We start from the raw sequence: 144179 nt of genomic DNA on the forward strand, positions 1-144179 counted from the left end.
TTTGTCTAGGTCACTATGGACCATATCCCTGCCCTTCAGTATATCCACCTCTCCCCTGGTTTAGTCATCTGCGAACTTGCGGAGGGTGCAAACCATCCCCTCATCCAGAACATTAATAAAGATGTTGAACAAAACCGGCCCCAGAACCGACTCTTGGGGGACATGACTTGATACTGACTGCCAACCAGACATTGAATAGTTGTTAATCACTACCCATTGAGTCTGACGATCTAGCCAGCTTTCTACCCACCTTACAGTCCATTTATCAATCCATACTTCTTTAACTTGCTGGCAAGAATACTTTGGGAGACCATATCAAAAGCTTTGGCTGTTGCACCTCACTGCCATTTTTGATCTCCCATCCTGTGAGGAGAAAATCCTTTCCAGAAGTTTAAAAGTCTTCTTGTTTTAGATGCCTAAAAAGCTGACATTTTCAAAGCCAATTAAGAGAGTTGGGCACCTGGCTCATATAAAAACAGCTGAGATGTAGGCATCCAAACTCCCTGGTCAAATGTGAAAAATCGGAACCAAAGCTTCTGAAATTTCAAAAGATGTCCTGACTTAAAAGCCCAGCTCCCCAATGAAGCACAGCCACAATGGCAGCTACAAAAGGTATGAGGCTGGATTTGAGAGAATACCATTTCATGAGTCCTCCAAAGTCCCAAGTGAGTGCATGGTAAATGGGTTTGTATATATTTAGAGATCTATGGGTATGTCTACACTACAGCGCTAATTTGAACTAACTTAATTCGAATGAGTTAATTCGAAATAAGCTAATTCGAATTAGTGTATCTAGACATAAAAACTAATTCGAATTAGCGTTTTGCTAATTCGAAATAGCATGTCCACATTGCGTGGACCCTGAACTGAAGTTAAGGCTGGCCGGAACCATTGCCAGCAGGGCATCAGGTTAGGACTTTGAGGGTATGTCTACACTACAAAGTTAATTTGAACTAACAGACGTTAGTTCGAATTAACTTTGATAGGCGCTACACTAGCGATCCGCTAGTCTGAACTTAATTCGAACTAGCAGAGCGCTAAATTCGAACTAGGTAAACCTCATTCCACGAGGACTAACGCCTAGTTCGAATTAACTAGTTCGAATTAAGGGCTCTGTAGCCACTTAATTCGAACTAGTGGGAGGCTAGCCCGCCCCAGCTTTCCCTGGTGGCCACTCTGGGCACCACCAGGGAAACTCTTCTGCCCCCCTCCGGGCCCCGGAGCCCTTAAAGGGGCACGGGCTGGCTACGGTGCCCGTGCCAGGTGCAAGCCTGCCAGCACCCAGCCAGCAGACCCTGCACCTGGCATGGCTCGAGCCAGCCACCCGCTGCCACCTAGCCCTCTGCCTCTTCCCGGGACCAGGCTGGCGGCTCCCAGGAGCCTGCCCAGGTCCGCAAGAGGCGGGCGCCCACCTGGTCTAGTGCGGACATCGTGGACCTCATCCACGACCTCCGCAATAGGCACAGGAAAGTGGCCGTCTAGGGCAGGATAGCTGCCAGCCTGGCTACCCAGGAGCAGGTTTGCATGAAAATCAAGGTGGTCCACTGAGACCCCCGACCCTGAGCCGTGAACTTAGAATGGCCGTACTGGGTCAGACCAAAGGTCCATCTAGCCCAGTAGCCTGTCTGTCAACAGCGGCCAACACTAGGTGCCCTGGAGGGGATGGACCGAAGACAATGACCAAGCCATTTATCTCGTGCCATCCATCTCCAGCCTTCCACAAACAGAGGCCAGGGACACCATTTCTACCCCCTGGCTAATAGCACTCCATGGACCCAACCTCCATGACTTTATCTCACTTCTCTTTAAACTCTGTTTTAGTTCTAGCCTTCACAGCCTCCTGCAGCAAGGAGTTCCACAGGTTGACTGCTCTGTGAAGAAGAACTTTCTGTTGTTAGTTTTAAACCTGCTACCCATTAATTTCATTTGGTGTCCTTGAGTCCTTCTATTATGGGAACTAATGAAGAACTTTTCTTTATGCACCCTCTCCACACCACTCATGCTTTTATAGACCTCTATCATATCCCCCCTCAGTCTCCTCTTTTCTAAGCTGAAAAGTCCCAGTCTCTTTAGCCTCTCTTCATATGGGACCTGTTCCAAACCCCTGATCATTTTCGTTGCCCTCCCCTCTCCCACCCTCTCTCTTCCCCTCTCCCACCTCCTGTTCCCAGCCTCCCCGAGTTTTGTTCAATAAAGAGAGATTCTATTTTTGAACACACGTGTCCTTTATTTTGTACATCAGGAAGGGGGGCTAGGGAGGGGTAAGTGGAAGGAGATGAGGGAGGAATGGGGTACGAGCCCCCGATGGGGAGGACTGGGCTGGCTCTGCGGGCTCCTCGGAGTGGAAGCTTTCCTGAAGCCTCTTGATTGACCCCCTCCCTCCGGATGGCAGCCTGTGGCAAGTGTAGCCGGGCTGATGGCCGAGTGCTGTGATGTGCCGAGTGTGGGCACTCAGGGCACTCCAAGCCAGGACTGCTTTGCAAGTGGGGAACCCCTGAGAACTGTCTGTCCGAGATGGGGGTCGGGTCCCTTTAAGCACAGCCCTCGGCTAGCCTGAGACAGCAGCTCCACACTCTAAGTCCTAATCTGATGCCCTGCCGGCACTGCTTCTGGCCATCCTTAACCCCGGTTCAGGGTCCACTCAGTGTGGACATGCTAGTTCGAATTAGCAAAACGCCAATTCAAACTAGTTTTTACGTCTAGATGCGCTAATTCGAATTAGCTTAGTTCGAATTAACTAATTCGAACTAAATTAGTTCGAATTAGTGCTGTAGTGTAGACATACCCAGAGTGTGGAGTTGCTGCCTCAGGCTAGCCGAGGGCTGTGCTTAAAGGGACCCACCCCCCACCTCGGACAGACAGTTCTCAGGGTTCCCCGCTTGCTTGTCTAACTCGATGAGGGACAGCAAAGCAGTCCTGGCTTGGAGTGCCCTGAGTGCCCACACTCAGCACATCACAGCACTCAGCCATCAGCCCAGCTGCACTTGCCGCAGGCTGCCATCCGCGGGGGGGGGGTGTCAATTGGGGGCTGTCAGGATCCAGGAGACCCTGCAGGAGAGCTTCCACCCTGAGGAGCCCACAGAGTCACCCCTGTCCTCGTCATCGGGGGCTTGTGCCCCATTCCTCCCTCACCTCCTTCCCATTATCCCTCCCTAGCCCCACTTCCTGATGTAAAAAATAAAGGACACGTGTGGATGTTGGAGCGGGGAAGAGAAAGGGTGGGAGAGGGGAGGGGGAAATCTGGGAGGAGGGAGCTGGAAGGGGGAAGAAGGAGGAGGGGAAGTATAAAACTATGGTACACCATATCTTCAGTACTGTGTACAGATGTGGTCTCCTCACCTCAAAAAAGATATTTTGGCCTTAGAAAGGGTTCAGAAAAGGGCGACTACAATGATTAGGGGTTTGGAACTGGTCCATATGAAGAGAGGTTAAAGAGACTGGGACTTTTTAGCTTAGAAAAGAGGAGACTGAGGGGGGATATGATAGAGGTCTATAAAATCATGAGTGGTGTGGAGAGGGTAACTAAAGAAAAGTTCTTCATTAGTTCCCATAATATAAGGACTCAAGGACACCAAATGAAATTAATGGGTAGCAGGTTTAAAACTAATAAGCGAAAGTTCTTCACACAGCACATAGTCAACCTGTGGAACTCCTTGCCAGAGGAGGCTGTGAAGGCTAGCACTATAACAGAGTTTAAAGAGAAGCTAGATAAATTCATGGAGATTAGGTCCATAAAAGGCTATTAGCCAGAGGGTAGGACTGGTGTCCTTGGCCTCTTTTTGACAGAGGCTGGAGATGGACGGCACGAGACAAATCTCTTGCTCATTGTCATCTACTGGGCTAGATGGACCTTTGGTCTGACCCAGTACGGCCGTTCTTATGTTCTTATGAAATTCCTGAGCTGTGAAAGTGGCAGATGCCTTTCAGTTGAATTCAGTGGGGTTGAGAATTAAAGATGTGAAAGTGTAACCGTGCACACGGTTAACCGATGAGTCTGGGCTCATTGATTAATCTTCACGGTTCCATGCAGGCTCCTGGCACGCATGGCGAGCTGGCTTAAAAGTCGTCTCTTGGTCCACAACGACTCCCAGTGGATCAGAGGCAGCAGCATGAGAGGGAAGCAGGTGGGAGCTGGTATGCATGGGGAGCTGACTTAAAAGCTGGCTCCCCGCAAGCACCAGCTGCTGGGGAGCCGCCTGCCTTCCCCCGGTGTGTAACCACTGACATTTTCAGCTGTTACTTAATTAAACGCATTCCCTATTGAGAGTCTCAGGCTGCTTTTGACCTCCCCAAAAGCCAGGAATGGTTGGTGAGAGAGGAGGACGACCTAGAAAACCAAAGCTATTCTCTCCTTTTCCATTTTTTTTCTCAGAGATTCCCCCACCTCTCATCTCAACTCGCATTTTCTTCACCACCGGCGAGATTGCTCTGTTATCTTGATGAGATTCTACCGAACAAGTCATTCGTTCATGGGGAGGCTGTTAGCCTTTCCAGGAATTAAGATTATCTGTTTACTGTGTGGATGATGTCTGCTTGCATTTCCTCTGTGATAATCAGACGCTGTTTATGAGCACTCATATGTCTTACCCACACACGGCTTCTCCGACAAGGGAGGCTGAGATTTCTTTACTTGTAGAGGGAGACGGGGAAGTACCCTAAGGGCGCCTATACGCACAAAGACATGAGCCTGGCAAGGGCCTGAACAGATATTTTCAAAGAAATGTGAGATGTGGAACTCTGAATTGAAGCTAGCTCCACCAGCCATTGGAGCTGCTGGGTGACATGACTCATTTTTTGTCTTTCCTCCCATTTCTCTTTTGCCCACACAAAATTCTCCAAGCCATAAAATGCTCAGCTAGGCCACTCTTAGTTCTAGTCTGGGGGAGATCTGTGGGTTGGTGGAAGAGGACAGAACTGAGCTTTTCTTTCGCTTTATTTTTAATCATTACCTGTGTGACTACGACCGTCGGGGAGCCCCCGACCGTGCACCCTCATCCGCAGCCAGATGTGACTCCTCCAGCCAGTAGAACAGAAGGGTTGATTGCTTTTCAGAGGTACAACACAGCATAGGCTCGATGTTGACATAGGAGCCAGGGCAGACAGCCTTAGTCCTCTCGGGGGAGAGGGGTACACAGGCTCCTGAACCCCTCTTCCCCCCGTACTGAACTTAGTCTGCTCTCTTCATCCTTTCCCCAACCAAGACCGACCAGCTCCCAGGCCCTGCCCCCCAGCCAGGTGGCCATCTCCACCTCCCTGCCTTTGTCTTTCCCCCAGGGAAGAGCCTTGTTATCTGCTCAGGCTGGGACTAGGTGTCTGAGCCGATACACACATGTGGAGTGAGTCAGTGGGAATCACACATCATAGTACAGGCAGGTGTGAATACCGGGTTACAAAGCAGACAGCCCCCCACTACGTCACAACCTGCATTCACCATTTATCTTTCCAGCACCCTTTCTATAGAATCATTACCAATCCCTCTAACTTCCAGCTCAAAGGCTTGCACAACTAACTACATAGCAGGGCATGACCAGAGGAAATATAATGACAAGGCTAAGGCAATTGACTGGGACTCATTATCTGGGTTCATTTTCTGGCTTTGCAACAGATTCTGTGTGTGCCCTTGGGCAAATCACTTCCTCTCAAGGGCTGTGTCTAGACTGCACCCCTTTTGCGGAAAAGGGATGCAGATTAGACACATCGCAATTGCAAATGAAGAGGGGATTTAAATCTTCCCCGCTTCATTTGCATAAACATGGCTGCTGCTTTTTTCCGGCTCGGGGCTTTGCCGGCAAAAGCGCCAGTCTAGACGGGGATCTTTCGGAAAATAAAGCCTATTCCTGAGGAATAAGGGATCTTTCGGAAAAGGCTTTATTTTCCGAAAGATCCCCGTCTAGACTGGCACTTTTTGCCGGCAAAGCCCCGAGCTGGAAAAAAGCGGCAGCCATGTTTATGCAAATGAAGTGGGGAAGATTTAAATCCCTGCTTCATTTGCAATTGCGCTGTGTCTAATCTGCATCCCTTTTCCGCAAAAGGGGTGCAGTCTAGACACAGCCACTGTGTTTGACTCTGAGCTACACAGACAAAGCTCTTTTTCATTCAGGCCCTTCGACCTCTCCTTCTATGCCCATCTGCCCACTCCAGCCTTCTTCAGGAAAGGAACCCGGAGCTGAAAATTGACATTTTTAACGAACAATAATAATCTTCTTCCCATCCCAGAGTGACAGCTGGGCAAATGGGAAAATAAACCAAAACAACTTTCTGCACAGGGAATTGTAGAATACTACAACTGGAAGAGAACTCAAGAAGTCATTGAGTCCAGACTCCTGCCCTCATGGCAAGATCAGGCACCATCTAGACCAGGGCTACTCAACTTTGGAAGCCCCGGGGGCCACAATGATACTCACAGCACATGCTGAGGGCTGCAACTTAAATGTGGTTGTATTTACATACAAATATATATATATGCAAATAGTTTATTTCACAGTGACGGGCATGAATACAAAGATCAAGGCAAGTCTACATAACACACAGGGCACATTTCAGTCAGTTCTGCTGATATTAATACAATGCAATATTTACCTGATTTCCACCCATTTGACAGCACTTTTAATGAGCAATGACAGTCCAGGAATTTAACTACTAAAACGCATATCAACAGAAGACCATTATATTGACTACTTTTTTGATTTGGCTCTCAGTCGTGTGTTGAGACCCGCATCAACCCAAACCGCACCACAGGCCGCAAACAAATGGACTACGGGCTGCATGTTGAGTACCCCTGATCTAGATCAGGCCTGACAGATGCCTATCTAACCTGCTCTTAAATATCTCCAGTGATGCCAGCGGACTATCCTTTTTATCCAGGATCCAAGAGGTAGGGCTACCTTCAGGGCCTACTGGGAAGTAAGCTCAGCATGCAATCCCATGTATTTTCTCTGAAAAGCACTTTCATGGGAAGAATCTGGGGAGAGAAGGCTCTGGTGAGAAGACATAGACTATATCTTGTTCAGACTTTGTTGTGTTTAAACATGTGCTCTGTTTCTTTGTTTACTACTTCACTAGGCAATAACACGGGCAAAAATCAATTCTGCTTAGATTGATGGAGCTATAACAAAATAATCTTCCATCCTAACATACAAGTGTGGTCCTGTAATTTTAAAAGCCCTATCATTAGCCCCAACAGTCTCTCATCACTCCCTCAGCTGTACCTTGCAGGGGCTTTTCAGTAATGTCCCCATAAAGAAATCTAATGCCACCACTAGTAAAGTCACTTTCACTGGAGGAGTGTCTCTGAAAGATGAAGCTACTCCCATAAGTAAAATTACTCACGTTTGTGTTTTCCCAACTACACCAATCATAGGCTATGTCTAGACTACAGGGTTTTTTCGAAAAAACTTCACCCGCATCTAGACTTTTTTTGACAGCAGTAAACCTCATTTTACAAGGAAGAATGTCTTTTTTTGAGAAAGAGCTCTTTCAAAAAAAGGCATTCTTGGCTGCAAACAGGGCTTTTTCGAAAGAGAGCATCCAGATTGCCTGAGTGCTCTCTTTTGAAAAAGTGAATCACTTTTTTGAAAAAAGTTGTGGCTGTCTAGACGATCTCTTTCGAAAGAAGCGTGTAGTCTAGATGTCCCTCAGAGTTTGAGCAGCTCATGAAGTAGATACGCTGAAAGCGTATCTTGGGTACTGTGGTAATGCAAATGTTCAATCCAGATTCTGTGTCCAATTTCCTTCTAAACTTCCTAAGGTGCATCTTAATTGGGATGTTCAAAAAGGGTTACAGATTTAAAAACAAATAAGAGGTGTGGGCTACAACTTTTAAAAGTGCCTTAATGACTTACTAACTTAAGGGTATGGACACAATTATGGTATGTGACAAATACACGCTGTGTGTCCAGCTAGAACAGGCATTAATAGCAGTGTAATAAACTGACATTATTCTGAAATAACACAATCAGACTGTCTCTACACTGGCCCCTTCTTCGGAATAGCCATGCTAATTTAGAACTTTGGAATAGGGAAATGCGCGGGGGATTTAAATATCCCCCGCGGGATTTAAATAAACATGGCCGCCGCTTTTTTCCGGCTTTTCCCCAACCCGGAAAAAAAGCGGCGGCCATGTTTATTTAAATCCCACGGGGGATATTTAAATCCCCCATGCATTTCCCTATTACAAAGTTCTAAATTAGCATGGCTATTCCGAAGAAGGGGCCAGTGTAGACGTAGCCTCGGTGTCTACACTACAAGCAGTCATTTAAACATAATGTCAAAACACTGTCGAGCTGGAGGACTTCTTACTCTGTCTCCTGTAACCTTCATTGTAGGAGGAGTAAGGGAAGTCAGAGGAAGGGTGCACTTTCTTGGACTTCCTGCTGTGCAGACAGCGCCAAAAGCTGAAATAAGTTATTTCGACTTAAGCTCTGCAGTTGACGTAGCTCAAGTTGCGTCGCTTATTTCGGCTGTAGCCCTGCTGGGTAGATGTGCCCTAAGTGAAGATGAGCCCTTAGAAAGTCACTCTGAGTGCTATAGCTAAATACAAAGGGGGCACAGATTAAGAAATTTAAGTAGTGCACCAAAAGCCTCAATAGCAGCAATGTGGTGAATCCAGACAATCACGACACTCATGAATGAACTTTCACGGAAAGATTATAAAAGCCAAAAATAGCATACCAGCCAAGGGGGATTGCTTTTCACAAACTGATTACACCATGCCTGTCTCTAGCCTCATCCTCAAAGGAAACTTGCACACTGCCAGGGAGCTTAAATATGTAACTTTGCTATACACTAAAACCATTGTCTTAATAAAAGCAGGCAATTTATGGCTTGAAATCCGCTGTAGCTCACTACCCCCCCCCCCCTTTTTTTTGGTCCTATGGCCATTTCACCTTGAATTGGCTTTTACAATGTGTATTAATTACTTACGCTAAGCAATCTGTTCACCCCCAGCCCGTCTGTAGCTGTGACATGGAGCATCTTTCCCTGACCTGATGAGGAGCTGTGTGGGTTTGTCTACACCACACAGCTTTTAAGGGCATAGAATCATAGAATCATAGAATCATAGGACTGGAAGGGACCTCGAGAGGTCATCGAGTCCAGCCCCCCGCCCTCAAGGCAGGACCAAGCTCCGTCTACACCATCCCTGACAGATGTCTATCTAACCTGTTCTTAAATATCTCCAGAGAGGGAGATTCCACCACCTCCCTTGGCAATTTATTCCAATATTTGACCACCCTGACAGTTAGGAATTTTTTCCTAATGTCCAATCTAAACCTCCCCTGCTGCACTTTAAGCCCATTACTCCTTGTCCTGTCCTCAGAAACCAAGAGGAACAAATTTTCTCCTTCCTCCTTGTGACACCCTTTTAGATATTTGAAAACCGCTATCATGTCCCCCCTTAATCTTCTTTTTTCCAAACTAAACAAGCCCAGTTCATGAAGCCTGGCTTCATAGGTCACGTTCTCTAAACCTTTAATCATTCTTGTCGCTCTTCTCTGTACCCTTTCCAATTTCTCCACATCTTTCTTGAAATGTGGCGCCCAGAACTGGACACAGTACTCCAGCTGAGGCCTAACTAGTGCAGAGTAGAGCGGCAGAATGACTTCACGAGTTTTGCTTACAACACACCTGTTGATACAACCTAGAATCATATTTGCTTTTTTTGCAACAGCATCACACTGTTGACTCATATTCAACTTGTGGTCCACTATGACCCCTAGATCCCTTTCCGCCATGCTCCTTCCTAGACAGTCGCTTCCCATCTTGTATGTATGGAACTGATTGTTCCTTCCTAAGTGGAGCACTTTGCATTTCTCTTTATTAAACCTCATCCTGTTTACCTCTGACCATTTCTCTAACTTGCTAAGGTCATTTTGAATTATGTCCCTATCCTCCAAAGAAGTCACAACCCCACCCAGTTTGGTATCATCTGCAAACTTAATAAGCGTACTCTCTATCCCAATATCTACATCATTGATGAAGATATTGAACAGTACAGGTCCCAAAACAGACCCTTGAGGAACTCCACTTGTTATCCCTTTCCAGCAGGATTTAGAACCGTTAACAACAACTCTCTGACTACGGTTATCCAGCCAATTATGCACCCACCTTATCGTGGCCCTATCTAAGTTATATTTGCCTAGTTTATCAATAAGAATATCATGCGAGACCGTATCAAATGCCTTACTAAAGTCTAGGTATATGACATCCACCGCTTCTCCCTTATCCACAAGGCTCGTTATCTTATCAAAGAAAGCTATCAGATTAGTTTGGCATGACTTGTTCTTCACAAACCCATGCTGGCTATTCCCTATCACTTTATTACCTTCCAAGTGTTTGCATATGATTTCCTTAATTACCTGCTCCATTATCTTCCCTGGGACAGACGTTAAACTGACCGGTCTATAGTTTCCTGGGTTGTTCTTATTCCCCTTTTTATAGATGGGCACAATATTTGCCCTTTTCCAGTCTTCTGGAATCTCCCCTGTCTGCCATGATTTTCAAAGTTCATAGCTAAAGGCTCAGATACCTCCTCTATCAGCTCCTTGAGTATCCTGGGATGCATTTCATCAGGACCTGGGGCAGGGACAACACAGCCATGTCAGCAAAAGTCAGGCAGTATAGCTGCTAAAGCGGCGAGGAGTCCTGTGGCACCTTATAGACTAACTGAAGTGTTGGAGCATAAGCTTTCGTGGGCAAAGACCCACTTTGTCAGATGCATGCTGTTTGTTATACAGTATAGCTGCTGTTTGTTGGCTCTTTCATTGATAAAATACATCCACCCACAACGATCAGCACGCACATTGTTGGCAAGAGAGCATGCCTGCCGACCATGTGCTATTCATACTGACTCTGGTCACAGCAAAACTTTTATCTTTTGGGGTTTTTTTGTGTTAACACTTCTCCCCGATAAATTTTTCATTCAATTGCCAGTGTAGACATAACCTGCAGAGCTGAAAAGCTTATCTCCTTTAACTAACCGAAACTGGGCCAATAAAAGCTGTTACCTATCCTGTGCCAAGGGAGTGGGGAACCTAAGGCTTGGGGGCTGGATGCAGCCCCTGGGTTGCCTGGATGTAACCCCTGTGGCTTAGACTCTCCTCCAGCTCTCCCCATTTGGCTGCCTCCTCGCAGCCCCCAGCCTCCAACTGATTTTTCTGTGGGTCAGTGCCCCCACTGCAAAAAAGTTTCCCCGGCCCTGTGCTAAAGGACGGAGATGGCTTTTCCCATAGGTGCCCCAAAATATGAACGGCATTGAGTATTAAAATTCCGTACACCTAAAATGTCTGGAGCTTTCTGATTTTTTCCCAGCCAGGAAGTGAAAATCTTGGGCTGTCCGGCCCGGCACAGGGAGGAAAGATGGTGGGGGGCTGCCAGCAGCCTGTTAGGGCCCAAAAGCCTCACCATGCGGTTTTTAAAGGGGCCATGGTGGTTGTGGGGTGGGGTGGGGTATTTTTTTTTGTTTGTTTGGGGTTTTTTGCTTAATAACTCTCGGGATCCTTTTGTTTGTTTGTTTGTTTTTTGTTTGGCATTTTTTCTGAAACCATCTGGCAACCCTAGGACTTGGCCACTTCAAATGTAAGCCACTTGTAATCCTTTTAGCACTGATCACTCGTCTGTGGCCTCAGGCATTGCTTCAGCTTCCTCATTGGTGTTTCCCATGCTGCTGACGTGCAAGAGAGGCTAATCAGCTTTGTATTTGGACCCGGAGTTCCTCCTTGGAACGAACAATCGGGCAGCAAATGCTGGGCATGGTAGGGATGATGTGAACAGCAGCCCTGAATTCAATTTCCTAGGGACGTGGAGCAAAGGATTTACAAATGCAGTCAAAGGCAAGGCCTGGTACATTAATCGGGACTAGAACAAGCCTAGACACAGTGCAAGATAGAACTAGTCTGCCATCTGCTGGTTAAAAGATGGAAATAACTAATAGGTGAAGTCTGTATAAATTAGAGTGGGAGAGAGAGTTTGAGTCCCCACCACCAGATGTTGGGATGAGCTAAGATGTGACTAACAAGATCTGTTAAAAATCGTTGGCTATTATTAGGCAACACGCTTAGCCATTTCACCGCAAAGGGGTTTCCAGTTACCAACCTTTCATTTAATAGCCTCCTTGCATGTAATTCTCTGACCTTCCGTGTTATGTGGTGAGTAACTTGCACGTTGTATGATATGGTCACATGGGAGACTTGTAAAAGTGTGTTGTATTGTCTCAGCTATTGCAATGTGTCCTGTTGAACGGGTAGACCCTCTCTAGTCTGGCACTCTCTGGTGCGGCAACATCTGTGGCCCGGCCTAATTTTAGTTAGCTGGATGTTTGCTTATCATGGGTGTTATCTCAGGGTTCTGTGCTGTTATTTAGCCCTAATTTACCCCTAAATGTCTTCAAACATCCCAGTAAGCAGTGGGAACATTGGTAAATAAAGGCAAATTCTCTGGTTTGGTGCCAGGCAGGTCCCCAGGATGCTGGACTAGAGAGGTTCAACCTGTAGGCTGTTTCTGATACCTAGACAATAAAACCTGATAGGAAGGCAGATTTTTGCGAGTTTTATTGCTCACATCTGAGCTCGCCACATAGCAGTGGCTGTGGCTGCACTCCTCAAGTTCATTCATTTGCAGCATGTGCTGGCAGCATAAAACCATGGATAGATTCACTGGTAGTCGGTCTCTTCGGTTGCTCCAAAATCCTGCTCAGGAAGCTGGAGAGGAATGTCTCTGGGGTCTTACAGCTCTCAAGCAGCCAAAGCACAAATGCAAGAAACCAACTGAGGTTATGTCTACACTAGAGTTTTTTTAAAAACGGCCGTTTTTCCGAAAAAAACTTCAATTACATCCACACTGCAATCATGTTCTTTCGAAAGAAAATTGAAAGAACAGAGGGTTTTTTCCAGCATTGGTAATCCTTTTTCTATGAGAAAGAAGCCTTTTTGTGAAAGAGCTCTTTCAGAAAAAGGTGTGTGTGGAAGGGGAAGAGGGAGTTCTTTCAGAAGGAGAGGAAAGAGGAAAAAGACGCTCCGTCCATAATAATCCCAGCTATCATATGAGCTAAAAGCCTGCTGGCTATGAGTTAAGGCTTTAGAGCAGACTCCTTATTCTTTCTCTCTGTAAGAGCCACTAGATGGGACAGTACACCAAACCCAGAAGGTGTTAGCACCTTAACCACTAGAATAGGCTTCATTTTATCTTTAGGGAAGCTGTTAGATGGATGGCAGCACAGCTCTCCCAAAGTGGGATATTTTTGAAGCTGTCCAAGGCTATGTCTACATTACAGGGATCTATTGGAAAAAGGTACGCAAATTGCACTCTGCAATTTGCGTACCTTTTTCCGATAATTTTTCAGAAGACACTTTTCCAAAATTTGGCTAAATTTTGGAAAAGCTTCCTCTTTTGGAAGAGCCCTTCTTCCTTGTGGGAGGAGGAAGACAGGGCTTCCAAAAGAACATGTCTGCTCTTCTGCAAAGAAAAGCGGAAGAGCAGATGCGTTCCCTGGATGCAGCAGAGTTTTTCTGGGATACGTCTGGTATCCCGAAAAAACCCCATAATATAGACATAGCCCAAGGGATTTAGGAGCAGAAATCCCATCAAAAGACAATCTGTTAGGTGCTTTTGAAAACCTCCACAAAAGTGAGCTGTCCAACCACACATGGAACTTATATAAAGTCTAGGATGTTGTCTCTGCCTTGATTATTCCAAAATCTCAGGTTGGAATAAATGAATTTGAACTTAAATATCCAGATGTGATTTTTCATTGATGTTATGAGTTATCGTGCTGCATCATGGAATCCTAGGGTTGGAAGAGACCTCAGGAGGTCATTGAGTCCAACCCCATGCCTGAAGCAGAAAACAATGTCTAAGGGATCACTGGGATGTGAACCAGGGACCTCTTGATCCCACAAGAAGTTTTCTGTTGAACTGTAGACGTTCCTGTTAAATCTCTAGTCTGTCAAAGACGAGGACTGAGGAGGCAGAAGAGAGGGCCTCCAATGCTAGCACTGCAGGGAGCATCACCGCTTGCTGTCAAGGCATTGGCCTTGCTTCTTCCATTGCTCTAGCAGAATCTCCATCTCATCTTAACATGCAGCTTGCCAGCTGAATTGGCAGGCTTTGCCCTTCTGTGTTCAAACACCTAGCTGCAGGCTCTGGGCCAGGGAAGGATCCATAACAGTAGGGGAACGTTGGGATGGAGAGGGGGTTGGTTCAGTTTCAAAAGAATATACTATGGAAACACTGTGAGGGGGAGAATCTTTTGAACAGGGCTTTAACAGGCAAGAACAGGCCATGATAACAGTGTTGGCAAGAGGAGCCAAAATCTCAGGTCAGAACAAATCAACAACTTTATTAAAGACCTGGATGAGGGAATGGATTGCACCCTCAGCAAGTTTGAGGATGACACTAAGCTAGGGGGAGAGGCACATACGTTGGAGGATAGAGATAAGGGCCAGAGTGACTTTGACAAACTGGAGGATTGGGCCAAAAGAAATCTGATGAGGTTCAACAAGAACAAGTGCAGAGTCCTGCACTTGGGATGGAAGAATCCCAAGCACCATTACAGGCTGGGGACCGACTGGCTAAGCAGCAGTTCTGCAGAAAAAGATCTGGGGATTACAGTGAATAAGATAGATATGAGTCAACAGTGTGTCCTTGTAGCTATGAATGGCATTATAGGGTGTATTAGGAGGAGCATTTCAAGCAGATCTAGAGAAGTTATTGTGGTGAAGCCACATCTGGAGTATTGCATCCAGTTCTGGGATTCCCACTATAGAAAGGTTGTGGATTTATTAGAGAGGATCCAACGGAGGGTGACCAAACGATTAGGGTGCTGGAGCACATGACCTATGAGGAGAGGCTGAGGGATTTGGCTTATTTAGTCTGCAGAAGAGAAGAGTGAGGGGGAATTTGACAGAAGCCTTCAACTTCCTGAGGGGAGGTTTAAAAGAGAATGGAGAGAGGCTGTTCTCAGTAGTGATGGATGCGGAACAAACAGCAATGGTCTTAAATTGCAGTGGGGGAGAGCTAGGTTGGATATTAAGAAAAACTATTTCCTAGGTGGGTGGTGAAGCACTGGGATGGGTTCTCTAGGGAGGTGGTAGAATCTCCATCCCTAGAGGTTTTTAAGTCCCAGTTTGACGAAGCCCTGGCTGGGATGATTTAGTTGGGATTGGTCCTGCTTTGGGCTGGGGGTTGGACTCAATGACCTCTGGAGGTCTCTTCCAGCCATAGGATTCTATGATTTTATGATAGGTGCTGTCCCTGGCTACGTCTAGACAGGCATGATTTTCCGCAAATGCTTTTAACGGAAAAGTTTTCTGTTAAAAGCATTTGCGGAAAAGAGCATCTAGATTGGCACGGACTCTTTTCCACAAAAGCACTTTTCACCATCGGGGCTTTTTTGCGCAAAACAGTCCTGAGCTGTTTACACTGGCTCTCTTGCGCAAATACATTTGCGCAAGAGGGCTTTTTCCCAAACGGGAGCATCATAGTATTTGCGGAAGAACACTGACAATCTTACATTAGATCGTTAGTGTTCTTGCGCAAATTCAAAGCGGCTAGTGTAGACAGCTGGCAAGTTTTTCCACAAAAGCAGTTGCTTTTGCGGAAAAACTTGTCAGTCTAGACGCAGCCCCCATGTTTAGGCAAAATGTGGGGGAAGAGGGAGATATTTTATGTCATTAGATAGTCCCACATGTATTTTTAACCTAACCAATATTTTAATTCCTGAATGATATAGAAATATCAGGTATTCAGGGAGACGGGAATAAAATAACACTCTGATGGTAGATTTTCACGCTTGGACTGAGTTTTGTGGGAAGATGTTGCAACAAGGCACAACAATCTTGGCTAGCACCATGAGGGCTCTCCCTGCTAGAACAGATCCACTCACATCTGTGCTCACAAAGCAAGCATGTTCTTTCCATGCCTGAGTCCAGAGATGGCAGAGGCCTACAACTGGGGAGAGCAAGGTAAGGAACGGACTCCAGGGCTTACAACAAAAGATTTTTATTGTCTTTTATCAAAGAATATGGTACAGAGAACTACACAGAGGCTTCATTTTTTTTTTAAAGAGCCCTTTATTTACACACAGGTGCAGAATCACCATTTGGTAGCTAATCCCAACTTTGCATTTTGCCTCTTTTGTTAATGATTCCCACCTAGCTGAAAGCAAGAGTCAGTCAGTTACACTTAGAAATGGCATGGCGGATGTGCTTGTGGGAATGGAAAAAAGGAACACCCTCTAAAAGTCGTCACGAGCATTCCGCTGGAATAAGCCCACCAGAATACTTACACCCAAACACTGACAAAAGGGAGTGTGCTTTCTGAATAAATTTAGCACCCTGATCATTCTCAGATTTCTTTACTCCCCTACTTAAGGACATAGACGCTGGACGTGCACAAACTTGATGCCTGAAGAAAATGTAGAGATTATTTAAAAGTAATTGTGCTTTTATTTAACAAAAAATACAATCAGACACTGTCCTGCTGTGTTGTGGAAAGCATGGATCCCTTACAAAACCATAGTTTAATATCATCATTATTATTATTATTGTGATGTCATTAAATTAATAAAATGAAGATTTTGCTTGTGTTTTAAACTGCACTGCTTCCTTTCCCCATCTTTCTTTGCGTTGCATGATATATATATATAAAGCCTTCCAATGACCAACAGAATTTCAACTAATAATAATAATAATAATGATAATCATGCAAATTTGTGTGTAAAATGTGGCTGGTTCTCAAACGACCAAACTACCAACCTATGGCCCCTCCCCTCACTGGGACTGCCCAAGTGCCCATGAAAGAATCTTGCCACGGAACCTCTCCCAACTTGTAAAAAACAATGCAGAACCCTTGAGATTGTTGTCTTTGGTGTGAAGGGCAGCCAAAGCTGGGCGGCAGAAGATGCTGAGGTTGCATAAGGCTGGTCACTTGGACTGTAGAAGGAGTCCCAGTTAGGGCAAGCATCACTGATGCTTTGGTAAGATTACCAGCTGCCTTATCCCCTTCCCCCCCAGTTATTCCAAAAACCCCTCCCACTGTCCCCCGCCCTGCTTCCCAAACTTTCCTCCATCTCTGGGGTTTATGCTCTCTTTCGTCGCCCTTCTAGATTCCGGAAACTGGAGGGTCTCAACTTCATTTCTGCAAACTGGATGGAGTATTCATGGCCCTTCCAGTGGAACCAGTTAATACCCTGCAAAAACATACAGGCAACATTATTCCACATTGGTATAATATGCATATCTTCGTCTTACAGGGTAGGTCTACACTGCACACTTATTTCAAAATAAGCTATTCCGGAATAGTTATTTCAAAATAGCTTATTTCGAAATAGCACGACTATACTGCAGGGAAGTCTCAAAATTAGTCTGAGGCAGGCTTCCCTAATGTAGACATGCTATCTCGATTTAGAGCCCCAAGAGGCACTGGGGAGGAATGGCCCTGGTGAGGGGCTATTTCGAAATAGCAGCAGTGGAGAGTCTACACACCTTATTTCGGAATAGATATTTCCGAATAGGTGTTATTCCTCATAGAATGAGGTTTACAGATTTTGGAATAAGCTAGCCCTAGAGGTGTTTAAGTCTTGGCTTAACAAAGCGCTAGCTGGGTTGATTTAATTGGGATTGGTCGTGACTTGGGCAGGGGGCTGGACTTAATGACCTCCTGAAGTCTCTTCCAGCTCTATGATTCTATGATTCTAATGGCCGTGTAGGCACTCACATTGTTATTTAGAAATAACGCTAGTTATCTCGAAATAATGGCGCAGTGTAGATTCACCCACATAGTGCTTTTCGGCCAGAGAGCACAAAACACTCTACAGCTGGCGACACAGAGGTACAAGAGAGGTGATCTGACTTGTTCAGGGTCACCTCATCAGGCCAACAACAGAGCCAAGAGCTGAAGTCAGATCTCTGTCCAGATCTCTGTCAACTAGGCAATGCTGACTGTAAATGCATTATCCTAGTCTCATAAAAGAGAGGTTGCAGTAGTTATTATTTTGCATTATAGACTCCAAAGCTAGAAAAGATCATTATGGTCATCCCACCCACACAACCTAGACTGTAGAATTTCATGCAGTGATTCCCGCATCAATGCCAACAATCTGTAGTTGAATTGGGGTGTATTTCTTAGAGAGTTCCAACCTCAACGTAAAGACTGATGAAGAATTTATCAGGTCCCCTATACCAACTCCAGAAGGAACCATCTATGAATAGAACAGCAGTGGGTTCTGCACAACTTTTGCCCCCGAGAACAACTCCTGGTGTAGGATTAATGAGGCTGTAGTAGGACTTTGAGACCCACCAAAGTCAGTATTATGATGTCATTCCTCTAACTAATCCCTGCTGGAGGAGGTCTGACTAAATGCGGGTTGGGCTAGGGTAACACGGAACTCTCTCCAAAACTGTCTCTCCAAAGCTGTCTACTTCATCTCCAAGAGAATGCTCTTTTTTAAAAACATGAGAACCTGAATTTGAAGTGATAGAAGCCTCAGTCCCAAGTGTTCACATGAACTTTCTAGGAACAATGAACAAAACAGAATGAGAACATATCTGGATGTAACTGCAGTTCTCATTTGGTGAACGTGATTTAATGTCTCCCTCCGCCCCCCATAATTCACTTGGTTTTAATGATGGGATGTCTCCTGTCTCTCTGAAGCGCTATCAATTGCCCACAACAAGAAATTGACTAACAGAACGAATGACCCAGTGACTTGATTTGGTATGGCCAGCTCTACATTCCTGTGTCTTGTGGATCCACATTGCTTTCAAACGGCAAACTCACCTGACTGTGGTTGTTGTCTCCATATCTGCCCATCAGATTGACTCGGTGACAATTCTTGTACCAGAAAGCTCCTTTGTAGGACAAAGCACAGTTTGTGATGGCAGAATCATTGTCCTTGTCAAAGGTGGAGAAGGATCGGCCATTGTGATAGGTCATGGAGTCACCTTTATGGGAGAAATAAAGAGAGTTGTGTCAGTTTTGACTCAGCAGGTATTCTGCATGTGCAAATGATTCAAAGGGGAGGGGCAACTCTGAGATTTTGGGCATGAAATACCGTGATTGTTCCTGCTGCAAAAACCTGGTGGTGCACATCACAAGTTTTGCAAAGACCCCTTTGAAAACGCAGTCCTAAATTTCACGTGAAATGCCATGTACCAGCATAAAGGAATTGAGTCTCCTCTTCAGCTGGCGGCACAGCAGTGATGCTGCTACTGTGACCCATGAGCTGAAGCAGCAGTCTCTGTCTCACTATGTTTGCCGGATAGTGGGTGAGTTTAGCTACTGGGTTTGTATAATTTGTAAGCCAGTGTTTCTAAATTGGTGTTCCGTGGAACCCTGGGGTTCCACAAAGCGAAAGTAAGGGTCCCACGAGAACCCGGCACTCTCCTGCCCCCTCTTAAAGAGACAGAGACAACTTGCAGCACGACTCGGACTTTTTTTTTTCTCCCCTCAACAAACTGCCGCAGGCCAAGGAATCCTAGGGGCTCCTTTAAATTCTTTCAAGCTGAAAACGGTTCTGTGGCCAAATAAAATTGGGAAACACTGTTCTAAGCCATTGGCCACACCCCTGCCCCACTATTCAGCGATGCAGAGAGCAAGGAGCTCAGTTGCCAGACCTTTCTGTAGTATTTCTCTTTGTTTAAGGTGACGGCGGGTGGGGATCTAAGGCCTGGAGCTGGATGTGGCACCTGGGATGCCTGGATCTGGCTCCCGAGGCTTAGGGCCTCCCTCAGCATTGGGAACCCATGCTGGCACTCCAGCTCCCCGGCTGCTTCCCCGCAGGCCCTGACCGCTGACTGATTTTTCAGTGGGTCAGCAGCCCTCGGCCCACAAAAGGTTCCCAGCCCTTCTGTTCTGGGGACACCGGATTTTTACCCCTTGGTCCTTCCTTTATCAATACAGAAGCTGAGGAGGACGCATGTTATAACAGGCACCAGTGGCACATTCTTAACTGATGGTTCTGTGGCAAGCTATCAGAAACCCTAGTAAGGGCAGGCAGGGATTGCTAAAACAAGTCTGTTTAATATGCTCCTTCCCGTTCCGTCACTGTGTTCCGAAGCGTGGGTGTCAGAGAGCAGAGCACTGAGAGTGGAATCGCACAGGAATGGAATCACAAGCCTTTCATGTTTTCAAATCTACCCCCCCACACACCAAAAAAAAATAATTACCCACCATGACAACAATCCCCATTGCCTGTGTACAGAAGCTGTTGCTTTGAACCAAGTGGAAGTAAATTGTAGCTCAAGTCTAATGTGGGGAAATGTAGCCCCTTCCTTCCCTCCCCCTCCCGTCCTCTCCCCCCTCCATCCTCCCCTTTTTCCAGCCTGAAAAAATAGCAGTTTAACCCACCTGCTGTGCCACTGTATCCGTCCACTTTTAGCCGATAACGGGTCTTGGAGTCTCCCACGCTAAACCTGTCGTAGATCGCGTAAGCTGTCTCGCCCTTGTCTTGCAGATCCACACGCAGCTCATACTGGCCCTGAGAAGTGATTTTGTGGAGGTTCTCCAGACCTGTGGTAACGAATGGACAAATGTATAAAGAACCACTGTGCGGTCTCTCTCTCTCGATCTTCTGCACTCATGTCGTATTACCCTATTTTACATTTTCCTGCCATGATCCTCTTTAGAGGGAAGCCAATAATATATTTGGCAGCATGGCTGTCATGCTTATAAGTGACTTATTCTCTTTTGTTTCAGAAAGCTCTTGGCAATCGCTTACCTAGCCAGAATTCATCCTTGGGATCCCCAAACCCAGCAGCGTAAGTCCTCCAATTCCTGTAGAAATTCTCCTTTCCATTGTGGCGCCTCAGGAACACCTACAATGCCAACATGCAAGGAGCTTTACATTTACAACAGTTATGACTTTTATACACAGAGGATTTCTGTACACAAAGGGCTCCTACACACTAACCATACCAAAGCAACATGGACACCGACATTGTTCAAGCAAACTGGCACAGATTTTATCAGAACCACTGAATATTTTTTTAAGCCAGGCCCAAATTTTATCTTTGGCTTCTAGTCTGCTCTGTATTTTGCAGCCTTATAGTACCTTCCTTCTGCTTTCTTAGCAATCCCTTAATGCTCAGTCATTCAGCCTTTTGGCCAAGTACTTCTGTATCTCTCAGCCTGGTATCTATGGAGCTTCAGTGGTTCTCAAGCTCCTAACCTTCATTCTTTCACTTGCCTCGGATTTTTGGTCCCAGGTGGCTTCCACTGATTCTCAGCATTATACTTGGCTATTCCTATTGCCTCTGTTTTTAGTGTCCTGCCTACCAGTTCCTCAGTCTGGCCATAGAACTAATGCATTCTTCTCAACCCTCATTTCTCCTGCAAGGTTTTGGAAGTGGCTTCACCTCTGCTTGAGTCTCCCACCCCCACTGCAGTCCGGTTGAGAACTAAAACTTCATTTTCCAAGTCTTTTGGCATGTTAATGCACCTTCGTTAATCATGCAGAAGATGTTGACCGAGGCTCGGCTCTGTCTCATGTTCTTGACCTAGGAGAACAGGGACATAGCGGTTTTGGATCCCTTCCCACAGAATACTCACAATCCATCCACCTCCATCAGAGGTCATGTCACAATACACCTCCACAGGCTGCGACTTGTCTCCGTTCATATAAATGGTGTAAAGCCCAGAGGCACTTTCTCCATTCAGCAGGGCTTGGGAGCAGTCTCTAGGGAAAGGATAGAGAAATCCAGCTGCACAGGAAAGAAACAGAGAACAATGTGTGAGAACTCATTTATGAAAAGGAGCATCAAAACCTTCTTGTAGTTTGGGTAATTCATTTGCTGGATCGGACAGCCACAGCTGGCCAGGTTCAGGAGTGCAAGCCACATGGGGCTGGCAGTGGGGAGTGCAGCCTGGCAGTGCAGCTAGGCCGTAATTTGGGACCGCTCAGGTCCCAGGTGTGCCGGACCAGGGAGGTCCCACCTGGACAATATAGGCATGGGTGCAATACAATTTCTAACCCCCAAATCTCCAAAACTATGCAAATGTGAATGTCTGGGGTATTTTCTTTCCATCTTTGAAATGTCTGAAAATGCGGTTGAGTATAGCACATTCAGTGGAAATAACTGCTCAGCTGTATTTAGGTGTTGTTCTGGAAATTATTAGGTGTATATTAGGTGAATTTCTACTATTATTGTTGTTTAGTCTCCAAGCCAGCTGTGAAAATGTAACTCAAAATCCATGGTGTCTTGTGTGATGCTCTCTGGGCCAGAGGATTTGACTGTGTTGCAGATCCCTCTCATGAGATTTAGGTCTCCCATTCAGGAAAACATTCCTACCTAGGACAATTACTAGTGCACTTATTCATGTGCTTACCTCCTCACTGAAACCAACATGACTCAAGCATGTACTTAAAATTAAGCCTGTGCTTAACTGTTTGCCTGAATAAGGGACTAACTCATCAGCTGATGCTATAGAGATTCATACTTCAGCTCTGGAGGCCTCCTGTTCCTGGTCATGACCAAGAAGGCAGATGTCACTTAAGCACATCTGCAGGCAAGGTGACAAACTCACCAAGTCCTTGGGTAATGTGGGAGGCAGAGGAGGCAGCTCCGGGCTCCCAGAAGGAGCAAGGCCTTGGGCAGAAGGGTGGGGCCAGGGTAGCAGGAGTGGGCCAGCCTTCCTCCCCCGGCACTGTCTGGAGCATACTTCCCAGAGCTCTGCAGCAAGGGCCCCGAGCTCCTGATGGTACAGCTGCAGTGGCACCGGTGGTGGTTAGGAGCTCCAGCCCCTTTCGCATCACCATACCACGGGGAAGTTAGAATCCTAAAATCCTAGGGCTGGAAGGGAACTTGAGAGGTCATCGAGTCCAGTCTCCTGCCCTCACAGCAGGACCAAGCACCGTCTAGAAGATCATCCCTGACAGGTGTCTGTCCAACCTGCTCTTAAATATCTCCAGTGATGGGGATTCCATAACCGCCCCAGGCAATTTATTCCAGTGTTTAACCCTTCTGACAGGAAGTTTTTCCTAATGTCCAACCTAAACCTCCCTTGCTGCAGTTTAAGCCCATTGCTTCCTGTCCTATCCTCAGAGGCAAAGAGAACAACTTTTCTCCCTCCTCCTCACACATTTTTAGATACTTGAAAACTGCTCTCATGTCCCCTCTCAGTCTTCTCCTTTCCAAACAAAACAAGCCCAATTCTTTCAGTCTTCCCTCCTAGCTCGTGTTTTCTAGACCTTTAATCCTTTTTGTTGCTCTTCTCTGGACCTTCTCCAATTCCTCCAGTTGTCCCCTTCTGCCCCTATCCTGTCCGCAGACCTGAATATCTGGGTCTGATTCTGCTCCTGCTCATTAGCATATCTCCGTTAACTTCAATTTTATAAGCACATGGTCAGGTGTCAGCATGGTGGCAGAAGTCAGAGGCAAACAACAGAAGAGGCTGCTGTATTTGGAAGGTTGAGAATTGTGAGAAGAGCAGAGAGTGGCTAGTGGAATTATGTAGCCAAGTAATCCTTGAAATCGTCATTGCATTTTCCCTGCCATCAAAAATGCCAGTAGGAGAACTGGCTGCTAGCAGTGTCAGCTGTGATGAGGCTTCCAGAATACCGGATCCATTAGCATTCAGCTCATTGGTGAGCCTTCACAGGTCGGGCAGAACGAACCCTCTGGGGTAGCAGTGCGAAGACTCAGTGAGCTCAGTGGGGGAGAAGGCAGGGCAGAAGCTAGTGCCAGGATGAAGTGCTGAGAGCCAAATTCATCCTGAGCGCAAGCCTCTCCCACTCACAGGCAGAATCAGGCGTTGTATGAAAAAAATGTGGAGGGACTGAATAGCTGAATTCCTTCCTTCCTGTATCAGGGCAGTGAATGGGACTGCTGCCTTGTACAGAGGTTAAGTGGTGCAGGGATCCTCACGCTAGCCTTCTCCATGGAGGCTAGTCATTTGAGTGGATGCTCAGGATCCCAGGGGTGGGTTGCATGGTCCATGCTGCTGGGGTTTCACTGCTATTGTTTTTCAAGCTAGCTAGCTCAGCGCTAGCTCAAGCAACTTGAACTATAGTCAGGCCTCTGACTGCAATGCAAACACACTCTGCGAGTGAGCTGCACTGCCCGCAGCCTACAGCCAGGAGAAGCAACTGCCCTTTGATGGAGCTGCAACTGCTCACTCCAGAGCTCCACTTGGCCCTAAAAAAGGAAACTTGTAGCTGACGCCAACCCCCCATGCTGAGCAAAAGCCTTACTTGTGGTGAAAACAGTCTGGATTATCCTGCTCTTCAGGCCTCTGTTCAGTGCCTGTAGTTTCACGGTGTACTGGGTGGATGGGCTCAGCTCAGACAAGCTGTAGGAAGTTGCCTCAGGTCCCAGGATGACTTCCTGTGGAAAGAAAAAATCCCAGTAAAACTCTGCAATGAATAAACATATGGACTGGAACCTTTACATATTTTAGATTTTTTTCCCAATGCCTTTTTATGTAAATGATTGATGGTATTTTAACCATTTAAATGATTGATTGTGAAACACTAGATTCCTATGAGATTCTTACCATGCTCACGTACATTAGTAGCATGAGAAAGGTTTCCTAGAAATGAATGTTTAATATTATAATGTTTAAGTAGCATAGCTTAAAAGCAAGCCATGGTAGAGCATGTTAACGTGGCTGATATGTGCACATTATGTACTGCCGTAGGGGGAAAGTTAATCAAAAATTAAGCCGGATTGTCTTTTGTGGTATGTCTGTAGATGCCACTGACCTGAATTTCCAAACATGACAATTTGGGACATCCATCTTGAAATACCTTGAAGAGACCTGATTTTTTGAAAGTACTGAACACACACAAAAAATGGGTCTTTAATAATGGTTCCAGTTGAGCATCCAAATTCAGAAGTTGTTTTTAGACTGCTTGCCTATTGTATTTATGCCATAGACTTTGGATATGAGAAGGCAGCTTCTGCTGTCTTATTCTGCCCTCCCTTCCTCTCTGCGAAGGGAAGATGTGCTATATCTATACTAACATCCTAAGATGACCTCAGCTACACATCTCCAGCTATGTTATTCTTGTAGCTGGAGTCAATGTATCTTAGGTCAGGTTACCATGGGGTCAAACTCTTGCATCGATTTCCCTTACTCTTCTTATCTCGGGTAGAGAACAGGGGTCAGCTGCAGAGCGATCTGCAGTTGATTTGGTGGGTCTTAACTAGACCTGCTAAATTGACTACCGGGGGGTCGATGTCAGAGTGTCCATCAGGGTTGCTGTGTAGACATAGGCTCAATGTTTTTCAGTCTGCAGCTAAGTTTTCATTATGGGCTCTGAGTCAGGAAAGTGCTTGCATGTGTGGTTACACCCCACTGACTGGCATTTTTGAGCAGCTCTGCAAGCATAGCGGCTAACACAGAATTAATAGGTTAGGGCATGTCTACACTACCACCCTAGTTCGAACTAGGGTGGTAATGTAGGCAACCGGAGTTGCAAATGAAGCCCGGGATTTGAATTTCCCGGGCTTCATTTGCATAAAGCCGGGCGCCGCCATTTTTAAATGTCCGCTAGTGCGGACTCCGTGCCACGTGGCTACACGCAGCACGGACTAGGTAGTTCGGACTAGGCTTCCTAGTCCGAACTACCGTTACTCCTCGTGAAACGAACTACCTAGTCCGTGCCGCGTGTAGCCGTGCGGCACGGAGTCCGCACTAGCGGACATTTAAAAATGGCGGCGCCCGGCTTTATGTAAATGAAGCCCGGGAAATTCAAATCCCGGGCTTCATTTGCAACGCCGGTTGCCTACATTACCACCCTAGTTCGAACTAGGGTGGTAGTGTAGACATACCCTTAGAGATCCAAGTCTGGTACCTTAACTCTGCCGTCGACAGACTCGTAGATAAGAAGATAGCCAGTGACCGAAGCACGTGGAGGCCTCCAAGACAGCACTGCTGTTTCTGACTGAACCTCAGAGGCACTTAAATCTTTTGGAGCATCCATGCCTAAAGGAAACAAAATACAGTGAGTGCAGTGCTGGCTTGCTGGCAGTGGACAATACAATGTTGCCACACTACAAGAGGCTGCAATGCTGGGGAAAAGCTGGACACTCCACCTGTAGTGAATTTGGTGAAGATCGTTTCACTCTTCTGTGGTCCCTTTATGGCATAGATCTTCAGTGTATATTCAGTTGCAGGACGAAGGTCATTAAGGTCATATTCCACAGTGTTTCCGGATACCATCTGGGTAATTTCTGGTTCTACACAACGAACACACAAAAGATGGAAGATAACGTTAGCTTACGGGCTACTAGAGCTCAGGGCATTCACCACAAGTGATGCACACTTCTCAGGTGGAGGCTTAACACCACCCCTCTGTTTGAATGATCACATTCTGCATTAAGGGCTGGTCATTCATTGGAAGGTGACACATTTTCCTGATGCTTCAGGCTAAGGTTGAAATAAGCAGAAACAGTGGCTCAGGGCAGTTGCTGCCTTCAATTTGCACCAAAGGTGCAAGTAAATTGTTCATTCTATAGTCAATTCCATACAAAAGTATTAGCCCCCTCTCCTGTACATGCTGAAAATAACAGTGTGTGTTCTTCACCTCCAGGATAAAACTCACATAGCACCACTGCTGCTCAGCACCTGTATTAGGGCTAAGTTTCTTTAAGGAGGATTTTGTAACATATTCCTAACCAGCCTGCACCCCTCACATTTAACCTTTCTCATCTTCTCCCAGTCACTGCATCCAATTCAGAGCACCAGTCTCACTCTCTGCCCTGTGGTCATGGAATCTTAGGATTGGAAGAGCCCTCAGGAGTCATCGCGTCCAGCCCCCGTCCCAAAGCAGGACCAACCCCAACTCAATCAGCCCAGCCAGGGCTTTGTCAAGCTGGAACTTAAAACCCTCTAGGGATAGAGAGATTCCACCCTGGGGCACCTACACCGGTGGTCAAGCTCAGAGACTCCCCATGGACACATCTTACCATCCTCAGCAATGTAGGAGATGATGTAATTGTCCACCGCCGCGATTGCTGGCTGCCAGACTGCCAACGCCTCAGAATCTGTGATATTCACGGCTACCAGGCCCGATGGGCTGTCCAGAGCTGAAGAGATACACAATACCATAATGAGGAGATTATACCTATTAAGGACTTCCCTGCAGCAGGTACCATGCTGCACCAGGCACATGGTACAAATTGTTCACAGGCTGCTGCTGCTGTATGGTCCTCTTTGGAATTGCAGGGGGAAGGGAGGCTATTGGAAAGAGGTCATCATGGGAGAGGAGGAGACACAGCAATATGAATTATATTCAAAGTCTCAGTTCCACAGGCTCTCGGGTAAAACTCCTGACATCCTCAGTCTGGTGGCCCCTCTCAGCCTTTTGTCGGCAGAGACAATGCAAATGAAGCATGAAGAGGTTTTTGCACAAAAACAAGCAATGTAAATGGGACCGTTTTGCACAAAAAAACCCTTTAGCACAACCTCCAGTATACCTCCTTTTTTGAGGCATAAGGGATCTTGCACAAAAGAGGGTTTTTTTGCACAAAACAGCCCCGCCTACACTGCTTGTTTTTGCTCAAAAAACTCTTGAGCAAAAAGCATGGGCAGAGAATATGCAAATGACAGCGTGACAAATGCTAATGAGCGCTTCATTTGCGTTGTCTCTGCCGACAAAAGGCTGCAGTGTAGACGTAGTCTCAGACTGGACATATTTCTTTCCTTCTCTCCAGACAGATTGTTGGGGATGGCAGCCCCTGGCCTTTACCGCCTTCAACAGACCTCCAACCACAGCTCCTTTGAATCACACTCTGTGCTTTTCTTTCTTGCGCGGATTGTATCTTCCCTCAGACACCATGCATGGGGAGAGGGATGTGAAATATGACTTGACCTCCAGAGATGAGTGCATGGTTCCTTTTTCCCAGTGCTCTGTACCTCTATGAGCCCAGGAGAATGATGAACCAACTAGACTGCACATGGTTTCCAAAGGGACATGGGGGAAACCTTGTCGGTGGGTTACTGGAAACTAGGCTAAACAACGGAAAGACGAGAGAGGGGAGGGTTTTCTGATACTGGGCTCAGACTCAGGAGACCAAAGACAAATTTCTTGTTCTGCCTCTCACTCCTTGTCTGACTGGGGCCAAGTCACTTAAGCGGTGCCTCAGTTCCCCATCTGCAAAACGGGGCTAATAACCCTTTCTCTCTTGTCTGAGGTAGGGTCTCTCTCACTTACTACAGGTTGGTACAGTGCTTAGCAGAATGGGGCCCTGATCACAATTAAAGCCTTTAGACTCATCTGTGAAACAAATACAAAGAATCGTAAACCACCAGACAGTACACTGAAGAAAGAAATCGTCTAGTGAGCATAAAGGGGTAGCTAAAATGTGATTGATGGGTCTTTTTATGAGTCTTCTGTATGACACATGTAATATACCGAAACAAGATTACTAGCACCTGATTTCTTTTGGATGTTACCTGTAGTCAGAGTTCCAGAGACAGGCTCACTTTCTTCAAATCCTTTGATGGAGATTATACTGACAGTGTAGGCTACACCTGGGATCAATTTCACCAGCGTGGTTCTAGTCTTGGTGCCATCCACTGTCACAACTTTGGGAGTACCTAGGAGCAAACCAAATGTCAAGGCAATGGTGTAATGTTGTTCCAACTAGAGTTTAGACTCCTGTGCTGTGCTTCAACAAAGACGATCATTTCTAGCAATACAGGAATGGAATGTACCTCGAGAAGTCACCAAGTCCAGCCTTGTGCACTGAGGCAGGAGTGAATAAAGGCTGCAGTGGCTAGACCCTCCCTGCCAAGTGTGTATCCAGCCTGTTCTTTAAATCCAGTGATGGGGATTCCAGAACTTCCCTCAAAAGTGCAAAATGTAACTGTCACATGCAAATGTAGGTATTTGCACATGCAATTAAATACAAAGAAATTAAGGGGGTCTTGGACTTTTGGACCTCTTTGGTTTTGTTTCTGGTGGGAGGCGAAGAAAGACCAGATCTCTATTCAGTCTCTCTCCATGGCCCTTTTAATCACAGCCCAAGACAGAGTGAGTAATAGCCTGAGAGGTCCTATCTACATGAACAGGGACTCAGGAAATTTATTGATTCCAAATTCTGGTCCTACTACAACAAAGCATTTAAGCACACGTGTAAGTTTATACTTTTGAGAAATCCCAATAATTTCAAAGTGATGAGTCATGAGTTTAAAGATACACACGGATTTTGCTAGATCAAGGCCTAAATCTTAGGTGAAAAACCAGCCCCATGGTGGTGGTTTCCCATTTTGTAGTTTCATCCCAATTTCCTTCCGGTTCTCTTCTGTTCTGTCATGTTTCCAGCATGTTTCTTGTAGTCCCTGTTAGCTCATCATTCCCATGAAATGGTCCCATGAACGGTACTACTACTCAACACAAAGACAAAAACCCAAAGCACTAAGCCGGAGAGATCTCAGGGTGTGGAGGGAATGAAACATCCGTAAGGGCGATTCAAAAAGTGTTGACTTAGAAAACACAGTCAAAGCTGCAGGTGACATTTTAAAAATAAACTATTTTTAATCTTCCAGGTGCGCAGCCTGATGCCCACACTCTGAACTGCCTAGGAGCCTAAATGGGAGCTGAGCTCTTTGGAAAATCTGTCTCCAATATTGAGCACTTGGAAATCTGGCCTTTTTTGCAAATCTGATCCATGACATACCGGTACTAGATGTACCATTCATACACTAATTCCACCCACTGGAATCAGTTAAGTGCACACGAACTGAGCCTGCCATCTGCTGGCTAGCCCGAGAATGAACCTCTGTGGCCTGATAGGCAGACTGGACTGCTATGTAGTCCCTTTCACTTGATTTCTACTCTCTCCACTGCACCATTCGTCCTTCTGCTTTCTTACCTCCTGTGATGGGGACATATGAAATTCGGAAGCTCTCCACTCGGGTCCGGGGAGGCGTCCAGCTGACTGTGGCTGAGTTTTCAGTAATGTCAGAGAAAGTGATTGCCTTGGGCGATCCCACAGCTACCAATGGAATCAGAGGGAGAGAAAACAGACGCAGAGAAAGAGTTAAAGCGTGTGCTTATCAATCATGTTTTGCTGGAATAACAATTGACCTCAGTCTTCTATCAGAGGAGATGAAGCTATAAATATCCAGTTCAAACCAGACTAGAGAAAGTGCCACACAGCTATGAATTTTATCACCTGCCCAGAATAATCATTTTTTGGCCTGATTTCGAGGGAGGTTTTTTCCAGCAAAATTACAGCAATGTCCAGCTTCATAAAAAGCTATTAACTGTATTGTTAATTAATGATTAATTGTTATTATTACTTTATTAATAGTATATTGCAGGGACTATTGGCAATTGCAGGGGTTAAACAGTAATGTCTTTAGATCCATTGCTGAGTTTGCACTCTATATTGCACAGAATTTGTTCTGCCCCCCTCCCCCCCCCCCAAAAAAAAAAAATTTCTATGGCCAATTTCATTTGGTCTATGTTGAGTCCCACACCCTGAGAAGTATTTGTACACGGCACTCTTCAGAAGCAGAGCGAGCCCTCACGGTGCCAAGTGACCAGAGGGCAGCCAGCCCCCAAAAGGTCTTCAGTCAGTGTATCAAGGGCCCCATCCTGAGAGGGGCTGGGTGCCCTCAGCTGTCTCTGAGACAAAGGAGGTGGAGAATGCTTAGCAATTTGCAGGATCAAGCCCCAGATGAGATCACAATAACTCCTCGTCAAAGTCACGGAAGGTCCGGAGTGCAGAGGGAACTTAGCAGCCCCATGGCACTAGAGAGTAAGGCTCCAGGCTGGGCAGTGCGTAGAAGATGCCATTCACTCCCCATGGAGCACAATTCTGGAGGGCATTTCTCTCTTTGTAGTGGCCTGCAGCAAAGGCAGCCAGTGGGACCCAAACTACACACATCCACCACGACAGGCTGCAGAACACCTGGCCAGCCCTTCTGCCCCCTGCCTATGAACTTGGGGAGGATTCCATGTAGAGCTCCCCGCTGGAACCTGAACCTGAACCTTGCATAGGAAAACAGAATTTCATCCAGGGAGCAAGCAGGGGAAAACACATTCCCTGGCTAGGAAGTGACTGGATAGTGAGAGCCAGAGAACAAATCGTTTAACAGGAGGAGGGCGGGGAAGGAATTTGTTTGGATTTTTTTCCTATGGATAAAACCTTCGCTTCTCTCTCTCTCTTTCCAAAGTAGGGGGCGTCATTAAGCAGAATTTAAAGGGGCATAGGTAAAGTATATACATGTTGAGAGCCAGGCAGCCGAAATCTTCCGACCAGTGGCGCCGGGATGGACCCGACACCTAGAGTGGAGCACCCACAGGGCCACTTGAAGAAGAATTAGGACTATTCCCTGGCTGCTGTGTACACACAGCCATAAACGCACACGCTCAGCTGAGTTGATGGCTGATTTGCATTGTGAGAGCAACATAAAGCAGCCAGAATGCAACAGTGAATATGGCCCCATACATATTTTTGAATAGGTGGAACCACTGGGGATAGATATCTTATGAGCGGAGATGGAGAGAATGGTGACCTTAGTACACTCATCTGGGGCTTTGGTTTCTCAAACATACTTACGCACACTTTTATTAAAAACCTGATGCCTTTCCAACACTGGCTCCTAAGTTTGTATGCACGCTGGCGTGAATCAGACACGTAAACCCACTCAGATAAGTAGGAAAACATGTGTGAAAGAGATTCCATCTGAAGATGTGTTCTAAATGTTTGCCACAGACTGAGCAGTAATTCAACAATTTAGACCTGAAGCGACTGTGATCTGCCGGTGGAGAGGGCTCCCAGCACGGTAGGTAGGGTGTTTGAAAGTTTATATGCCGCCTTCAGTCCCAATCTGCCCTTTAGACTACCCCAAAACCAACTCTGATCATTGATAAAAAAATAAATAGCCCCCACAAAAGAAGTCCATTAGCTGAAGAGTGATAAATACCAAACACAAGCTGTATTATCAGTGGAGACAAAGTCAGGGTGGAAGGTGAAAGGAAAAAAAGAAAGAGCTGGTGGGTGAAATGGCTTGAAAAGAAAGGTTGCAGGAAATAGGGTGATTTGTGATTGTGATTCCAGGTGGTCTTTGAGCTCCAAGAGCAGGGCTCTAAATCAATAGAAGGGAAAGGAAAGGAAAGGAAAACAACCTGCACTCCCCTGAGAAGTCGCTGTCCCCCTTGGGCCTGCTGGATTTGCTCAAAAACAAAAGCCGGGGGTGGGGTGAAAAGATAAAGCAAATGGAGTTTGGTAAAACTGCGCCACACAAAAGCTGCTGCTGATTTTGCCATAAATCCATGATCTGGGGGGAAACAGCAAAGAAGAAAACCCCTGTCGGAAAATGAGCTGGGAATAATCCGATAGTGGATTCAGTGGCTGGTGAAAGCTGGTGGATTGAAAGCCCTGGAGACAGGTGCCTCTGGCAGTCCCAGATCCTGAAATTCTTATGCATGGTTGAAATTCATCCCTGCATGAAGCGTCACTCACGGGCATGAATACAAAGATTCAGGCAAGACTACACAACAAACATGCCCATTTAAGTCCGTTCTGCTGATATTTATAAAATGCAATATTTACCCCATTTCCACCCATATGACAGCACTTTAATGAGCAAGGACAGTTCAGGAATTTAACCACTAAAACGCATCTCAACAGAAGACTACTGATACTGACTACTTTTTTGTTTTGGCTCCCACCTGTGGGCCATGTGTTGTGCCCCACATAAATCCAAACCACACTGCAGGCCACAAACAACCGGACTGTGTGCTATCTTTAGCCCTGGTCTAAAGGTTCCCAAGCTAGATTTTGGGCATGGTTCTCATTTTCACCCTGGCCTCCTTCTAACAATCTGGCAGTTTAAAATGGTCTGGATAGGAGTTTATTCCACAGGAGATTTGAAAGGCATCCAGGTATTAGACACTGGGGCCTTGGCAGAATTCCATTCTATGCCAGGTAAGCATCTTCAAAGTCAATGGAAACCCACCCGAGTAAAGCTGGTATGATACAGTATAGAATTCAGCCCTTGGTTTCTAATCAAAACAGAACTAACAAACTCTGGTGTCTACCTCTTTCCTAGGGGGGCACCATTAACTGGAAGACTCAACTAAATAGTGACTGACACCAACATACTGTTCTCACACTGAAGTTAGTTATAGGGGCCTCTATTTGAGAACTTTAAAGCACTTTATCAAAAGAATGAAGATTCCCATGAACATTAGAGCCTCATTAGCACCCATTAAAATCAGTGTGAGGATGCTCCACATGTTGCCCTAACTGAGTAGGCTCTTAATAGCTCTGGGAGTTAGGTAAACTTTAATCCTCCGTTTTTCACAGGTGGGAAACTGAGGGAGAGTGAAGAAAACTGACTGTCACATAGCAAGTCATTGACAGTGCTTGCAACAGAAAGCAAATCTCCTGTCTCCAAAGCCCTGTGCTCTAACCACTAGACTATGCTGCTTACCTTTAGATAATAAACCTTGTGTTTTATTAAATATGGTGAAGAAAATCAAGGTCAAGAGTAGGCTCTGTCAGATGGAGCAGATTGCAGAGAAAAGAAATCTTGATGAGAGTTGTGGGGTACAAAAGGTTTTTTAACACTTTGTTAGTCCAACTGGATGTGAGAAGGAGAAAAATTAAGAGAGACAGACATACACACAATGCTTTTCTCCCTCTGTTGTAGAGACAATACCTGTGGTAGCTACTGTATTTATGGGCTGGGAACGTCGTCCACTGATCATTCCATAGAGTTCAATGTCATACTTAGTACCCTCCTTCAGCCCCGTTATATCTTGAGTGCGTTCATGTCCTGGCACAATTAATTCCCGTGGGTCAGACTGCCTGTCGGTATCCCTGATTTTAAGAACAAAGCTGTCGAAGATATCGTCATCTGCGGTCCAGGAAAGACGGAAACCATCTGGGGTGGCATCTGAAACTAGAAGGTTGTCGACCTCGGGTTCCGCTTCTAAAAAAGGAAAAATAGCAGTAGGAAGAAGAAATTAAATTCCCCACCCCCACCACCAGGCCATCATGACTGCTCTACATCAGGTTAGAGCATGCTGCAAAAAATCCAGCCACAATTCAAAGAAATTGAAACAATCTGCTAGCTATAAAAGAAGAAAAAAAAAGCTTTGGATATTTAAGAGTAATACATGTACTGTACAGGATATATATGAGTGTGTGTAGAGGAGTACCCAACTTTTACAATACCCCAAAACAAAATTAATATCTGGATACACGCCATTTTGCCTCTCATGCACTATTAAAGATGCTAGTAGTAAAAGTGATGCTTATTTGTTCTCTGTCTTCCACTAGAGTTGCCCATCCTTTCTGAGATTTTTATGAAAAATAAAAATAAGTGATTGTTAATAATCTGCAGCTGTGCCTATAACATTGCTTGCTTCTTGCCCTTCGATAGGAACTCGGTAGAGGAATCATTGAAAAGATCTTTTTCCCTCATTCCCAATGATTATTGCATGTGGTTCTGGACGTTCTGATGCTTCTGATCAAAACTACAGTGTCTACTTTTCCTTTGGAATCAATGCTGAAGTAGCAATGGGAAATCAAGAAAAATCTATATTCTGAAAACTGTACACTTATGTCCAAAGAGGTTCATCTAATACCCTTAGTAGAGGAAGGCACCAAAGAGGATTCTAGTGGTTAACCAAGATGATTTTGTCACTATTGTTGTGGTTATTTGCTTTATAGGGTACACTTGGTATCACTAGTTGTAGGAAAGCTACCAGAACAGTAACTATTTAACAGCATCTCCATTGCACTTATATTTTTCACAAGACCCATATTTATTTTGTTACCAACGTTCAGCTATATAACTCCATCTTTGCTGGTGCATGAAATGAGCAAATCTTGCGGCTGAGACTTGGTGACAAGAACCATTCAGATAGCAATAAATTGTTCAAGAAGACCCAAATGCAGCTGGAAAAACTCAGCTACGATGAAAATGACAACACAGGCAATGCTTTGTTGAGAGACGCCCAACTCGGTTGGTTGTATTGATCATCTTGTGGTTTTTTCTGAGAGAGAGCACGAAGAAGAGGAGTCCCTGGTCAGGAAGCCCAGTATGACTCTCCAGAACGGTCCTGACATTTGAACACTTGAAGAAGACCAAGGTACCTGGTAGATTTCGACTTGCAAACTCCTGCACCTAGTGTCCTTTCTCCAACTACGGGTTCTTGCATGGAGCAATTTGAGCCATTTACCCCTCAACCCTGTTCCACTCTTCTCCATTGGACCCCACAGAGGCAGAACATAATGAAAACACCAAGAAATGTAGAAATGACATCACATTTGTGAACCTATCAGTCATGATGAGGATAGGGTGAAAAAGGAGATGCAAAAGCCATGGTTTGTTTTGCAAATGGATTGTACACAACATCATCCAGGTGAGAAGAGAAGCATGAAAGAGAGGATGGAAGGGAACAGTTTGCCCACGATAATATACCTGTAATAGCCACAGTGCTTAGGGGCTTTGTTTGGCGCCCCTTGGCAAAACCATAAAGCATAACCTCATAGCCAATGCCAGTAATAAGGCCTTTAAGCTCCAGTTGCCGCTGGGCTCCTGTAAGGAGGAACTCCTGTGGGTCCAGGAGCTTGCCAGAGTCCACCACGATTACTAGAAAGTTGTCAAAGGCATTCTCTGATGCCATCCAGGACACCGTGAACCCATAAGGATTAATGTCAGAGACAGTTAGGTTTTCCAGTGAGGGCATGGACTCTAAGAAAGGAAAGTGCAAAAAAAAGCAAAAAAAACAAAAAAAAAATGGCGAGTTAGACAGTGTTACAGCTTCCAACAAACATCAGTCACAAGTTTCCCCTGAAATATGTAAGATTTAATGGAAATGAATGGCAGCTACAAGAAGGTCAGGATATTCAAAGGAGCATAAGGAAGTTATGTGTTCAATTCCCACTGCATGTCAATGGGATTCCCACTGCATGTCAATAGTGTCTAATTCTCATGGGTCCCTTTGAAAATCCCCAACCTGGGTACCGAAACAAGTTTCCTGAATTTTACATGCACACAGAATTAACTGTGAATAATACATGTGTAAGATGAGTTGAGTAAGATATCTATTGCCCTTCTCCCTTCTCCATCACCAATGCTTGAGGGACAAGCCTCAATGTTGATATATCTCACTACTTCACACCAGTATAATTTGCTTTCCAAGGGCAGACCCAGCAGAACCAGGCTTTAAACCAGCATGGGTCACAGCAAGCATAGAATTCCAACAACTGAAGGATTGTTCCTTTCAGAGATTGTCAGCAACAGCTAATGACTGCAGCTAACGCTGAAGATCAGACTGGCTAAAAATCTAAATAGCCAGCCACTTCCTCCTCTCTCCCCTTTAACTGACATGTTGACAACTTAAAGAGATTCCAATAAAGAATGTTTCTTCTGGTAATTTTCAGACCAAAATGGCACTAGTTTAAGTTCAGAGGCCTGGGGCCATTAGTTCAAAAGAGATCCAATTCCATTTAAGCACTATAATAAGCAGCCAGGATTTCAAAGGAGCCAAGCCTGTAGATCTTCTCTGAAAATCTGGTCCTCAGAGTCCCAATGGGAGCTATTGGGAACATGTTTGAGACTCTAGCCCTGATTCGGATATACAGTTCTTGACAATCTGACCTTAAACTTTTTTAAAAAAAATCTGGCCTGACTGTTTCCTATAGCCCACTCATGGACTCTTGCAATTCTTACTCAATATTATTACTTATCGCAGTGGAAGTTTATCCCTCATTAGTGTTGGCTAGATGTGTTCCTTGATTTGCTTCTTTCCTGACCGTCCACCCTAAAATAACCCTGACCCATTTCAATAGGGGCTACATAAAGAACTTTGAACAGTAGAGATGGGCCCACATCAGAGCCATAGATCTGAAACACTCAGCTCAGGTGTCTGAGAAAGTTTCTTAGCTGAATTCTACAGCTTAGACCATGTTTCCACATGGAGGTTGGAGTGTGATTCCCAGCTCACCAAGACATACCTGTGCGATTTCTCTCTGAGCAGGAGAGCCTCTGGTTGCGTGACTGTGGTTGTATGAGCAGCAGCAAATGGCAGCATGGGCTTTGGTCTGAGTAAAGGCCTGCTTGTAGCTCACAGTGAGTACTAGACTTAGCCAGCCCATGCTGCTGTTTGCTAACATGCTGTCATGGCCACACTATTGTTTTTAGTGGGCTGACTCTAAAGGTAAAGGTCTAGAGAATAGGACCTATGAAGGAAGACTGAAAGAATTGGGTTTCTTTACTTTGGAAAGGAGAAGACTGAGAGGGAACATGAAAGCAGCTTTCAGGTATCCAAAAGGGTGTTACAAGGAAGAGGGAGAAAAATTGTTCTCCTTGGCCTCTGAGGATAGGACAAAGAGCAATGGGCTTAAACTGCAGTAAGGGAGGTTTAGGTTGGACATTAGGAAAAACTTCCTAACTGTCACGGTGGTGAAACACTGGAACAAGTTGCCTAGGGAGGTTGTGGAATTGCCATCTCTGGAGATATTTAAGAGCAAGTTAGATAGACATCTATTAGGGATAGTCTAGGTCAGGGGTTCTTAACCAGTGAGGTGCGCCTCCCCATGGGAGGTGTGAAGGGGATACAGGGGAGGTGTGAGGTGCCTCCCAGAAAATGTATCGCAATTGCCTTCTCAATGTATAAAATTCTAAAGTTTAGATTTATTCAGAATTAATATTATGAATAAAATTATAAACATGAATTTCTTATTAACTCCTAGAGATCGGCACACTACAATAGCAGTGTAAATCAATCAGGCCTATGTGACGACACACTACAATAATAGTACGTCAGCCTTGCCGACTTTCATCTTCAAATATTACGTAACTTTGTTAGGAAAAGGTCCAAAGTAAAAAGCTCATATTATTCATTTAGGCATTGTAACGGGGTTCACTCACCCCGCAGCGCCACCAGCCGTCAGACTTGGGAATTAGCTCGGACGGCTGTGTCCAGCTGGTTCGCCAGGTCCCAGGGTTCAGGCAGGCCTCGGGGTTCAAGCCGGCCCTTCAGCTCAGGCTGGTCCTCCAAATCGCCAGGCACCAGTAAAGCCTTGGGTTCCTCTAGGTCAGAGAGTAGCCCTGCTGGCCGGCTTGGCCTGGCCTCGTCGACCCAGGCAGGGAAGCCTTCACTGGCCTCAGGGAAGGCAGCTGTGGGAGGCCCGGGCCAGGTCTCAGCCTCGTCAGCCAGGAGCTCTGGGCAGGCCTCTGTCTCCCTCAGAGGCTGGGCCCCGACTGAGCGCCCTGGTAGAGTTCTTATAGTCCTAGCCACGCCCCTTAGCTTCCTGTCAGGTGAGGGGGCAGGGCTAGGCTGTGCACAAAATAGGTCCCAGGGGGGTGTGAACATGAAGTTCACTTTCAGGGGAGGTGTTAAGGTAAAAAGGTTAAGAACCCCTGGTCTAGGTGGTATTAAGTCCTGCTGTGAGGGCAGGGGACTGGACTCGATGACCTCTCGAGGTCCCTTCCAGTTCTAGTGTTCTAGGATTCTATGACTCAGAGGCTATGTCTACAATGCACATTTATTTCGAAATATCTCACATTATTTTGAAATAACAGCGCACATCTACACAGCAAGCCCTTTATTTTGAAAACATTTCAAAATAACAAGCCTATATTCCGACATCTGTAACCCTCATTTCATGAGGAGTAAGGGAAGTCGAAGGAAGAGTGCTCTTCCTTCGACTTCTTGCAGTGTAGCGCCAAAGTCTGAGTTAAGGTACTTCGATTTTAGCTATGCAATTAATGTAGCTGAAGTTGTGTATCTTAACTCGACGTTAGTCCTGCTGTGTAGATGTGCCCAATGAGACCCAAAGCAAGTATATCTCTGTGTTTACCGGGAACCACATCCCTTGGCTCCAACTGTAGCCTTCATTCCGTCCAGGAGCTCAGATATGAACCCTCAGTTTTGATCAGAATCAGAACTTTTTGGGTTGAGCCCATCTTCACTACAAAGCCACACAGCACTTCAAAAACTAGGCATGAACAGTCCAGTGAAGTATTTCTTACTATCTTCAAGGGAAGAACCAGTGAAACAACTATGGGGCACCTTGTGTTTGTGTGAGACATTGTTTCCCTTTTCCCACCATCTACAGCATATATTTATAATATACAAATCTGTCAGATTTGATGTGCAGGTAGCGACGTGCCAAAGGCTTTGTTAGAATTTGATGAATGTGAAGGGTGTGAGTCTGGCAGATCAAGTACCAGCTGTTGTCAAGGTGTTAGGTCTCTGCTGAGCACTGACAAATTCAGTGCTGGAAACTAGTCTGTTTCACCCATGTGTTAGTACCGTGAAGATGAGCAGTGGGATCATAACAATGTGTTTAGACTTTATGAAATGCATGTACATTGCTGCCTGCATTAATCTCAGTGAATTTCAGGTGAAATTAGGAGCAAAGATTTGAATGGGTTCTTAATTCACTTGAACTTGTCCTCCTCTGCCCCACCCAATAGCTGGATGATCTCTTTAAGTGTCAACATTGCTCAGTTTCACAGAGAAACAACCTGCCCAGTTCTCTCCATTCCTACACGTTAATTGATCTTTTTTTAAAAAAGAAAGAAAAAAGAAAACACATAAAGCAGCAGGCTTTAAATGAGTACCTGTCACGACAAAAGCACTGAGGGGTTCTGTGTCGACCCCTGCATTGGTGGTGCCCTGAATGTTAATGTCATAACCCGTGTAATCTACCAGGCCTGAGATGTGAGCGCTGCGGGCACCTCCTGGCACCATAAACTCCTGCGGCTCGTGGGCTGAATAGGAATCTCTAACGTTTATAACAAACTTTGCAAAAGGCCCATCTTGCGTGGTCCAGGAGAGGTTGAAGCTGTCGGGGGTAACGTTTGTGAGTGTGAGCGTGCCCAGCTGTGGCTTGGCCTCTGAAGGAAAAGGAACACAGGTGAAGAGAAAGCGTTATTTAGAGCAGGGCAGTGCTTAAAGAAGGGAAGAGTTATGGCTGTTTAAGGCTGTGGCGCAACATAGCCAGCCGTTACCATCTGCTGAGCAATGGGTGAAGAAATAAGAAACTGGGCATTACACTTAGCCATTAATAAGGGCTTCCAATTAGCCCTCTGCAGGTCCTTATTAGTTTTCATTTTTTTCTTGCTCTTTTTTGTTCACTGTTAAATATCTGCAAAATTCTGACCTAAACTTGGGCTGGATTTGCAGACATGCTAAGTGCACACAACTCCCAGTGAAGTTCATGGGCACCACAGATGCTTAGCACCTCTGAAAATTAGCCTGCACAAATCTGAACTGTGACTTTATTTTTGCAGAAGCCAAATCTCTAAGCTCGTGGTGTCCAACCAGTTCTGAAGCGGTAGCTACTGTAGTGGCTACCGCTATCGCGAACTAGCCACACTCACCCGGCCAAATAGCGACAGTTTGCTGGTGGCTAGCACGTTGGACACCACAGCTCCAAGCCATGGCATGCTTAATGGACTTCATGTTACACTGTTTTAAAAAAGCAGCTTAGAGTTATTATCCTCACTGTTCAGAGGGGGAAACTGAGGCACACATGAGTGACATGATTTGCCCAAGCACCTACAGGAGGTCAACAGGTCAGCTTAGAAAATAACCCAGGCTAGCTGAGTGCAAGTCCAGTGCCCTATTCTCTAGGACACACTGTGGATCACTAACTGGAGGGCACGAGATCATTGCAACCTCCTTTTTTCAGGTCCTTACAATATGTCTGGAGGAAAAATATTTCCTTTTGGCAAAAATTTCCATCTCATCCCCAAAGGAACAGCTTGGGAAATTAGAGCCAATTCCATCCAGCTTTCACACAATTCAGCAATGAGGCATCTATTCAAACCCCACTTGTCAAAATGTTTTGGGGAGAGGAAAGCACTGGTTAAATGGATACACTGATATTCAGGGGGAGTAGCTGGGTCAGTGACTCACACTTGGGGATGTAATCACGACAAATCTCAGTGAACAACAGAACAATTTAAGAACACAGAGAGGCCTGCAAGGAATTGGCATATGAACTGATGCAAGTTGCCAAAATTTACCCGCTCAAGACCTAGGTGAAATGGGCAAGCCCAATTGGTACCCCTTCCTCTGTAGCACCTTGGACTAGCCCAGGAGGAGGGGCCTCTCAATGACCCCAATTAAGGATGCATGTTGGGACTGTCATCATGCTGTCAGAATGACCAGCAGAACCAACATGGTTGGTAATGAAGTTGTTACAGCGAGAGCTCGGTGCCTCGGGAGATGGCGGAGGAGACCAGAAAGGAGTCAAGACGCAAACAGATGTAAAGGAACAATGTGGTGAAACCAGGCACGGTGCCATCAGCCTTGCATGCAGGTTGAAGAGATCAATCTTTTCTACACTGATCCCGAAACGGGCACATTCCTTCACATGCCATTCGCACCCTGGTCAGGCAGGCCCATGTCATGGCACCCAGATTTGAAAGGTTACTACATGCAACGCAGGTTGAAAATCTCTCTCCAGGCAAGGCTTAGTGGGTTCCCAACATCCTACGGTTACCACCAGTGTCGGAGAGGCTCTGGCATCCACCGGAAGGCACTGTGTGGACCATTCCCTTACAAGACTCACTGGCAATCGTGCAAGTGATAGTTTATGAGGCTGAACGTCAAGAAGGGATGGACTTCCTTTCCAATCCCAGCTCACTGCTGGGGGATACGGAAAGATGCCAGGCAGAAAAAAACCCTCGTGGTACCAGTGCTAGATAACTGGATTACTCCATGCAGTTCCTTTGGGTCATTTACATGCTCCACAAAGCACCAGTAAAAGATACAAATGCCACAAGAGACATTTGACCTTTATGACAAGAACCAAAATGGCATGCAGTTGCCTTTCTGGAACGTCAAAGACACAGATTCCATTCCCATGATAAGAAAGACCACAGGCAAATGAGACGGAATGGACACAAAGAATATTCCAGGTCAGATGCAACCATGTTCCAGAAAATCATTTCACTTATATATAAGTGATTCACTTATATATACACAGAGAGCTTGCAAAGAAGTGTATATATAAATAAACTGAAGTTTTACCATTGTGCTTCCTTAATTCTGGGGAAACTTTTCAGCCATTTCCAGGCCTAAAATCCATTTCTTTCAAAGCAGTCACAGATTCGGTTTATTTCAACCTGTCCTCAGAGTGACCCTTTCTGCAATTTACTAACAAGGGCCATCTAGAAGAGGAAAAGTGATGGCATTTCCGAGCCACATTCTTGCGCAGTTTGGTGGGCAGGAAAAGAGAACAGAAAAAGCAAATCTTGAAAGGTGAAATACCTGTGGTAACCAGTGCTGTCAAAGTCTGAGCACCTTGGCCATCAACTAGACCATGGAGTTGGACAGTGTAATTAGTGGTGGCTCTTAGGTTGGTGATTACAAAACTCCGCGAGGCCCCTGGCACCGTGTGCACCAAGGAGTCCAAAGGCAAGTCAGAATTTCTAACTTCTAAAACAAAGTGATCAAAGGCATCGTCCTGAGCTTCCCATGTGAGGGACGCGCTGTCTGAGGTAGCATTTGAGACAGCAAGTTTGCTAAGGAGAGGTTCTTCTACTATAGGAAGAGAAACAAATGGAAACATGTTGGAATTATTAGAACCAACAATAAAATAAAATAAAATAAAATACGTCAGAGGAGTCAGAGATGGAACAGACCTATCCAATCACAATTTCTGCACCAGAACTCCCACCCCTCTTAGCTAAGATCTAGTCAGGATTCCCCTCCCAAATTAGCAGTATGAGATGGGCACATGATTTTGACTCTCTGACACCTGTTTGCAGTCCTCCTGGGGGGGTCGCAGTCCCCAGACTGAGACATGCCTAATTCATCCCTTTGCCAGGGTACCATTCTCCACTTACAAATATACCGGCCATTGACTTGATTGCAGATACTTGCTAGCATGCTGAAGTGCATCCAACACCCTACAGTTCCATAGACCTTTCCATCAGTCATGCCAGCGGCAACATCCCCACTGTTACAATTCCCCCAATTTATCCCTATTTTAAGATAAAACAAGGTCTGTTCCTTGCAATCTGTGAGGCGATATAACCTGCTTTACTTGTATAATCTCTCGGAAGGTTAATGTAGACACCTTACTTTGAGATAACTGTGCAGGGAACCATTTGCAGAGGACAGATTAGCAGAGTCAATATGGATAATAAAAGATCAGGGCATGTACCCTCCATCTACTTTTGTAATTTGCTAGCTCTCCACTTCCAATTTCAATTTATAGATGACTAGCACACATACCACAGTAGGATCCCCTCTTTCATTTGAGAGAGACATCCAGATGTGAAACTTCTGCATGTCCTCGGTGCTAAGAACAAAATCCCAACCTATGCAGCCAGCCAGCCCAGAGACGTAAAACACTTCAGTCCCATCGAAATCGAAATCTGAGGTCTCAAATGAGGTTAAAGTGCACAGATCTTGCATAGTTCCTCTGCCATGGAGTCAATTTCCCACAAACCCCATTCAAAAAGGAGAAAAAAATGTTGCCTATACATTTGCCTATTCAAGAGAAATACCTCACCTCCCCCTGCCACGCAACATAACAGATACAGACATGTTGCAAGGCCAAGGTTTCTAGAAAAGTATTGGTGCCATGCTTAGCCCCCTGAGCCAACTTTTTGAGGTTCTCCTCTCTAGCAAAAGCTGCCCCTGCTTGGATGGAGCCAAGAGGAAAGACCGTTGATTATTTCTGTTGTGAAGAAGAACATGCCTCATCACCATGGTTACCTCTCCTTGCCTGGGACAAGTATGGTGGGACCTAAACACAGTTTTACATCTTAGAATAACATCGGCAGTTCTTCATCGGAAGATGTTATAGGGTAAGGTAGAGGAATTGATGTCGGGCAGCTGGTTGGGACAGGTAAGGACTGGGGAAAGGGAAAATCCTGTAAAGAAGAGTTAGGAGAAAGTTGCGTTAGTATGCGAGGTAGCTTTATATACCTGTAGTAGCTGCAGCACTTATTGCCTTTGTGCGGAAACCACGTGTGCTCCCATAGAGGTAGACAATAAAATCAGTTTTGGGGGAAAGCCCTGAGATATGAGCAGTCCTTAAGTTGCCTGAGATGTTGTACTCCACGGGCTCCAGGAACCTGCTAGAATCAATAATTTCAATGGTAAAGATCTTGAAGGCCTTATCCGTGGCTGTCCAGGAAAGGTTGAAGCTTTCAGGGGTAATGCCGGAAACTGTTAGTTCACCAACTTCGGGCTCCGATGCTAAACAGGAAAACAAAATGAGTGAGAATGAAATACCCTTCTGATGTCTGGTGCTCTGAAATGCTGGGCCTGCATCTATAGCTGCCAGAGGTCTAAGTTGAAAAGAGGAGCAGAGGGTTCGAATAACACGTGCGGTGAGCTGGCATGAGCTGAGAAGAATAAAGTGAAAAGGAGAAAGCATCTAACAATGCTGCACACATGAAAGCTGTAAGACTGCAATGGTTTTCCATGCCTCTCAGAACAGCCAAGCATCCCTGAATATGTTTACACTGCACCTGCACCATGTTCCCCAGTGCAGGTAGACAGACTGGTTCTACTCAATGTAGGGTGGTCAACATAGCCACGGGCACTTGTTCAGAGTAGCCAGGGGACTATGAACCCACCTGGACTCTTTGGGTACCTTCTTGGCAAACCCAAGCTGCTATCCCCTGCTATTTTTAGTGTATAAGCTCAAACAGAGCTAGGGCACACATCTGTTTAACTGAACAGGGCAGTACCTTCCCAGCAGCAGTGTAAACGAACCCTTTGAGGTCTGAGCATGAAAGCACATGCACAAGAACATGCTGAAGACCTTAAATCTTGGAGAATACATTTTGCCGTTTTAAGAGAAGCCGAAACAGAACATTCGGACAATGGAAAATCCCCCAGAAAGAAAAGTCGTGAAAAGCTAAGTGGAGAATGTGACTGAAATAGAAAGAACAACCCCAGTAGGGTAACCATAGTTCCACTGAACTAACAGAGAGAGAGAGCACGCAATGTGTAAGCCATACACTGGACAAAAGGAAGTTTTTCTTCATTCAGTGCACCATCAACCTGTGGAACTCCTTGCCAGAGGATGTGGTGAAGACTAGGACTTTAACAGGGTTCAAAAAAGAGCTAGATAGATTGATGGAGGTTAGGTCCATCAATGGCTATTAGCCAGGATGGGTAGGAATGGTGTGCCTAGCCTCTGTTTGTCTGGAAATGGGTGACAGAATAGGGATCACATGAGGATTACCTGTTGTGTTCCCTCCCTCTGGGAAATCTGGTATTGGCCAAAATTGGAAGACAGGATACTGGGCTAGATGGACCTTTGGTCTGATCCAGTATGGCCATTCTTATCTTCTTATGTCTACATCACAAGCAAAAATCCTTTGCACCAAGTCTTCGAGCCAGAGCCTACAGACTTGGACTTGCTCTATGATACTAAAAATAGCAGTATAGATGCCTAGGCTTGAGTAGAGTTCTGGCTTCTTTTTAACCCCCTAACATTTGTTTTGTCCACTTAAAGGGGATTTATGTCTATATGACTAGACTATCGCTGGATATTGCCCATGCTCGGAGCTCCTACTTGAAGTTTTTAATGCAAATGCAATGGCAGTGTACAGCACAAAATGAGCAACTCAAGTCATAACCACTCCAGCCAAGCTGTGTCACACACCACCACAAGCAAGCAGTGCATCTTCATTTTTGTGATTCAATTATACATTTTCCTATTTCCTTCTAGCTGATGGATAAAATGTGCTCAGAGACTGCAAACAAAGATAAGCCTGAGCCGTCCTCCAAGCCAGAGAGAAGTTGCAGCAAGTTACGAAGCGTCTTAATGAAGGGTTCTGAGGATACTGCCCGAAACAGATCATTAGTGCATCTGAAGGAAGAACCATTGTGTCCAGCTGTTGCCACTGAATAAATGAGACGTAGAAAGTCCCATTAATTAAATCCTTTTAAGCAGCAGTGGCATGGAACAATCCAATGTCTACAAGCGGCAGTGGCATGGAACAATCCAATGAAGACTACGTTTGTCTTGTGACAGTAGAAGTGCTCTGTGTTGCAGGGAAATCTGCAAGGTAAAGATGAGGGACACAATCCACGTTGGAAATGAAAGAAAATCAAATGTCTCACGGGGCAGGTAGAACACATGATGTAAGCTCTCTTTATCCGAGGGTTAATTATCTAGAGATTTATGGATCACTGAGAGAAAGTTATCTTGTATTTATGAGAGATAGGTTTGAACCAAAATCATGACAGCTTTTAGGGTTGCAACATCTTGATGTGAATGACATCTGGGTTATACAAAGCAGAGATGGGCTTTAATCCAACAGAGAAAGGGAAGTGCATAGATGAGCCATATAAATAACTTTCATTATTATTATGGATAATTGTATACCATTTCAGTTTGTGTAGGCCTGAATCTTCTCTTGCTTACACTAGTTTTACACAGGTGTAATTCTGTGGACTTCAGTGGAGTTTCTCCTGATTTACACCAATGTTAAAGCAGTAACAGACCAGTATGTGAAATCACCCTAGCAGTAATTCATTTCCATATTGTTTTTTGCACATTGGTTTGGAAATAGCTTTTTTAATCCAAGAAATAAATGCTCATGGCACTTGGATATTAGGAAAAACTATTTCCCGAGGAGGGTGGTGAAGCACTGGAATGGGTTACCTAGGGAGGTGGTAGAATCTCCATCCCTAGAGGTTTTAAAGACTCAGCTTGATAAAGCCCAGGCTGGGTTGATTTAATTGGGATTGGTCCTGCCTTAGGCAGGGGGCTGGACTTAATGACCTTCTGAGGTCTCTTCCAGCTCTATGATTCTATGGCCTGCGGCATCTGGGCTCTAAAATCAGGTTCACCACTTTCACAGAGTAACTTCTGCTCTTACTGATCTCATGCAATGGAGATTTGGGCCTTGCAATTAGTTCCAACCAGGGACATGGGAAAAGTAAGGAAAAGTAAATCATGCTAAGGACAATGGAAATTCCTGAAAGTAAGTGACAGCATGGTGGCTCTGAGACTCTCACTGGAAAATATGGGATAATCATGAGACATTTCCAGGCAAAAAATGTTCAGCCATGCTTTGATAAGCCGCTAGGATTGAGCATGCTCATGCAAAAGAGTCCAAACATCTAAGCTCTGGCTGGATGCTGAAATACTTCTGGTTCATATCCCTATCTGCAAAAAAGGCAGGTGCATAGAAACTGGCGAATGAATTAGAAAGGGTACCTGTTGTAGTGGAAAGAGAAAGGGGTTTGGTCCGGTAGCCTTGAATCACACCATAAAGGGTGATATTGTAAGGCATGTGAGCCTTGAGGCCAGTAACATTCACAAAGCGCAGTCTGCCTGGGACGGTGAGATTCCGAACTTCTTCGGGGTTGTTAGCCTCTTGCACCTGAATGACAAAGTTTTCATAGTCCCCTTTGGCTGCTTTCCAGTTGAGATTGAAACCGTCCCAGCTAACGTTCGATACTGTTAACTGTCTGAGCTCAGGTTCCGCCTCTGAATAAGGACAGAGAGTCAATTAGTTACTCAAATTACAGATTAAATTGACCAAGAAGATGGAGTGCTACCTGATGACTTTCCATGCTAATGAATTTCAGTTATAATTAGTGTACATAGAGATGCACTATAACACACACGTTGAGATTTATGTCTGTCCCTAGTAACTCAGTAGAAACCTTCAGAGACTTAGCAATGCAGAGCAATACTAGGAGAGAGAAATAATAATAAATAATCATTTTAATACTACAATATTTCATGTAGGAGGCAGCTTTGGAGCGGAAAGCATTTTACAAGCATTAATTAAACCTCCTTGTGAGTCAAGTAAGTATTTCTATAACCATTTTACAGCTGCCATTAACAATTCAATGATTGCCACTTTAAAGTGATTGTGACATTGCAGTGTTTCCTTGTTCCAAGGTGAGACTGATACAGAAGTTCATGTAAGTACTGGAGGCTGTGAATGTTTGTGTTTTTAATGGTATCTAGCAGTATTCCCTATAAGTTGAATGTTTGGGCACCACACCAAGGAGAGATCCAGGTTCTGCTCAACTGAGTAGCAGAATGCCCACAGCTGGCAGCATGTGTTGTTAATGGTGGTGCACATCTGCCCATGCCTCAGTGCACACAAACATTTATTCTGTGTACAAATGGAAAAATATTAGAGGGAACCCTCGTGTGTACTTGAAATTAGATTGTTTTTGTCTCTTTGCCGTTTTGAAGCAGGAATGTTTTTTAAACAAAGACTGAATAATGGGATCTTTAGAGATTTGCCCTGATTAGAACGAATGCTTCTTTTGCTATTGGTTAACACAAGTTTTATCAGGAAAGGTAAGAATAACTTCTTAAAAAGGCAAGATTGTTATTTCAAAATAAGACTCTCAGGGACATGCTACAGAAAGCCCTCCTGCTGTGGGGGAAAGCAACCAGCAGGGCTGACAGCCACCATGGGCCCTGAAGCAAGGCGGGGGGCAGCTCTGAACCCCATGGAAGGGGGCGGGGGCCAGAGGCAGCCAGCCCTTAGCACTGCCCAGACCACAGCATGCCCTCCCCAGCTCCCAGAGCCATGCGGACTGTGCAGGGTGGCGTTCCAGCGGTGATTCAAAGGAGCCCTGGGCTCTGTCTGGGAGCCCCAGTACCCTTTGAATTGTCAGGCTCTGGGGCAGCTTCCCCCTTTAATCCCTTCCCCACCCCCTCCCACCCTGGTCAGTGCACCTAGAAGCAACTGACACTGAGCTTTTCAAAGTCACACTGAAAAATAACATCTTCTCTGATGGTCGTGCATGGGGAACTTCATCTTTTAATCTGTGGTCAGCTTCTGCATAGGGCCCATTCCATACTCTCTTTTATTTGCAGCTGTAATGACGATGGCAGGCCCTGATTCTGCAACCCCTGCCCATGTTGCTGGGCACGTACTCGTGCGAGATGTTACACTAGGACCTGACTTTCAGTTACACTCAAGGTTCCTTTAAAGGCACTTTAAAGGCTTACACCCATTTTAAGGCAAGTTAGTGCAAAGGGGCCTTAGCCTAAATGAGAATCAGGGCAAATGAGATTACTTGTATAGGTGCTCATCGTGGAAAGTAAGGGATGCACACAATGTGTTTGCACATGTGTGTGTGTGTGTGTGTGTAATTTTCAAAAGATGCTGAGCCATTGGGAGCTCCCATTGACTTATGGATGCTCAGGCCCTATGTCTCTATAGAAAAGTGATATATCACCCCAGTCCTCTGACGCACCAAACAGCTGCTCCCATCCCCCTATGACTTTTCTCATTAGCACAGCTCAAGAACTTTGCATGAATCCAGAGCTGAGATGTTTTAACAAAAATAGGGATCAGACATTTGTTATGCTGTAATGCAAATCCAGTCGAGGTAGCACAGTTTAGCTAGAAAGGGAGAATGTAGGCTGGAAAAGAAATCAATGATCTTGATTGCGGCCGAGACATACAAGACATTCTTTTAAAATCAAAATACCCCCACTCCCAACACGAGGAAGAAATAAAGCTGCCGCAAAGTCGTTCAAGGAGAAACATGAGCTGTTCTGCAAGTGCCATAACAACTTAAAAGCCATTCAGATTTCCCCAAATATAATGCTCAGTTTCCATTCTCTTCCAAGACCGAGTGTTAGCAAAACACTGTTCCTTTCAGTTTCCTGTTCGGGGACATGCATGTCTGATCTGGAAATGTATCCAACTCCAATCATGCTCTTTTGTTCACATACACAAATCATGCAAGACACCAATTCTGGTTGCTTGGGAGCTCAGCCAGGCTCACAAATAAAGCCTTAACCAGACATGACAACAGAAATGATGATAAAATGGGGAGTGAGATGCAGAGATGATGTGTCTTAGGTTAAAAAAAGATAGAACACATCATAGGAAAAGAGGAGACTATTCTAACCATTTCCAGAGTTTTCAGTGCTTCTGGGTAAATCCTACATCTCTGTGATTTTGTTACTGGAATGTAGACTTGCTCGTCTTTTATCTAGTTCTCCAACTGTACATTTGCACCTTGGTACCTGGTCATTAGTGAATTTATAGGATCGTTTCCTTTCATGGAGAAATGAACATGCTAAAGGAAAATAAGAGGCTGTTTAAAAACTCTGAAAATTGCCACACACAATGTGTTACAATCTTTTTTTTTTTGCCCTTAAGACATCACCACTTCCATGGAAACACTGCCAGACGGTACCGCCTTGCAATCTCCCTGCTGCTTGGATCACAATCCAAACAAAGCCTGGTCATATCTTGCTATTACCACATGTCTTGTCAATAGCAGATGCATCGAATTCCCTCTTTTCATGCAAGGGGGAATCAATGCTATGTGCCTTCAAAAGCTGGGTGGGGGACGGCCCATGCTACAGAACTCAATGCCCTCATTCCAAAGCAACTGGAGTTTTGTCCCATGCAGAAAATCATTTCAGAAGGAAGCTGTCTCTCGGGAAGCCTGGCGTTTCTGCAATGGAACTGCAGTCCGAGATGAAGCACAGAATTTCAAAGCAGAAATGAGAACGTATGGATAACAAAATCCATCGAAAATACCTGTGGCTGCTAGAGCATCCAGGGACCGACTCAGCTGACCTTGAGTGCTTCCATGGAGATTAATCAGGTATTGTGTGCCAGGTATGAGATTAGTAAATTCTGTTTCTCGTAGGTTTCCTGGCACAAAGATTTCCTGGATTCTGTTTAAACCGGGAAGGCTTTTCAAAGTGAGAAGGAACTGATCAAATAATGCATCTTGTGCTGCCCAGGACACTGCGAAACTATTGAAAGTCCTGCCTGTTATTTTAAGGTCATGAATTTGGGCAGAGGCATCCAGGATGGAAAAATCAGTGGGCACTGACCCCAGAGTATGAGACTCAGTGCTTGGATGTGCCACATAACTTTGTTCAGTAGGTGCTGGGCTGGTAGGATTAAGAGTTGTTTCACTGTCTGATTCTCCAGATGCCGTGACTAGATGTGCTAAACAGAGGCAAATCACAAGTTAAGTTTTCCTTATTAAAAACAAAAAAGCAAAGAACCAAACAATACCTGACATCTGAGAAAGGTTTGTTTCTGTGGTTTGCATTAAAGATCTGTACACACAGAGAAAGCAGATGGGGCAGCTGATTGTTTGGAGACTGAATCCAGGTTGTAAGCAAAGGCAGCTTTAGAAAATGTAATAACTTAGTATCAGTCTCATGCCAGCCACAGTCAAGGGTAGCTCTAGAGCATCAATCTCGATAGCTCGCTATTTAGGGGCACTTGTTTTCAGTCGAGATACTGAATCAGATCCTCAACTAGTGTCAATCAATATCGCTCCACTGACTTCCCCGGAGCTATGCTGATTTACACTGGCTAAGGAGCTGGCCTTCAATCTCTTCAACATGCCTTGTAGCCACACAATATGACAGTTAACGTTACTGATGTAAACCAGAAGTGCATCGCATGCTGGGACTGCAAACATAGCTAATGCAGACTGAGAATTCAGCTATAGCTGGAATGTTGCTACATTTTTTCCAACCCTAAGAAAAACAAGCATGGAGCTATTGGCTGTCCATACACATGCCACGTTCTTACAAAAAAAAAAAACAACCTGGAAAGAATCTTAGGGAGCCTTTTCTTTAAAGAGCTACACAGGACAAAGAGATGAGCCAGCACTCGCTCTGTACACAGCGTTAACATGCAACTCAAGAGTAATAGCTTATGCCCTAATAAATCTGTTAGTCTCTAAGGGTATATCTATACAGCAGGGCTTAACTCAAAATAAGCTATGCAAAGTGAGCTACATCAAGCTTATTAAGAAATTGGGAGCTTATTAAGAAATTGGGAGCATCTACACAGCACTTATTTCGAAATAGGGCACTCTTCCTCTGACTTCCCTTACTCCTCATACAATGAGGAGAATCAGAGTAAGAAATCCTCCAACTTTACAGTATTTCAACATTATTTTGAAATAACTTCCTGCTGTGTAGACATGGACTAAGTTATTTCAAAATAATATTTCTGGGTAGACGTAGCCTACAAGGCAGGGCTAAAGTCCAATTAAGCCTCACAGTTTCAGCTATGTCAACTACGTAGCTGACGTCGAAATAGTTAAACTCAGCTTCAGGCACTGTCTACCCAGCAGGAAGTCGAAGGAAGAGTGTTCTTCCTTCTACTTCCTTTACTCCTCGTGAAATGAGGGTTACTATGAGCCGGAGCAAGATGTCCTCCATCTTGACATTATTTTGAAATAACAGATTGCAGTGGAGACGCACACTATGTTATTCCGAAATAACGCTGCTGTGTAGATGTACCCTAAGGTGCCAAACGACTCCTCCTTTTAACATGCCTCATTCCATCATCAGACTTTGGGATTCTCAGGGTAGCACAGATAAGAGTGAATGTCCATCTCAACTTAACAGGCAGCTAACTTTTCTCAGACTTCAGTTAGTCATGCAGCATTCTCCCTTCATCAGTGGACTAGCCACATCATTCCACGCTGGCTGTCCTGCTTCCTTGGCTCCATGGCATTCATTTAAAAGACACTAAGCAGACTTCCCCCATCATGCAGAACAGCATGGTACATGACCTAGATTCAATATCTGTCTCCAAACTGGCAAGATGCTAGCACAGGGCTGGACAAGATGTGGCCTGGGAGCCGGATCCAGCCCACTTAACACGTTGATCTGGCCCATGGGATGCAGCTGGCCACTTTCTATTTATATCCTGCTTCTTGTGCCACCAAAAGTACAGGCAGTGACTCAGACAGCAGGATCCTATTTAAATGGCTCATGGCCACGGCGCTATCTCGGCCCCTGAGGACTCTGGGGGGAGGCTAGTCCCCAGTCCCGCACCTTCTGCCCCAGGCTCCGCCCCTTTTGGAGGTGGAGCCAGCTCATGACCAGGTGCAAAAATTCATTAAGTGGCCCCCCCTGCAAAAATTATTGCCCACCCTTGTGCTAGCATGTCATAACAGTGTTTGCAGAAGAGAAAGAACAATTGAAAACATCTTTAAACAAAAGAAGAAGAAAAAAACAATATCTAGAAAGGGCATTCCCAGCACAAATACTCAGGTAAAATACCTTTTCCGCTGACCTCCAAGAAATCTGAAAGTCTATGGGAACAATCCACTTAAACTGGTCGTGGATCATTGTAATGCTATTACTGACTTCTGGTGTGAGACCAGACCTAGGTCCTATATACCATCTAACTCAAAGATAGTAGCTTCATCATCATGATAGTACATTAGCTATTACTACACTAATTCCCATTTTGCCAGTGAGGATACTGAGTTAGCCGGCAGTTATTAAAAGGCCTTATGAATCATGATGTTAATGTGACATCCATGGGGAGAAAAAACAAGGAAAGCGTGCAACATCTAAATAGGAACCTATTCTGGGTCTGTGAACTGGAATTGCAAAGTCTGTTGTGGCAAAGTGTGCGGCAACAACAGATTCTGAAGAACGTGGTACTAACTGTTGACCACTTTATATGCATGCTGCTAGCTAACATTCATTGCAGAGTACATGCAAGTCTATAGACATGCAAGCATGCATACATGCACAAATAGGCAGAACTAGGAGGACAGCAAAATTATCACACAGATACAGACTCCATGATGCAAACTGAGATGGAGAGTGATAGAAATGTAGCCGTGTTAGTCTGGGGTAGCTGAAGCAAAATGCAGGACAAAGTGCTACATTGTCCTGCAACTGAGATGGAGGTCATGTAGGCATGGTGAAAAGAAAGCACAACATGGAAAGACGTGAGAGGAAAAGACAGACTGTACAAAGCCCTCTGCACTTGCTACAGAGCTAAACATATAACGGAGGGGAAAGGGTGAAAATTAGAGCTAGTTGACAATTTCTGAATTTCGGAATTTTGACAACATTTTAAAATTCAGAAAAAAGGGGGAAAGGTTTCAGTGGTAGTTCCACAAAATTCTAGCCCTCTATCAGTCTGAGTAGCTTAAAAGTTGATCTAATGTTTTCAATTGCCAAAATATTAAATTTTGAAATTCCAAAATAAAAAAATAAAATAAAAAGGGGATTTTTGAAAGAAATTGCACACAATTCACTTCCTTTTTTTTCTAGCATGCTGTGTAGAAAATGACTCCATATTAATTGTTTATTCTATTATTTACAGACAAGGACTTAATTTTTCATGCAGTCTGTTACTAATAGAAAGCCGAATGGTGGAATATGTGGTAACTCCAGTGAGTAACTCACTTGAAGGGGATATGCTTGCAACTAGTATTGAATTCTGGATCTTACAGTCAGATTAACATTCTGGGAAAAACTCAGCTCTGAGTTTTTCTCATGGGACTCCATTGATTTCAGCTGCAGTGAATAAAGTAGTCTATGCCATGCAAGTAAAGCTACACAGTTATATTATTTACATTATTTTTATTGCACAACTAGCTAGGGATACTGTTTAGGGGTGTTAACAAGACCCACCAATGGGAAATGGGTGGATGGATAAGTAGAGAGAAAGTTTGGTGCTAAGCAGGCTAACCTATAATAGAAAAATATATGATTTAGTGTACAGATGCAGAGGTGAGACAGAAATGCAGAAAAGCTAGATACATCAAAAACATCCAAGTAATATAGCTATAAATAGCTATCGATGCATGAGACTGTTAACAGCTAGAAGAATGGACAACAGAAAATGCAAGTAACAGTGTGACGGTTGAATAACAATGTGGATGGGTGGTAGAAACATGTGAAGGCAGCCACATTTAGACAAATGGACGAGAGACAGAGCTAGAAGCTCTGGGTGCATGCGTGAGAGCCAGATAAAATGACACATTGTAAAAAGATGAATGAATAGCAGACACTCAGGAGTTAAACCCATGAAAGAACATTTAGACGGACAACAGATACATTGTTATGAGAATTCCTTGTCACAGTGAAATATCTATATCTATTATCCTGAGAGTAAAACTTTCCACAGGAGGTGTCACTTTTATAGTCTGTATTCCGCTATGGATGTTCTTGGGCCTTCCAGAGGAATTCCATTTTAATTCCTCACTAATGCTGTCACTATAAAGCACACTGATGTCCTGCCAGGGTGTAGGTATTTGGGATGGAACAGGGAGTGTTCCTTTCTAGTATTTCTTGTTTGTGTCTTTTGCCCTATTTATTGGGCACTATCAGTTAAGTGCCAGATCTCCACTCAACCCAAGTTCTGTGTCTCGGCGCTTTCAACACACCCACATTAGAATTTCAGCATCAGGATCAACCATGGACTCTTCATCCTCTTTTGGGCCCTCCATTTAAATATCCCTCTCTTCGGTTTCAGCTAGTTAGCCTTGTACCACCAGAGAACACCAAAGGGGAAGTAACTGATGGCCAGGATCTGAATTAGGGTCTTGCTTGAGGTGAATACCACAATGACTACCATTAAAAATTCTGTATGGCCAGTAGTCACTGCATACTGATATTTGCAATACCCATTTATGACTCTACTTTAAAAAGGAATCAGACGTGGTAACCGTGTAGCATCTGCTGGCAAATTACTTTTCAGTGGGAACCACTGCAGGTCCTATCAGGCTGGCACACCTATTCATGGTTGATAATGGTACTCAGCATGTGGGAAAATGGGGACACGACTTTAGACAAGCAGAAGCCGTAAGAAAAAAGACTGACACAGAAGAGTCCTCAGCAGATAGAATTAATCTGCTTTAGTCATTCAACAGCGTAGGAAGCTACCTTCTCCAAGCCATGCTCCCAATCAGTTCTTAGCATGTAACTCCCTTCCAGATGCAAGAGAGCATCTCATTCAAGACAGGTCACTGGACAATCTGCGCACCGCTGCAAAGGAACATTACGTGGACACTCAGCTTTTATAAAGTCCATTCTTTTATTTCCACATGCCAGGCATGCATTACTGTCCCTCCTTCTCCAGCATCCACGTTGTGCTACTCAGGCACTGCTCCAGAACAGGGGCAGGGAGAAACAAAGCTGCAGTCTGACTGCTCAGTTTCCTCAAAGATCGGCTATGTGGGGGTTACACTATACATTGACTCTGTGTCGATAAATATATTTGGAAAGATGCTAGAGAAATGGCCTTTCTGGATAATGTAAAGCGTATTCTCCTTCACTTCTCAGGTCATTCTCAACTGCAAATATACCATGATCTTGGGTGGAACATCTAACAAAGTGGGCTTTGACTATGGAGCCCTTAGTTAATAACAGAAAGGCTGTACCTGTTGTAGCCACAGCTTCAAGAGGATGGGAGCGCTGTCCTCCAACCATTCCGTACACCTTGACTTTATAGGAGGTGTTAGCCTGGAGGCCATCAATCACAGTGCCTAAGACGAGTCCAGGGACGGAGATTTCTGCAAAGGGCCCTGCTGCCAAATCCACCTCCTTGTACTCCACCACAAAACTAGTGTAGGCTCCTGAGTCCACCTTCCACGAAAGACTAAAGCCATGCGCCGTCACATTGGAGACCACCACATCCCTCAGCGTATCCTCCCCCATCCCTGAAGCCTCTGAGCTCCAAGATCCAGAGTATTCATCTGGGCCAGGAGTCACCTGCCACTTTAGTTCTAGACTACGGGGGGCTATAAAGAAACAAACAAGCAAAGTAGAGAACTTAATTCCTTCCTTTTTAAAAAAGAACAAAAGTCAATGAACTGGGCACTTCATATTTATTACCCGGCTGTGAATAGACCCATCTAAGCAGATTTTGAAACCAGGACTAGCGGCACCAAAGCACGATCCTCTGCCTCACGAGCTAAAGGATCCATTTAGTTACTTAGCAGCAGTAGATGATTGTGATCCACTAGTGAGCTGGAGACTAACAGGAAGCGTGACATGCCCTTTGCCATTGTGTTACACAGTGTGCCAAGATTCTTTATATGTGGATGTGCATGCACACAGAGGCAGTGAGTGTTGTTTATATCCTCAGCGGGAGATTGAAGGCAGTATGAGGGACTGCCAAAGAGAGAGACAACGCACAAGAAAATAACATCTGCCACTCAAGGAGCAATGCCTATCTTACAGGATTTCAGCAGGAGATAATTGACCGATGCAACCAAAAAAACCCTTGCAAAACCAAACCAAACCAAAAGCTCCCTGACCTCTGCAGATCTGACTGAACAAGCAGAAATCAGGGAGGATTAAGGTGAAAGACTGAACAACATGACATGGCCAAAGGACGGGAACTTTGAAATCAAACTTTGCACTCGCCAAGTGGCGCTTGGACCCTTTTTCTTTTTCTCTCTTTCAATGAATCAGTGGTCCTAAGGCCCGTCCCTGGGGCTCTGCCGCTGCATCCCTCCTAGGGTGCAGAGAGCTGGTTCGGTCCTAGCCCTGCTCCTGGTGCCTTCCACTTGAATCAGTTACTCTCTACTCCCTGCTGCGCAGAGCAATCTCTCACCCCCATCTCCCGCAGTGAAATGGCCCAGGAGTCATCTCTAGCTGTGAGCAGAGCATGAGAGCTGACAGGATTTTTTTTTTTTTTTTGCTCACCCAGAGGACTGTAGGATCTTACATGTACTGGGATGTGGCTGGAACAAAGAAAGAAGCAGCCCCACTTCTCCCAGCTCACACGCTCTTATTTTACAGTGCCTGATTTTTGTGCATTTGGGATACATCCATCCCTAGTGAAGGGAAAGAGCAGAAAGAGGTTACATCGGCCGGGGCTGCTTCATTGTAGGTGATGCTGCAGGACAAACTCAGTTTATGCATGGCCCAGAGCAAACACTTAACAAAATTACGCTGGTCTCATGCATATTTTTTTAAAAAATATCCCAAGACGATAAAGAGCAAGGCGTGGGGGATTTGGTTCTGATGCTGGGAATACTAGTTTGTGAAACTCCCCAGCAAGTGCCTTCTGATGTATGTTGTTTAAGCCTTTTCACCCTCCATCTGTATTTCCTGTGAGGGTCTGAAGATTCTTCAAAGAGAAGGGGGAGAAATAACCCTAGGCAGATCAAAGCTTTGTTCATCCCTGTAGCGTAAACCTTTGGCTTTGTTTTGTGTGTCAGTTCCTCCTATGCATTCTCCCACTTGGCTACTGGCCTTATTAATTCATCATTCAATTTACTAATGTGGATGGCTACAGCATCTGAACTCTCAGCTGTCTTGAATTATTTAACTCTGTAAACCAGTTATAAGCACAGTTGGCATGGAAATTACTAGGGGAAATACAGTTAGTTGGGTTGGATGCACTGTGTGGCAGCCGAATAAGGTGCCTACTTTAATTTTGAGACGTCACAATACCAGGCAATTTGCGCTGTCTACAAACGTGACTGTGTAAGGTCTGGGGTTTCTTGCTTGGGTTTGTCCTCCAGATAGAAATAAGATGAAACTAACAGGCCTAGATCAACTGATCAAACTATTTTAACTGATTTAATTTCACTGTTATCAGCACAGCAATACTGATTTATACCAGGTGAGGGCTAGCCCACAATATTTAAATACAAATGACCCTAAAAATATGTAGGGCCTAATTATCTTTCACCCTACAACCATAACCTAATATAGCCCTCTCTCGGTCATACCTGCAGATATAGAAGAGTTCCCTACTCAATGAGTCTTAGAGAGGTTGCCGTGTTAGTCTGTTTCAGCAAAATCAATGAGGAGTCCTGTGGCACCTTAAAGTATAACACATTTATTTGGTCATAAGCTTTTATGGGTTGGAACCCACTCCATCAGATGCATTTCATGAAGTGGGTTCCAGCCATTGAAACCTTCTGCCCAAATAAATTTTTTAGGTCTGATCTACATGACCTAGGAAGGTCAAAGTAAGATAGGCAACTCCAGTTACGTAAATTACGTAGCTGGTGTCGACATACCTTACAACACATTTCTGTGTTGTCCACACAGTGGGAGGCCGATGGGAGTAAACTTTCCTCTTAACTTCCCTTACTCTTCATGAGGAGCAGAAATATGGCACTGATGGGGGCACCCGCTGAGTTTGATCTAGCAGTGTCAACCTTCCATGTAGTGTAGACGTGCCCTTCATGTTTAAGATGCCTCAGGATCCCTAGTTGTTTTTACTCAACCAGAAGTCTCACCAGAAGTAGAAACTCCTCGAGGAATAAGGTGCCGCTCCTAGTGAACAATGGCAGCAGGATGGGCCCTTTCTTACTGAGAAGCGTAGCAGTCCTGGTAGCTAATGGAATCAAGGGGCTACCTTCAAAGCATCTCTTATCTCGCCTCACCCGCCCCACCACCTCACCTTCAGGGCGCCCTTTATCCCACCTCTCCCGGGGAGGTGGAGGACTTGAACCCGCCACCCTCCGGCCATTAGCTTTCCTATGCAATTGAAAGAAAACAACGGAGAAGGATAAAAGCAGGGCTTTGAGTGCTCCGACACTGCTCGGATCCTTTCAGTGGCAAGCAAGGCTGCAATGAAAATTCATTAAAGCAGTGGGGGAAATGTGACACAGGTGTGTTAACGTCTACGTCTCCTTTCTTCTTGGATTGCTGTAAACTGCAGGAAAACAAAATAAACCATTAAGACAGACACACATGGAAATCGTGCAATTTAAAGCAATGAATGAGGTTATACATTCCCCGCTGGAGAATAAGTGTATTGAATGGGTTGCCTTATGGGATAAACCAGCACACAGCAGAGAAGATGGAGAGAAACAAGGGGATAAGGCAAATGCAGGGCTATCCCTCAGTTTCGGTTTCACACTTGAGAGAGAAACCAGGTGTTTGCACCAGCTGCTCCCCGGCAGTGTCTTGGAAAGCAGGTGCCATTTTGCTTCGACAGATCCTTTCACCCACTCTTTACAAAAGAGAACCTGATGTCAGAGGCTGCTACTTACCAGTAGAGTCCTTCAGCATCGTAGGTTTGCTCTTATGCCTGCCTTTCTCCACCAGCAGGGTGATGGTATATTCTGCACCAGCCTCCAGACCTTGCAGGATGTAAGAGGTGCTGTCTGCTGGTATGTCAATTTCATTCTTCCTCCCAGAGGGGCTGATGTAAGTGAGGCGGTAGCGGTCAAACTTGGCCAGTGGTCTTTTCCAGCGGAGGGAGAGGGTCGTTTCTGTGCGATCGTTGACTTCCACATCCTTGGGATTATCCAGATCTGCACATTAAAACATAGAAGTTTTTTATACATCCACATTTTTGTTATGTTCCTCAGTGCAAGAGCTGTGTATTGCCATTGGGGTTTGCTAACTGCAGAAAGAGCAACCATTATACCCACCGAAATAACCGATTCAATGTGGAATGAGGGTGTGATTTCCTTTTCTATGTCTTTGCAGATCCTATCCTCTCATCTAAGTATTGGCAGGTGAGATTCCGTTTATGTGCAAACCAAACGGACTCCAGAGCTCCCTCACTAACGTTCATTTCAACCCACTGCATGGTGAAAAGGCAGAATCTGACCCCCTGGTTTATTCCTTTTTTTTTAACCAACATTCAGTTTCAGCCAGTAACTCCTGCTCTGAGCTCTTGAGATGAAACCAGAGCAGAGTTTCTCAGCATGGCCCCCGAGGAGAGAGGGGATGCCACAGACAGATGTTAGGGGGTTGCAGTTATACTTTCCTTCGCACAGAGGTAATATGTTTAAAGGAAGACATCCAATCCTGGTTAAAAGACTCCAAGGGATGGAGAATTTGCTCCCTCCCTCACTAAGCTGTGTACTCAATGATCACATTTGATGGGTTTGGAATTGGATCATGCCATATTTTGTGGGCTTTGCTCTTGTCCTCAGCAGCCACATTGACCTTCAAAAGACCAAGAGGGCTGCACAATTTATGAGACAGCTACACTTTCCCCTACTTGGGGCTCCTGAATGGCTCCAGCTTTCTTTGTCATTTCCCCCCAGGTGGCAAAGAGAAAGGAACATCTCACCGGTTGCAGCATTGATGGTGGCAGGAATGCTTTCTCTGTCCTGCTTCACTGCTGTCACTCCAATGCCATATTCAGTTCCAGGCCTCAGACCTATGGAGAAGCGGGAGAGATCGGTCACTGTTTAGGGTTGGTGCTAGCCAAAAAGTGTGTTGGTTTTGTTTTTAATAAGAAAGCTGTAGTATGAAGCAGAATAGGATATTTCTTTTGCTATGAACATTAAGAGCCAAATTTTCAGTCAGTCTCCAGGGGAGCATCTACACTGAGCCCTTACCCCGAAATAAGCTGCACAAGTTGCACGACACAAGTTGCATAGTTTATTTCAAGGTAATTTTGAAATAGCTTATTTCAAAATTTGGCGCTGTCTGCACTGCACCAAATTTGAAAATAAAGTGCTATTCTGAAATGTCTCTTAACCCTCTTGGAACGAGGTTTACAGGGATGTCGGAATAGCGAGCCTATTATATTTCGAAATAATGGGCTCACTCAAATGACGTGGAATAGCTATTTCAGGATATTTCCAGTGTTCCAAAATAGTGCCATAGTGTAGACGTAGCTTAGCTGGCTTCCAGTGTTGGGAAAAATCTTTTGCATGTCCATTCAACTTGATTATTTATTATTCAATGTTATAATTATTATTTATTCTAGTACTTGGAGATGCCACCAAGACCGGGATCCCAGTGTGCTAGGCACTGTCCAAAAATGGAGTGGTCCTGTAGCACCTTCGAGCAGGGGTAGGGAACCTTTTTTGGGTCAAGGGCCGCTGACCCACAGAAAAAATCAGTCTGGGGCGGGGGGCTGCGGGGAGGTGGTGGTGGGAGAAAGGTGGCTCTGGAGTGCTATCATGGACTCCTCAATCCTGGGGGGGGGGGCAGTCCTAAGCCTTGAGGGTCAAATCCAGGGAACCCAGGGGCTGCATCTGGCCCCTGGGCCTTAGGTCCCCTCCCCTGCCATAGAGACTAACAAGCATATGAATATAGAGTATCCTGAGCTTTCATGGGAACAGCCCACTTCTTCAGATGAGTCAAGTGACAGTTCCTGCCAGGAATTTAAATGTAACCTGCATGAGTGTGTAGAAATACATGTTGAATGTGAAAATCCAAACTGCCTAGAAAAGGTGCATGGTCCTTTCTGCAAGCCCATGAGAAAGCGACATGGTGAGTCCGAGACTCAGTGTCAGCGAATTAAAGAGATTTCGGTACCTGGAGTTTAAGATGGGCACCCCAAGAGATTGAAAAGTGACTAAAAATCAACTGGCGTTGGTTTCAAAATGTATTTGAAAATTCCGTGAGGTGCAGGTTGCATCTTTAAATACCTTTAAAAATCTCACTGAAAATGCAGCTTTTGAAAGGAACAAAGACACTATGTGCCCTGGTTAGTAAAAAATGAGTCACCTGATATCTAAATCATCTTCAACGTCTTTCACATCCTGAATTACTTCAATACCATAAAAGATTCAAATATGCTTATTATCCCAGTTCCCATGGGTTTCAGTGTGTTTTTAAAGTCTCTTTCATAAGTAATCATATTTCTCTTTGCAGCTCTCCAGTGTGTTGCTTTATAGCTTTACATTTTTGTAAATTCTTTGTAATCCATTCAGACGTTACAGTACTTTACACTAAGAGGGCCTCCTGTTCCCCTGTTGTGCATGAATAATTCTTAGTGTCAGGGAAAGTTCTGTTCCTAGCAAAGGAAGACCAGATGTTCCTAGATAGCTAATGAGACCCTAATGAAAACAGTACTGTTATAAAGTATGGATGCAATCATATTGTGATTATATAAATACTAGAAGATTTACGCAGCATTGCATGAACATAAGAACAGTCATACTGGGTCAAACCAAAGGTCCATCTAGCTCAGAATCCTGTTTGCCAACAGTGGCCGATGCCAGATGCCCCAAAGGGAGTGAACAGAACAGGTAAACATTACATGATCTCTCTCTTGTCATACATTTCCAGCCTCTGACAAATAGAGGGAAGGGACACCATTCTTACCCATCTTGGCAAATAGCCATTGATGGACCTAATCTCAATTACTGTATCTAGTTCTTTTTTGAATCCTGTTACAGTCCTGGCCTTCACAACATCCTGTGTCAAGGAGTTCCATAGGTTGACTACGTGCTGCATGAAGAAAAACTTCCTTTTGTTTCTTTTAAACCTGCTACCTATTAATTTCATCTGGTGACCTCTAGTTCTTATGTTATGTTATGCTTGGGTCTTCATCTAATACATTTTCTTTTTCTTCATTTAAATCATTGTTCTGGGCTGGAGCCGGGGATAAGGGATTCAGTATGCAGGATGCTCCAGGAATAAAGGACAACCCTAGCTCTCTCTCACTGCACAGCTTCAGGCCAGGTGAGATGTGCCTGTCCAGGGTTGCTGCATCAATTAGAGCCGGGGGAGGAGTACATGCAAAGAGACAAACTCTCTGAAATATATAGTAGATAGCTGTCTCTTTCTCCATCCTTGTCAGCCCAATATGGTTATATTTGTCCTGCTCCCCATGTGTGGCTCCTTGCTGCCCCTTGTGGTCATTCTGCAGTATAACTGTCCCTCCTGCTAGACCCCTCCCTTTCCATTTTATGAGTAACAGGGTGGTCCGAGGCTGGGGACTTACAATAAAGCCCAAACTCTGGTTCAATTGAAGATCCCTTTCTTCTTTCTTTCAGCCTAATTTTATTAACTTAACATCCCACAGCTGGGAGGGGAGAGGAGAAGGTCTTCTCCAGACAGCAGCTTCCTCTTTATTTTTATAGCCCTGCCCCAGACCAACCATACGACGGCAGGGTACATGGGTTCTATTTGTAACCCCTTAGATGCTTCTGTATCCACAGTGCATCAGGGTGCTAGAGGTCAGGTCGTTAGCTGGTTACTGGTGTCAGTTGCATTAAAAATCATCTTAGTTTCAGCCTACCTGTGAGTGTAGCCTTGGTTGTAGCCTCATTACTCTTTGGCACAGTGATCTCAGCATGGTCTCCCCCTGAGATGGGAGCGAACTTGATTCTGTAGTTATCAATGCTAGCATGGCTGTTCTTCCACTCTAAGGTGATACTGTTGTCTGTCTGAGACAGGTGTTTCAGGTTCTTCGGTGCATCCAACTCTGAGGAGGGAAAATGGTTCTCTCTCAGGACAGAAGGGGAGAATGATTTGCATACCTGGCATAGGGTACCATCTACAAAATGAATTCAATTTTCCCACAGAATTTACCACTCATAGTCCCTGCCCTAATTAGACCAATTTCTTTTAGGAAGGAGAGCAATTCACTAAAGCTGGTAAAAAATGCCATGTCATATCTCGGTGGAAAATTCTGACTTTTCCCCAAAAATCCATTTTTATGCTAAAAAAAATTCAGAAAAATTGAAAATTTCCAAGGAAAGCAGATACCTCCTGGGATTTTTTTTTTTTTAATTTTTGTTTTACTGAGAACCAATGATGTGACAGAAAATTGTTGCCCAGCCCTGGAATGTAGTATTCAAAGATACCCCTCAATCACAGAATGGTAGAATCCCAGGGCTGTTTGAGACCTAAGGAGGTCATTGGGTCCAGCTCCCTGCCCAAAGCAGCACCAACCCCAACTAAATCATTGAACTCTCCAACCCCGGGCTACAGGATTTCATCTCTAGGAATGAAATAGGGATTTTATCTACAAATTCCATGAGCTATTACAATTCACACCCAAATAGACTCAAATCCTGGATTGATGAAACAACTCCATTCTGGGGTGAAAAAGGATTTCATTTTCCTGCTCCTTTTATTCCCCAGCATTGTCATATGGCTCCACTAAGATCCAAACCATGGCTGCACAGTAAAATGCCTACTTTTTAAAACAGCATTCCCAGCATACTTGAAGGTGAAACTGAATTAAAAACAAAAGCAGACAGACATATCCAAAACTGAAGAAGGAAAAAAAGAAGAGAGTTCTCCTCTAATCCACAAGGGATGCAGGCATAATAATGTTTCTGTTCAGAACTAAACACTGTGGTAATGGAGTTATAGGGAAACTTTAGCTTAAGAAACAGACAGGCAGATAAGGTAGGAGGAACCCTGTACATTGGTGGGGAAAAATAGGGGATTCAGGGTGAAAGTATCAAAAGGACTAAAGGTATGTCTACACTACCCTCCTAATTTGAACTAGGAGGGTAATGTAGGCATACCGCACTTGCAAATGAAGCCCGGGATTTGAATTTCCCGGGCTTCATTTGCATGGAGCCGGCCGGCGCCATTTTTAAATGCCGGCAGTTCGAACCCCGAGGAGTTCATTCCACGAGGAGTACAGCTAGTTCGGATTAGGAAGCCTAATCCGAACTAGCTACTCCATGCCGCGTGTAGCCGCGCGGCACGGGGTTCGAACTGCCGGCATTTAAAAATGGCGCCGGCCGGCTTCATGCAAATGAAGCCCGGGAAATTCAAATCCCGGGCTTCATTTGCAAGTGCGGTATGCCTACATTACCCTCCTAGTTCGAATTAGGAGGGTAGTGTAGACATACCCTAAGTGATCTGGAACCTAATTTTAATTTTCAAATGAGATGCAGGCATGAGGAGCCCAAGTCTCTCCAGGAACCAATTGGATTAAAGTTCCTAAGTCACTTTTGAAAACTTTATTCAACTGCCATAAACTTCTTTGACTGGTATAGGGATGTGCCAGTACAAGAACCGTACAATGAAGCAACAGGCTCCAACTAACTAGCATGGATGTGCAGGTGGTGGATAGAGCAGAGCAGAAGACAAGAAGCTATGGTCATAGCTGAACAAGCTCTGTACCTGTGACAAAGGTTTCCTTCACAGGGTCGCTGGTCATATCCCCGCGCCGAGAGATCAGCGTCACCTCATATTCTGTGTGTGGTTTCAGATTCCCAATGGAGTACTGGCTTTCATCTTCAGAGAGGTCAATGGTCGTCCTGTCCCCTGGGACATCCTTGGGGCCATAGCTGAGCTCCATGTCATCAATTTCAGCCAAAGGTTTGAACCATGTGATTAAAGCTGTGGTGTCTGTCACATCTCTCACCTCTATCTGGCTTGGGGCATCCAACTCTGGGATAGAAAGAGGAAAAAAATGAATTTTCTGATCCCACCACTGAGAGAGCAAACCTAGTTTGGACACTGTCCCTTCACGGTGGAATCAAAGCAAAATTCTAACGAGCAACTCTTATTAACAACTGTAACTCTTCATGCCAACTTGCTTAATACGCCACTAATGTAGATGGAAAGAGCTGCATAACGCAGGAAGGGAAGGGGATGTGTATTGAGCAGGTCCTGAACTAGCACAACAAGGATGAGCCAATGTCCAAGCCGGTTTTCTGGCTGCATGAGGAATCCTGCTGGGGCCAAGTAGTTTCATGTGGTAGATTAGTGATGTGGAGCCTGATTCACTTTGTTTCACTCATGGGCGGCCTGTGAAGGCCCAGCTGGGGAAGGCAAGCCCCAGCTCCGCCCCTTCTGCCCAAGGCCCGCCCTTGGAGCCAAGCCCCGCCTACCATCTGCCTGATCCTTCTTGGCCACCTGCAGGGCCAGAGATGCCATGTTATGGCCCCAGCCTTCCCGGGTAGCTAGGGCATGTAGGCAATTTTGGGAAGGTTGTGCCTTCCCTTGCCTTCATTACCGGCTGCTCATGGTTGCACTCTCTGAACAGGAACACAGTGCATGCTGGTCCACTGCCAACTAGAAGGAACATCTCCTTTCCTCCTCAGACAGGGAGCCCAGGAATTCCTTGTGTCAGCTACTGCAGCTCTTCCCTGCTTCGTGTTTTCAAAAGGGAGGCTGCTGTGTTGTGCGGCTTGGTTTTCCTTCCATTTAGCATCTCCCCAGAGAGCACCAAACAACAGAATAGAACTTACTTGTGGTAACGACTCTAAACAGCCCTGGTCCTCTGGTTTTGTTTTTCACAACATGCAGGGATACATTATACTGTTGTCCTGGTGCCAGACCTGGCTGCATATATGTCGTCTCTGGTCTCTTCAAGCTGTTGGTTATGTCCCCATTATCTTCCTTTTTCTGTAACACACACGGCAATTAGGAAAAATGACAAGGAGTCAGAACATTCTCAACCTTGTGCTTTTTTTCCCCATCCAAACTGAAATGTCTCCTGCAGACAGATTGATTTTGACAAAGGTTTGGCTGGGATGGTTTTGGAGGTTCTTGGGGAGACATTCTGGTCATTTCCAGGGAGACAGTGCTGAATCAAAAAACAGACCTTTGGGAACCATTCCCATTTTGTGAAAACAGTGGAAAGGTTTGGTTTTCATTCCAGTGAGGAACGAAAACAAAATATGAAACTCTCAAAAGTTATTGTGAAATAAATTAGACATTCTCTGGCCAGTTCTAGTTAGAATGTAGCATAAAAAGAAACCAGCACTCTACACTTGAACACAAAAGCTTGCTGGATAAGCTTTTTCCTTACCATATTCCGGAATATGAGCTCCCATCCATCAAATGGAATGTTTAGAGGATCCCATTCCACCTGTACAGATGTCTCCTTGATGGATTTGAATGTCAGGCCTTCAGGAGCAGGCAGATCTATGAGGAGGAACAGCAAGAGGGTAGCTGCATGGGTCATAGTGTCCTCTCAGCTCAGGGAACAAGATATTCACAAATGAGTACGATGGTGAAAATCACCAGGGACATTTTTTTTTAGATACTATAAAAATGCATACATACTACAGTGATGGGTGCTAGAGACAAAACTGGAGAAAGAAAGAAAGAAAGAAAGAAAGAAAGAAAGAAAGAAAGAAAGAAAGAAAGAAAGAAAGAAAGAAAGAAAGAAAGAAAGAAAGAAAGAAAGAAAGAAAGAAAGAGAAAAGGAATTAGTACAATGAACAAACACATGGGCTACATCTACACTGCAGGCTTCTTGTGCAAGAACAACCATTCTTGCGCAAAAACTTGCAAAGCATCTACCTTGCACAACTAAATTTGGGCTCTACAGAGCACTCTTGCACAAGTCAATTTACAGTCAAGCGTCGGAACAGAGGGCTTCTTGTGCTGGAGTTATTCCTCTCCCCACGAGGAATAAGTCCTCTTGCACAAGATCTCTTGCACAAGATCTCTTGTGCAAGAAGGCAGTATGGAGGGGCAACAGGGGTTTCTTGTGCAAGAAACCCCAATGGCTAAACTGGTCATCAGAGCTTTCTTGCAGAAGACAGTGTCCATGCTGCCATAGACGCTCTTGCACAAAAGCACATATCTTGTGCAAAAGCACATGGCAGTGTGGATGTGCTCTTGCGCAAGACCTTTTGCACAAGAGCTCTTGTGCAAAACAGTTCTTGTGCAAGAAGCATGCAGTGTAGATGTGGCCATGGTGGGCACATGTCAAAAAATGCATTCTGTAGATGGATGAATGGCTTTTTTTTCTTTCCCCAAAGATACCAGAGTTAATTTGGGACATACCAAACTACAGAAACATCTATCCACCATCCTGGCTCCTCCATCCCACCTCTCTACCCATCATATGTGAAGTGTTAGCTAGACTAAAAATGCAGTATAGAATCTTTAGCTAGGGTTGGTCCTACTTTGGGCAGGGGGCTGGACTCAATGACCTCCTGAGGTCTCTTCCAGCCCAGGGAGTCTATGATTCTATGATTTCCTTTTGCAAACAAGGGAGGATTCATATTCCAACTGCCCTACATTTTTCTTTTTTAGAGCTTCTTTTTAGATTTCCACCACACTCACACATCTGTTGGTGCCTTATAAGAGACATGCACAATTAAGTACATGCCAATTTAGCAGTTCTCTGTTGCATAGCAGCAATATATCTCAAAGCTGAAATCGGACTTTCGCCCCTTCTGGCTACAGGTAGAAGTCCCTTTCCTTATAATTTTACCCAGCACAGTGGTTGGCACAGTCATTCATAAATTGGCAACTATATTACATACAACCACAATGGCTCTGCTCTCTCAGGTGGGCCAATTGGAAATATCTGAGCATATTTGGGTGGCAAGGAAGAGACATGAGGACAACGAAGACTGAATGCACTTAATTCATCTTGTGTTGATATCTCATATTGTTCTTAAAAAAGCATACTATTCTACAGCAACGGCTTATAACAATAGTATTAATGGGCAGGTGGGCCACGGGTGTAGAACAGTAGAGTTGGTGTGCCTTGCGAGGGCCTGAACTTAGTAGTAGTGAAAGGTCCTGAGATATCATAAAGAAAGGGAAGAGCGATGTGCAATGAAAGTGAGTTATACTTGGACGCACTGAAAATCAAAAATCTCAGTTCTAATTACTAGAGGGGACAAAATTGGCATCTGCGTCTGCATTCGTATCCGCAAAACATGAGCGGTGATATTGGCATCCACACCCTTGAAGGCAGATACCTGCAATTACAAAGCAGCTATCCATGGATTTGCAGGACTCTGCTAATTACAATAGCGTGGACCTAACTGCTTTTACTGTACTGGGATGGATGAAAACAATTTGACAGGTGGAGCCCCGAGACCTTCAAATGTAGCTTGCCATGACAGAAACGAGAGTTTGCAGGACCCCAGTGATATTCAATGGAAGGCCTCAGACAGAGAAGGAAAGTTCCAACAACACAACAAAAATGCATCCATTTCAAAGAGAGAATCCGGGGGGTGGGGGGGGGTGGGGAGGGGAAATTGAGGAGACTCTGGGTTGGTCCAGACTTTAACAGGAACACAGCAGAGAAAGAATTATAAAAAGGAAGTCCCAAAGAGAGAAAAAGATCCAAGTGAAGGAATATTAAGGAACAGAGAGATGGCCAACACAGAGATCTCTGTTTACTATAGACTCACAGGTAGCCACCCTGGCACTGATGGGAATACTCTTCTTATTCTGTAGGATGGCAAACACACGGATAAAGTATTCCACACCCGGCTCCAGTTCACGGATGGTTGCAGATGTCTCATTTCCAGGCACCCGGAACTGCAGGTCCAGGCCACCAACACTAGTAGGAACATAGGTGATGAGGTACTCGGTGACTAGATTCTCATTCCTCCATTCTAGGTTGACCGTTTTATCCGTCACGTCTGTCACTGTCAAGTCGCTTGGAGGAGACACTGCCAGGAAAAAAAAAATCAATGGAAAGATCAGACAGACCTGAAGACACTGGGCTAATCTCTGCTCTCACACCCATAGGCAGCCACTGTTTGTCATGCTGCATGTGCCCCTCTAATAGCACAGAAGTTTGTAAGACCACCAGAGCTGCCTTTTCAGGGACTTAGGGTGCGGCTAGACTTTGGGATACTGGAGGTATCCCGAAAAAACTCCACCGCATCCAAGAAATGCGTTTGCTCTTCCATTTTTTTTTGTGGAAGAGCGAATGCGCTCTTTCAGAAGCTCCCATATTCCTCATTCTACAAGGAAGAAGGCGGCTTCCGAAAGAGGGTTTTTTTCCCAACATTTGGCCCAGTCTAGATGGGCCAAATGTTGGAAAAGCCTCTTCTGGCAAAAGAATCGGAAAAAGGTACGCAAAATGCAACATGCATTTTGCGTACCTTTTCCCGACAAAATCTTGTCGTCTAGCCGTACCCTTAGGGTGCGTCTACACAGAAGCATTATTTCGGAATAACAATCCTTATTCCCAAATAACAATGCAAGCATCTACACAGCCATTCTGTTATTTCAAAATAAATTCAAAACCATGGATGGCTTGTTCCGACTTTTGTAAATCTCATTCCATGAGGAGTAACAGTTAATTCGAACTAAGGACTTCGTTCGAATTAATGTTTGACTGCCGTGTGTAGCCGTGGGCAGTTAGTTTGGACTAGTGGGATTTAAAAATGTCCCCCGGATGGGAACATGCAAATAAAGCCCAGGATATTTAAATCCCGGGCTTCATTTGCAAGTTCAAATGCCTACGTTAGCCTCCCTGGTTCGCACTAGGGGCTAGTGTAGACATATCCTTAGTGATTTATCTCAGCTGTTAGTGGCCCATGGTTTTACTGCTGAACACACTGAATGCTACTGTCATCTTGTCTGAGGTCAGCTATCCAGCAATTTCTATGGAATTATTCCAGATTTTCATGGGTGGGAGATCAAACTGTGACTCAGGATTCATCTGCCACGAGGAAACTGGGGGAGATAAAGAACTGGAGCTAACACCAGAGGGCCAGTGAAAGGAACCCAGCAGGGTTTCAGAGCCTAAGAGTTACACCTCCCATAGGAGTGACCTCAAGCTTATCTCAAGAACATGGCTTGTGCGAACAGCAAATGGCAGAACTCCCAGCACTGGCACCTCTTTGATGACTGGGCAGTCGGAGGTCGTGGGAGCCAAGACTGCTCCCATTCCATAGCTAATGTTCAATGAGTTGGTGATTTACTCCCAAGGAGCCGTCAACTAGCTGAGCTCCTTGGCCTCTCCTTGCTGGATGCCACTGTGTGTTCTGTACACCTGTAACCATGGGCAGGCTGCAGGCGCAACAGCCCACTCTCCCAGTTCAGCATGAACAAGAGGTGTCATCATGTAGGAAATGCATCCTTACCCTGCCACCCGGCTATTGGACATACACAAACCTCCAGCTGTCAATCAGGGAAGCTGTTAGCCTGCACTCCAGTATTCTGGCAGGGCTGTAAGTCTGATTTTCAAGTCAGAGCTCTCTCTAGACTAAAAAAGGCTACTTCCCTTGGCAAATCCTGCTGAGTCTCTATCATAAGGACTCTTTACCTCCCCAAAGGCTGAGCTAGAAGCGTTTTAGATACAGCCAGTATAGAAGGATAGAACAGAAGAAGTGTAATGGGAATGCAAAAGTGCCGGGGGCTGTATTGTCAGCCACTGACATGCATGGGAACTGGATGGATTTACTCCAGATGAGAACCACAGCTATAGTACTAACCTCACCAGTTGTTTGATTGGCTGGCCATCAAGTGGTAACGTCCAGCCTCAAGAACAGAAGGGACTGCAAGAATTCTGGTCTTACTCACCTTGATCAAACCTGCCTCAGCTGCACTGACTTCACTGAGGTTATTCCTGGCTACCACATCAGGAACAAGATCAGAATCAGCCACCACCTTTAGCGGGAAAAGGCCTTACATCTCCTTTGACTGATGGATAGACAGAGGATAATTTAAGGGTGGTTGGCTGGTTGAGACGGACACTAAAACTTACCGCTGGAGCAGTCGTCCCCACTGTAGCCATCATCACAAATACATTGCCCATCAACGCAGCGGCCCATGTCATTGCAGTTGTTGAGGCAAGTTTTCTCGCTACAGTCCGCTCCGCCAAAGCCCTCGTCACACAGGCACAGTCCGTCAACACAGCGCCCCCGGTTGTTGCAGTCACTAGGACACCGCTGCTGGCTACAGTCGCTCTCTGTGAACCCATTGTCACACTCGCACTGCCCGTTGATGCAACGGCCTCGGTTGTTGCAGTTGTTCAAGCACACCAACTCCCCGCAGTCCTCTGCAGCAAAGCCGTCATCACACACGCACCTCCCATCCACACAGCGGCCACGGTTGTTACAGTCATTGGGGCACCTCAGCTCAGCACAGTCCTCTCCCATGTACCCCTCATCGCAGACACACTGCCCGTTGACACAGCGCCCCTGCTTGTTACAGTCGTTGGGGCACCTCAGCTCCCCGCAGTCCTCACCCATGAAGCCCTCCTCACACACACACTGCCCATTGACGCAGCGCCCCCGGTTGTTACAGTCATTGGCGCACCTCAGCTCTCCACAGGCCTCACCAATGAAACCCTCATTACACACGCACTGTCCATTGATGCACTGCCCACGGTTGTGACAGTCATTGGGGCACTTCAGCTGGCTGCAGTCCTCGCCCATGAAGCCCTCGTCACATTCACACTGCCCATTGGTGCAGCGCCCCCGGTTGCTACAGTCGCTGGGACACCGCAACTCACTGCAGTCTTCACCCATGAAGCCCTCCTGGCACACACACTGTCCATTAACACAGCGGCCCCGGTTGTTGCAATCTTTGGGGCACTTCACTTGGCCACAGGCGGCACCAGCAAAGCCCTCATTGCAGACGCATTTCCCATTCACACAGCGCCCCCTCTTGTTACAGTCCTTGGGGCACCGCCGCTCACTACAGTCGTTGCCCACAAAGCCCTCGTTACAGATGCACAGCCCGTTCTTGCAGCGGCCTTTGTTGTTGCAGTTGTTGGGGCAGGTGAGCTCCCCACAGTCCTCCCCGGTGAAGCCTGTCTCACAGTAGCAGGTCCCATTGACACAGCGGCCACGATCATAGCAGTCATTGGGGCAGATAATCTCGCTGCAGTCTTCCCCCGTGTAGCCTTCGTGGCAGACGCACTCCTTCTCCACACAGCGCCCCCGGTTATGGCAATTGTTCAGGCAGAGCGGCACACTGCAGTCCTCACCAGCAAAGCCTTCGTCACACACGCATCTCCCGTTCACACACTTGCCATGCTCGCTGCACGCCACTGGGCACAGCTCTTCACTACAGTCCTCCCCGGTGTACTCCTCAAAGCACAGGCAGACACCATTGATGCATTTGCCTTGGTCACTGCAGTCATTGGGGCAAGCGAGCTCGCTGCAGTCTTCCCCAGTGAAGCCCTTGTCACAGATGCATTTGCCATTGACACAACGACCCCTGTTGTTGCAGTTGTTCAGGCATTCCGGTTCTGTGCAGTTGGGTCCTTTCCAGCCAGGTTCACAAATGCAGCCGCAGAGATCATTGCTGTAGTTCCCTCGTCCATTGCAATATGGTGCGGTGTCCACTAGACCTGTATCAATGAATCAGAAAACTCATTACACTTAATGAGCTGTGATGTGCATCACAGAATTTAGACACACAAGATTGTTAGTAAGACCGTTCATATGGCAGGGCTCAGGGTTACAAAATGTTATATGTTTGCATTAAATGGTACAATGAGCATCCATTGACCCCGGGGTCTACTGTTACCTCTTCTCTTTAAAAAATAAAATTGTAATGGTGGGCGAAGTGGGATGGTACCAATGTGGCCTGCTCACACAAATATCACATAGGGTATGTCTACACTACCACCCTAGTTTGAACTAGGGTGGTAATGTAGGCAACCGGAGTTGCAAATGAAGCCCGGGATTTGAATTTCCCGGGCTTCATTTGCATGTTGCCGGGCGCCGCCATTTTTAAATGTCCGCTAGTTCGGACTCCGTGCCCGCGGATACACGCGGCACGAACTAGGTAGTCCGGACTAGGCTTCCTAATCCGAACTACTGTTACTCCTCGTTGAAGTCAAGGAGGTCATCAAGGAGGTCATCAAGTCCAGCCCCCTGCCCACGGCAGGACCAATCCCAACTAAATCAACCCAGCCAGGGCTTTGTTTAAGCCAAGACTTAAACACCTTTAGGGATGGAGATTCCACCACCTCCCTAGGTAACCCATCCCAGTGCTTCACCACCCTCCTAGGGAAATAGTTTATCCTAATATTCAACCTAGATCTCCCCCACTGTAACTTGAGACCATTGCTCCTTGTTCTGCCATCCCTCACTACTGTGAACAGCCTCTCTCCATCTTCTTTGGAACCTCCCTTCAGGAAGTTGAAGGCTGCTATCAAATCCCCCCTCACTCTTCTCTTCTGCAGACTAAACAAACCCAAATCCCTCAGTCTCTCCTCATAGGTCATGATCTACAGCCCCCTAATCATTTTGGTCACCCTCCGCTGGACCCTCTCCAATGCGTCCACATCCTTCATTCAGCTGCTCTGACAGCCTTGGCAAAACTCAATAAGAGCAGGGGTGTGTTAAATTTTTAATACCAAGATAATAGTAAGAAATTCTTCCAAAGGGCTAAAAACTGTAAAATAACCAGTGATTCCAGGAATTTCTGGTTTGGGTTCCCAACTGGAGACTTTTTTCAGAGCGGTTGCTCAGCATTTCCTGAAGATCAGGTCTCTTTAAGGCATCTTAATGGGTCAAAATACCCCTTTGTTTCTCCTGTAAATTTTAATTCATTGGCAACTTTTAAATTCACAGGAACCACAGGGAAAAGCTGTTGCCAATTACTACATTTCTGTAGGTTAGCAGGCTTGTCCCTTTCATTAGTTTTGTCTTCCCTTCCTCGTGACCCTGACACAATGTTTGAAAGAATACTCCTGACTATCCCATTAGAGGTCTTATCATTATATATCAAATGCTGACCCCAAAAATGGGACACCATATAAGATGTTGTCGTGTGCATAGTAAGAATTGTTAGGTGGGCTGTTGTAACTTTATGTCTTTGCTCTTCTGTATGATCCATCCTCTCAACGTCAATAAAATAGAAACTCAAAGGAAAAAGTTTCATTTTTTCTTGTATCATTTTGCTCCCCTTAACTCTGGCTTACGACCTAGGTGTGCTGTATTTTCATTGGCCTTTACTAGAGAATGCTTGGAAGCAAGAATGAAGAGAGCTTCCATTATTATTCCTGTGCTCACTGTCTGTTCTAGTGGACTAAGCATTGGACTAAGGGTACGTCTAAACTACATGGCTCCGTTGACGGAGCCATGTGGATTTGTTGTTTTGGCAAAGGCAAATGAAGCCGTGATTTAAATGATCGCGGCTTCATTTACATTTACATGGCTGCCATGCTGAGCTGACAAACAGCTGATCAGCTGTTTGTCCGCTCAGCGCGCTAGTCTGGACGCTCCCCTGCCGACATCAAAGCCCTTTGTCGGCAGCCCCGGTAAACCTCATCCCACGAGGAATAACGGGGCTGCCGACAAAGGGCTTTGATGTCGGCAGGGGAGCGTCCAGACTAGCGTGCTGAGCGGACAAACAGCTGATCAGCTGTTTGTCGGCTCAGCGCGGCAGCCATGTAAATGTAAATGAAGTCGCGATCATTTAAATCGCGGCTTCATTTGCCTTTGCCTATGTGTCTAATCTACATGCCTCTGACGACAGAGGCATGTAGTCTAGACACAGCCTAAGAGTCAGGAATTCCTGAGCTTCAATGTCAGCTATGACAACATATTATTTACTATTAAATCATGTTTATTATAATAGCACCTAAGAGCCAGCCAAGAATGCAGACCCATTGTGCAAGGTGCAGTACAAACATGCTGGCTATGCTGCCATGTGAGTATATAGTCTCAGTGCTTCATTTAACCAGTCTGCAACAGGGGGATAAGGTGGAGTGGGGAGGCAGTGAAGATGAATTAGAGGCTGTTCAGCACTTTGAACTCATGAGACATCACACATTGATGACTTTCTGGCCAAGTCAGGGGATAATACTCTCTGGTTATGTCTAGACTGCAGCGCTTTTCCGGGATACCAAAAAATGTTGGAAAAGCGGATGTGTTCTTTTGCCATCCCTGTAAATCTTGTTTTATGAGGAAGAAGGGATGGCTTGAAAGAGCAGGTTTTTCCGAAATGTGGTGCCATGTAGACGTGCCAATTTTCAGAAAAGTCTCTTTTGAAAAAAAAGCAGACAAAGATACGCAAATTGCGGTTCACAATTCACGTATTTTTTCAGACTTTTCTTTGTAGTGTGGATATAGCCTCTGTCATTGCAAAATGATAATAAATAATAATCACAGTAATATAGGGCCCGATTCTTGGCTGCTTGTTACAAAGCATAGCTTTGCTTTGGTTGCTCTGAGGTCCAAAAGATTCCCACCAAAACTTAATCTAACTTTTCAGAGTAAAAGCTCCTAAGGTGCCTATATTTCAGCCTCTGGCCTCACTTGCTGCTTTCTCCATCTCGGCAAATGGCTGCGTATCTACAGCCTAAGGGCTTGTCTTCACTTACCCTGAGACGGATGCTCCGTAGAGTGATCTCTCGGGATTTGATTTATCAGGTCTAGTAAGGACCTGCTAAATTGACAACTGATGTTGCCCCCATTGACTCTGTTGATGGGAGAGTTTCTCCCATAGACCTCCTGCAGTGGGGAACACCACAGCGATTCAACTTAAGGTACACTACTACACTATTCTTGTAGCTAGAGTTGTGTATCTTAGGTTGCCTTTTTCATGTAGCGTAGACCTGGCCTAAGCCCCACAGAGATTCATGAACAGGGAACGTGGTCATTTGGCCTCCTAACCTGCATGCAGATGCTGCCAACTGGATCAGGTTTCATTTAAAATCTTGTTAAAGGCAGCAGTGGAGGTGCTGTCTTTCTAATTTTATCTGAGTAGTTAGAGCACTTACTGGGAATGTAGGAGACACTAAGTTCTCTCTGAGAGGGGGAGGTGGTAGGATTTGAACAGGAATCTCTGATTAGAGCACTGTGTGAGAACCCTGTTCAAACGTTCTCTCCTCCCCCTCCCCCGGCAGTGATGGGGGAATTGAACCTGGGTGTCTCACATCCCATGTGAGCATTCTAACCAATGGGATAAGAGTCAATAGGTGGGAATCCTCTTCCCCTGCTCTGGCAGTTTTGTGCAGAGTGCGGTAGGCCATCACTCCTGCAAAGGGCACGTATAGAGCTGACTCCAGGAGAAAGGATTCAGGCTGCAAATTGCTAAGCAGAGCTAGGCACCTCCCTGAAGCCTTGATTTCAGCACCTATCTCCTGGGGAGGGTCCTGGCTTAGCACACACCCCTCGTCAGCAGCTCCTATCAGCTGGTGGAGGTGGTTTTTGTGGATCACACTGATCACGTCCTCCCCCTGGTTGCTTCATTGTATAGAAATCATAATGTGGCTTTGTGGCTCACACTGTTGTTCTGGTGATTTTCTAGGTGCTGCACTGTTTAGCCAATCAGCAAACTGGGGGGACGGGACATGACCCTGCATCTCCCTCCATATGTCACCTTCCAGTTCCATGGAAGTCAAGAGAAGACATGTGCCCCTCATCTCACAATCAGCTTGCAAAGAGCACTGATGGTCTCAACAAACTCTACCTTAATGATGTCCCTTCTGGTCTTCCTTTGGGGCCTAAGCTACATAACCTGCCAAAAACACTGGCTGCAGAATCAGACGGGAACGAGCGTAGGAGTAAAGAACACACAAACGTGGAATGGCTACAGCCTGTGGATAATCCAATTGAGAGTCACATTTTACAAGCTGGTCAGAAATATTTCCAGTTTTGACAGCATTTCAGAAGTGAAGGAAGAAAAAAGACGGGGTTCATTCTCCCTGGTTTTCACATGTATTTGCAGCCAGGCCCCAGACTCCACTACAGAGAAGCTTTGCCCATCTCTCTTACCTTCTGCGGTTTGGCCAGCAGGGCAGCAGCCAATGCTGCTGGAGCATTGCTCTCGTAGCGAGGACACCAGCCCCTCCAGCTCCTCCAGTCTGCTCAGCAGATCCTTGATGTCAGGAGCAGCCGCACAGCCACAAGCCCGGCGAGGGATGTTGATGCGATGTGTGAAAACTATCTGGTTCCCCTCATTTACCGTGTGCTCCTGGTAGGTCTTGCCTGGCTCAACCTGGGTCTTCAGGTCCGTGTCCCCATTAGCTGAGTCCAAGTCCACGGAGCAGAGGGAACCCATGGGTACATTAATGTTGTAGACATGGTTGAACACCACAGACTGGTTATCGTCTGGCAAGGTTACGTTTAACCCGGTCTCCCGCTTCTGACGGATAATTCTTTTGATGAGCCCACCGTGGACATGGTGGTGCAGCAAAGCTATGATGACACAGGTTAAAACCTGCATGGGAATCCCCATGGTGATATTCAATCCCTTTGGGAAACTGGAGCTTCCTCAATGACCTTTTGCTTCCACTGTCTGGAAGAGAATTCGCAGAGCCAGTGCAAATGAAATTGGACTTCGGATCTCTTCCCGTCGGGCTTTCCCCTAGAACAACAAGGAAAGTTGCACAGAATGAGTTCCCGAAACCAAAAGCATGAAGTTTCATCGAGTTCAGGAGCATGACTGCTGACCTCAAGTGCCAATCAGCCTTCAAGTCACTGAGCATGCATCTAAACACCGCCACAATCCATCACCTTGCATCTAAGACCCCAATGCACTTGCCAATTACTTCCCTTTCTGCAAGTGAACATAACTAGACATGGAGAGTTTAAGTGATTCACCTGGTAGCTCAGGGCTCAAAAATGGAAACCAAAATGGACACAAAATCTACCTGCCAGTCCACACGTGTAAATTCCATTGATGAGAGTGGGCACGGTGCATGCACACCCAAGACAAGAATCCGGCCCTACAAAAAGAGTTTTGCACACAGTACATTTGGGAGCTATTACTGAAGGAGACTCTGGTTTTCTAAGAGTAAGAAGCAGAACTGGTCAAACACAAATACAACAAAAATCAAGATGATTTCCAATATTATATTTAATGTTGTTCTAGTAAGAAACTAACAATCCCTCCCTCCTCTCGCCCAGAAGCCAAGTGGTCTCAGGCTAATAAGCACCAGGCCACGTGAGACCAAAATCGCGTGTCATCCAGCAAGTCCCAGCCATGAAGCCAATGTTGACTGTTTCCCTTTATTGACAGTTGACTTGGGGGTGGAGAGGGGAAGCAAGATCAGGGCTTCTTTGCCAACTATACGTTGTTATGTAGATCCCCAAAGGAATTTGCACCCAGCTGAGCAGTAAATGTGTATGCAGCAGAAGAATCGAGGGTGTGGACTTTGATAACTGCTCCACAGGGTGATGGGGCCACAGCAAGTTACATCTGCCTGAAATGGGTATTAGTCCTAGTGTAGCAAGTGGATTGCTCTGTGGTGAGCGACTTCACTCTTTCTGGAGGGTAGGGCAGCAGGCAGGTGTGCGGGGAGAGGGGAGAAGGGCAGTAACTGGGAGAAGAAAAGAAAGAACAGAAACAAAAGCCTTTTGATACACTGGAGCTCAACCAGAGAAAGCTTCATTCACATCCACACAAGTGTGAACGAGTCTTTTCAGCAGCAGGCGACTCCTTTCACTGGGCACCATTTTCCAAGGTCTGATCTTTCATCAGCTCTTCATAAAGTACCTGCTTTTAGTCACAGCCAGATCCACCTTTCCTGCATCCCATTCTTTTTAAAATCACCTCACCACTTCTTCCCTTCCCTCCCCCGCTGCCCTCTCCAGAGGCTTCTAATTTCAAGTGGGCTGAACTGGAGAGCAGATAAAAAATATTTAACCTCCCTCCCCATTCTCCCCAATTTTCTTCTGTTCAGAATGAGCCCTTCTTCTCCCAGGCCAACATCCTCAAAGCGCTAGTTAGGCAGGTTGTTCACCCACTCCCTGATAAATCTCTGAGGGTGCATCTGCACTGCACCGTTATTTCGAGATAAAAATGTGAGCGTCGACACAGCCATTCCATTATTTCAAAATTATTTTGAAATAACGGACGGCTTATTCCGAAATCTGTAAATCTCGTTCTACAAGGAATAACGCCTATTCCAAAACCGTTGTTTTGAAATGAGGCCTGTGTAGACGCGCTCCACTGTTGCTATTTTGAAATAGCCCCTCACCAGGGCCATTCTAAGTTATTGCTCCCCAATGCCTCTCAGGGCTCTAAACTGAGATAGCACATCTACATTAGGGAAGCCTGCCTCAGACTAATTGATGAGGCTTCCCTGTTGTGTAGATCTGCTATTTCAAAATAAGCTATTTCGGAACTATTCCAAATAACCATGCAGTGTAGATGTATCCTTAATGTTTGTGTTGCTCTCTGCTCCCACAGAAGTCTTGTTAAATGGAAGTTGTGGCTGGTTGCCAAAACAGCAATCGGTCCCAGGTATGCAATGTATTTTCCCTTGCAACCTTGATTAGTTCACAAATTATCTGGAGGTGTTTAGAATATCTTGGGAGATGCCCATGTCAAACCTCAGGCATGTGCTGCCCTGTGTATAAGCAAAATTATTGTCCAAATCGACGACAAGATACAGATGGGCAAAAACTTAGCTATATTTAAAAGGTAAGGTTGGAATGTGGAAGGGGTTTCAGGCAGATTAATCTATGACCTTTCCTGATATCTTCTGCCTAACTAGCAGTAAGTTTGCTAGAATTAGGATGATATTATAGGGGTGGATATAAGCAGCTGTATTATTAAGCTTTCTGTAAATAGAGCCTTTTGCGTAACTACTCTCACAATGTCTCACACTAACAAGGATACATCTACACTACAGGCTTCTGTCGAAAAGAGCGTCTGGACTACAGCAAGTTCTGTCGACAAAGCAAGCTGTTTTGTCGAAATGAGAGTGTGGACAGAAAGGACAGTGTAGATGCAATAACACTTTGTGTCGACAGAACTCTGTCAACAAACGTGTTATTCCTTGTAGAATGAGGTTTACTGCCGTCAACAAAACTGCTGAGTTCTGTCAACGTTATGTCAACAGATCTCAGCGGTAGTGTAGACGCAGGTATAGTTTTGTTGACAAAAGTCCACTTTTGTTGACATAACCCTGTAGTCTAGACACACCCTAAGGGTGTGTCTAGACTACATGCCTCCTTCGACGGAGGCATGTAGATTAGCCAGATCGGAAGAGGGAAATGAAGCCGCGATTAAAATAATCGCGGCTTCATTTAAATTTAAATGGCTGCCCCGATCTGCCGATCAGCTGTTTGTCGGCAGATCGGGGGAGTCTGGACGCGATGCCCCGACAAAGAAGCCTTTCTTCATCGACACAGGTAAGCCTCGTGAAACCAGGCTTACCTGTGTTGATGAAGAAAGGCTTCTTTGTCGGGGCATCGCGTCCAGACTCCCCCGATCTGCCGACAAACAGCTGATCGGCAGATCGGGGCAGCCATTTAAATTTAAATGAAGCCGCGATTATTTTAATCGCGGCTTCATTTCCCTCTTCCGATCTGGCTAATCTACATGCCTCCGTCGAAGGAGGCATGTAGTCTAGACACACCCTAACTGTCTACACTACACCTTTTTCTGAAAAAACCTCATTTACATTCATACTGCAATTGTGTTCTTTCAAAAAACAATTGAAAGAACGGAGGGTTTTTTTCTGATGTTGGTAAACCCCTTTCTATGAGGATGAAGCCTTTTTCCAAAAGAGCTCTTTAGGAAAAAAGCGTATGTGGACAGGGAAGAGGGAGTTCTTTTGGAAGAAGAGGAAAGAGGAAAAGCACAGGTATCCCGGTGGCTACTCTGTCCATAGTAATCACAGCTTAAATGCGAGATAATATCCATTCAGTGTGGACGCTATCTTTCAAAAAAGTAGATCGCTTTTTCAATGCACTTTGGCAGTGTGCACGTGCTCTTTCAAAAGAAGTTTTTTCGGAAGATCTCTTCTGGAAAAGCTTCTTCTGAAAGAAGCCTGCAGTCTAGACATAGCCTAACATAACAGGCCCCTAATCACAGCAAATAGCTCAGTTCATTATGTCCCTCTACTGGCCCTGGGCATGTTTCAAACTAAGAAAGAGCACACTAGTCAGCATTACACCCCTCCAAGCTCATCCTAGGGTGAATGAGTTTAAGGTTCATCAGAACACAAAAGGGAAGTTAGGCATCCAGTTCCTAACCGATTTCAAAAGGTTTGTGTCCCTCACTCCCTTAGGCCTCTTGGAAAATCCCAGCCTAAAGGATAAGGGCTCAATCCAAAACCTGTGCACCTCAGCGGGAGTTTAATATAACTCTATGACTGTATTAAATGTGTCTCTGTAATGCGGCTGGAAATTGAAAAACCTGTTTCCTCAGTGGACCACTGTCACTCCACCACTGAAGAGAGTCACAGAATCATATGTAGATTTTCCGGAGGTGCATGGGATCCAGTGGATTAAGCTTTCAAGCTGGAGGATGATCCTGCGAGACTTACTCCCTACTGACATCTTTCTGACTTTCTTCAAGGGTGGTCTGGAAAAAGCACTCTGCTCCGCCTGCCACGTGGCCATTGTGCTGTGTCTCGGCTGAATCAGATCAGATATTTCTTGTCTGATCTGACAAGGATCCAGCTTGGGGAGCCGAGTTCCCCACTTGGATCTCGGCTCTTTCCCAAGCTACTAGGCAACTTCCCTACCGGACTCTCTCAATTAGCTCTCCTTTTTGGCTGGAACAACAAAGGCAATGCTTCTCCTGCAACTCCCACCCTTCAAGCATCTCCATTCAACAGCTCAGGCCAGTAGCAACCACCCACACGGAGGCATTTCCAAAGGGAGAGATGGAAGCCAGGACAATCTGCAGCATTTGCTCTTTGTTTGCTTCCTGGCAACACATCCCTCTCCCCCATAACGTTTCTCGTGCTATACAGATCAGCAGCCAAAGGTTATAGACATATCATCCAATGGAGAGGTCTCCTAAAGATTCTCTCTATAGACTTCAAGGGGTGAGATGTTATACAGCCTGCAGCAAAAGTTTGCAAAACAGGACCTAGATGCAACAGCCCTGCGCTAATGCCAACAAAATCTCTACAGTGATTGGGTGGGTTGGCCTCGCAGCCCATCATGAGGACTATATATGGTCTTATTGTTTCTCTATGTGCTCTTAGCTGTCTTTCTCTCTTCCCTTGCTATCTCTGTTTGGGGATGTCTACACCAGCGGCAAAAGTATAGACAGACCCTGAATCATATGAGTACAGGTTGGAAAGCAAATCCTCAATCAGCAATCTCTGGCACAGGGCCACTCAGCATGTGGCTCTCAGGCTGCATGCGGCCCACTCCCTGTTTGTTTATGGCCCATGGTCCAGTTTGGATTTACGTGGGCTCAACACGCGGCCCGCGGGTGGGAGCCAAAACTAAAAAGTAGTCAATAGAATAGTCTTCTGTTGAGATGTGTTTTAGTAGTTAAATTCCTGGACTGTCATTGCTCATTAAAAGTGCTGTCATATGGGTGGAAATCAGGTAAATATTTCATTTTATTATTAGCAGGAGAACTGACTTAAATGGGGCCTGTGTGTTATAATCATAGAAGCATAGAACTGAAAGTGACCTCGAAAAGTCATCGAGTCCAGTCCCCTGCCCTCACAGCAAGATGAAGCTCCGTCTAGACTAGGGGTTCCCAACCTTTTTCAGTCCCCATACCCCGCCGGCTTTTAGTAAACCTTCCCATACCCCCTATCCAATATGAAAGAAAATAAATTCTAGACTCTAGAATCCACAGCTTTTTTCACGAACACTACTACTTTTGGAATAGTTCAATTAGGATAATCTAGTTATTTACCAAATATTCCCCGTACCCCCTTGACAAGCTTCTCATACCCCCTGGGGGTACGCATACCCCAAGTTGAGAACCCTTGGTCTAGAGCATCTCTGATAGATGTCTGTTCAACCTGCTCTTAAATATCTCCAGAGTATCACTGTGAATATCATATCATTGTACTCCCCAGAGCTTCCAAAATTGAGTAGCCCTGCTCTAGCAGAACCATCTCTCATAAATATTCAAAGTGTATTATTTTTGCTGCTTGTTACCTTAGCTATAGACACAGTATATTTGGAAAAAAATCATAAATGCAGTTTGCATTTTTTTCATGTTTTTATTAAACAAACTATTTAGGCTCCTTAGCTAAAATGAAATGAAATAGAAAAAAGTTTCTGACTGGGAAAATAATCTGGATTGCAGTCTTATTTTTCTTTTCCCTTTCTTTCCAGTCTTCACTAGTCCATGCATGTTACTGTATTCATCTACGATACAGCAGAATCATGAAAAATAGCTACCACAGTATAAAACATGTGTCAGGCATAATTCTCCTTTGTGGTGTACACTGCTGGCTAGACTATTAGCTTACACTTGTTTTGCGTACAGAAATCCCACTATGTAACTGAGAATTTCTGTATGGAACAAAAGCAGCATGTAACAATGAAAATAAACAAAGAAACACACAAAAAAGCGAAGAAAAATACATTGCACAGGAAATACACGGCAGAATATTTTTTAATCAGACTGTTTTCTTGGACAGGCTGCTCTTTAGGGTTAGGTGTGAATAAAACTATTTAGAGAGTTTGTCTATCTGTTTGATCAAGACCTCCTCCTAAACAATAAGAACTAGGACCACCAAATTTGGTATGCAGCTTCCTCTTATCATAATGTAAAGCATCGTCAAGGCTTGGCTATGCTAGCAAAAATGGAATGTTCTTGGAATAGGATTGCTTCTCATAAAGCCAGACAGAAAAGAGACAGAATCATCAAGGCACGTACAGTGCTCAAAATTGACATAACTGAGCGAATGTTAAAAGGGACTGAAACAAGCTGAGCTAGAACAATAGGATGAATCTGGAATAGGATTGCTTCTCAATAAACTTTATAGAAAAGAGATAAAATGGAGACAGTTGGAGTAGTGCTCTGTTTTGGCACAGCTCAAGCAATGCTTAAGGTTTGAAAACTAGAAGAAAATGTTATTGGCAACCAAATTGACTATGGTCCTTTTTTTGTTAAAACACAGCAAATGATAAAAGTTTATAGGGATGAAGAAACAAAAGACACCTGATGGACTTCCCACATTATGGACCCAAACAACACCGGGTAAATCTGCTAGTGTTCTATATTGACTTCAGTGCTCAATCTAGCCCATTGCTTTCAAAGCTGACAACACTGATCAAAAGTCATTCCTTTACTTCATTCATACTTGCCTGGGGTAAAATTTCTCAAAGCGCCTAAACGACTTAGAGACTAATTCCCATTGACTTCCATTCCTAAGGTGAAGGAGATTTTGAAAATACTATTTCTAATGTTCATGAAAGTCAAATAATCCACCAGGATGGAGGATTCAGGAAGAGTAAAAACAGCCCTCGATCTGAGATGCTGAAGTGATTGAAGAAAGAATTAATCATATAGTTACCAGGGTAATTGCATGGTACTGATGGAAGAGAATCAGTGCAGAACATTATATTTTCCAAGCCAGTCATAAGATTAAGTGTTCCAGTAACTTGACTCAGAAGTTATAACAGCTATGGTTACAGCTACAGCCTCAACATCACACTGTTAAAGCCTTGAACATATGCTTTGGGAATTAAGCGACGCACAGCCAGGCATTCATAATACAGAACAGAGACCATGACCAGACTCCTGTTTTTTAAAGATAAGCAGAGAGGATGCTGAGGCCAGCTCTACACTTACCCCAAGATCAATGCTCCGGAGATTGATCTGATGAGGTTTGATATAGTGGGTCTAGTAAGGACCCAATAAGCTGATCACTGATGGCAACAATGTCAACCTCAGTACTCCAGGGGGTTGCGAGGAGCAGCGTTAATGGGAAAAACTCCCACAGTGGGGACGCCGCAGAAATTCGTCTGAAGCTACATGAACTCCAGCTACACTGTTTTCATTGCTGGAGTTGCATATTTTAGATTGACTTTCTGATGTAGTGTAGAATGGGCCTAAGCAACTTTAACATGCTACTGGGCCAGTGGAGACAGTGAAGCGCTGTACGGGTGGCAGAGTTAGCCTCTGGTGGAGGATGAAGAAAGTTGCAGCAGTTTCAACCTAACCCTTCTTGCTGACTCAGAAATTCTGTTGCTAAGGTTGGGAAGGATCATGCGTACACCTTTCAGGACAGAGATTTGATGACTGTGAGAAGAACAATGGGGGAACTTCCTTAAGAAATACTCCATAAAATGTTGATAATCATTCATGAATATTAAATAGTAAAAATAATATATGATGGAAAGTAGGTGGACTCTTTATAATACCAAGAAAAAAAGCACTTTTATTTTATAGCAGCATTTTATAACTGAGGATCTCAAAGCACCTTGTTTGGTTGGTTGTGAAAGCAGATTTTTTTTCACTTTTTTAAACATCAAATACAATTTTTTCACAGAAAATGGAAAACAATATTCACAATAATTGCAGAACCCAGGAGTCCTAGTACGGAAACACAACCTATTAATATTTTCCAAAAGAGAAATTTGCCGGAAGCTGCTAGATGTGTGAAGAGAAATGTATGGTCTCATAGCTGGTAATTCTAGTGTCTCTTTCAGTTCGTTCTGTAAATTCAGAAGGAGTGGCAGGACCATCTGGTACTGTGCGGACACATGGTGATGTAAGTATGCAAAGAAGAACATTGTGCCGTTTTAAGGCAGATTGTGATGGAGAGGAGTTGGAGGTGGTCACAAATGGCTCTGCAGTGCTTGCATTGAAGATGGCAAAACCTGAGGTGATTTCTTGAGACTCTTGCCACAGGTCACACTGTTGAAATTAAGTTGAGAACTGCATGTAGGAATTGTCCTGCTCTGGGATATTTTCCATTAGGGGTCTTAGAGCTTCAAAAGCCTCAAATCATCCAAAAGAAATCAGCTAATAAAACCACAGTGCCAAGACACCGACTTTGCACCATCTTCTCGAGCACAGCTCAGGCAGGGAGTGGAGGATATTGGAATGTTTTCCAGGCAGAAAGAAGCTGTGGGGAGAGAGGCTTTTGTAGAGGCGGGGCAACAAGTGAACAGTTCTGAACTAATCAGGTGTCCTTTCTGCTGCCATACTTTTGAGCATAGGAAAATGCTGCCAAAGAACCCAAGAACCCAGTGGGAAATGCTAACTGCAAAGCAGACTAAATGAAATTACTCCAGGGAGCTGAAACGATAATTTATAACAACAGTCTTTGCCTGCTTCTATATTGCAGCCTCCCATTGAGATTTCCATTGGTTTCACTGGGAAACTCTGTCTGCTGAGTTCTTTAGAAAATCCAGGAATTAGTCCTTCGACACTATGGAAAACTCCTACGCTATGTTGAGTATTCACCATTCAGGGACCAAAAAGGGATAGTAAAAGAGAGAGAGAGAGAGAGAGAGAGATTCCTTCACTCACAGTTCTAGCTATATTTTGATAGGTCCATCAATGGCTGTTAGCTGGGATGGGTAGGGATGGCGTCTAGTCTCTGTTTGCCAGAAGCTGGGAATGCATGACAGAAGAGGGATCACTTGATGTTACCCTGTTCTGTTCATTCCCTCTGCTGAACCCAGCATTGGCCACTGTTGGAAGACAGGAGACTGGGCTAGATGGACCTTTGGTCTGACCAGGTGTGGCCGTTCTGATGTTCTTAACCCAGGGTAGTTCTTGTTCACCATACATCAAAAGGGCCACATGAAGAGGTTTGGGCCAATTGCCACAGCCCTTCCAAATCCATTGTCCATTTTGATCAATTTCACGGTCATGGGATTTTAAACACTGTAAATTTCATCATCTAAGCCAGGAGTTGGCAACCTTTTCAAACCAAACAGCCTAATTACATCAAAATTCAGAACAAATGATCATCAAGGAGCCTTATAAGAATGCCCATTTGCATGACTGAAATGTCCCCTTTCCAGAAGCATAAGCCCAGATCTGAAGGCCTTTGAAACTCAACTCCAAAGGAATAGAACGTGTCCCTCTCTAGAAATTCAGTGCGAGAAATACATTTGTTGAAAGGTTCTTACTTTGAAGAGAAATCCATAAAGAGTAAAAAGAGAGCCCAAATGCCCTCCAGTTTTCTGCTTATCAGAATACCATGTCAGGCCATGGCATATTGAAAGGCACACGGCAGCCAGCTGGAAGGAAATGATATTTTCCCACTTTAGATAAGCCCTGTCATGTGCTATTATGTTATAAAGTGTCATCTTGGATTAAGACCCAAATCAGCCAACACTCCCTCAGCTATGGTGACCCGTGTGTGGGGGAATGAGTCAAGAAGCATTGCCGTTGGGGATGATTTTCACGAGGTGGCATATGGCAGATCAGATAGGCTGCAGGAAAAGTTTGGCTTTGTATCTTCATAGTTACACAAGCAGAAAAATAGGACATGCTGAGTACACATAACATATCTTTCAGCTTGCCCAAAGACCCAGGAACACAAGGAAAACTGTTGGGGAAAAAGTTTTAAAGAATGGGTGAAAAATGTGGAGTCTGAACCTGGCAAAGGTCTGAGGGTCCTTAATTCCTGTTGTTACTCAACTATTTCAATTATGCCAAGAGGACTCGTGAACTTGCAATCACAAACAACAAGGAAAGCATTATTCCTCCTTTTGAAAGATGGGAAACTGAGGCACACAGAGACCTGGGGCATGCGGACACTTCCCTGCAGTTTGGATTATGGGGTTGTCTGTATCAAAGAGTGGTGCTGTCACTCCCCACTGTGGATGCTGTGGGCACCACCTTAAAGGTCCTTAGTTTGCACTAACATAGTCCTCCCACAAACAAGACCATCAGTGTGAATGAGGGACCTTTAAATTCGTGCCCTCAGCATCCACAGGGGGGAGATGGAACACAGCACTTTGGTGCACGATACATTTCACAGCATGGTGCAAACTGTGGGGATGTGCAGAGATACCCTGCTCAGGCAATACAAGAAGTCTCTGGCAAAGCTGGAAACAGACCCAGACATCTTGAATCTTACTCCAGTACCGTAACACACCAGACCCCTTCTCTGTCTTGCATTTGAGGCCTCAGCCTCCCAGACCAGGCACTGAGAAGGTCACAAGAACAAGCCCAGGTTCTATAACCTCATTTGCAAGTTCCTGTCTTTTACAGTTTAAACAGCTCTTATTTGAAGGGCAAAGTGAGGCTTTGGCTTGACGTGGATAAATGTCTACAGTGGTCGGCTTTGGCTACAGCTTGCAGTCATCTGGGTTTCATCTCGCTCTGGCATGTCTCTGCCTGACCCACATGGCCACATTTACAAAGGTCCTCTTTAACGACTCCCGAACGTGTCCATTTTCCATGGACAGAATGTAATATAATTGCACCCTCAATTTGGGATTCCTTTGGATTCAGCAAAGGAGGGGGTTTATGTGTAAAAGGCATGCACCATAAACATCGGGGTGGGTGCAATTATGGAAATCTCATTAATTCCAGAACAATTTGGGAGACCTCCTAGGTGGGGAACACTTTCCAATGACCAGTCCCTGGGATCTCCCTGACAAAGTTTAGGAAGGCAGCGACCTGGCCCCCTGGTATAAAAAATATTGAGAATTGCCATACGAGTGTCCTTGAGACAAATTAAGCTGTTGGGAGCTATAAATAGGCCCAGATGCTTATTTTAGTGCTCTCAGGATAGGTCTACACTACAGTTTTTGTGCAAAAACTCACGGAGCGTCCAGATCTCAAGCACATTTTTGCACAAGTAAAACGAAAGAAGAGAGAGGTTTTTCTGGTGTAGGTATTCCTCCTTCTTTGAGGAATAACTCCTTTTTGCACAAGAGCTCTTGTGCAAAAAGGTGTATGTGGATGGGAAATAGAGTTTTTTTGTGCAAGAACAGGCAATAGAAAAAAGCACAGGTACCCTGGTGGACATTCTAGAGTTTCCTTTTGAGAGAGCTTCCATGCAATCTAGCCAGTCTCTTGTGCAAAAGTGCATCACTTTTTTGATGCATTTTTGCCACATGGACACACTCTTGCACAAGAAGTTTTTGTGGAAGATCTCTTCTGCAAAAAGCTTCTAGTTGAAGAGGCCTATAGTGTAGGCGTAGCCTTAGGGTCCAAACTCAGCCTCCATATCAGAGAGTAGCAATATCATAGTTGTAAATAAACACTTTTTGACTGCCCGGGTCTCTTACAAAGCACAGCTCAGCAGGACCCGAGGATTAAGTGCCAAAACTCAAGGCACTGCATAATATTTTTGTCTTTCCTCACACTGGACTGTATTTATTCTCCCAGCTCTCTGCCACTGGAGCCTATTAATCTTCCTCTAATAAGGCAAAGGGCCCAGAAGGCTTTAGACACTCGGCTCTGGCTTTCTGCAGGAGTGGAGCAGTTAGCTGCTCTTCTTGCAGCTGAAAACTTCCCACCCCTTAATTACAAGTTTGGCTTTTTACTCTTCATGTCCTTTGGTAGCCACTGGCTTTGGAAAACCATTCCTGTCACTTATGGCTGGTTTTGTTTTACTGCTCACTTTTTTTCATATGTTTCTTGGCCCTTTTTCTTTTCCCCCGAGCAATTTCTTGGGATTTCTACAAAGGGAAGGCTATAGAATTTTTGCTGAAACAGCTCCTACTGCACAACACCCTGGAATTAAACCATTAAGATTAACATTAGCCTCCATCCCTCCCTCTTGGATGAACAGCAGCGAGCAGAAAACATTTTGCCAAGGGTGTTTTGGAAGGAGTTTGAATTAATTGCTTTGTGTACAATTTTGAATTTAGACGAGTCTTGTATTACAAAGGCATCATCATGACATTACTACGAAGGGAAAGGAAAAAAAAAGCCAGCCTGCATAAACAGTGTGAAAGGAACAATAGTAAATCCTGAGTGATAAAGCACACAAGAATCCCCCCTTGGAGACCAAATCTACTCTAGTGCCGCAGCTATTTCTAATGAAACTAGACTCTATGATTGCAGTCTAAGCCTCTGCTTTCAGGAGGTTTGCACTCTCAGCCATAGATGCTCATCCTAGGCTTACCCTTGTCATTCAAGATTCAAGACAGAGAGCATGTATTTCCAACATCAACCGTTGGTCTGAAAAGTTTTCAACGAGCACAGAGGCAGTTTGTGGCTCAGTGGCTCCTTTCCAACATCAACACCATAAACACCAGAAATCATCTTCAAAGCTAATAAAAGATTAGATTTGATGAGCAATTACATGTGACTTAAATAGAAAATAAAGCCAAGTGGTCAAGAAACAGTTGGGAAAAATGACAGTAGAAAATGTGCAATAACTAGATTTCATAAAGGCTTAAAGTGATTCTTTTTTGGGACTCCATGAATGCTGATGTGCATCCCAGGTAAATTCAGTCTGATAGCTTAGCAGTCCATCAATGTCAATGAATTCAGAGGCAGGTTAGTTTTGTGGATAAGGCACCAAGCTGAGACTCAGGAGATTTGGGGTATACCCCATTTCTTTTATAACCGTAGGCAAGCAAGCTGGGTTGGGATTTCTGCAGGAACTTAAGGGAGTTAGGCACCCAAATTCTATTGAAAATGAATGAAAGTCAGTTGCCATACTCCTCAAACTTTGCTTCCTCCCAGGCTCAGTTCTCTATCTGTGCAATACAAATAAAGCAGATTGGGTGAGGGACAATCTTCTATTGTATGTGTATAGCACCTAGCACAACTAGACCTTTGTCTTAATTGAGGGTCCATGACATGCTATTCTAATACAAAGGACACTAAAAATGTGCCTTGGAGTGACTACAGATAGTGACAAAAGACGAAAATATTTAGGGTCCACAGTTTAAAAAGGGAGCTAATACAGAAGACAAGAGCAGAGGTGCAGAGAGAGAGAGAGGAGATGTCTTTGGGAAATAAATAGTTTGATAGTTGTTTCAGCATTGAAATTGACTACTACAGTGGTTAGGATGGCTGGGTATAGAATATTCTTAAAATCATAGACTACTAGAAGTGGAAGGGACCTTCGGAGATCATCAAGTTCAGTCCTCTGCCCTCACGGCAGGAACAAGAGCCATCTAGATCATCCCTGATAGATGTCTGTCCAACTTGCTCTTAAATATCTCCAGAGATGGAGATTTCACAACCTCCCTAGGCAATTTATTCCAGTGTTTAACCACCCTGACAGTTAGGAACTTTTTCCTAAGGTCCATCCTAAACCTTCCTTGCTGCAATTTAAGCCCATTGCTTCTTTTCCTATCCACAGAGGCCAACGGGAACAATTTTTCTCCCTCCTCCTTATAATATCCTTTTAGTTACTTAAAAGCTACTATCATGTCCACTCTGCGGGTATGTCTAGACTACAGGCTTTTGTTGACAGAAGTTTTGTCAATAAATACTGTCAACAAAGCTTCTGTGGACAAAGAGTGTCTAGATTACATCCAGTTCTGTCGACCAAGCAAGCCGCTTTGTTGACATGACAGTGTAGACGCAAAGGACAGTGTAGATGCAATAACGCCTTCTGTCAACAGAACTCTGTCGACAAAAGGTGTTATTCCTCGTAGAATGAGGTTTAAAGCCATCGACAAAACTGCTGAGTTCTGTTGACGTTATGTAGTCTAGACATACCCTCAGTCGTCTCCTTTCCAAATTAAAGAAGCCCAATTCTTTCAGTCATCCTTTATAAGTCATGTTTTCTAGACCTTTAATCATTTTTGTTGGTCTTCTCTGGACCTTTTCCAATTTTTCCACATCTCTCTTGAAATGTGATGCCCAGAACTGGACACAATACTCCAACTGAGGCCTAATCAGCACAGAGTAGAGTGGAAGAATGACTTCTCGTGTCTTGTTCATAACATTCCTGTTAATGCATCCAAGAATCTTATTGGTTTTTTTTTTTGCAACATTGTCACACTGTTGACTCATATTTAGCTTGTGGCCCACTATGACCCCTAGATCCCTTTCTGCCGTACTCCTTCCTAGACAATCACTTCCCATTCTGTATGTGTGAAACTGATTGTTCCTTTCTAAGTGGAGCACTTTGCATTTGTCCTTTTTAAACTTCATCCTATTTACCTCAGACCATTTTTCCAGTTTGTCCAGATCATTTTGAATTATGACCTTATCCTCCAAAACTCTTGTAACACCACCCAGCCTGGTATCATCTGCAAACTTAATAAGCGTCCTCTCTATGCCATCATCTAAATCTTGCTGAAGATATTGAACAGAACTGGTCCCAAAACAGACCCCTGCGGAACCCCACTTGTTATGCCCTTCCAGCAGGATTGTGAACTTTTAATTACTACCCTCTGAGAATGGTTATCTAGCCAATTATGCGCCCACCTTACTGTAGCCCCGTGTAGGTTGTATTTCCCTAGTTTATTGATAAGAAGGTTGTGAGAGACCATATCAAATGTTTTACTAAAGTCTAGGTATACCAAATCCACCGCTTCTCCCTTATTCACAAGACTTGCTATCTTAACAAAGAAAGCTATCAGGTTAGTTTAACATGATTTGTTCTTTACAAATCCATGCTGGCTGTTACTTATCACCTTATTATCTTCCAGATGTTTGCAGATGAATTCCTTAATTACTTGCTCCATTATCTTCCTAAGCAGAGCAGTTAAACTGATTGGTCTGTAGCTTCCTGGGTTGTTCTTATTTCCCTTTTTACAGATGGGCACTATATTTGCCCTTTCCCAGTCTTCTGGAATCTCTTCCGACTTCCATGATTTTTCAAAGATGACAGTGAACGGCTCAGATACCTCCTCTATCAGCTCCTTGAGTATTCTAGGATTCATCTCATCAGGCCCTGGTGACTTGCAGACATCTAACTTTTTAAAGTAATTTTTAACTTCTAAACCTACCCCATTTCCATGACCATTTGCTATGTTACGCATCCTGTTACCATCCATCTTCTTGATGAAAACTGAAACAAAGAAGTCATTAAGCACCTCTGCCATTTCCAGGTTTCCTGTTATTGTTTCTCCCTCTTCTCTGAGCAATGGGCCTACCCGGTCCTTGGTCTTCCTCTTGCTTCTAATATATTTGTAGAATGTCTTCTTGTTACCCTTTATGTCTCTAGCTAGAAAAAAAGCCTGCCTCTGTAAAAGTCTTATGAAAGCCTGCCTATGTAATCCTTTGTAGACTAGGCTGGACTGTTTGTTTTGGAGCTGTTCCTGGACCTGGACCCTGTTGGAGGATATTAAATAGCAACTTGGTATTTAACATGATTAAATTGAGCTTAGCATAGCGATAGGGCTGCAAGCTGCCAGGTGGGAGATCCTGGTTGGAATACTTTTATGCATCCACCACAGTCCTCTCATGCCAGAGTGTTGGAGGGGCCCAGACCCACTCTCCACAGAGAGGAGGATGGTGAGAGGTGTCATCTGCCTTCCACGTCCCAATAAGTCCGGCATACTGAGGAGTAGCGTTCTGCCAGCATTAGCACCGAAAGGCCCCACTCAGAGCCTTCAGTTTGCAGGATATTAGTTCTGGCCTGTCTTTTGCAGCCTCAAGGATAGCAGCTGTGATGTGCTGTCCAGAGCATTGAGGAATCCAGACTGGAAGTTACAATCCATTGTCTGTTTGTCCACCGATATATGAAAACGCCTACAGCAGCAGCACTCTCCCTCTTCGTAGCTCAAAGCAGCTGCACTACGATGGCCTTTGATCTTTGACATGCACTGCAGGATTCCACACTGACTGGATTCATCAAGAATTTTGTCTGATCCTGAAAAGTTTGGGAAGGAAAGTTGATTATGTAAATATCAGTCTCTTTCTTGCCCCAGGGGAGCACAGAGTGGGAAGGATCCGTGAAAGGAGACAGCTGCTGGACTCACTTCCAATCCTGGTGATCAGGGAGCCCAGGGAACATTTCTGCCTAGTTCTAACTTCCTTGGAGCTGGGGAAAGGAGAGGGTAGAAACTATGGCCCCCAGCCGCTCTTTGCATCAGCCAACCCTAGGGTTGTTTGGATTTCCCCTTTCCCCTAAAAGAAATTCACAGGCATGAATCATAAGGGCTGGAAGAGACCTCAGGAGATCATCAAGTCCAACCCCCTGCTCAAAGCAGGACCAATCCCAGCTTGATTTGTTGTGACTTATCAATGCACACTCCCCGGGCTGATTCCAGGGGCTGTCGCTCAGGTAACATTCATCACTGAAATCAGTAGGGAAACAGAGAAAGCAGGGACCAAAATTCATTGGGGTCCCAATGCAACATCCACCAAAGACTTCCACTGAGTTGATCAGACCCAAGAGAAGACCTTTGGATCTCCATCTTGCTCTTGGCTTGCATCAGACCCCTAAGATTATTTAAACACTGTTATTTAACATCTAATGCTTCTGTTAAGAAGAAACCAAGGTGACATTATCAACTAGTTACATTTAGCCATCCACACTGGGCCCCATTTCTAAACACAGAAATCAACAAGCTTCCAATAACTCCTCTCCAATGCCACTGGAATGAAAGACAATTAATTAAGCTCTGAATAAACAAAGATAATCCCTAACGGACGTGGATCCATAATGCAGAATTAGGACTTTGTGTTTGATCTCTCATGTAATGCTTTGCTAATTGTGTATCATTAGAGCTAAAGAAATGATGTGTCTGCGTCCGTGTTACTTCATTAACAGGAGATGGCAGATCCATTGCTTTCCAGTGTTTACCTGGGCTCCTGGCTACGCAGAGACCAGCTCAGAACAAATATGCCTCTAGCTTGCAACTCAGTTGCCGTCTCTTCATTGTGCAGTCTCTAGCTGAGGTTGGTGCAATTCCTGTCAGGGGAGCTGACAGCCTCCTCGGGCCTCTTGGCAAAGTGAGCATGGGGAGAGGAAGGAGCAAGGCGTCTGGTGAAAGGGGTGAGGCCAGAGGCAGCCAGCCCTGAGTGCTACCCGGACTGTGGTGTGCCCCCCGCAAGCCTTCAGAGCCAGCCAGAGCATGTTGTGCAGTGCTCCCATGGCAATATAAAAGGCCTGTGGCCCTGGCTGCCACTGTTGCTACTACCCTCTTTGCTTCCCCCATCAACAGGCCTCATTACTGTAAACACAGCCCTATAGTACAGTGCCTAGCCTAGCCTAGCCACTTGATACTCCATACTCTCCAACTCATGTGCAAGTGTCTCCTACCACTGCACATCCTCTACTATGATAGATGCTATCAAGTATCAGCAATGCCCCTTTGCCATGGATACTGGCCAAACTGGACCTGATCTATGAGGAGAGGCTGAGGGATTTGGGTTTATTTAGTCTGCAGAAGAGAAGAGTGAGGGGGGATTTGATAGCCTGAAGCAGGGTTCCAAAGAGCAAGGAGAGAGGCTGTTCTCAGTAGTGACAGATGGCAGAACAAGGAGCAATGGTCTCAAGCTGCAGTGGGGGAAGTCTAGGTTGGATATTAGGAAAAACTATTTCCCTAGGAGGGGGGTGAAGCACTGGAATGGGTTCCCTAGGGAGATGGTGGAATCTCCATCCCTAGAGGTTTTTAAGACCCAGCTTGACAAAGCCCTGGGTGGGCTGACTTAGTTGGGATTGGTTCTGCTTTGAGCAAAGGGCTGGACTTGATGACCTCCTGAGGTCTCTTCCAGCCCTAGGGCTCTAGGACTCTATGACAGTCTCTATGCCAAAGGATTAATGGACACAAATCAAATATTCAAAATGGTAACATACAGGAAGCAGTTGGGAAACATTTTAACTTGCCCAGACACTCACTAATGGATCTATAAGTGGCTATTCTCTTGCAAAGTAATTTCAGGAGCCAACTAGTGAGACAGACTGCGGAACTGGCCTTCACATGCAAATTTGGCACATTTACACTGGGACTGTACAAACGCGCTAACTGGATGGGCCGTTATATTCAATACCCAAAAGTCTTGGACACTTCCAGCCTACTCTATTAGCACCATTTCGCATGGACATTAATTCACAGGGGTTTTTTCACCTCTCCCTCTCCCCTCTTTTTCTGTTTTAAATGTTTGCGGTTTCTGTGCCCCTTTGTGACTCTTGCTTCACTCAGCTGCAGAAATGGGTTGTGCCCATGAAAGCTCATGATACCATGAAACTATCCATAGTCTTTGGGTTTTTGTTTTTGTTTTTTAAAGCAAAATCTGGGTCCTCATACCTAAAGCCTGGGATTCTCAAATTACCTAGGGGATTCCAACACCTTGTTGGCATCCAAATTCCCTAGGCTACTCCTTTGAAAAATTTCAGCTGCACTGTAGAAAAGTCTGGAGATGCCAATGTTCACAGCAAACTGGTAAAGAAGTACCCTGGCTTCCCTTCTCTCCCTGTATGTGTGGGAGGAGCACATGCCGCACGCTGGTAAAAGGGTAACTGCTGCTGTGTGCACTGTCCCAAGAATCCGCAGAGACACTGGGCCAGAGGGTTCAATATTCCAAGCACCCACGGCAACTGACAAGCTCAATAGGGCCCATTGTGCTCTAGGAACTGCCGCTCTTACCGCCCCTCCAATGAGGGCAATGACTGGAAAGGAAGGTCCATCCGGAAGCCTGGGAAAGCCTTGCATGGACTCTAACGAGGGAGGTCTGCCTCCTGTTCTGAATTTCCATACATGTTTATTCTCAGCACCCAGGGAAGACATTAACAAAGGCTTTTCCCCGCTGGGAAGTTTGGTGTTAGGGGGCGGGGAAGGGCTAAATAAGCTTCCTTGCAAAGCAAGCCTACCCTTAATTTTAGGTGAGCAACCAAGTCTGAATACATGGACTCAAGTAATCCTGCTGATGAGGTCATGTGTTCCTCTGAACGGGCCTCTTTGTGCCTCCATGCTAGTTAGCAGCGCTTTGTCTGTTATCAAGCAGCTGATTCAACTCACAAAAGCAGGGTCTTTTTAAAAAGCCTCTGGAAGCAGCGAATAAATAAATTGGCTTTTCTTTTGCTTTGTTTTCTTCAACGTAGGCAAAGAGCAAAGGGGATGCAAGAAAGAGGTGCATTGTTCACAGACGATCCTCAAGGCTCACAAATATTAATCTATTTTAAGGGATTTCTCTAGCGCCATCACTGTACACGTTTATATTGCACATTCCAGCCTGAAGGATCCCCATGTACTTTCCAAATTGTACCTAGTTTACAGGGGTCTTTCCACACTGCCACTGCAATGAGGCCATCTGGGGGTTGGAACACAGCATTCCTTCTGCACTCGTAGATTCCTAATTCAAAAGTCCTGGCTATACTCAGGGGAAGATTGACGCTGCCACAATTGATCTTCTGAAGTTTGATTTAGCTAGTCTAGTTAAGACTCACTAAATTGAACTCAGAGGGTGCTTCCATCAGTGGACAGTACTCCTGCGCCTGTAGAAGTCAACGGAAGTGTTTGCTCTTGTCAGCCTCCCTCTGTGGGGATGGTGGGGAAATGCAAATCAAGGTACCTCAACTCCAGCTACGTAATTAACGTAGCTAGAGTTGTGTATCTTGATTTGACCTCCCCCGTTAGTGTAGAACTGACCTAAGGGTTTGTGGAACAAAGTGTGTGTGGGGGGAAGTTGAAGTAGATGAATTGAAACTTTCCGAGCTTGCACTTTGATCTGCCCACTGTGGTTAGCACTTCTCTGCTTGGATTAAAATGAGAACTAAGAGAATAAAGGATTTTTCAGTTTTGAGGTAAAAGAATATATTATTTTGAACACAAAAATCTCCAAACATTTCAGCAATTTGAGGAGAAAAGTTTTGGATCAAATGAAATCTTCAGTTTCAATCATTTTAAAACATTTTTGGAATTTAAGAAAACTGAAAGTCATTTAAAACCAAAAAAAAAAAAAAATCAGAATGTTTTGATATTTTCAGAATTGCTTGGTTTTCCCTAAACAATTTGGCAGAAACCAGTACAAATTTGCAAAACATTTTGATGTTGTCAAATCTGAATTTGTCACACACACACACACACACACACACACACACACACACACACACACACAAAAGTTTCATGTGAAAGTCTATACCTAGTTGCAACTAAAACACAGCAACCTACATCTCAGGTGGCTTTTCCAGCAGCACCATGCCCGTTAGCACCTGGGTGAGGAGTTGGCTTGTTTTAAAAGGAAAAACAGAACCATACTGAATTGCTATCAGCACTTACTACAACATCTAACTTTTCCTCCAAGCAGTAATGGTCGAGTTTTTACTCAGGTCCAGCCATGCTTAGCTGATGAGGTCTAATGGGATCAGAGTTCCAACCAGTGTTGAAAGAAGTCGCTTTACTGTATTTTACTTAATAGGATTCAAACAAAGATTCAGGGAGCTTGTAGAACAGCTGCTGTTAGACATCTGTACCTAATAGAACGATTCCACTTCACATCAGTAATTTGCTGTTGCCCTTGGTCTTGATTGGAAATACAGAGTTCACTTGCCCAGCTGGTATATTAATTTGTATGTGTTTTTTTCTCCTGTCCTCATCACTGTGGTATCAGAGTACCTCATTAGGAAGTGAGTGCTTACCAGGAGCACCATGTAAAGCTAGTGCCTGGAGGTGATCAATTTACTAGAGTTATAGACTCGACATGATCTCACTGTGTCACTGTGCCCCCAGCACACCGTGCTGCTGTACTTTGCCATTACCACCTACTTGAGAGAAAGGCCCAGCTCAATTATAATGGCACGCTGACAGATTCCAAACCATGTTGTCAATCAACAATTTTATTGTGTGTCTCATGACACCTGGAGCTCTCAGCGTCTCAGTTACTGGCGCCGTGTGTTTATGTGGCCATCTCAGCTTTCACTGAAACAGACAAGGAAGTCCCAACCCTCCTGGCTATACAGGAATAGCTAAAACAATGAACACTGGGGTCTCAAAAGCCAGAGGACTAAAAAGAACCAAATAAAAAAAAAATCTGATATAATCCAATCTTCTGATTGGGACTGGAAGGGCTAGGGGAAGGAAAGAGTGACAACTGGTTAGGGGTTTGAGAGTGCTGACATCAGTGCAGAAGATGTAATCCAAATAAGAGAAGATGCGGGAATCACCAAGAGTTCCAAGGCAGGAGATAGCCCGTCCACCAAAGAGGATGCCAAGGTTTGAGTCCTTATCTTTAGAATGCTCGGGAGCCAGGGACCAGCATATCTGAGGTTCTCGGATGAGGACTGTGTATGACGGCTTTGCTCCTTTGGTGAAGTGGAGACCTCCATTACATAAGCAAAGGCCACGAGGTGAAGAAAGTGAAGGGGGAAGCATTATTGAGCTCTTCATATAACACAAAAACCCCGTGTCACTCCCCAAAATTAACAGGCAGTAAACATAAGGAAGAACTTGTTCACACAACACAGTCAACTTGTGTGAAGGCCACAATTATAGATGGGGTCCAAAAAGAATTAGAGACATTCATGGAGGAAGGTCTGTCAATAGCTTTTAGCCACAGGGGTCAGGGATGCAACCCCATATTCTGGTTGCCCCTGTACCTCCAGCTGCCTGAAGCTGGCACTGGTGGCGGATCACTCGGCATTACCTTATTCTGTTTGTTCCCTCTGAAGCTTCTGACACCAGCCACTGTCAGAAGACAGGACAAGGGGTTAGATAGAACACGGCTGTTCTTATGTTCACCTGTGCCAGCGACTGAGCTTTCTCTGTGGCTGGTTCAAGATTATGGAATGAACGTGGCCAGGAAAAAAAGTACCATCACTCTTCTTCAGTCTGTGATCTCTAGGCCCTAGAGCAGAGGTGAGGAACCTTTTTTGGATTGGGGGCTTCTGACCCACAGAAAAATCAGTCACGGGACACAGACAAGTGAGAAACAAAGTGAGAAGCCCCTGACTGAGAAGCAGAAATACACTCCCCACGTTCTCCTCACACACCAGAGCCTAAGGGGGCCCAGGGTAATAGATTTTGTATGCTCCAGCCCTGCGAGTGGATGGTGGGGAGGCTAGTGCGCCAGTGTGGTCTCCCCAATGCTGGGCCTCAGGGGCCAGATCCAGGCAAGCCAGGGGCTGCATCCAGCCCCCAGCCCTGAGGTTCCCCACCCCTGCCCTAGAGGAAGGATATATATTGTGGTATTTAATGCATGGTAGCATTCAAGTGCTTCAGTGACTTAAAAGCCTACGGCCATTTTCAAAAGCAACCTACAGCCAGATTGTCAAAGGTATTTCGGAACCAAGAGATGCAGACTGATGCTTAATAGCCCCTCAAAGGGGCAAGGCAACTAATATCTATAGTTAGATTCTGCAGCAAATTCCATTAGGCAATTATCTACATCTCTAGGTGCCTAAAGGCCTTCCAGAATCTAGCCCTCAATCTGCAGAACATTTCTCTTTCTCTACCCTGGTCTACACTAGGACTTTATTTTGAAATAACCTCCCTAAGGTGAATTTGTAAGCAAAGCGTCCACTCTGCCAAGCCCAATGTTTCGAAATAATGGGCCACTTAATTTAAAATCTATACTTGTACTTTTCATCAGTAGTAACACGAAATCTGGAATAATTATTTCGAAATAGTGGTCGTGTGCATGCTCCAGTGCAGTTATTTTGAAATAACTACTCCCCAGACTAATTCTCCAGTGCTTCCTGAGGCTCTACGTCCAAGGTAGTGCATCCACATTAACAGAGCCTGCCTCAGGCTACTTTTGAGGCTTCCCCATAATGTGGACATGCTAGTTCGATTTTGTTTAATCGGGATTTAGCCAAATGTACTAATTGCGAAATAGTTTCCTAGTATAGACATGATGGCTACGTCTAGACTGGCTTCATTTAACTTTACATGACTGCCGCGCTGAGCCAACAAACAGCTGATCAGCTGTTTGTCCGCTCAGTGTGCTAGTCTGGACGCTCCCCTGCCGACATCAAAGCCCTTTGTCGGCAGCCCCGTTATTCCTCGTGGGATGAGGTTTATCTGGGCTGCCGACAAAAGGCTTTGATGTCGGCAGGGGAGCGTCCAGACTAGCGCGCTGAGCGGACAAACAGCTGATCAGCTGTTTGTCGGCTCAGTGCAGCAGCCATGTAAATTGAAATGAAGCGGCGATTATTTAAATCGCCGCTTCATTTCCCTTTGCCAAAACAACAAATCTACATGGCTCCGTCGACGGAGCCATGTAGTTTAGACGTACCCTAAGAGTGAATGTTCTTTCTGGAGTGCTTTGCCCTCTCCCCTTATATCTCAAATGAAATTTACAATGCCAGTCTCTATTCCAGAGTGGGTTGTGTTCTATTAAACAGGATACATAGAATCACAGAACCATAGAGCTGGAAGAGACCTCAGAAGGTCATCAAGTCCAGCCCCCTGCTCTAGGCAGGACCAATCCCAACTAAATCAACCCGGCCAGGGCTTTGTCAAACCGAGACTTAAACACCTCTAGGGATGGAGACTCCACTACTTCTCTAGGTAACCCATCCCAGTACTTCACCACCCTCCTAGTTAAATAGTTTTTCCTAATATCCAACCTGGACCTCTCCCACCACAACTTGAGACCATTGCTCCTTGTTCTGCATTCTGTCACTACAAGTGCAGGGGAGAAAATATCCTTTAGACCTGACCCTATGATGCCTGTCTATCTGCTGGGACATATGGAACAGAGCACAGGGCAGGGCCATACAGCTCATTTCTGCTGTGCAGTGGCTTTTTGGTTTTGCACTGTACTAGGGGCAGTTCTTTCTTCCAGCTCACCTTCCAAGGTCAAGACTAGAGACAACATTAGGCTGTGGGGTGACGCAGAGACCCCTATATATCATGGTAAAGCTAAAACATGAACTGAATTCAAGGTGGATGGAGTTCTCCAATTTCAAACACACTATCACCGGTCAATAGTGTAGATGAGAGTTTCCCAACTAGAGATCTGCTCAGCTGTAACCAGAAAAATAAAGCTGACTCAATATGCAGGCTGGCTGGAGTCCCCAGATAACCATTTAGAGTCAGCAGGGTCTGCAGAAAACATTTATAAGCTCTGGTTTCACAGCAGCCTTGTCTACTGGTTAGAACAGAAGGCAGGATTCAGGATTACTAGCTTCTATACTATTCTATCCTAGCACTGGGCATCTTACACCAATGTGCCTCAGTTTACCCACTTACACATTTTCAAAGGGGAAAGGTGGCTAACTGGATGATTGTAAAGTGCACTGAAAAGCACTGTAGAATCCCTGTGCTCACTTTTAGATACAATACTCAGCAATGCCAGTAATTAAACACATTAGAATAATTGGTGTCTGATTTCCCTGACAGGGCAACTCCTTTTTCCCCCTCCCATGCTATCTATCGCATGGGTTAGCTTTTGCATCAGAGAGGTAGTCCTGATGGGAAAATGAATAGGCAACACACCACAAAGCTACCTAGATTTAGAATGTCTCAGTGAACAATGCGAGACTGAAGACTTTGGAGCCAACATGTGGTCAGCAGACTACGAAAAGATGAATCTACTGGACTAAGTGATAACGATAACAGACCCTTTGCAGACAATTTGTAGCTGGAATAAGATCCAAACTTTGCATTTGGAGCTCATATTTTACATTTCCACAATGCCTTTGATCTGAAAGAATTCCCGCGTTCTTCGTGAACTGAATAGTAGAGTGAGTTCACATGCAGGTACACATGCACGCAAAATGCACTCTGACTCGACGGCGAAACCCGCCGGCTCTTTACCAAACATTGTTGTGTCGAGACGCCATATGCTGATGAACAGCTGGTTACTTTTGTCCAAATGTATGAAAGGTAAGAACACAACAGCCAGTTGAAACTGCAGAGGGATTTTCATTCCAGCTCTGATAATCTGGATGCTTTAGACAACAAAATATGATCAGAGTGAGCACTATTACAGAGAGATGGAAGCTCGGGAGGCAGCAATGGGAGAGCTAACTCCATTCTTCTCTTTCAACCCAGTTCCCACTGCCTCCAAAGAGGCACAGGTTACCATGAAATCCAGTCTGTGCACGAACTTGGTTTGTGAGGAGGGCCTGGTGAGTTGAGCATAATTTTCTGGAAACAGGAACTTGCAAAAGAGAAACCAAACAAGCAGGTCGGTGGGGTGCTTTTAAGCTATATTGAGAATCCCCAGCAGGGTGCAAAGCACTCAGCCAAGTAGAACAATTTGCTACAAACTTGAGAAATAAAATAAAAAGGGGACTATGCATTTGCTAAAGACGACTCCCCACCCCGCTCCCAAAACTGCAAAGCAATCTTCATTCTTGCTGTACTTTCCAGGGCTGTAAGAAAAACGCCTGTGGCAGATCCAGCTTAAGCAAAGAATATAGATTAGAAACAGCAGTATACACCAGCAATGTGAACAGCAATAAGGGGATGGAATTGGCGGGGAGGGGAGGACTCTGCTCTACAAACAGAAGCAGCACTATAAAAATATACCTTCTCAAAATGACACTGTGTAAACAGAAGATCTGGGTTTGCAGTTCCTTTATTTTGTCTCCTGTGACAAGCTTCCCTGCCCCTCACATTTTCAGCACAGAAGTCAGTCTGACCCTTTTTGTTTCTACAGACTCATACGGGGCTGCTTGACCCTTAAATATGGAAACAGGTCCATAAGCAGCACTCAAGGAAACTAAAAACCAGATTAGTGCCTTTTCCAATAAAAAAGCCTTTTGCAGCCAAAGCAACATTTGTGCTTAATCATAATCAATCCTACAGCCTGTACCTTTTAATAAAACCTTTCCTAATGGTAAAAATATTTGCTTACTGCTGCTCTTCCTTTAGGAGAGATGTATGCGTGGCTGGAAAAGAGCTACAGTTTCTAAACTTGCCGTTGGAAAGTTTCTTTGCCAAGTTACATTTTCTCAGGAGCTCATTTGTTTTCGGGTAGAAGTGACTTGACTTTGCATTGTTCTGAGTGCTTCACACACACAGTGGCAAACGAAGAAGTTTGTATTCTTTTCTGTATTCATCCCAGCAAACAATTGTATGCTAGTTTCAAAACACAGAGCTCTGGTTTCATTTCCCTAACCCCCAGCGTTTCTTCCACAACTTTCCATATACTCTCTGCAATCCATTTCACATCATCCAAGATGGGGTTATTTCTATCAGAGCAAATGGTCAGAAACTGGGAACCAGAACTTCTGGGTTTTGGTCCTGGTTCTTTTGCTGGCTTGCAGCCTGATGCTGGGTAAGCCACAGAGCACCAATGCCTTAGCTGAGCCCAGAGACATTAAGATTCACTGTACAAGTCTGTTCTCATTTACACTCCTGGGGAGTTCCCCTGTGTTTATGCTGAGGGAAATGACAGCAGTATTTGGCCCAGTAATTCCACATAGAAGGAGTTTCCACTGCTGCTGTTCTGATCCTGCACCAATATGTAACTTACACCAGCATACACTGACTGACTTACTCTGTTAGACATGAGTGAAGCTCCCTTCTGTTACAGTATAACTCTAGCAAGGGCCTCTCTTTCCCTGGTCAGCCTTTGGGCCAGCAGCCCTCTCTTCTTGGTGAGGAGTTGGGCTTGTAGCTGCTTTTCTGGTGTAGGGAGCCCGGCCACTCCTTCTGGGACTCCCTCCCTGCAGTTTCTAGCTCTGGAACTACCGATACTCTGTTGCTAACTCTTGCTCTCTGCCTTGTCCCTCCTCTCACTCTTTCCTCCACCCTCTCACTGAGGAGGGAAGGGGAAGGAGGGTACTTTTAAAAGCCTCCAGCAGGCTGGAAGTGGAGTCAGCTGGCTCCAATCTGCCTGGGCCTGCTCCCTGCCAGCTGCTCCTAATTGTCCTGCAGACCCCCCCACCCTAATTAGCAGGCCTTTTACCTTTCTTGGGCTGCCTTTTCCTCACTCTGTAGCAGCCTTGTCACATAATGTACATCTTCCTACACATCTGTTCCCTCTAGATGGGCGTATCTCATGTAACAATGGGCCACAATGCAGAAGTATGGCAAGAAATGTAACACACAGGAGTCTGTAAATTAAAATACCCTGTGTTTTACTTTAATTTACAGCTTCTTAAATACCAAAGGTTTGGGGGGAAATGTAAATTAGATCCATTTAGACTTCTTGTCATTCAGGTTTACATGCTGGCAAGTGGAATAAAATATTTCTGAGGCCGTTTTCTCTAACATATGCCACCTTGGAGATCTACTCTCCACTTGCGATTGGACTCTCCCACAGCTGTGCTGTCTGCAAAATGCATGTAAAGTCTCACAAGAGGGTCTCAAAACTCAGCGTAGCCACATTTCTGCCATACTTTGAGCTCATTGGAGGAAGGTTATTGTCACTAAGCCAAAACCGAAGTACATATGAAAGAAGACAAGAAGGGTAAAAGTACATCAGTGTACACTCGAGCTAGGTCTACACTATAAGCTTTTTTTGGAAAAAGCTAAACAAATTGAGCGCCGCAATTTGCGTAGCTTTTTCTGATTGCTTTTCTGGAAGAGGCTTTTCCACCATTTGGCTCATCTAGATTGGGCCAAATGACAGAAAAGCATCCTCTTTTGGAGGAGCCTTTATTCCTCATAGAGGCTACGTCTAGACTACAAGCCTCTTTCGAAAGAGGCTTTTTCGAAATAATCTTTCAAAAAGACTTCTTTTGAAAGAGATTGTCTAGACAGCAATGAGTATTTTTGAAAAAGCGAGCCACTTTTTCGAAAGAGAGCACCCAGGCAGTCTGGATGCTCTCTTTTGAAAAAGCCCTGTTTGTATTCAATAATGCCTTTTTTCGAAAGAGCACTTTTGAAAAAAGGTGTTATTCCTCGTAAAATGAGGTTTTCCGTGGTTGAAAAAACTACTGTGTTCTTTCGATTTAATTTCGAAAGAACGCAGCAGCAGTCTAGACTCAGGTGAAGTTTTTTTGAAAAAATCCTGTAGTCTAGACACACCCAGAATGAGGTATAAACGGCTCCCTGAAAGAGCACGTTTGCTCTTCCCGCAGTCTAGACGTACCCTCATGCTCCTCCAATCCAGTGTCCAGACCACCCAATGGGGTCCAGGCCTCCCAAGCCAAACAAAGTTTCCTCCTTAGTGACACCAACTGAGCATTGTTTCACAGGTTTATGGAATCGGAGTATTTTACTTCCAAATCACCCACAGAGGCATGTGGGTTACAAAATGCAATTGTGGTCCTGCCTGGCATCTTTTGAACTTGATGTGAATCAATTCTGAAGCAGTCTGCACTTTTGTACTTATTTGGTCGTGAGGCAGTGTGGGGGGCAGCTGCTCCACACTGGCCATGAAGGGGTTAAAGCATGCTGGGAAGCGCCTGTGTGGAGCCCTAGTCAATGAGGGAGAGGCTTTTAAGTATCCAATCAGGGTGTAGCTTGCTCGGGCAGCCCTGTATAAAAGGAGCTGCCAAGCAGAGAGTGAAGAGTTAGGTCCTGACCAGGGAAGGTGCAGGACCTGGTTGTCATAGAAGGGCAGTGCTGGGCTGGCCCAGGGGACCTAGAGAGGGAAGCTGCAGCCTGATACCTGCCAGGCTGTGGCCTTCCTACAAGAGCCAGGAGGGTGCAAAGGGTCACAGGGGAAGTGGCCCAGGGAACAGAAGGCAGTGAAGGGGGGTACAGGAATGCAGGTCAAGGCTGCTGCCAGAGAGTCCCTAGGTCAGGACCCAGAATAGTGGGCAGCCCTGGGTCTGCCCCTTTTCCCCTTGCCACCAAGGTGTGGCTGATATAGACTCTGACTTGCTCCTGAGACAAATCAGACAATAACGATTGCTGAAGGGGGCAAGAGACCACTATTCCCATGGGGGTAGGGGACTAGACTCGATGACCTCTCGAGGTCCCTTCCAGTCCTAGTATTCTATGATTCTGGGCACTGCTGGAGGGATGCCATGATCCGGGAGCAACGTGGGTCCTGAACAAGAGCATGGAGTGCAGACAAGGGAGACACCACCCAGACAGGGATATGCAGAGGTACCAGCAGGGGGCGATGAAGTGGTGAGTCCTGCCCCATGACAGCCAGTCATCAAGGACTGAAACTACGTCTCCATCACGGGTGTTTTTTTGGTGTAAATTCAATCACGGTCAACTTTCAAATGGAAAAAACACTGGGTGAGCAAGATAGCCAATGCAGCGGACCGGCCGAGAGGATGACAGATCAGAAAAGATGTTGGACGGAGTGAAGAAAAGAAGCAGGGCTACAGAATAAGGGACATAAAACAGCCAGACTCATTGTATTTAAGTGACTTGATTTTCTGTTTGTCCCCAGATCTGCCATTATATTGCGTTTTCCAGGGTTCCTCCCACTTCCGCTGCCCCAGAGAACCTGTGTGACGAGGAGCAGAGCCGCCTGGATCCGTTATAAGTGCACAATAAAGTTTCACTGCTCCAGAGGAAAGCACTTAAACCTACAGCATCCTACCAATGTGCTGTCACCGGGGATTTCTTCCCAACCACATTTTGATGCATAATTTGTGCCACGAATGTGGAGCAAGGCTTACCATAAACAGCTATCTGACCACATGCTTAGGCTGAGCAACCACAGTGCCTGAACACACAGAGCAGCAGTATTCACTGAAAGGTCTTTAGACTTAGTGCTTTGTTCCCTTTCCTCTACCACCTCTCTCAAGAGGATGCTTCCTCAGGTGGCCATTTTGTCTGCACCTTTAAAAATAATCTTCGCCTTTGACCGTTTTACTCCCTAGGCATGAGAAGCTTTCAGAGCAGTCTACAAGACCATCACCCTTAAGGCATTCAAATCTCAACTCAAACCCACCAAGGAGACGCTGAAACTAAATTAATTTTCCGACTTGTATCAGCAAGATAGAGGAACAACTAAGGCTACATCTATACTATGAGTTTTCTTGGCAAAAAATATGCTAATGAGGGACTCATTTGTGTGAGTCACAATCTCATTTGCATATTTTCTGCCGATCCATTTTTTTTCACTAGGGGTTTTTGCACAAAAACAAGCAGTGTGGGCATTTTCTTTTTGCGCAAAATCCCCTTTTCCCACAAGATCGGTATACCTCCTTTTAGGGGCATAAGGATCTTGCAGAAAAAGAGGGTTTTGCACAAAAAGAAAATGTCCACACTGCTTGTTTTTGCACAAAAACCCCTAGTGAAAAAAAATGGATCGGCAGAAAATATGCAAATGAGATTGTGACTCATGCAAATGAGTCTCTCATTAGCACATTTTTTTGCCGAGAAAACTCATAGTGTAAATGTAGCCTAAGAGTAATTCTCATGATATTCTGAGTCTTGTGATATTTGGTATTTCTTCTAAAAATCAACTCAATCACATTATCTAAAACCCCCACATTATCTAAAGAAAAACCCCCGCAGGTTTTTCAGGTTTTGTTTAAATAAGTTTCTAGCCTTCTAGCTGCAGGAAAAAGCTTGAAAGTAGGAAGACCGCATGACTTAAAGGCTCAGAAATTGTAAGAGAAATAAAATGAGTCCCTTCTTTTGCCCCATTCTCATCATTTTCTGGCCAAGTTCATGGTTTTTGAATGCCTGGGGTCAGCAATACTGGTGAGGGTGTGTAAAAACAAAATGGAGCTTGCATGACCACTAACTATGAACACATTTCACGCACATGGAACCCCTTACGCATATTTTGGGTGTCTGGTTCCTTTTCCTGTGTTCTAAGATTTCCAGGGCCTCTTTCCTCACAGACAGTGGTTTAAATTGGGAGTGACCCCCACACTAGCCTAATGCACTGTGCTAGAATTACAATAGTGAAAAGGAGAGCATTGTTTGATTAATAGCACGTCTTCACTTTCCCTTTTTATTACACTGAAAACATAACAGCTGTGCTTTTTAAAAACACTTTTGTAATTATGCTAACACTTGCCGTTAGGGAGGAGAGCATGTAATATTCATTTACATTTCAATGAATGTTCATGTTGCAGAAAGCTGTGGTTATGCTCCTGCCCTGCCTATAGATACAACATGCCCAATTCATCCCTCCAATCAACCCCATCAGAGGACTTGTCTTGCGGTCGTGTCTGTTATTTCACAGGACATGGGCTCCTATGAAAACTATAGTATGTTATCAAGTGGAAAGAGTTACACTGAAGCCAGGACATATTACATACATGTTGCTAAGAGTATAAAGGTGAATAGTGTTACATAAGTGTAACCGCCACCAGGTGGATTTGAACCTGGGACTTCTGAAGTTTAGTGTAGGAGCCTCTACTGCTTGAGCTAAAAGCCAGTTGGCTCTCAGCCCAGCCCCTAGAGCAGTGTTTCTGAAAGTGCTCTGCAAAATCCCTTTGAGAAACACATTAACTGGCTGCCCCAGTTTGTTTATTTACTGGCGCCGCGTCCACAGAGCCTTGCGGCTCCGATTGGCTCCATTTCATCCTGTGCAGCCAAGGGGAGCCGCGGGAAGCGGCGTGGGCCAGGCCACCGCTTCCCGCGGCTCCACTTGGCTGCAAAGAGTGAAACGGAGCCAGTGGCAGCCGTGAGGCTCCGTGGCCGCGGCGCCAGTAAATAAACAAACCAGGGAGGGCCAGTTAATGTGTTTCTGAAAGGGATTTTGCAGCGCACTTTCAGAAACACTGCTCTAGAGGGCTCTTGTTCTTATCTGTTGCTGTAAGTGGTCCAAGTGCCACTGCATTGGACAGTGATCCACACGAGATATGTGGGTGACATAAGCACTGGGAGATAACATTCATCCGGTGGAGGTCCTCCGTTGAAACTAATCAGTGCCCACTGTCCAGGGATGAAATTAACCAAGGATCTTTAAACTACTTCCCAGGGTCACAAAGCCAGCATGCAATTATCTAACATCCCATTCCATAAGCCAAACATTCCACTATCCTTTCTTTGTGGAAGGATCTTTGTATATAGAGGCCAATGAAGTAGTATTCTTCTTTCTGATTTAGCTGTAACTAGAGAACACAATTAACACACTTGTGCATTGGCCTGGAAAAAGCCGCAGCATTTAAAAGATATCAGTGGCAATTGGTTGAGAGGCAGAAGACTATTTTAAGTAATGATTGTGGTTATTTGTACTGCAGTTTGTAATTTTGCTTGGCTTTAACCACATAATGATTTCAGCTCTGCAGATTACATACTGGGAGGATGCTTCCCACAGACCACACCAGCTCTCAACTACATGAATTATTATTGCGTTCTTCCCAACCCCAAGGGTACAACTCTCTCTTACTAGGTGCTGAGGTATTGAGCTGGCATCCTTCCCTTGAGACAACCCCTCACTTTATAAAGAACTGGTGGTTTACTTGGTTCATTCCATCCCTGCTGGGAACTCCTCTGTCCTTGGTACTAGCACTTTAAATTCACAGGAACATGCACATTTTACCACACATATGAGACCACAGAAGTAATTCCTAGAAGTCTGTCTTCCCCCAGGCTAGATAGTGGCTTGGCCTATTTCTGTCAGTTATCATGAAATCAAGAACTTGCTTCTTTCGAAACCCAGAATAGAGTCATAAATCCTTCCTGAGACCCTCTAGTTGATGAACAAAAATATTGTCAAGAGGGAGAGATGGAGTGGAGTCAACTCCAGAGAGCGCAAAAAAAAAAAAACCCAACAACCCCAAACCCCTCCAAAATCCAACCTCCTCAATGGATCAAATCCATAAAACAGTGAGGGAAATGGGCAAAGCACTTGGAAAAAATAATTGATCTTTCCTTGTTAACTCAGCTTGAAATGTTTCTTTGTACTTTGATATAAAGCAAAAGCTTTTAGCTTGTATCAGAACAGAAAATCTAGGTACACAGGCAGCTCTGAGCAAGTAGTGGATTGAGTTAATGATTGCACCCAGGCAAGAAGTCTTCAGGAACAGACAAATTTTGTGCATTGGTTGGAATGTCCCTAAACGGAGGTTCTGCTGAGGGAAAGAGAGATTTGAAAATCCTGAAGGAATATCCTGAACCATTCTCTTGAGCATATTAACTAAGGATCTCTCCATTCAAGAGCTGTGTCTGTTGGCAACTTGAGCTGAGGAACCTAAGGAGGCAGGCAGGGCCAAATATAATACTAGCAGATCTCCCCTGAACTCAACACACTTAAATCAAAGGAGAAGGCCGATTGCAGTCTCTAAGATCATCAGATTGCCCATGGGAAAACCCATTCCTCACATTGCATGCAGAAAAGAAATGAAGTTCAAACAATGAAGTGAACGAAGCACAGGCCTAATATATTCTGTCCACCAGAAAACATTGAACAGACCCAGGTCTCCTCTCACACACGCTGGCTTTCCATTGGTGCAATTCCATGAGAGGTACTCCTGGCCTACATGGATGCAGGTCACATTACAATCAGGTCAACACAGGCAGCTACGTCCTGGACAAGCTGGAGTTTCTTTAGAATACAACTGGCTGGATGTTATACAAGGTGTGTTGTGCATTTGGTACTATTCAACTTCCAACTCTCCATGCAATTCTCACAGCTCCCCGGTTACTAAGACAAGTCAGTCCATAGATAAAGCAACTGAAGATAAATTGGACACTGCAGGCCTGATTCACATTTACACTAGGTCCTTTGCACCCATCTGGTAACGTTTACATATCATTTTCAAGCTTTTTCACCCACTGTCAGGCCACGTTTCCACTTCCTGCATTAGAGATCAATCTTCTGGTTCGATTTAGTGGGTCTAGTTGAGATCCACTAAATCAAATGCTAAGGGTGGCTCTGATTGGTGCTGGTACTCCTTGCAGTGACAAGGAGTAAGAGAAGCCAACAGGAGGCCTCCCACTGTGAAGATGGCACCACGCTTAAAGTAAGTCGACTCCAGCTACATATTTTACATAGCTGGAGTTGTGTAACTTAATCTGAGCTTCTAGGTCTAGTGAGGACCTGTCCTAAAACTTCTTCATACATTCAGAGTAAAGTGGCCTTAGAATACTTGAGAATCAGGTCCTGTCCCTTTAAAATAACTCTATTAACTCAGAGCCAGACTGTAAATGCCTTAGTCACAATTGTGAGCCATTACACCTAATGGGCATGTGTGTGGTTGACCACCAATGTGAGGAAAGGGTTCACAGTCTGGTTGTAAGAGATCCCAAATGAATCAAAACAAATGACTGATGGGTATAAACTGTCTTTTCCACAATGCCCATGACAGTGCTTTATCGAGGGTAATGTAATCAGTAAAATAAGATCAGCAGAGCAGGGACATAGCTTCAGAGATGTGACCCTGTTCAGAGTCCAACTGAGAATGTCCCGCAAGAGGAAATCCATTTCCAATCCATTTTGGCCTGTCACACTCTTTGGCTCCTGTACCCTTTCTATCAAACCTGGCAGCACAATAATTAAGTTATCAAGAGGTCGCTAGAATTGTGAGCCTATGGGGAAATGACACTTTGATTGCTTTCCTGGAAAGCAGTGTGCTTAGCGGTGCTTATGTACCACGGTGTTGGATACCTTAGAGATGCCGATACCCATCATGACGTCCACTGGAAGGGTGGGTGTGAAGGGAAGCAACCCCATGGACCAGAGGATTGAGGGGCCTGAGCATCAGAGTGAAAAACATTACACCCCCTCTAAGACAATTCTACAGAGTGGAGACTCAGGTCCACAGAGTTAAACTTGAAGATGAACTCCCTAGTTCATCAAGAATCTTTAAAGCGTGTGCTTAAATTGCTCTGGTGAACTAGGGCAGACTATCACATGTGTTTGGCCAAATCACAGCCACTACACCATGGGTGGGGAACCTCAGGCCCAGGGGCCATATATGGTCCCTGACTTGCCTGGATCCAGCCCTCAAGGCTCAGGGCTCCTCCCCCCAGTATTGGAGAGCCCACAACAGTGCTCCAGCCTGCCCCTATGGGGGGCTGCAACACACAAAATCTACTAGCATGGGCCCCCACGGCTCTGCTGTGTGAGGAGAATGTGGGGAGTGTTTTTCTCCTTCTCATTTGGGGGCTACATCAGTGAAGGTTTTAGGGATTTTTTGCTTTGCACTTGTGTGTGGTCCCTGACTGATTTTTTCTGTGGGCCCTTTGCCCAATGCTTTTCAAAGGAAAATAACCAGTTTCAGGACCCCTTCATGAGTCCTCTTGAAAAACTGCAGTCTAAGGGTGTGTCTAGACTACAGGGTTTTGTCAAAAAAAGTGGACTTTCGTCGACAAAACTATACCTGCATCTACACTACCGCTGCATTCTGTCGACAGTAAGTCGACAGAATGAGGCAGTTTTGTCAACGGCGGTAAACCTCATTCTACGAGGAATAATGCCATTTAGTGACAGAGTTCTGTCGACAAAAGGCGCTATTGCATCAACACTGTGCTGTTTCAAAAGAGAGCGTCTAGACTCTGTCGAAAAAGCAGCTTGCTTTGTCGACAGAACTGGCTGTAGTCTAGACGCTTTTTCGACAGAGGCATTGTCAACAGTATCTGTCAACAAAGCCTCTGTTGACAAAACCCTGTAGTCTAGCCATACCCTAAATGTCTATGCAATCCATCTCTTGCAAGATCTATACCTCAGCAAGGGGATGGGCAAGGTATCTAACAGATACCCTGATGGGCCTTTTTTATTTCTAAGACTTGCTTGTTGTTTATCTCTGTATTAAAAGGATTAATTTTCCAGCACCATATTCTTCTTAGACAAATGCTAAAAAGGATATGTTTTCCAGCCATGAAACAATATCATTTTTGTTAGAGCTTTGGAAACGGAACAGCTATATGAATTGAAGAAAGCTTCCTTTCTGTTCCTCATGTAGTTCTGTTGAAAAGGAAAGCATTTTCTGTGTGAGTAATCTTTATGAGTAGCCACCAGTGCTCCCCTATTGCTGAGGAAGAATGGCTAATACGTGATGGATGACCGAATGAAAACTTGGCAAAGTTGCTCTCCATTTGCTGAAGAATACAAAATGCCTGGGGCTCTTTGCACACAGGGATTTTCTGGTTAGAAGTTCTTAAAACTTGGCAACAGCCAAGATTAGTTTTATTGAAACTACAGTGGCAATACTATTAAGGATGTCAATTTGAGGATATTTCTAATGGCTGAGTCAACTGGGAATGAATTTGTCTTTTGAATCCAACTTACAAATAAGCCCGTTATATGTAAGGGGGATGGAGGTAGATGCGACATAATTTCCATTGGCTCCATAGTCCAGGGAGCAATATCTGACTTGTGATTTGTTGTGCAGTTTTGAGCTATGGCCTCAGCTGATGTAAGGTAGCCTAGTTCTTACAGAGGCCATGTAGCTACATTGATTTATATCCGGTGTGGATATGGCCCTAAATTGCTTGGTTTCTTAACAGTGGGATTTGGACCTGGAGAGGAGTCCTATGATGATATATGTATAATCCAAATCACATTGATGTTGCAATAGCTTTTCTCCTAGGGTATGTCTAGACTGCATCCCTCTCTCGGCAGAGGGATGCAGGTTAGGCTGATCGACATTGCAAATGAGGCAGGAATTTAAATATCCCGTGCCTAATTTGCATAAAAATGGCCAACAGGGGGATCTGTCGAGAAAGTGCTAAGTCAGCAAAATGCAGTGGCCATTTTTATGCAAATTAGGTGCGGGATATTTAAATCTCTGCCTCATTTGCAATGTCGACCTGCCTAATCTGCATCCCTCTGCCAAGAGAGGAATGCAGTCTAGACATACCCCTACTTACTAATGCAAGAAAAAGACCATAGGTAAAGGTGTGTGTGTGGGGAAGGTTCTGCACAGCACTATGGACTTCATAATACACCTTCCTTATACAACCAAACATCATGCTAGGCCAACAGATAGCTCTTGTGTCCCAAAGAATTCCCTCTCACTCCTACCCCAACCATTTGTGCACCTTAGTTCCATCACCCTTAGTGGGATTTGATTTGCTGGAGGAATGTCCAGGTTTTAATATTTCCCACTTGCAGAAGGCATTCAATTTCAACTTGGATTGACTGGAGGGAGGAACGCACAAGCAGACAGTGCGCTATTTACAGGGATGTTTAATCAGTACACACCCCACAGCTCCATGGAACCTTAAATAGCTCAGTAATGTAACTGAGAATTGTTCATTTTGTTCCTTGCTGGCATTTTTCTTCTTCAAACAACTGTCTGCTTCTTTCGTTTCAGCCTCAGAAAGTGCTATTAAAGCCATCAGTAATAAGAATGTTTCTGTTTGGGAAAGGTTCTGGGGAATAGTGAATCTCACTATGACCTGGTCTATACTAGGCCAGGAAGGTCGGCTTAAGGTATGCAACTTCAGCACGTAAACTGTGTAGCTGGAGTCAGCTTACCTTAAGCTGAGCCTTGGTGGCATCCACACTCCTCACATCCAAATGCTCCCCTTGGCTTCCCTTACTTCTTTCAAAAGGAGGAGTACTGGATGCCGGTGGGAGCAGCCCTCAGAGTTTGATTTAGCCGGTCTATACTAGACCGGCTAAATCAAACACCAGAAGATCAAGCTCTTGAGCATCGATCTCCCGGTAAGTATTGATGTGTCCTATATGTATACATAACACCTAGCACAAAGAGTATGTAGTCATACTAGTAATGTAGTCATAACAACAATAGCTTGTTAAGATGTCTGATCCAAAGTCTATTGAAGGCAATGGTCCTAGGCAGTAACACTAAGGGGTGCAGTAGCACTTCCTGTCTTGAAGTAGTAATAGCAAGCCAAATATATGGTTTCTGCCTTCATCACTATGGACCATGATAGTTGATTTCAGACCATTGCAAGTCCTTTCCAGCCACTGAAAACACTTTATCAATGAGAATAAGTCCTACAGCTCAGCATTGATCCGCAACCGTTATCTTCACTCCATGGCTCAGGGACTCAAGTTTATTTTCAGGCACAAATCTAGGTCCTCTTTTTCCTGGTCCTAAAAAGATTTGTATTGTCTGTCACAAGCTTTCCAACCCTGGAAAATCATGTGAGCCTGGTCCATAAAATCATGACATTCTGATTCCCTACTTCCTTTGTAATGTTCTTTCTGGAACCATGCTACAGCTATTATCTGGAATGAGATATTAGTGATTTGCGAGATCTTCAGGCTTATTTCATTCATAAGTTATTGGTTTTATGACCGTCACAGTTCCTGCGACGGTGCTGCTTAGAAAAAAAAGCCATAGAAGGATTTAAATTAGGTAGATGGGGGGAAACAAGATGGTAAATCAGAACATATTGTACAGACCAATATCTTACAGCCTGCCAGAGTTCAAAATAAATTCTTTCTACCATTGAGAGAATGAAATTCCTAATTTTCCAGTGGTATAAATCATGCATGTCTAACCCTGGAGGTTTATGGGCTATTAACCCTTAAAACTGTCATTGGCTCTTTACTTAGCAGTGCCTTTATGGCACATGTCCAGGGCTGAATATATCAAGTCCCAGATTTCAGACTGGAGTAATTTTCAACTTCCCTGCGTCTCTTCTATTTAATTATCTGTGGAGTTTGTAAGGCAGACAAATGACTATCTGGGAAGGAGGCAGAAACCACCCTGACACTTTCATTTGTGTCCAAGTTCAAATTGGAACCCAGATCTTATGCAGTAAGAAGTTTTCTACACTCTAATTATAATTAAAGTCACCTTAGCAGCTCTGTAAGGGTGAGATTATGTAATGCTAGGCACAGGAGATACCTGATATAAGCCCACATTCTTCATTGTCAATTCATGCAACCCAAAATACCAAATTAATACGTAACACTTTCCAATATGCCTCACATGTCAAAGTCATAGAGGTCTAGACAAACATTAGATGAGCTATGTGTAGTATCAGAAGAGTAGCAAACAGCTGTAAGTGGGTGGCCATTATTTTGCATGAGAAAATCCTTGGAGGTTACGGAGCTGCTAAGCTTTAAACTTGAAACCACCACAGTATTTCAAGCCCATTTTCAGTTCAGTATTTTGTCTTTCTTCTGGGACAGCAGATAGAAAGGAGAGTATGGAATCTACCCTGAGAAGCAGAGACTCTTTTGCTCTCTAATCTGGTCCCGCTTATCCCTAAGCAAAAGAATATCTGTCATCAAGAGAGCTTTGACAGTCTTTGTAAAGCATCCCAGAACATCTGCACCTATAAAAGAGTCCTTTGGTTTATTATAGGGATTTGAGAAAGGTCAGGTTTAGGGAGGATAAGCTACCATTGTCTAACTTCAAAACCAATAGAAATTCCAGGTGGGGTAACATGATAGTCAAGGTTAACTGCAAGTATTTTTGGGGAGGGAGACAGCCAATAGCCTAACCAGAGTGTGGCAGGGCTAGGAAAAGAAGGGCTTTTCCCTATAAAAATTACACACTCTGGCCAAAGTTAGAGTAACTATGGGAAGTGCTTCTGAGCCACATTTTATGGGCCATCTAGGAGCATTAACTCAGAGGAAGGACTGAAGGTTTTTTAGAACTCCCTTTATTGGTGCTAGTTCAGCAATACGTACTGTCTGATGCCTCTCGCTAGATAACACCAACTTCGCTGTCAGACAAGACTCAAAGCTATAATATGCAAGATACATGCTTTTCTGTGGATCATGGGGCTCTTCCATTGCTCGCAAAGCATCAATACAGTAACTAGAAAAGCCTCTTCTCTAGCATGAAAGGAGACAGAGGATGAAATTAATGAAGAGAAAATCTAGCACGTGAATACTAGTTTGCAGCTGACAATGAATGCAAAGGGGCCAATGAGGGAGTGGGCAGGCCAGGGTCCTTTGAATAATCCTTTCTTACTCTGCTCTTTTACAGCTGCTAATCCCCATGTTCATTTCAGATGCAAGCTCTTTCCTGGGCTGGTACAGGAGAGGTGGAACAACCGCCGCATGAGACAGACTATGAACTCTCCCATTAGTAGTGTGTCCAAAATTCACCACCAGTGAAAAATGCAGTGAGGTTAGACTGGTTGATTTGAATTGACCCTATTGATTTAATCAAAAAAATGTAATGTTTAAGCTTTATTACTTAGAAATGTGAAATGAAAAGACACAAAAGAGAAACTCTCATTCTATGTCTAGGTCTCTCTTTAGTTCTCTGTTATAAAAGTGTTCCAACACTTGCTAAGGCATCAGAGAATACATCCCATTTAAAGGCTCTGGTTTTGAAGTATTACAGGGTACATATAGGTATAGAATCACAGAATCATACAATCCGAGAGCTGGAAGAGACCTCAGGAGTCATCAAGTCCATCCCCCTGCCCAAAGCCGGATCAACCCTAACTAAATCATCCAGGTACCCTAGCTAAAACCTCCTGATACATGTTAGAGCATGTTTGCTAACATACTTAACATGTGCAGTTATATGTTTTCCTCTCTACTACTTTATTCCAGCAACTGTAGGGGAAGTTTAAAAATGAACATTCATAAAACGCATTTGCTAAATGCGGGGGGAGATATTACATCAGACTTTCTGCCCTATTCATTGGATAACTGCAGAATATTGGCTTTTGTTCTAGCTTCTGTATAAATTGAAGAGTTGGTAAAGAATACATTCCTATGCCACTGGACGGTGTGTGTGACTAGAGACATGTCCTGGTTTTCTATTTATGCCAGACAGACATAACATTTTACCTGCCCAGTGCAATGACAGTTTTGTCAAGATGAAAAGACTCGCCAGGAATCAGTTCTGCCAACTAACCAGACATTAAGTTGTACAACATGTAAGAAAAACACTTCAAAAGATTTAACTGCAGAAAGTAGGACTCAGCGATCACACAGAGTCAAGTATTATAATCTTCTCTCTCAGTCATACCAATTTAGGTCAATAAGATCATCGCTTAGGGTTACCACAAAACTGTGATGCACAGAGAACTGGTTAAGCATAACAAAGTAACTCTGATTAGCACTCAACGTGGCCCTTTTTTTTTTACCTAGCATGCTAGCAGAATTTCAACCCTCTACTCTGGAGTCCCCTTACTCTGTTTTAAATACTTAGTAATAAAATACCAGCTGTGTCTGTCTTTGTCTTTTGTTCCCCAGTACAGAGTCAGATGTCACTGGAAGAAACTGGAGCTCAGTGGAGGGGGGAGGAAAAAAATGTGCACAAGTGTGAGTGTAAGTGGCCAGTTAAAAATTTAAACCTTTCCAAACCTTTTCACTTCATACATCACAGTCTAGCGATGGGAATGATTTGAAGTGTCTCAGAATTAGAAGTGGGGTTAGCTTTCCTATGGGGGTTAGCTTTCCTATGGGGGACACTTTCTTTAGTTGCCTGAGTAGCAAAATACACCTGAGGAATTCCACTTCAAGCAGATGTGCATTTTGTACCCACCTTGTCATCTACATTTTGTCTGCATTTCCACAGAATCTAGCACTCAACAATCCCAACACTCATTCATTCATTGGTTCATTCATTCGATCAAGCCAATGCCATTGAGACAATCATCTGATTATATCAGACACCAGAAAATAAAAACAGACTGAACACATGCACACTTCATGAAAAAACATTCCCAGATGAGATCTTCTGGCAGTTCACAATGAATAAAAGCTGTGACTGTAAAGTTCACTAGGGCAGATTCTATGATTGAAGCTTAAAAATAGAAAAAGCTCCTGGGCTTTTTTTGTTGTTGCTGCTGTTCTTTTGGGGTTTTTTAGATTTAACAATTGTCTGATGAAGCAGACTTACCTTACAAGCTTTGATATGACTCAGATCCTACCACGAGCAGCCTCCATGAAATAAATAGGATGTAAAAGTCAGCCACTGCCTTTCCACTTTGTTGCTGTCCTGTCAAAACTGAGGAAAAGTTGTCTTGTCTTACAGTCTGTGTGTATCTGAGCGAGAGGGAGAGGTTTGACAGTATGGCAAACTGTGGCCAGAGCAGCCAGCTTCTGCCTGGTTTTTATAGCTGAGCTAGAAGCTCTGATCCTTGTCTCATTCCACTGTAATGGGATGCCTCAAGGCAAGCTTTCCACGGTTTTTTTTCTCCCCCTTTCAGTTGGCGAATTAAAGGAACAGCCTCCAGAGTCCCTCTGGAGCGTGGGTTAGCTTGTGAAACACACACACGCACACACACACACACATTCACGCACACACACAAAGGTATTTGCATGAGTTTATGGCTAAAGAAGGAAACCCCCAGCTTCACGAGGGAAAAAAAAAAGTCAGCACAGGGCAAGTGACTCAGAGAGAATATTTTCCTTACAGCATCAGCAAAGTATATTGTCAGAGTTTTTAGTGTCTCTCCCCCCACAACGCCACCCCCCATTATTAATATTGTGAAACAAACTCCAGTCAGGGTGTCCTGCAGAGTCCGGGTCCAATGGTACCTCTCACACATCCCAGCCCCGTCAGCCTCTGTAAATCAGCCAGACGTCCCTGGATTGATGCCCGTTTACACCAGATGAGGAGGAGGCCCAGGGAATTGCAACCTTGCATGTCTCATTAACAAATGTCTCTGGGCTGCTGCAAACTCAAAGGCTGGGTGAAGGGGGGGAAATCAGGGGAGCAAAGTCTGAGCTGAGCTCCGGCCAGACGCCTTGGAAAGGACGGAGAAAAGAGAAGCCTTGTCTTTCTTCTCAGGAGCCAATCAAACAGGATTATGTGTCGGGAGTGCGTGGGGGTGTTTGGAGAGATAATCTGTTCTCCTTTGTGATGCTGGTGTTTCTTCCATTTGGGGACAAAGCCCCCCCCCCACTCTCAACCCCTTTCCTCTCCCAATGCTATCAGTAATTCACAGACCACTCTGCACAGTGTATTCCAAGGGCATCTTTTTGTTTTCTCTCTTCCTCGCTTGAACCTCAGGTTTGTGATTAAGGATTAGGGGTGTCCCAACTTAAGGGAGTCAGAAAACTCACAAATTTTTCCTATCGGGCATTATAAACTGGCCCATTCAAGCCACCCCATTTACTTACCTTTTAAAAAACCTTCTAAGTTTCAGTCCTGCCTTCCCCTAGCTTCTGTCCCAATCACACATCTCTGAGGTTCTTCCAGTAAGCAAGCACGGCCATCGGATGCACTCCCTTTGGCAAGCCAAAGTCCCTGAAGTCGGTGCAAAGAGAGCGGTTAGCTTCAACGAGTGATGAATCAAGCTCCTAAAAAACCAGAGGGATCTTTTTTGATCTACAATCTAAGGGCACCACCTGGATCCTGGCTGGAATTAAAATTGGTTGACTGGCTCCTTCCAGCTACTTCACCCATCTGACTGCATCTCCTGTCACCTGGCTTTTCCTAGGAACTCAGGATTTGCCACAAAGCATCAGACCACATGTCTATCAAGTCCAGTAGCCTGCCTCCAGCAGCAACCTGTCCTTGCTGTGTTAGGGGAATTACACTCCAGGGAATATCCTATTCCCCCCCCCCCCCTCCCGCCCCTTACACATGACAAGCATAATAGATATGGTCAGCTGTGCTCTGCTACACAGGGAGAAAGCGGAGGAAAAGAAATCCTGACCTGGGGCAGTCATCTTAAACCTTGAATCCTGAGACTTTCATAATAATTGTTCCAGATACAAATGGTTAGAAGATTATCCAGTCTCTGTTTAAAAACAATGACACATCGTTCTATTGTTTGACTCGCTTGTGGATCAGCTGGAGCGGGTGAGAAAGATATGGAAAATTAAATTTTGTATTGGACGCTTCCTCCCATTTGAAAGGTAAATGGAAGTGTCACAGTTCAGATAATTCCACCCACATCCACAATCAGTCCAAAAACCAAGGGAAGAAATCACAAGATTGTTGGAAATTTCCTCCAATTTGCCTCCCCCCCAAGTTTAAAAATGTCAACAAAATCTCCAGTTGTGACTGTTTTGGTAACATCTAGTGTGTTTGCGTCTCTGCATACATGAATTCAGGAGAGAATTGTGATTCAGGAAGTAGTTATGTACAGGGTTAAAGAGAAACGGGATTTATGGGCTTCACAAACTAAGGATGTATTTAAGCAAAGTGTTTCTTACCACTGCGCTCCAAAATCTCCATGTTACCAGTTGTCTCGCATCTGTTCTTTATATTCTGGCTATTGCAAATATCTCATTTTTTTACAGTGGTGGTGCTTATCCTTTGTTAACAGCGGCTTCTATTTTTCCCAGACAGCTCAGGACCATCAGGGATAAAGCTGGTGAAGCATCCAAATTTTGATTTTCTGTGAAAAAGCAGGGTGATTTTTGTTCACACTTTGTTTTGGGGGGAAGAGGTGCAAAACATTTGTCCTGTTTTCCAATTAGCTGCAGAGCTTGTCAAGAATACACAATACACAAGAAGGCTTTCAAACCTCCCTTCCCTCCCCCTTCCAATTTATGACAAGTCCTGTATTTTAATTGTTTACATATAGTTCTGTTTTCAAAAAGTTGGGTATGTCTATAGTGCAACACTATTTTGAAATAACTAGCGCTATTCCGAAATAACGTAGTTTGTATCTGCACAGTAGGCAGTTATTTCAAAATAATGTTGAAATACTGTCAACCTGGAGGACTTCTTATTCCGACTCCTGTAACCCTCATTGTACAAGGAATAAGGGAAGTCAGAGGAAGAGTGTTCTATTTCAACGTAAGTGCGGTGTAGATATTCCCTATTTCGAAATAAGTGATTTCGAAATAAGATACGCAATTGACATAGCTCGATTTGCATAGCTTATTTTGAGTTAAGGTCTACCGTGTAGACACACCCTTTGTGTCCCCCTACTGGCAGTTGAAACAAAAAAAATTCCAGGTTGGAAATCAGATGCACATTTTTAACAGTCAGAGTAATTAACCATTGGAACAATTTTCCAAAGTTCATGGTGGATTTTCCATCATTCACCATTTTTAAAATCGAAATTGGATGCTCTTCCAAAAGGTCTGCTGGGATGATCTGAAAGACTTTGGAGAAATTTTGGGCCTTGTGTGGTAGAGAGGCGTCAGGCAAGATGGTCTCGTCTGGCCTTGCAATCCATGAACGAATCGCCAATAGAACCTGGGAGAGAAGTTGGAGACATGCTAAGAGCCAACCACTGTCTTCTAAACATACCACATCCCCATGGTTCTGGACAGGTGGGACCTGGACTGCATCTTCTTTCAAGCTGCACTGACAATGATAGGGAAATCCTCCACTGTTGCTCTATCATGAGGATATCTCTCCCAGCACTCCAGTGGGAGCGTTGGATAGACAGAACATGAGCATGTCTCCAACTTTGCTCACTTGATCTACGACAGATCTCCCCCCACAGCTGGCTCTTGTGTAAAGCAAAAAGTTGAACCCTGGGTGCAGTGTGATCTATTTGGCATTTAAACATAACGGGGGTCAGGAGAGGTTTCTCCCCCATATATTCATTGCTCAGTTGGCTAAGAGTATTACGGGCATTCACAAGGTCATGGGGTCATAATTTAGGACAAGAAGGGACTGTTAGGATAATCTTGTCTGGCCCCCTGTCTAACACAGGCCATGGTACTTCCCATTTCTCAAGTACATTTCAATTATTGGCTACTGCTGAAGCATGATCCTAGACTCGATGCATCAATGCTCTGATCTAAGAGAAGAAAACCTCTGTTCTATGGTGCTTGTATTTATGATTCATTCAGGGTTGTCCCTTCTAGCAGTCTCTTAGGCGATGCTTAGGAAACAGTTTATTTCATTGTCCCAATCCTTACACTTATAATCTGTCACAGAAAGCTAAAAGTGGCAGATTGTGAAAAGTCCTTCACTCTGTTTTTCTCTTGGTAACTGTTGTTAATAACAACCTTTTGCCTTCACTTGTTAAAACCTGTTAGCCATTATTTTCCTCTTTGTTGTCTCCACCCACTATTCTATGTAAAATGCAGACACGGTTCCCTATAAGATTTATGTCAGGTAAAAGTTCAGACCTGTTCCTGTTAACAGGCGTGTTCTAGTTTTAGCCTATCTTGTTCACCCCTCCCTAATCATGTTTTAATGCATGTATCAGTATATTTTGTTAGTCTTTAAAGTGCTACCAGACTATTTGTTGTTTTTTAAGTTTTTTCAGTATTAATAGTTTCCCTGAATGAGAAGCAAAACAAAATTGAATCAATGGGGTGGTAAGGTTCGCTTGTAAAGGATTCTGGATCAGAGATGCACATTTAGGCACTGGTCCATATCAAACAGGACAGAACCCTATGTCTCACAGCATGCAGCATTCACTCTTGAGAAATAAAATTCGACAGCAAGCTTTGTTTTAGAGAGAGGGGGGAGGTAGGAATTTCATGCTACATGAAAGCAAAAGTGTTAATTATGTAGCTGGAGTCAACGCACCTTGATTCGAGTGTCCCCACCATTCTCACAGTGGGAGCCAACGGGAACAAATGCTCCAGTTGGCTTCCCTTAGTTCTCTCAGGAGCAGTAGAACCAGCTGCCAATGGAGACACCCTCTGAGTTTGATTTAGTGGCTCTTAACTAAACTTGCTAAATCAAACTCCAGAAGATCGATCATGTCAGCTTCAATCTTCTGCTTGGTGAAGACATGTTTTTACAGAACATCAAGACACATTGAAAAGGACATAAGGGTTAGATGTGTCCAGGGATGACTGGATTCTAATGGTAAAGTGCAGGACATCCCAGTCAAGTGTCTCATATTCAGGGATTGAGATTCTAGAAAACATTGGTCAGATGAACATTAAATCACATCATATTATGGGAAAATTGATTACAGGCACTCAGGGAGTTAATTACTGGTGATTAGAATTCCTAACAAACTTGCCTATTCTCTTTCAGAATAATGCAGCCTAGAATAGATCATGGTGGACAATAAGATTTGAAAGCAGCTTGCCTGAAGCACTGAGAAGTCTTATGTTTTTAGTGGATCCTGCTAGGCCACTAAAGGTGCATCTATACAGCAGGGCTTAACTCAAAATAAGCTAAGCAAATCGAGCTCTGTCAATTGTGTAGCTTATTCCGAAATAGCTTATTTCGAGCACTTATTTTGAATAAGAGCACTCTTCCTCCGACTTCCCAATTACAATGAGGGTTACATGAGTCAAAGTCAGAAGTCCTCCAGCTTGACAGTATTTCAACACTATTTCAAAATAATTGCCTGCAGTGTAGACACGGACTAAGTTATTTTCAAATAATGCTACTGTGTAGACGTACCCTAATAATGTACACAACCCGCGGTGGCATTATGCAGACAGAAAAGCAGCAACTCAAATGAATCTGCCTCATTAAAAATAAATGATCAGTGGAATAGATACCTGGAGTGAATGGCTTTAGACCCCAGGAAACATTCAAGTACAAGCGCTTGTGAGGAGATTTGTTTCCAGCAAAACTGAGCAAATTTGCAGTTACTGCAAAGTTGGGAGGTAAATCAAAGGCAGAGGAATAGAGATCACATGGACTGACTTTTCTAGGATTAGGAATGTGGAACAGCTTCCATACAAAAAGAGGTTAAGAAGGGGGGCAATCTAGGTTCGATACTAGGAAAAAACTATTTCCCTAGGAGGGTGGCGAAGCACTGAATGGATTCCCTAGGGAGGTGGGAGAATCTCCATCCCTAGAGGTTTTTTTAATTCCCAGTTTAACAAAGTCCTTGCTAGGATGATTGAGTTGGGATTGGTCCTGTTTTGGGGAGAGGGCTGGGCTCGATGACTCCTGGGATCTCTTCTAGGCCTGCGATTCTATGATTCTAAGACTGGGAGTTTTCAGCTAGGACAAGAGACAAGGTAGGGCACAGTCCTACCTTCACCAACCACCCATGGCTGTGATCATTAGTTTAAGGAATTGTCTGTCACAAAGGTAAGGTTCCTTGGATGGCAAGGAGAGCCGCATACCCAAGGAGATTCTCTGTGACTCCATGGCAAGGCTGCTATTGTGCATGCGGGGTTCACACTTGATAATTGATTGATGAAATCTAAATATAGAACTCAAACATTTTTTGCCCTGCTTCTTAACAGTCCCCCTTGAGCTTGGTACTCATACTCTTGAGACATGACAGGTCAGCGTGACAGGCTGTGACAATGTCTTCTGCCGGCTAGCGCAGGACTTCAGGAATCCCGACTGTTCTCCTTTTCGTATTACTAGTCCAGGTTGCTTTTCCAGAATGCCAAGCAAGTTAGAAATGTAGCTCTGTTGTAATGTGTCTACGTGAATCCAGATAAAAAGACTGAGATTTTTGCAAAAGTGAAACAGTGAAGAGGAAAACTAATTAGTCACAGTGGACACCGAAGTTAGAAGTAAAAATAACATTGAGCTAATGGCCCCTGGTGGAAGAAAGCTGAAGCGTAGATCAGTAAGGGGGAAAAGTCTTTGTATTATATGAAAGATTTGTGGAAAGATTGGGTCTTTCTACTTGACTAAATGGACCCCAGATCTGAACGGTCCCTGTTGACTGTAGGACAAGTAATTGCCCAGGGACATTTGTGATCCTAGCACATTTAATCCCCTTTTGTTAGATTGTCTCATCTTGGAGCTGATACCCAGGAAAGAAGAGCAGAATAAAAAGATTTCATCAGGCTGGCGTTTAGCCCTTTGTGTTCTCCCTCACTCCCTATCTTGAAAGTATTGGGCTTCTAAAACATTAAAGTCTTGTCTTCTGCATGCCTCTAGCCTTCAGCCGGCTCATGTTGAATCTGACTGTTATGCTTGTAACCTTGCTATCCTCTTTTCTTTCAATAGTCCCATTTGATTTTTTACAAAAGCAAGTTTCACTTTTTGCAAGAAGCAATTTGCTCAATGCATTCAATATTTTCTTCTATTGGCAAATGAGGCTATGTTTAGACTGCAGAGTTAAATCAGAAAAAGAAATGCAATTTGCAGTACTCAAATTGCGTATTTTCTTCCAATTTACTTTCGAAAGAGTCTTTTCTGAAATGTGGTGCATCTACATGGCACCAAATTTTGGAAAAAAGTGCTTTTTTGACACATCCCTTATGCTTCGTAGAACAAGGTTTACAGGGATGCCGAAAGAGCGTGTCCATTTTTTGAAAATTTTTCTGAAAAAGCGGACGCATTCCTTGGACACGGCATTGCTTTTCCGGGCTACCTCTGGTATCCCAAAAAAGCAGTGCAGTCTAGACATAGCCTCAGTCACACATAGATCTAATTTTTATGAATTTGAAGTTATTCAGCATGTGGTTTATGTGAAACTAATTCCACTTACTGTTTACTGGTGACCCGGAAAATATCCTGGGTCCATTGCTTGGAGTATTTCACATTTATAACTGTCTATTCATGTTTTCTATTTAGTAGCTAATTTTCCTCTTTGTTTTGATTACTGCCAAACCAATCCAGAGATTTCAGGATGGCTGCATGAAGCATAGAATCTAGAACTGGAAGGGACATCAAAAGGTCATCAAGTCCAGTCCCCTGTCCTCACGGCAGGACCAAGCACCATCTACATGATCCCTGATAGATACTTGACTAACCTGCTCTGAAATATCTCCAGTGATGGAGATTCCGCAACCCCCTGAGGCAATTTATTCCAGTGTTTAACCATCCTGACAGTTCTGAAGTTTTCCGTAGTACCCAGCCTAATCCTCCCTTGCTGCACTTTAAGCCCATTGCTTCTTGTCCTATTATCAGAGGTCAAGGAGAACAATTTTTCTCCCTCTCCTTGAAACACCCTTTTAGGTACATGAAAGCTGCTATCATGTCCCCTCTCAGTCTTCTCTTTTCTAAAAGAGGATAGAGGGCCATTGTAGGAATGCTTGCACCAATACTTATTTTAGTGGTGAATGGAGAACATATCAGGACTTATAAGAAACTTTCTCAAAGATTCCTAAGTTTGTGGATAGCTACAGTTGAGCTCTGACTCCCACCTCATAGACTTTAAGGTCAGAAGGGACCATTATGATCATCTAGTCTGACCCCCTGCACAGTGCAGGCCACAGAATGTCACCCACCCCCTTCTAGAATAATCCTCTCACCTATATCTCAGATATTGAAGCCTTCAAATAGTTTGAAGACCCCAACATGCAGAGAATCCTCTAGCTGTGATCTGTACCCCACACTACAGAGGAAGGCGAAATACCTCCAGGGCCTCTGCCAATCTACCCTGGAGGAAAATTCCTTCCCGACCCCAAATATGGCGATCAGCTAAACCCTGAGCATGTGGGCAAGACTTATTAGCCAGACACCCAGAAAGTTCTGTATAGTAACTTCTATCATCCCTCCACTGACCTATTTACCACTTATAATGAATGGTCAATTAGTTACCAAGATCACGTTACCTCATCAAACCATCCCCTTCATAAACCCATTTAGTTTAATCTTGAAGCCAGATAGATCTTTTGCCCCCACTACTTCCCTTGGAAGGCCGTTCCAGAACCTCACTCCTCTAATGGTTAGAAACCTTCGTCTAATCTCAAGTCTAAACTTCCTACTAGCCAGCTTTTATCCATTTGTTCTTGTGTCCACATTGGTATTAAGCTTAAATAATTCCTCTCCCTCCCTGGTATTTATCCCTCTAATATATTTAAAGAGTGCAATCATGTTCCCCCTCAGCCTTCTTTTGGTTAAGATAAACAAGCCAAGCTCCTTGAGTCTCCTTTCATAAGACAGGTTTTCCATTCCTCGGATCATCTTATTGATGAAGTTCCTGCTAATAGACTTAGACCCATCCTAAATCATGGCAGGACAAAAGGACTGTGATGATCTATTAACCAGAGGTCCGCGAACTGTAAGGTCAATTCTTAGTATCAATGGGATTCTGACGTGACCAAGGACTTCAGGATAGATTGCTATAAATGTAGCACTCACTCTTTACACAGCCCGTAGCAACAAGCCCTCCAGCTGAGGAGGGCAAGGTCTGATCCAGCAAGCACTGCTCATATGAGCAGGCCAGTGGATTTCAAGGGATCACTCATATAAAGAATAGACCTATGCCCCAATAATCTCTCATGAAACAGAACTGGCCAGTAATTCCAGTACAAGATACACTTGGAAGACCTGAAAAGTGCTTCCTAAATCCAGTCGGGCAAGTTGGAGACCCTACAAAGAGAAGAGAAAAGTCCTCCTCCTTGTTTACAATGTGTCTATTGGCAGGATGTTTCTGAAGTAGTGTGTTTGTTCCCTAAATTGTAGCGGGATGCGGCTGCTGAAGAATAAAACCCTCTGGGCTTGTGAAAAAAGGCAGAAAAGCACCTGGGGATTACAGTGGATGGGAAGCTGGATAGGAGTCAACAGTGTGCCCTTGTTGCCAAGAAGGCTAATGGCCTTTTAGGGTGCATTAGGAGGCGAATTGCCAGCAGATCTAGGGAAGTGATTATTCCCCTTTATTCGGCACTGGTGAAGCCACATCTGGAGTGTTGCGTCTAATTCTGGGCCTCCCACTACAGAAAGGATGAAGACACATTGGAGAGGGTCCAGAGGAGGGCAACCAAAATGATTAGGGGGCTGGAGCACATGACCTACGAGGAGCGGCTGAGGGATTTGGGCTTATTTAGTCTACAGAAGAGAAGAGTGAGGGGGGATTTGACAGCAGCCTTCAACTACCTGAAGGGGGGTTCCAAAGAGGATGGAGAGAGGCTGTTCTCAGTGGTGGCAGATGACAGAACAAGGAACAATGGGCTCAAGTTACAGTGGGGGAGATCTAGGTTGGATACTAGGAAAAACTGTTTCCCTAGGTGGGTGGTGAAGCACTGGAATGGGTTACCTAGGAGGGAGGTGGAATCTCCATCCCTAGAGGTTTTTAAGTCCCAGCTTGACAAAGCCCTGGCTGGGATGATTTAGTTGGGGTTGGTCCTGCTTTGGGCAGGGGGTTGGACTCGATAACCCCTGAGGTCTCTTCTACCCCTATGGTTCTATGAATATGTCTGCCGAGGAAGCAGGTTGCAATGGTGCATTCCCATATCCCCTTCTTTGACTCTTCCTTTGGGGGCTGAGTCTGTCTGAACAGCCTCCACTGAACCTGGGAAGACTAGAAGCCAAAAGCAAAAGGAGAAGGTAAATGAGGATGCTACTGTCTTTATCAAAGTAATTTCAGGTCCCCTCACCAGAAAGATCAGGAAAGGCAGTGTCACCTAGTGGCTAGAGCAGACGACTGGGACTTAAGATAATGGGTTCTATCCTTGGCTCCGCCAATGCTCTGCTAGGTGTTCCTGGTGAAGTCGCACCCCCTCTTCGTGCCTCAGTTTTCCCAGCTGAGAAATAGGAATAATACAGTGGCCTTTGTGAAGTGCATTGAGATCTACTGACAGAAAGTGTTATAAGAGCATAATATTCCTATTATCAGAGATTCTTACAAGGGCAGAACGTATAACACCGCCTTTACATTCACCGCACCAAGCAAGGGCTGGGTTGCAAGGAGTCCTGTGTGCGTGAAGAACTGGGTGACAGTTTAAAAAGTATCAGCTTCCCTCAGGCCAGGGATGGTGTCAGAGTGACAAAGAGCAAGAGCCAGACCCACTTTTACTGCATCATAATCGGCCTTGTATTTGTGGCCGGCTCCCTTGGAAGTTGATGAGCCTAAAGAGAGCTTGAGGCCTCTAGCGAGAGAGAAGTGGCTGTCTGAGTGAGAGTATAAATAACGCCATGGGGTGGCTGACAGGTTTTGTCAGCAGGATGGCCCTGCTTTGTGGTAGTGAAGCATGGCCAGCTCATCCCACGTATTCAAATGCCTACCAGCAAAGCAGTTAGACCACCCCCACCCCTGGCAGTCACTATGGTCCAAACGCAGGGAGGCGCGACTTAGCTTTAATTCTGGGTGCTAGTCCCTGTAAGGTAGCACACTCCCCACCCATATTGCCACCCCTTTGTGTTGCTTCTCTCTTGCCTGCGCTTCACACAGCCCCCTTGGGTTCCTAGGGCTCAGGCTTCTCCCTCCTCTGTTGAACTAATAAATGCAACACACACTGAAGTGCTGTTACTGACCCTGCTTCATGGCCTCCCACGCAGAGCACTTCCTTTGCTTCTGGCTTGTCACGGCAGGTTTTCCTCTCACTACCTCCCTTTCTCTGACAGCTTCCCTGGAGAGACAGCCTGGCTTTCTGTCAGCCTTAGAACAGGGCTTCCCCAAAGCCACTCCCTGTGGCCCCGCCTGCCTGTTTAAGCCCTATCCCAGCTGTCCCACTCGCAGGAGCCCAAAACTGCTCCCCACGGGTTCTTCTACCTGCAAGAGATTCCTGCCTGCACCAAGCTCTTCCCATGAACTAACTCTTCCCCGATCTCCCCTGCAGCCCTTCCCTAGCCTGCCTTCCCTTAGCTGTTGAAGTCGCTCCTCCCCATCCCCTGAAGCTGGGATCGCAATCGTTAAGTTGCCATATCACCGTCACCTGGGAGCTAGTTGCTAGGCCACAGACAAGACTGAGCCTGGCTTCTCTAAGGGCCAGCCAGCCTGTCACAGTCCCACTCAGCCTCCTGTTAAAGCTATGCATGTTAACCAGGGCCTGCCGTGTTTGCTGAAAGTTTGTTGTTTCCTAAAGAGGGGCATTAATAATAAACACAGAATAATCATAATTGTAACAAGAATAAATTAATATCTCCTAGGGACTTCAGTATTGCTGTCGAATTCATGGGGAAGTTGGCTCAGATGTTATGGTGATGGGTCTGAGTATAAAACAATTATAATGTAATTATGATTAATTATTACTACTACTAATACTTAGCTATTATATAATTTATTATATAATTGAAGCACCCACCCACACACACACACACACACACACACACACCCTTCTTTTTGAGATGGGTTGCCTTCTGTAATTTAATATGACATAATTTCCCCCTAGGAGGCAGTTAATGGAAATTCCACAGGTATCAGGCGCTCTAAAGTTCTGAGCATCCCATCCTAGCAGAGCCGGAGATGCAAAATGGAGCCTCTGCCTCTGTGGTTATTTTAAAATGTGAGCGTCAAATTACCAGATGATGCAACTCCATTCACATCATGGGAACTCTGCTTCTTTCTACCTGCTGAAGACTTGACTGAAAGCAGAGTCAGCAAACTTACGTTTGGCCCTAGGTCTTTAGCACATCCCCACTCTGAATTAGTGACAATGCGTTGTTCTAGACCCACGTGCTACCCTTCTGTACTGTAGTGAGAGTCCCCCGGCCACACTGCATGTCCAGGTAAGTATCTGTCTGTGACAAGTTTCTCAAAAGCCAAGAAGCGCTTTCACCCGCGCCTTGTGAAGGGAGTTGACTTTCTTTTTTATTATTATTATTTATAAAAGCTCGCTTTGTGTTTCACTGATGGGCTTGTTATGGCCCCTCCTTACGAATCCATGGATGAGATCATAGAATAAAATGGAAAGCAAGAGCTTGTTAATTGTTAACAGAGGCATAGAGAGGACAGGTAGTCTGGTATGTGTCTGCTTCCTGCTGGTTAGGGACATTTTACAGTTTCCTTTCCACTGAAGTATATACAGAAGTCTGAACTCTATAAGACCCAGGCAGTGAAATATTCCCGTATGCCATAGGCATGAACCCAGGGAGATTCCAGGACTCCTGAACGCTCAATCTCAGCAGAGGAACTTTCTCCCTCATTGCGTTTTTTGACAGATATGGTCCTACTCCTTGAAAACTGTTCACGACTTTAAGGATGGATCCTCTCGTGGGAGTGTTTCCTCTGAAGGGGAAGGGTGTAGGGTCTTGTGAAAGGAAGGTATTGAGGCCTACCCAGAATATGTCAAATGAGCACCAGTTTAATTGTAAGTGGAAAGGAAAGGCAGCACTCTCAGATACAGGAGATAAAAATAAAAACAAAATTTGATTGGTTGACCAACCATAACCCCGCTTTTAGGGAAGTAAGTAACTCAGACAGCAGTATGCAACAAAGTGCTGATTACCCCAAATGGAGCAGACGAAAGTTTTTTGTAAGGGCAGAATGAGACAACAAAAATCTAACGTCAGCAATTGTCAGGCGAGTGGAGGAGTACCAAAATACCGAAACAGGGTATATAAGGTGGGCTGAAACAGACCACGAGCGGACGGGTTGCGAATCCAAAAAGCCAGGTCTGATCAACCAGGGCTCCCTCCCCGGCGCTGAATCTCGCTGCCGCACATAAGCTCCGAAAAAAAATGAATTGATTTAAATGGAAAATTGATTATAAAGTAAATAGAAAAAATAAATAATCTTTGTTTGACCCTAAAAAGAAGTATTCCTCTCTCTGTGGTTTCAAATCCTTTAAAGAACCAAACCCGGTTACCGAAAGGTCTGACTGTTATCTCCTACCATTGTAACTCGCCCTGCGAGTCAATGTGGTTACATTGGGATGGGAGAAGAGTCAAGATTGTGGAGAGCAAAGGCTGGTCTCCAGTAGAAAGTTAGGTCAACTCAACTATGTTACTCAAGGGTATGAAAAATTCACACTCCTGAGTGATGTAGTTCAGCAGACGGATTTGTCTGTGGACCTAGCTACTGCCTCTCAGGAATGTGGATTACTCCAGCAATGGAAGAACCTCTTCCGTTGCAGTAGTAAATGTCTGCACTGAAGCACGACAGTGCTACCGCTGCACTGCTGGTGCATTTCTAGGGTAGACATAGATAGCCTAAATCAACAGCCCTCCACAAATGGTTGCCGGAGTCTTTCCTGCATCCTGGGGCAAGATTCCCCTGATAGGAAGGATGTCCCCGGTACTGTACTAGGACTCAAGAGATCTGCATTCAGGACCAGGCCTTACCATGAGCTCTCTGTCTTGGCCCGGGTAAGTGACTGAACTGCTGTGTGCCTCAGTTTTCCCACCTGAAAAATGGGCATGAAAGCACATCATTTCTGCTACCCATTGTCGGTCTTGTCTCTTTAGATTGTATGTTCTTTGGAGTGGAGATTGTGGTGTCTTCACACTGCCAGGCCCAGTGGGAGCTCAGTGCCTCTTGGAGCTGCTTAAAAAATGAGTGGTCCTGCAGCACCTAAGAGACTAACAGCAATACAGATGGTATCACGAGCTTTTCTGGGCACAACCCTCTTCTTCCGCTGACTATCCCAGCTCCCCTTTTGAGTCTTGGAGCTGCTGTAATACATATAATTAATAGCCATATAATACAGCCTGCTGATGGGAGGTAGGGAGGTGAATGGGGCAAATGCCCAGGGAGTCTAGTGATTCAAAAGGGCCTGGGGCTCCCAGCTGCCACCACTGCTACTGTGGCAGTAGCAGCGCCCCAAACCCCCACCCCTTTAAATTGCCATTGGAGCGCCATGTGGCATGCTCCAGGCCGTGCTTAGGGCTGGGGGCGGGGCATGCTGCAGTCCGGGAGGCACTGAGGGTGGACTGCCCCCATCCCCATCCCTTCTGCCCAAAGCCCCACCCCTTCCAGGAGCACAGAGCTGCCCCCCCCCAACTTATCCAGGGGCCCAGTGAGTATGTGGCCTTCTTTGATAATAGAACCTTTGCCCCCAGCGTCTTCTGTCGCAGTGAGCGCTACAGCTTGGTGGTGGTTCAAGATGCTGATCTGTAAATGTGACTAAAGAGCTGTTATTACTTATTAAATTTTTGTGTGGGGTGGGGGAGAGGATCCACCAAGATTCCCATATTCCATTTCTCTTGTCCACTCCTCCCCACTTCAAAGCTCCCCTTTGGCATTGGGACGGCCTTACTGAGCATCCTTCCAGGTTGGATGTAGTTCTCTCTGCTACCAGTCAAAATCGACCCTTACATCCACAAGAAGTAATTACTGGTGGGTAATGCTGTCCGTCAACTTCCGACCTGCCAAATCACCCAGGCCCACGTGGCCAGAATACTTCCATAAAACTGCTGTTTTGGCTGGCTCGTCCTATACCTGTAGGATTGTTGAATACTACATGTTACACAACTGATCTTTCTCACCAAGGGTATGTCTACACTAGAGCATTATTTAGAAATATCTAATTTCGAAATAGTTAATTCGAAATAGCTTATTTCGAAATAACGCATCTACACACACAATGTATTTCAAAATAGAGTTTTTCTATTTCAAAATAGTGCATCCACACTGAGTGGACATTGAATCACATTTAAGGCTGGTTGGAACCAGTTCCAGCAGGGCATCAGGTCAGAAGTTACCTTGTGGCCAGGGAGGCCAGCAGGGCACCCTGGGAAGGGCTGGAGGCCCCCTATTTCGAAATAAGCGTCTACACAGCACTTATTTTGAAATAGCAATTTTGAAATTGGCGCGATTCCTCATGGAATGAGTTTTACCAATTTTGAAATAAGCCCTCCGCTATTTCAAATTAATTTCGAAAGAATGGAATGGCTGTGTAGACACTAGGAAAGTTATTTCGAAATAACTTTGCTGTGTAGACATACCCCAAGACACTCACAGCTTGAAGTTGGTTCTCCAGGGCACAAGTCACCCAAAAGAGTTGTCATTTCTGCTCATTAGGATGGAATTCCACACTCCTTGTGTGACACACAGGCTTCCTTGATGTTCACAGAGTCATTGTGAAACACACCAGAACTTAATGATTCCTGATTTACCCTGATCGGAAAAAAGATTCAAGTCTGTCCCTTCTATCTATCTATCTATCTATCTATCTATCTATCTATCTATCTATCTATCTATCTATCTATCTATCTATCTATCTATCTATCTATCTATCTATCTAGTACTAGAGAAAGTGCAGGCACTCATGAAAATGAACAGATAACAAGAACAAGTCAAGTTAATGGAGCATTTCAAACTATTCCCAAGTTACTGGTTTGGGCTGAGTTCTAGGAAGAGATGAGGCTTTGGAAGGGCTATGAAGACCTCATGGTTTTGGAAGAATCCTGCCTTCTCCAGTTGAGAGCTTCCTGTTGCTATATTGCCAGGACACACAAGTCATGGCCTTCGCTGGCAAGTCATGGCTGCTGCGTTGCAAAGCTAGGCTGTTGCCAGGCGCTGATCATGAATCACAGCTCAACTCCGCAGAATGATTTTTTAGATATGTGGCAGGACAGCCCATTCTTGTGGGGCAGTATTATTGGTTGCTACAGGACAGAAAAAGTTAGTTCGTTATTCTCCCTCCCAGCTATTAACCCAACAGGTGAAAGGTAGAGTGTAGCTATGAACATACAGACATGCTGGGCAACAGACTTGTCACAACTTCATGGCCTTTGCCAGGCCCGGCATTAGGACAAGGTTGCCTTTAGGGCTCCACGCTGCCCGGCACCCACCCTCCTGCCCATTCACTCACTGCCCTGGCTGGGAGGCACCCGGCCATGTGGCAGAACCAACTGCCTCGAGTCCCATAAACTCTTTGGTCGGGCCTAGCCTTTGCAGCTTGCTCTGGCCCACTGTAGAACACACTGGTGGTGTCGTTGGAGCGGAATGGGGAAAAAAGGCTCAGTTTTCAAAGAGGGGCCCAGCTAAGTGAGGAACCTGAAATTCACAAATATAAACCTGTGGGCTGGGAGTAAAATAGCCCCTCGGCGTGTGTCACTGCTTCATTGATGAAGCCGTTAACATATTGAACCACCATGACGTGATAGAGACCATGGTGGCAGAAGAGGCCAGATGCAGAGGTTCTATTATAAGCTGTCCCTTATGGCTGCACTTGCTTGCCTCCAGGCTGCATTGCTCATTGCTCATGAAGCAGGAAGCAAGGTGAAGAAAAGGCTTCAGACACCCAGGCTCCAGCTGTGTGGAACACAGGCCTTTCCTGGAGCTCTCCTTTCGGGGCTGCCCTGCCAGCCATGCCAATGCAACCATGTTGCTGAGGGCTGACAAGAAACCCCTCACATGTGAGACCGCTCCCATGCCGCTCAGGAGAGCTCTCAGGAATATTGGTTGCTGAGATTAATGAATCCCCAGTTCACACCCTTCCACATGGCAGAGGGTGGACAGCGGTTCTTCATAGACTCCTCCCCCAGCTCCTTGGCCCCACCCTTTTCCCCAGCAAGGCCTATGGACTGTGTGATCAGATTGGGAGTAGGATGGTAGAGGGCACGGAGAGGGAGGGGATTCGCTTCCTGATGCCTTTCTCCAGTCTGGCTCTGTCCAGAAATGTTAATCCAATTTGCTGGGGGTGGAGAGGCTAAAATCACAAGTCTCTCTCTTTGTTCACTGCTTTGCTATGCAGTCTGTTGTACTGCAGCCTGTATTGCTATATAAGGTTGTTAGCAATGAAGTCACATCAGAAAAGCAGACAAACGGAGCGGGGGGAGGCATTTTCCTTGCCTTTCTCTCCGTGTTTCCGGAAAAAGCCTGTACACCTCTGCTCATATCCTGCCTTTGGCTTCTTCTGGGACCAAAGAGAAACCTCAGAGCAGATGAGATTTAACTCACTTACATTCTCTGTGGCCAACTCGGATTTCATTAAAGACAGCTGTAATCCCAGGCTCCCTCGAATGGATTAGCTCAGTCCTTGCTGTGCCTCTGTGCTCTTAGACATTGAAAATCAGCAATAATCTTAAACCACCGAGAGAAGGAGTTTGGCATCTGTCACTGGTGTCTAACACAGTCGTAAATTCAATACATAGTAATGGAACAGCCTGTAATTAAGTCCTAACCCCTGATTCCCACCTATCTCTTCTCTCCCCTTTTCTCAAGAGGGTAAAGTCTGCGTTAGGCTTAAGCTAGAGACCATCACATGTCACAGTAATGAGCAGATATAAATACAAAGGTAGGTAGGTAGGTAGGTAGATAGAAGAGAACAGAAGCCCAATATTGAGTAAACATGGAGCAAACAGGTGACTGTCCCATATGATATAAAATCCAAACTCATCCTTGCACTTATCACTGAATTTTGGTTCAGAGACCAATAATACCAGAACCCAATGGCTATGTCTAGACTGGCATGATTTTCCGCAAATGCTTTTAACGGAAAAGTTTTTCCGTTAAAAGCATTTGAGGAAAAGAGCGTTTAGATTGGCACGGACGCTTTTCCGCAAAAGCACTTTTTGCGGAAAAGCGTCCATGCCAATCTAGACGCGGTTTTGCACAAGAAAGCCCCGATCGCCATTTTTGCCATCGGGGCTTTTTCGCGCAAAACAGTTTTTAGCTGTCTACACTGGCCCTCTTGCGCAAAAACATTTCCGGAAAAGGGCTTTTGCCCGAATGGGAACGTCAAAGTATTTGCGCAAGAAGCACTGATCTCGGACAGTAGAACGTCAGTGCTTTTGCGCAAAATCAAGCAGCCAGTGTAGACAGCTGGCAAGTTTTTGCACAAAAGCGGCCGCTTTTGCGGAAAAACTTGCCAGTCTAAACGCAGCCAATCCGTTTAAGCCTTCTGTCCTGGCTCATCTTTCCTATGGTTTCTCCCTCAGGATTGCTCAACCCGTGTGCTAGGTCCTTTCCTGCTAAAGAGCTACTTTCACCTCCCTTATGTCCATCAGATCCCACTTCTTTTCCAGGATGCTCATCACCGGCTAATAGGGGTGGAAATCACAGCTAGCTTGTTATAGATGTGAACTGAATCTTCCTCCCTCCTGGGGCTATATCTACACTACAGTCACTATAGCAGCAGAAAGAATTTTCCCGGTCACCGTAGTTAATCCAGTCTTTCCAGAGGTGGTAACTTGGTCAATGAAAGAATTCTTCCTACAGTCTGTACTAATGTCTAGCATGGTCTATCCCAGGGATTAGGTCTACTTAACTACATCTCCCAGGGATGTGAATACAAACTGTTAAATGGCTTAGTTAGGCTGAGCTAAATTGTAGATGTAATGTGCATCTCTCCAGCTTACGGTGAGGTTGCTTGACATCTCTTTGTATGGTAGAGCTGGAGATGCCTGGGTTTCAGGGAGCCGGGGAGGATGGTGGCCCTTTCCATGCAAAACAGCACATGAGATGGGCATCGGTAGGGTATCGACAAATGGAACACTATTGTAATGAACAGAGCAAACACTCATCTCATGAACAGAGCATTGACTTCGCATTTCCATGCAAGAGAAGTTGGCTCCTTTATACATTTATTTATTTAGGCGCACCAAGACAATGTGAATAGTGGGATAGTATGGATAACTTTCTGCTCTATTATGCATATTCTTGGGCCAGGTGCGATGGGGGAAAGGTGGGGGATCTAACCAGGTCAAAATGCTGTCCTGGGTATCAGTTTACAAGTATTGCTGCTAGAATATTAGTTATTTGATTTTACAGAAGCGTTGAAGGGCCTCATACAAGGATCATGGCCCCATTATTCTAGTCACTGTTAAAAACCAGTCCTTGTCACCAAAAGCTACCAACCAAACTAGATTAGTAGAAGAAACAGACAAATGAATGAGGTTGAAGTGGAAGGTAGGGTTGGGGTAAAATAAGTAGATTATAGCACCATGGTAATCAGTCATGTTCATATATTTCTACTCTTTTCTACATAAAATCACCCTTCCTACCTCCAATGTGTGTATTTTAAGTTGTAAATATTTGCCTCAAATTTACAGTACATCTGGGGACCTCTTTCACTGCACAGGAAAACAATTGATATCAAACTGCAGTAACTCAAATCAGCCAGTTTTCCTTGGCTTTCAGCCTCAATATGAAAAATAAGATTTTAAATCCCCAGAATGGATAGAATACATTAGAGTAGGCCTACCACCAATGCCGAGGCCTGTTCCTACTCTTGGTTATACCTGATCAGATTTCATTGTCTCAAGGGAGTTTCTAGGGCTCTGCAAGATACTTAAGCACATAAGTAGTCCCGTAACTAGGCATGGGGAATTTGAACGAGAGTCTCCTACATTGTACAGGAGTTTCCTAATGACTTGGCCGCTGGATACAAAGGAGAGACGGTTACCAGATCTTTCACAAGAACTTAGGGTCACCAAATGAAATTAATAGGCAGCAGATTTAAAACAAAGGAAGAATTTCTTCACACTGTGCACAGCCAACCTGTGGAACTCCTTGCCAGAGGATGTTAAGAAGTCCAAAACTATAAAAAGGTTTAAAAAAGAGATAGATACATACAGAGAGGATAGGTCCATCGGTGGCTATTAGCCAGGATGGGCAGGAATGGTGTCCCTAGCCTCTGTTTGTCAGAAGCTGGGAATGGATGACAGGTGATGGATCACTTGATGTTTCTCTGTTCTGTTCATCCCCTCTGAAGCACCTGGCATTGGCCACTGTTGGGAGACAGGATTCTGGGCTAGAGGGACCTTTGGCATGACACAGTCTGGCTGTTCTTATGCTCCTAAGTATTATAACACCTAAGTCCCCTTTGTTCATCTAGACATGGGGACATTCTTACTGATTTTCAGTGATATAACAGGTATATCATCAATGCTACATAACTGATCAGGTTGTGATTCCTCAGTCCTGTGTTATAGCAATTCCCTTTTGTAATGCCATCAATATACCCCACGCTTTGCCTCGAGAGTGGCTATTGTATTGCTTGGGGAGTTGAACGCATCCAGCTGTTGGCCTTCAGCCACAGTTATTACACCACCTGCATGCAGCAATAACCATTCAGGAATGCTCTGCCTTGTATTGTCCTATTGTTACAATACAATGGAAATCGCTTAGTGGGGAACATATGCTTCAATGCGTCAAGCAAGCTTTGGTGATTGGCCATATGGTGCCGGACATTTATGGCCTTTACACACATTCCTTTGATGTTATCATTGAAATCATGTCTTTTTTTTTTCCTTTTCGGGGCCCGTTCTGCCAGGGTCTGTTCGCAGTGTGCTGCATAACCAAGCGATCTGAGACTTAGGCGCCGCCACTGGAACACAGCTGCCAGCTCCTGTGACGTGGCTCGGCCGTGCCCGGGTTGAGCAAGCACACCACGTTCCACAGCTACTGCTGCAGCCCTGGCAGGACTAAAAAGTCAGGCGGATTCGGCGCGTCTGCTCCAGTACTGCAGGGGGGAAGTGAGTGAGGACAGATTTTCCACTCCGTAGCCAGAGGCCTGTCTTACGGGAAATGTCAGTCAGAAAAAGCAGAATGTTACTGGAATGCCGCCTTCCCTAGAATGGAAGGGAATTATTTTATTATTATGAAACTTGGAGAAACAGGTGTGAAAAATTCATCCCTCCCTCCCTCCCTCCCCTCCCCCAGGGGGCTTGTTCAGATGCTGCAGACTGTGCAGATTGTGTCAGACGTGAATGGGCTTCTGTCTGGCAATCTTACCTGCAGCCGTATCTGTTTCTAATTAATTGTGTATGATGCCCCTCCCCCCGGGGGCTGGGAATTAGCAGCCCAGAGGGAGAGCGGTTGGCGCTGGCAGGAATACTTTCTACTGAAATGAGCTGCTGGAAAATCCCTCCTTTGCTCAAAGGAGTTGGCTCGGGAGTCAGAGAAATGAGGTTCCTCTCAGTCATAAATGGGGTAGTAAAAGGGACAGAGGACCCTGATGCTTTGTGAGTGCATGGTGCAGCCAGCACTCCTCCTATGGCATGGGAGGCTAACAACAGAATCGTAGAATCATAGGCTGTGTCTAGACTACATGGCTCCATCGATGGAGCCATGTAGATGAGGGTTATAGGCAAAGTCAAATGAAGCCACGATTTAAATGATCGCGGCTTCATTTAATTTACATGGCTGTTGCGCTGAGCCGACAAAGCTGATCAGCTGTTTGTCCGCTCAGCACGCTAGTCTGGACGCTCCCCTGCCGACATCAAAGCCCTTTGTCGGCAGCCCCGTTATTCCTCGTGGGATGAGGTTTACCGGGGCTGCCGACAAAGGGCTTTGATGTCGGCAGGGGAGCGTCCAGACTAGCGCGCTGAGCGGACAAACAGCTGATCAGCTGTTTGTCGGCTCAGCGCGGCAGCCGTGTAAATTTAAATGAAGCCGCGATTATTTTAATCGCGGCTTCATTTCCCTTTTTCGAATACACAAATCTACATGCCTCCGTCGATGAAGGCATGTAATTTAGACGTACCCATAGAGTCCTAGGGCTAGAAGAGACCTCAGGAGTCATCAAGTTCAGCCTCCTGCCCAAGGCAGGACCAACCCCAACTCAATCAACCCAGCCAGGGCTTTGTCAAGCTGGGACTTAAAAACCGCTAGGGATGGAGGTCCTCTCCTGTCCTGCAGGGTGAATTCCATTGAATGACATTGAATGTCTGTGTTATTTTAGATCAGGAGTGGGGAACCTAAGACCCAGGGGCTGGATGCAACCTCCAGCTTGCCTGATTCCGGACCCTGAGGCTCAGGGTCCCCCCGCCAGCCTTGGGGAGCCTGTGCTGATGCTCCAGTCTCCCCGCTTCTCACTTGTGTGCGGCCCCCAACTGATTTTCCTGCAGGTCAGAGTCTCCCCCCCCCCCACTCCAAAAAGGTTCCCCACCCCTGATTTAGGTAACGTGGACATAGAGGTTCCCTTCAGCAGTTCACCTGAGCTAGCAGGCTTCCTCCCACTCTGTGGGATGGATTGTAACTCTGACTGCGTTGACCTGGCATTCTCATTGGGACAAGGAGCATTTACAGATAATGTGATTGCAGCACAATTCATTTCAGGACTAGCTCTTATGGGACTCAATGGACATTTCTGGGTGTCGGCACTGGTTTAAACGAACCTCTGCCTTGCTTGAGAGGGGGGACAGACCGCTAGCAGCACGTGGTTTTCTGAATAACAAGCTCCTGGAGCATGTTAAGGCTGATGGTACTTGAACTAAGGAGTGAAGAAGACTATGGCAAAGTGTCTTTCCTGTTAAATAGTGGTAGAAATGTAGCCGTGTTAGTCTCTCCTGTTAAGAATTGTTGGTGTACAGGGACAGAGTCAGGTTACAAAGCTATGGGGTAATGAATAGGGTGAGGTTTGGGTTTGGGTTTGGGTTTGGCTCATTTACACTTTGTGGGTCAAATTCTGAGGTAAGCCAGAGGGCAAAGGAATAAATTACCCAGGGGTAAGCAGGTGTGACTCCATGGGTGACTAGAGAGAGACTCACCGGCATAACATCCACATTTAGGATCCTTACTGAATGAAGAAGGCCACCTAAGAACAGAGGATGTGGAAAAAGCTGTAGTACTCAGTCAAGTATCAGAGGGGTAGCCGTGTTAGTCTGAATCTGCAAAAGCGACGAGGAGTCCTGTGGCATCTTATAGACTAACTGAAGTGTAGGAGCATAAGCTTTCGTGGGCAAAGACCCACTTCATCAGATGCATCTGACGAAGTGGGTCTTTGCCCATGAAAGCTTATGCTCCTACACTTCAGTTAGTCTATAAGGTGCCACAGGACTCCTCGTCGCTTTTGTAGTACTAAGTGTTTTCTTTCCCCTCAGTAGTTGGACAAGGTCAGCTCCCAGACTCCTGCACTGGGCAGCACAGTATGGGGAGGAGGTGAGCCGCCTTCAGTAGTGAAGGAACGGTAAAAGGACTATTTAGAAAAGCTGGACATGCACAAGTCCATGGGGCTGGATGGAATGCAGCCGAGGGTGCTGAGAGAGTTGTCTGGTGTGACTGTAGCGCCACTGGCCATTATCTTTGAAAACTTATGGTGACCAGGGGTGGTCCCAGATGACTGGAAAAAGACCTTTTTAAAAAAGGGAAGAAGGGAAGGATTCAGGGAGCCTAGCAAAGGGTTTGCAAACTGTCCATGCCCTTCCCATGAGTGCCTGCACACAGATTTCAGACTGCACAGACCTACTGTCCAATCCCACTGCCATGAAGCAACGTGGAGAAGGCTTGTGCTCTGTGCTGGGTTCTGGATAGGACCCTGCCTGTCTTACAGACGTCTATTTTATCCCTGCTTAGTTTTTCCATAATGAAAAGAGAACCTCTACTTTCACTTTTATGTATAGTTTGTTTCAAGCCACTTTCTGCTTCCCATGTGCAAAGCAACAGCACAAGACCAGGCTCTCTGAGTTGCAGCTGCTACAATGGGAAATTTGCTGTCCCAACAAGAGACTGCGGTCTTGCTAATAATGTTTAAACACAAATCATTCACATCCTGTTGCCATTAACAGTAGGTCTTGTCAAACAGCAGCTTGGCACTTAAACTACCCTGATGGCATCTTACCTGCAACTCTCTCTCAGGCTGTGTCCAGACTCCATGCCTCCGTCGACGGAGGCATGTAGATTAGCCAGCTCGGAAGAGGGAAATGAAGCCGCGATTAAAATAATCGCGGCTTCATTTAAATTTAAATGGCTGCCCCGATCTGCCGATCAGCTGTTTGTCGGCAGATCGGGAGAGTCTGAACGCGATGCCCCGACAAAGAAGCCTTTCTTCATCGACACAGGTAAGCCTCGTGAA

The 144179-nt window shown here is 45.0% G+C and overlaps 1 protein-coding gene across 7 annotated transcripts; it reads right to left on the bottom strand.

Annotated features, from left to right (window-relative positions):
* Positions 1 to 15977: 15977 nt before the first annotated feature.
* TNC (tenascin C) lies at positions 15978 to 120233 on the bottom strand. Of its 7 annotated transcripts, XM_075905935.1 has the most exons (29): positions 119929 to 120233; positions 77708 to 78299; positions 71734 to 73326; positions 69422 to 69685; positions 67069 to 67184; positions 66506 to 66662; positions 65433 to 65702; positions 63586 to 63771; positions 60676 to 60765; positions 59642 to 59905; positions 56063 to 56422; positions 50434 to 50853; positions 47118 to 47390; positions 43862 to 44134; positions 42194 to 42466; positions 39535 to 39810; positions 35383 to 35655; positions 33613 to 33885; positions 29811 to 29933; positions 28390 to 28533; positions 26901 to 27020; positions 26028 to 26171; positions 25787 to 25917; positions 24182 to 24314; positions 21541 to 21692; positions 20711 to 20807; positions 20341 to 20502; positions 18772 to 18935; positions 15978 to 17182 (listed from the first exon to the last, which is right to left on the bottom strand). In XM_075905935.1, exons 2-29 carry the CDS (start codon positions 78168 to 78170, stop codon positions 17072 to 17074), a joined length of 7305 nt encoding a protein of 2434 aa, XP_075762050.1. In that variant the 5' UTR covers positions 78171 to 78299; positions 119929 to 120233; the 3' UTR covers positions 15978 to 17071. The 7 variants fall into 7 exon arrangements, with proteins under 7 accessions (XP_075762050.1, XP_075762052.1, XP_075762053.1 ...); XM_075905937.1 differs by lacking the exon at positions 56063 to 56422 and having other exon boundaries at positions 119929 to 120230; XM_075905938.1 differs by lacking the exons at positions 50434 to 50853; positions 56063 to 56422 and having other exon boundaries at positions 119929 to 120225.
* Positions 120234 to 144179: the final 23946 nt, after the last annotated feature.

Source organism: Pelodiscus sinensis, chromosome 22 (assembly GCF_049634645.1).
Source record: "Pelodiscus sinensis isolate JC-2024 chromosome 22, ASM4963464v1, whole genome shotgun sequence".
NCBI classification, from domain to species: domain Eukaryota; kingdom Metazoa; phylum Chordata; order Testudines; family Trionychidae; genus Pelodiscus; species Pelodiscus sinensis.

What these genes read in the sequence shown, in the direction of transcription:
- TNC (XM_075905935.1), bottom strand. Translation starts at nt 78,170, where the DNA reads ATGGGGATTCCCATGCAGGTTTTAACCTGTGTCATCATAGCTTTGCTG. An exon ending in CTGTCGACGGCAGAGTTAAG is followed by an intron (nt 24,315 to 25,786) that starts GTACCAGACTTG and finishes TTCTTTCCACAG; the next exon opens with GAAGTCATCCTGGGACCTGA. An exon ending in CCAGACTGTTTTCACCACAA is followed by an intron (nt 21,693 to 24,181) that starts GTAAGGCTTTTG and finishes TTTCCTGTGCAG; the next exon opens with CTGGATTTCTCTATCCTTTC.